Genomic DNA, 144179 nt, shown 5'->3' on the forward strand with positions numbered 1-144179 from the left:
AATAGAATATCAATTAACTTTCATTTTGTGACCTTCATTTCTTTTTGTCAACATTTTGCAAGTCAAACATGTAGGAAATGGAAGTGGTGCTTTACTTGTCAGACTTGTAGTGGTTTAAGAAGACAATTAACTACCACCTTCTCAAGGGCAACTAAGGATGAGCAATAAATGCTGGCCAGGCATCAGTGCTAAGGATGTGAGTCCTATGAGTGAATATTAAAAAATCTGTTTTTTAAAAGACTGATCACTGGACATAACCAAGAACAGGAACAACTTGTTCAATCACCGAAGCCAACCTACTGCTTATGGTTGAGATCACCAAAACCAGGGATCAAATGAAATCATCGCTATGACTGAGAACCATACTTTAGTTTACCAAAAAATATGAATATTTCCCAATATGCTTGCAAGGTACTTTGAAAATTCATTTGATGCAAATTATTTGAAACCAGGACACTGTTCACTCTGGTGCTATATTGGAAATTATCCTGGAGCAGGGGAGATGGGGAAAAAGAGAGAGGAGGCACTTCTATGTGTGGTGATTCGTCACAAATTGAATTCTTACTGTTAGTCATGTCATTAGGAATGTGGCAATTCATTAAAGGAAGAAACCACATTAAAACATGTTATAATACTTGCATTTCACCAGTCCCTTACCACATATACACATCAACAAACGACTTTCAAATACATTTATCATGTACACAAATGTGGTAGTTATTTTGCACTTTGCAAAGATCCCATGACTAAATAAACATTCTTCATCTCCACTACAGCAGGGTGGAACGTAGGCCCAGAACTACCTACTTTTCCTCAAAACAGTGTGATCTGGGCAGCATAATGGTTCAGTGGTTAGCACTGTTGTCTCACAGGGACCTGGGTTTGATTCCACTCCAGGTGACTATGTGGAGTGTGCACGTTTTCTCCATGTCTGTGTGGGTTTCCTCTGGGTGCTCTAGTTTCCTCCCACAGTCCAAGTATGTACAAGTTAGAACGGCTATGCTAAGTTGCCCACGGTGTCCAGGGCTGTGCAGATTAGGTGGTTAGGCCATGGAAAATGCAGTTACAGGGATGGAGTGGGTTGCTCCTCAGAGGGTTGGTGTGTACTCGATGGCCTGCTTCCACAATATGGAGATTTTATGACATCCTTCAGAGAGAAATTTCCGTAAAACCCCAAATAGTTCACCCATGCCCTTTAGGGAGGGAAATCTGCCATAATTATCCAGTCTAACCTACAAGTTACTTAATTACCCATTGCCCTAACAATGAAGGCATTTAAGGACAGGCAACAAATGCAGCCTGTTTTAATGTCCACATACCACTAAAGAATAAAGATGTAATTCTGGAGCACATGGTCAGAGTAGAAGCTAATGTTGGAAAATCCTGGTATATAATAACTCGCTGGTCTGTACTCAGTAAGCTGACCTCCATAGTGAGGCAGCAAGGACACGAGAACGGGATTCAGAAGTCTTCCAAGCTAGTAGGAGGACTCAAAATAAAATGAATCAGCCATTCTTGACCACCATCTCTTTACCAAGTTATTCAAACAATGTGTCTTAAATTCAGAGGAAAGCAAGGTTCAGCTGAGCCCACAATTTCCTCCTGCTGCTGTCAAATTGGGTGGATGGCATGAATCTACATACTTCACATTCAGGGCAATACAGCTGTAATATCTTAAAATCACCCCACATCTCATTGAGTATAGACCATCAAGAACTAGTGTTTGCCAATAATGTAGAGTGCACCAAGACTTAAGTTTGTGCCGGTGGAATAAAAGAGACACATGCTCAGGAAAGTAGATCCATCAAAAAGCTCATTCATTACAACAGACAAAGAGAACATAAGGCTTAAACAGAAAAAAAAATGATACTGCAAACAGGTCACTTACAGCTTCTAGCAAATGTCAATCAACTTGCTCTTAAAGTGTCCAAACACGTGCTTTAAAAAGTTTCCTATATGCTCAAGTCCAAGATCAGCCTGATCAATCTGTTGCATCATGAATCATTAACCAACATGCTTTCCAAAGCATAATATCAACACAATTCTTAAAAGGCAGCAGACAAAATTTGATTAAAACACTCTGTATGTCCTAAGCAATAACATACAAAGTTCTTCCCCTTTGCCAGTCCAGCCTAAAAACCATAAGAAACCTTTGAAATCAACCCAAACATTACCAAACGAATATATATATATATCTCTCTAAAAAGGTTATCACTTAGGATGATTTGGCCAGGGAATGCAAATACTACACTGTTACAGGAATAGCCCAGCTATCCATCAGTGGACATTCTGCAAAGAAAAAGGAATTGTTGCGTTTTGCTGTGTATAACAGTCCAGCTGTTATCAGTATGCACGCATTCAAATAATTGCTCTTGTTGGTCAAGTGCTGAAATTGGAAGTGCCTCCAATGTGACAACCCTTCCCATCATTTGGATACAGCGCAGTCAGACCGTTTAGTGGCTGTAACTTTCACCCTTTGTGTCCCACTGCTTGATGACAAGGGGGCTCTCACTGGTGACCGCTGTGGCATCCCTGCACTCGTAATTAATCTGCAAGTCTCCAGTTTGCCCCAAAGAAGCCACTCCTGTCCTCGATGTGACTGGTGAGGGAATATGTCCCAATGATCCAGTGACCGCTGCAAGTTCACATTCTACCTGAGGACAGCTGAGCATAAGATCACATTGATCTCTTGGTCAAATGCAAGGTGCACATGGGAAAGGTATCCACTTCAGTTAGACACCGAAGACCATGCAGCCTATGGAAACGTAGCCTGAATAAGGAGCAAAAGCTTCAAGCAATGATGGGATTTGGTGGAGTAAATACGTATGTATATAGTGCATCGGAGAAGAAAACAAAAAAAAATCAAATGGTACATTTTAGGAGAATTGGCATTTAACTCTGTGGCTGCCCTGCCCTGGAATGAGAAAGCTTTAGGTCAAAGTTATTTGGCATTTTAATCAAGTAATCAAGCTCTTAAATAAAAGTAGAAAGAGCTGGAGAAACGGGAACAGTTTTCCGTAGAAGAGTCAAACATGACTCAATGTTAACTCTTTCTCCCTCCACGGATGCTGCCAGACATACTGAGTTTCTCAAGCACTTTCAGTTTTTATTATAGTTTGCATTTTGTTAAGTAGCATACGGCAATTCTACTCCCACCATTAGCAAAAAGAATTCTGGACTAGTAGCACAGATTGGCATCAAATTTGCTGGAGGCTGGGGTTGCGTTAATACATCTCTGAACATCTTTTGGAGTTCTCTTCCATTGCTGAAGGCAAAAAAAGATTTCCGGGCAGCGGAGGTTACGACTGTGCGACATTGAAAACAGTGAGTTGAATTGACAATGCACACAGTGTGAATTCCCACATTTGCAAGTGAATATCCTAGAATAATTTAAGAAACAGCTGCATGCTGTGATGATGGGACTGTCTGGAAAGGAGAAGCGAGATGCTTTGAATGACCTCCCTCGGTCTGAATCTAACCCGGGATTTGGAGAAGTCTCATTAGAGATTTGGCCTTTATTCCCTCACATAGTAAATAGCGAGTACTCAAAATGGTTTGTGCTGGTCCGGAACAGAGGTGGGGGGACACATCAGTCTCTCACACACACACACACACACACTGTTGGATCATCAGAACTCCTGTGTCTGTCTAGCAAATTTAAAATAAAGTTCTGATTCATTTCCCACGGGATGTTAAAATACTCGGTTTTTCAGAAAACAATCGAAGTTTCAGGATTAAAACAGGAAAAACAAAATCAGTTTTACTGCAAATCTTATCACCTTATTAACAGGTTTCACTGCCCAACACTGGAATTCTCACCTGCCAGGAGTTGAAATCTGGGGTAGTACCCATCCAGTGGCAACAGCGTACAGAGGATCTAACAATCTGATTCAAAGGTGGCATTGCAAAACACACGCATCAAGCTGGTACAGAAGTTTTTTGTCTGAAGAGCCACAGTTTTAAATCTGCAGTTGGCCAGTTCAGCCTCACAAACACAAAACTGCTTGTGACAGAGAGGGTTGGAAAAACTAAGGAGTCACATGTGGAGCACGTGCACCATCACAGACCTGCCGGCCCGAATGGCTCGTTACTGCACTATACTCATTCAATGCAGTCACCCTCCCCTTTCCCAGACCCTCCCATTTGAACTCATAGAACATCTCGACCACCCTCTCCACAGAACAAGAAACCAGACCTCAAAAAGAAAAACCAAAAGCAAGCATTTCAAAGGTTTATTCGAGGTCATGATATTCGCTGAAAAATATTACTTCTTAAAAACACCGCCAGCGACCCGCCCTCCCGGCTAAAATAATATTTACCATCTCTGGAGCAACAGGTTCCAATGGAAGGACTGACAGTTGGGACTACATTCATGGATCAGAGGATTCCCCCTACCCCACCCCCACCACACTCCCCCATGTCTTTCTTTCTTGAAAACGATAAGACTCAGCATGCCATCGAGGGCTGTGGGGGAAGTAGCACGACCATTTGGAAAGTGTCTGTCTCCAGGCTCTAATATAACAATTAGACAAGCCGTGAGCTTGCATGGGGTTGGGAAGGGGAACTGGCCACATGATAAAGAAAATCTAATTCTCTCCATTTTGCCACAATGGTAATCTCATGTGTGGTTGCTCCTTATCGCTGAGACCATTTCTCCTCACACAACTCAAGAGGTCACAACAGTGCTTTCGACGACAGCAGCAGTCAGGCAGCAACTTCAAAGCCAGCCCATCACTTCTGCCTCTCGGAGAGCAATCAGAAGAAGGGTGCTTTGCGCCCTGCCTGATCCAGTGTGCGTTACAGTTGGGCCTTTGGGTTTAACCATCCTGAGTCTAACAATTGGGCTGGGGATAACCTGGACTGTGTGGTTCTGTCTTCCCCATGGCAGTGCAGTTACAAGGGAGGCTATCCTCCATTAATGCTCCATGATGCAGAACAAACCAAATCTTTGGGACCACGTTTCCAGCCAACACTGTGATACACAGAAAAACCAGAAAATGGTGTTACTTCACTCCTCTTCAAGATCTGCACTGCCATGTCAGCTTCTGAGCCGGGTGCAGACAAAAGCAGAGCAAAAGAAACCCTCTCAGATCACAAAAAATCCCAGAACAAAAATATGAAGAGGAAATGATTGAGCTCCATTAGAAACTTACTACCAGCCCTACAGTCTCGAGATCAGCTCGCCTGCAGAGATGTCGCCTCACACCTGGAGTCAACTTTGTGTCATGGGGGCTTGCATTTCTCAAGACAGGCAGAGGTTTTGTTTCTTTCAAACCAGGATTACAATCCAAACAGAAGCAAGTGAAGATTATTCCTACAAGCTGAAGTCCGGTCACCTCCAGCTTCAAGTACCTGCCCCCATCTCACCATATTCCTTATTCAAATCGATAACGTTAGGTGGAATTTTTCCACACAGACAGGCAAAAGATTAAACATAAGAAATTGTCCCCTGCACTCTGCACAAACCACACACACACACACACACACACACACACACACACACAAAGCAATAACTTGCGCTGCAAACCAAGGGGTCGTGAAGACTAAGCTGAACTGAGCAAAACAGCAGATTTAAAGAACGCTTCGGCGGAGATTTCGGAGAGGCACAACAGCCCGGTGTTCTTCCTCCTCAGGAATATCCGAAGAGAGCTTGTGTTCTTTTAGGAGGAACGCACATGAGGAATCGTCCACACAGAGTTCTCGAGCAGGACACAACCCGTAAAAGGATGAATCAGAGGAGATCCGCGCGCGTGCGTGTGTGAGTGTGTGTGTGTGAAAGAGAGATATATATAAATGAGTCCAAACCATGCAAAGTGGCTTTTTTGTAAAGAGCAGACCCTTATTTTTGGTAATCAAGGGCGTTCAAGTGTGGTTTTGTTGCCTGCCCATCACCTACAAAAAAAAATCAGAAGTACATCTGTGAGAAATTCTTAACAACCAAAAAAAAGGATAAGCCAATAGTTTTGATACAATTTGTCACCCACAGTGAACTCTACAGCCACACAGACCCTTCGGTCCAACCAGTCCATGCTGACCATAATCCCAAACTAAAACTAGTCCCACCTGCCTGCTCCTGGCCCATATCCCACCAGACAGTTTTAATTCACGTATTTATCCAAATGTCTTTTAAATGTTGTGATTGTACCCACATCGGTGTAAAAATGTTTCCCCTTGTGTCCTTTATGAATCTTGCTCCTCTCACCTTAAAAATATGCCACCTAGTTAAGAACTCCCCCCACCCTAGGGAAAAGACCCTTGTCATTCACCCTAACTATACCCCTTTCGATTTTATAAAGGCTGCCTCTCAAGCTCCTACGATCCAATAGAAAAAGTCCCAGCCTATTTCTATATCTCAAACCCTCCGTTCTCAGCAACATCCTGGTAAATCTTTTCTGAACACTCTCCAGTTTAATAATATCCTTCCTGTAACAGGGCGACCAGGTCTGGACACACTATTCCAGAAGAGATCTCACCAATGTTCTGTACATCAACATGACATCCAAACTCCTATACGTAAAGGTCTGACTGAAGGAGGCAAGCATGCTAAATGTCTTCTTAACCACCCTGTCTACCTGTGATGCAAATTTCAAATAATTGTCTACTTGAACCCCTAGGTCTTTCTGTTCTACCACGCTACCCAGAGCTGTATCATTAATTGTATCAGATTCCTCCCCCTCCCCTGTTTGTTTTACAAAAATGTAATACTTCACATTTATCTAAACTCCATCTGCCACTCTTCAGCCATTGACCTAATTAACCAAGATCTCTTTCTAATCTTAGATAACCTTCTTCACTGTCTACTATACCACCAGTTTGGTGGCAGCTGCAAACTTAGTAACCATGTCTCCCATATTCTCATTCAAATCACTAACATAAACAACAAACGAAAGTGGACCCCGCACCAATCCCGGTGGGACACTGTTGGTCACAGGCCTCCAGTCTGAAAAACAACCCTCCACCATCACACTCTGTCTCCTGCCGTTAAGCCAATTTTGTACCCAATTGGCAAGCTCACCCTGAAACCCGATGTAATTGAACATTACTAATCACCCAACATGAGGAAACTTGTCAAAACTTTTACTAAAATCTAAGTAAACAATGTCTACCACTCTGCCCTCAATCATCAAAAAAAATGAATTAAGTTTGTGAGACACTACTTTCCTCGTAAAAACTATGCTGATTATCCTTAATCCATCTTTGCCTCCTACTCTTCTAAATTCCAGCATAGCTGGTCCAACCTTTCGCAGAAGACAACCCACCCATTAGTCCAATATTTGCCCAGTTTAACTTTCTGCAATTTTTGGAGAAGATTTGTGGTTCAGGTTGTAGGTTTGCTCACTGAGCTGGAAGATTTGTTCTCAGACGTTTGGTCACCACGCTGGGTAACATCATCAGTGAGCCTCCAGTGATGCACTGGTGTTCTGTCCCATTTTCTATGGGTGTATCTTGGTCTGTTACAGTGGGTGATATCGTTTCTAGTTCTTTTTCTCAGAGGTTAGTAAATGGGGTCCAAATCGAGGGGTTTATTGATGGAGTTCCGGTCTGAATGCCAGGCCTCTAGGAATTCCCATGCGTGTCTCTGTTTAGCCTGTCCTAGGATGGATGTATTGTCCCAGGTGAAGTGGTGTTCTTCTTTGTATGCAAGGATACTAGTGATAGTCTTTGGGTGGCTATTTGGGGTTAGTGTATCCTGGTGGCTAGTTTTCCGCCTGTCTGTCCAATGTAGTATTTTTTGCAGGGTATTTTGTAAATGGCATTCAATTTGCTGGTTGTTGGTATAGGGTCTTTTAGGTTCATCAGTAGCTGTTCCAGTGTGTGGACTACCATGATGCCAAGGGGTTATCTCTGAGATGTCTTTGATGTATGGTAGTGTGGCTAGGGTTTCTGGGCATATTGTGTCTACTGGTTTGTTGTTTAAGAATCGGCACACTGTGTTAAATCAAGTATCCGTTGTTCTTGGATATTCTGTATAAATGTTTTCCTTCTGCCACTCATAGTTCCTGGGTGCTACAGTGCGTTTAAATAATGTCCTGATGCAGCTCCTTTTGTGGGTGTAGGGCCGATTGCTTCTGTAGTTAAGCATCTGGTGTCACAGTATAACAAACAGGTAATGGAGAGCTGTAGACCAGTCTCTACAGGAAAGCAACACACACACAGACCAGATACTTAACTACAGAAACATTCATCCCAACACCCACAAACAGAGCTGCAGGAGGACATTATTTAAACAGGCTACAACACACTACAGCACCCAGGAACTACATCAAACAGACAGGCAGGAACCTAGCCACTAGGATACACGAGCACCAACTAGCCACCAAAAGGCATGGCCCACTATCACTAGTATTCTTACATACAGATGAAGGAGGACATCACTCTGACCTAGACAACACATCCATCCGAGGGACAGGCTAAACAGAGACATGTACAAGAATTTCCAGAGGCTGGCATTCAAACCGGAACTCCATCAATAAACACAATGATTTGGACCCCGTTTACCAATCTCTGAGAAAACGAACCGGAAATTATACCACATAACAGGCCAAGACAAACGGGACAGAACACTAGTATTTCACTGGAGGCTCACTGATGATGTTACCTAGCATGGTGACGAAACATCTGAAAACAAACCTTCCAGCTCAGTGAGCCAACTTACAACTTGATTTTACTTTCTGGTTGAAAGACTTACTTCCTGAAGGAGGTTCTCACTGTGAAGAAAACTGGCTCTTTGCTACATTCTGTCTTGAATCCGAAGTAGAATTGGCAACCATACCACTTTTGGATTTCATCCGCTCTTGTACTGACCCTGGCTGTTGAGAAGGAAAAAAGGAAACTTCACAAACAGCAATGAAAAGAACTTCTAATTCATTCATTCATGGGATGTGGACGTTGCGGGCAATTCAACATTTGCTGCGCCTTGAGATATGAGCAAGGTACTGGTATAGTCAGCCAGGCAAGTGGAGAGCGAGCCATTCAATTTGAGGGGTAACTAGGAACGGCCAATAAATGCTGGGTCACATCCCATGACCGATGCCATCATCACAATCTAATGCAAAACAGTCCCATTACTACAGTTACTGCACTTGACTGGGAGGAATGTTGCCGAACATCCTTGGAGCTCAGGTTCATGGTTACTTGAAGGTGGAGTCACAGGTAGATAGGGTAGTGAAGGCGACGTGTGGTACACTTGCCTTCATTGGTCAGTGCATGGAGTATAGGAGTTGGGAGGTCATGTTGCAGCTATACAGGACATTGGTCAGGCCACTGTTGGAATACTGTGTTCATTTCTAGACGAAGGATGTCGTGAAACTTGAAAGGGTTCAGAAAAGCTTTCCAAGGATGTTGCCAGGGTTACAGGGTTTGAGCTATAGGGAGAGGCTGAACAGGCTGGGGCTGTTTTCCCTGGAGCATCGAAGGCTGAGGGGTGACTTTATAGAGGTTTATAAAATTATGAGGGGCATGGATAGGGTAAATAGACAAAGTCTTTTCCTTGGGGTCGGGGAATCCAGAACTAAAGGGTATAAGGTGGGAGGGAAAAGATTTAAAAGGGACCTAAGTGGCAACATTTTCACACAGATGGTGGAACGTGTGTGAAATGAGCTGCCAGAGGATGTGGTGGAGGCTGGTACAATTACAGCACTGAAATGGCATCTGTATGGGTATATTGAATAGGAAAGGTTTGGAGGGATATGGGCCAAATACTGGCAAATTAATGTAGAACATCTGGTTGGCATGGACAAGTTGGACTGAAGGGTCTGTTTCCGTGCTGTAAATCTACATGACTCTACAACTGGGAGTATTACTCCTCCTGAGCTGCACAGTCCTGAGGCAAGAGTGAAATTATGGAGAAGGGCACTCACAACCAGAAAAATCTTTTCTCTCAGACAGCTGTAGAATTCTCTCTTCCCTTCCCAGACTAGGTAATTGAAAAAAGGCTGAGTTAGACTGAACTTTGATCGGAGGAATTTGAAGGTTATCTGATTGGGGCTGATTTGAGGCTGGAATCTAATCCATCACAATTTTATCAAATGGCAGAGCAGGACTGAGAGGCATCCTCCTGTTCCCAGGTCCTATATTTGTCTCCTTTAAGCTTGCCGTGGTTAGGTTAAAAACGGGGCGGCACGGTGGCTCAGTGGTTAGCACTGCTGCCTCACAGCGCCAGGGACCCGGGTTTGATTCCAGCCTCGGGCGACTGTCTGTGTGGAGTTTGCAAGTTCTCCCTGTGTCTGCGCGGGTTTCCTCTGGGTGCTCCGGTCCCAGAGTCCAAAGATGTGCAGCTTAGGTGAATTGGCCATGCTAAATTGCCCTGTAGTGTTCAGGGATGTGTAGGTTGGGTGTATTAATCAGGGGTAAATGTAGGGTAACAGGGGAATGGGTCTGGGTGGGATACTCTTCGATATGGACTTGCTGGGCCGAAGAGCCTGTTTCCAGACGGTAGTGATCCTATGAAAGAATTTTATGAAAAAGAAAACACACTGCAATAAACAGGTGACACACAAAAGAATAACAGGGGGCATCGACTAGCGATTTCTCTCTCTTTTAGTGAAAATAATTCCATAGAAAGGGCCTTTTCTTTGAGCAGCTGCAGAATCATTCTCAGCGACACCCCCTCCAAACCACCACAACCACCCTCTTATTCATTCCTGGCAGAAACAGACACATCTAGAATACACAATGCTTCATTTTCCAGCATCTTCCCAGTGGATTCATTCAATTGATGGCATGGAACTCACCAGCTGGTGCAACTGACAGTCATCACACACAGATACTCAGGTGGCAGGAGGACGATGTGAAGGTCAGGATGACAGGAACAGAGACGGGAACAACAGACAGATAGGGGTTACAGAGACAAAACTAGTCAGGAGTGAAAGGGAGCGAGGGTACAGAGAGAGAAATGGGGGTGTGGGAGGAAGAGAGAGAGAGAGAGAGAGAAAAATAAGGGGTTAGAGACAGAACTAGTCAGCAGTGACAGGGAGTGAGAATATAGAGACGTATAACCAGAGAGACAGGGTGAAAGACACAGAGAATCAGACAGAATTAGTCAGGAGTGACAGGGAGTAAGTATACAGAGGAGGATAACCAGAGTGACAGGGAGACAGATGGGGTTTACTAAGACAGAACTATTCATAGTGAAAGGGAGTGAAGGTAAAGAGTGGGAAACTGAAGTGACAGGGAAAGAGACAGGCAGGCAGGGGATCTGGAGACAGAGAAACACACTGAATTAGTCAGTGGTGACACACACACACACACACACACACACACAGCTCCAACCCAAACTGCATCACATCCACGGTCAGTCAATAGTAAATCTGGCCTAAAACCTTAAAAGCAGCTAGACCCCATTAGCGTAACACAATTAATGCACGATAAACTATTACAATTTCATTGACACATTCCTCTGCACTCCACTTTCCAGTGGCACCATCTCCTCCCTATCCAGGTAACCCCCACCCCACCGACTCAGTGACAGGGAAAACACAGGATGGTGTTTAGTGTTCCCTTGACCCATCAGAACAGAGACTGGCTCAGACCAGCTGATCTGCACCCAAACAGGACAATCAGTGGTTCGTGATGAAGAGTTTATGCTCGAAACTTCAACTCTCCTGTTCCTCGGATGTTGCCTGACCAGCTGTGCTTTTCCAGCACCACACTTTTTAACTCTGATCTCCAGGATCTGCAGCCCTCACTCTCCTCAGACCAGCTGATGGATGGCCCGGAGCAGAGAGTCTGCCAGTTCATACCCAGTGAATGGATGATATTTCAACCACTCATTGGTGAGCATGGTGTTTGGAATTTCATGGTCGGATTGAGCTACTAGGATTAATCCCATGGCTCCAGTGCCTCTAGACGCCTCTAGGATGTGTCAAAGAGCGACAAGGCCAGTGAGATACCTGGCAAAGTGTCGCAAGGTAGAAAGCGGAGGAGTCAGTTTACAAACAGCAAGCTCCTGCTCACACCAATAAGTGGCCAGTCCACCTTTTCTGGTGATAACCATCACAGGGAGAACAGCCAATGGTGGCAGTGGGACGGTCTAAGCCTAGCCTAGAGGGAAGTGGGATTTAAAACTAAACAGAGATTCCCCAACAGGGAGGGTGCAGCAGCTGGTGAACTGGCAAGCGGTCAGCGATTCAACTCGTGTGCAAGGCCTTGGCTGGGGGTCACAGTCTTAGAATAAGGAACAGACCAGATGGGACGGTACAGGGCGCTGGAGATTTGGGAGTTGTCTACCTAGGCAGCAGTAGCAGCTCAGTACGTTCAAAGACCAAGAGCAATCTATTCCTAAAAACATCACAGCCTACAGGAATACTGCAGAAAGTTGGCAGTGAGACCACAGTGGATGGGCTGAACAACCTCCTGGATTAGTGGTGCTGGAAAAGCACAGCAGTTCAGGCAGCTTCCGAGGAGCAGTAAAATCGACGTTTCAGGCAAAAGCCCTTCATCAGGAATACAGGCAGAGTGCCTGAAGGGTGGAGAGAAAATTGAGAGGAGGGAATTATCTCTCCACCCTTCAGGCACTCTGCCTGTATTCCTGATGAAGGGCTTTTGCCCGAACCATTGATTTTCCTGCTCCTCGGATGCTGCCTGAACTGCTGTGCTTTTCCAGCACCACTCTACTCCAGAATCTGGTTTCCAGCATCTGCAGTCATTTACCTGAACAACCTCCTGCAACTACTCCTCCTCCCCATGGTCCAATTTGCAGATGGGCTGCAGGTTTCTAATAACATCAGGAAGGGTTTTTTTTTAGAATCAGCAACATTTTGAAATAGTGATAAAAGGGCAAAATTTAAGACATTGCCTTCTATTCTTGGTTGCTGCACAGTTTACATTATCTCAATGGGGAAAGGACCAAGGGATCGGAATACATATTGTCATGCACAACCCCGTCCCCATCTCCGAAAGCCCTCCCTATTGCTGTCACCCCCTCCCTATCTCTGTCATCTCCTTCCACCCTCTACACCCCCCGGGGGGGGGGGGGGGGGGGGGGGGGGGGGGGGGCGGGATTGGAGAAGGGGCGAGCGAGAGGGCTATATGAGAGAGAGAGAGAGAGAGAAAGAAAGAAAGAAAGAAAGAGAGAGAGAAAGAAAGTGAGAGAGAGAGAGAGAAAGAAAGAAAGAAAGAAAGAAAGAAAGAAAGAAAGAAAGAAAGAAAGAAAGAAAGAGAGAGAGAGAGAGAGAGAGAGAGAGAGAGAGAGAGAGAGAGAGAGAGAGAGAGAGAGAGAGAGAGAGAGAAAGAAAGAAAGAAAGAAAGAAAGAAAGAAAGAAAGAAAGAAAGAAAGAAAGGAGAGAGAGAGACTTATTTCTGTTCTCCAGCCCTATATTTAAATTAACATTAAAAGCCTCCAAACTCCCGGGTGACACAAGCAGCAGTTAAGTCCAGGGAGTGTCAATTCAAATGAAGGGCATTTAACTGTGAACTCTGGGCAATACGATTAATGCAGCCACTCCCAGCTATTTACTTATCAACTTACACTGCACCAGAAGGCAACCCTGACAGGAGTGGGATAGGAATACTTCAGTGTAATGGCACCATCCTGTGACACAGTACACAGGACCCCGAGTCACACGATCGAATCGGGGCAAAGAGACAGCTCTCTGTAAAACAAAATATAAAGGGGGCCATTGTCATCCTGACCACATGGCCTCCCCTCCCCCTTGGGAATGTCAGGAATCTCCCGACAGCTCGTAAACAAGTCTCGTATTAAGAATAATCTGGGGGAGACTTGTACACAATTGGATTTCCTACACTGTGGCAGCACTGCAATGATTGAAACTGGCTGCCTTTTAACCTTCGGTGGGGGGTGGCTTCCTGAGACAGGGAAGGGCGCTACAGAAATGCAGACCTTTGCCTTTAAAGATACACGGAGTCTTTTTTTCTCAAATCAGAGTTTCCCCATGATGGACTGACACTGGACTTGGAGTCTCAACTCCCTCCAGTACCATGTCTCAGATCTCCAGCGTCCACAGAACACTCTCCCTCTCACTCAATAGTGAATATAACCAGAAGGGGAAAAGGGGTAGAGAAAGGGGTGGAGCAAGTTCGCCAGGGGGAGATTAGGGCAGCAGAGAAGTGTGTGGGAGAGGAGACTGGGGAGCCTGTGGAATTCTTAGCCACTGACAGCGAAAGTTTTCCAGGAGTTGTTTATAGTTCCATGGGGTGGTACAGTGGCTCAGTGGTTAGCACTGCTGCCTCACAGCGCCAGGGTCCCAGGTTCGATTCCAGCCTCGGAGTTTGCACATTCTCCCCTCATGTCTACATGGGTTTCCTCCGGGTGCTCCGGTTTCCTCCCACAGTCCAAAAGTGTGCATGTCAGGTGAATTTGCCGTGCTAAATTGTCCCATAGTGTTAGGTGCGTTAGTCAGAGGGAAATGGGTCTGGGTGGGTTACTCTTCAGGAGGGTCGGTGTGGACTTGTTGGGCCGAAGGGCCTGTTTCCACACTGTAGGGAATCTAATAATAAAAAAAGGGATCAAAGAGGAGAAAGCACCGAGTTGGAGGATCAATCGTGATAGTATGGAAAGCAAATCAGGCTCAAAGGGCTGAATGGCCTGCTTCCACACTGCAGGGATTCTGTATGATTCTTTCTACGATTTGAATGGCTGAGTAATCTCAGGAAAGATGGAAGTGGAGATCGGGACTGATCTTCATTCTTGACTCCATCTGACCACCTACAGCCCCCTCGTTCAGTGGATGTGGGATTCTCTGCCAATCCCTCATTACCCAGCGGGCAGGTAATTGTCAACCACAGAGTCTGGAGTCACGTGTAGGCCAGTCCAGGTAAGGATGGCAGATTCCTTCCCTCAAGGACATGAGCAAACCAGATAGATTATTCCTGACCCTTAATTCCAGAATTGAATTCAAACTGCACCACCTGCCATGATGGGATTCAAACCCGGGTCCCCAGATCATCGCCTGGCGGCCAAGTAAATAATCTAACAGTAAAACCTCTACGCCAGCGTCCACTTCCCCGAGCAAAGCCTATCAATCTTTATTTTGACTTTTCGAACAGACCCCTACATTTCCTGCAGCTTTGAGAGAAAGCACGTGTTTCCTGACGTCACTACGAATAGTCCTGGGTGGAATGATAAAGATTCGCACCCCCGCCCCCTCCAAATTGTTCTGCCTCTTTTCAAAAGGACAGTCTCCATCAATCCCATTGAAGCCTTTAATTGTCTTAAGCCCCTCAATTATAGACCACCCCACAGACTTCAGCACTTGAGGGATATATCTACGGGACTAGTTGGCAAAGGTTTCAAACACACAAGGCTTGACATTCCCAATACAACTGAGGAGAACGGATCACAAGTGAACAGGGACTGAATTAGTGAGCAGATACAGAGGTGAAGGAGCGCCGCACTGTCAGAGGTTCGGCGCCGAGGGAGCGGGCACTGATGGAGGGTCGGCACCGAGGGACCGGGCACTGATGGAGAGTCAGCGCCGAGGGACCGGGCACTGACGGCGCCAGGGAGCGGGCATTGTTGGAGGGTCAGCACCGAGGGAGCGCGCACTGTCGGAGGGTCGGCGCCAAGGGAGCAGGTGCTGTCTGTGATGGAACCGTCTATGTGAAGCTCCCATTCGGCCTCCTCTCAGTGGATTTCCAAGACCACGCTGCTGTTACCGAATACCAACTCTCTCCCTGACATCCTGATCAAAAAACTTAAACATGACAGAAATACAGGTAACCCAGGTCACCCTCACAGCACGGATTGTCAGTGTGCGGGGCGCTGATTGGCCGCAATATTTCCTGCTTCACAGCACCTCGAGAGAAATTCCCTGGCTGTGCGTAACAAGTCGGTCAATGTGAGTTTGCCCTTCCATGGTCAACTTGATCTTCGAGCGTCTACGGCACAGGATCTTCAACTGTGAATCCATATCAGATCCTCAGGCAGTATCCCCACATGCTCCCCTTTCCCTCACTCTGTCCCAGCTCCCAAGCCTGGACTCGGAGATACGAGAAAGAAATACCCAAAAACACTCACCATCGAGAAGCCTTGGCTCGCCATGTCTCCCGACCCGACGTGCGTTAAGTGCACGAAATTCATGGGTTCCCCGATCATACTCCTGTCGATACGTTTCCGCTTTTTCTGGAGAATCAAAACCATGGGTTAATGCGGCAAGACCACGCCACAGTCCCGTCTCTCTGGGTCCTACCTCTCCACGCAACCAACAGCTAAATGCAGAATACAGGAGCCATTTCCACTTCCGATCTCTGTCACCTCCTCCAGCCCCCTACACCCCCCTCCCTATCTCTGTCACCTCCTCCAGCCCCCTACACCCCCCTCCCTATCTCTGTCACCTCCTCCAGCCCCCTACACCCCCCTCCCTATCTCTGTCACCTCCTCCAGCCCCCTACACCCCCCTCCCTATCTCTGTCACCTCCTCCAGCCCCCTACACCCCCCTCCCTATCTCTGTCACCTCCTCCAGCCCCCTACACCCCCCTCCCTATCTCTGTCACCTCCTCCAGCCCCCTACACCCCCCTCCCTGTCCCTGTCACCTCCTCCAGCCCCCTACACCCCCCTCCCTGTCCCTGTCAACTACTCCTTTGCTCCTCACATCCCGATAAATCGGAACAAACAATACATACTGAGTGAGTTTAACAAAGTCGACAGTCTGGCCTGGAATTTTTTTTTAAAAATCAACCAAAGTACAGGGTACTGTCATATTAAAGGAAAGGTACTGGAAATCTGAAACAAGCAGGAATTTCTGGACAAACTCAGTGGGTCTGACAGTATCTGTGGAGACAGAGTAAAGATCAAAGAACCTGCAAAGTTTCCCCCTTGATACCAAACCTTTCCAACAACCTTTTCACTTACAGAAAACAAGTTATGATCGAAAGGAGGAAGAATAGCCAACCAGATTACACACAGTAAGCTCCCACATTTGGAAAGCACCCAGATCACCTCCTTTCAAAATGGTATTGGTTGAGAAACGGGTTCGGGACCCACTCCAGGAAGTATGTTCCGTCACAGAAAGTCTGGTGGCGAAAGATATAACCAGATCCAATCTTTGCACGTTTGTAAAAGTACTTATTTACAGAGATCCAGGCACCAAACACGCACCTCCTCACACAACCGCCATTTTGTCGTCTTATCGGAAAGGAGTGCAGATGAGTTTCCAGTTAATCTCTGTTACCTACGTTTGATGAGACACATGAACACTCCATGAAGAATCCTCCGGATACTCCTGGTGCCAGTACTGATTGGGACCTACACTGTTCATGGAGAGTAATTTCTGTGGATAACACCTGGATGTGAGAGATTCCACAGTTACTCTTACAGCAGGGGGCATAAGTGGGCAGGGGGTAATGGGATTTCTTCCTGGAGAGGGGTGGTGCTGAACATTTGTCACAGACCTACGGCACGGAAACTGACCTTTCGGTCCAACCGGTCCATGTCGATCATAATCCCAAACTAAACTAGTTCCACCTGCCTGCCCCTGGCCCATATCCCTCCAAACCTTTCCTCAATGTCTTTTAAACATTTTAACCGTACCCGCATCCACCACTTCCTCAGGAAGTTCATTCCACACACGAACCACCCTGTTTAAACAAATTTGCCCATCATGTCTTTTTTTTAACATGTCTTCCGTCTCACCTTAAAACGTGCCCCTAGTCTTGAAATCCCCCAACCTAGGGAAAAGACAACAAACTCTATCTACAAGGCAGTCCAACCATTTAAATACAGCAGCTACAAGAGCATGTCGGAAGCTGGGAATCTCACCTCCAGACTCCCCAAAGCCTGCCCAAGGTACACGTCAGGAGTGTGATGGAATACTCCCCACTTACCCTGGACGGGAGCATCTCCAACAACACCAGAGAAGCTTGACACCAACCAGGACAAAGCAGCCCACTTGTCTGGCACCACATCCACGAGCATCCATTCCCTCCATCACAGACGCTCAGTCGCAGCAGCATGTACCATCGATAAGATCTACTGCAGCAACTCACCAAGGCTCCTTAAACAGCACCTTCCAAACCCATAACCACTACCACCTGGAAGGATAAGGGCAGCAGATACATGGGAACACCTACAGACTCCCCTCCGAGCCACTCGCCATTCTGACTTGGAAATACAATCGGCTGTTCCTTCACTGTCGCTGGATAAAACTCCCGGAACTCTCTCCCTCTTGGCATTGGCCTATAACCACACATTGGGAGTGGGGGAGGTGGGGAAGAGGGGAGCTAGGACCACAGCAGTTCAGGAAGGCAGCTCACCAGCTTCTGAACGGTGTTGGGAGATGGGCAATTATGACCCAGCCTGCAACATCCACAAATGAATAAAAACTGGACCATCAGGTCACCTCCCTGCATTCGTCCCTGATGGGATCTTGCTGTGTGCAAACTGGCTGTCATTTTTCCTCTGGCTTCGGAAGTACACCGGTTTACCGTTCAATTGTGGCTGGTCTGCCTTATATCACATTAACCAGCTTCATGACAGAGCAAAGAAAATAGAGCATAGAACATGAGCGCAGTACAGGCCCTTCGACCCTCGATGTTGTGCCGACCTTTCATCCTATTCTAAGATCAAACTCACCTACATACCCTTCATTGTACTAACTTCCATGCGCCTATCCAAGAGTTGCTTAAATCTCCCTAATGTACCTGACTCTAGTACCACTGCTGGCAGTGTATTCCACACACCCACCACTCTCTGTGTAAAGAACCTTTCTCCAATCACCTTGAAACAACACCCCCTCGTGATTGAACGAGAACTTATTGCTCTCGAGGGTTTTAAGCCCCTAGCAACAATTCATTCTCACCAATCCCTTTCAAAACATCCAACATCTAACAGGGATTGGCAGTAAAGGGGAAGAGACAGTGCATTGTGTGCAGAGGATATTAAAAATCTTGAATGTCAAAGCATTCACTCCCAGTATGAATTTTTAAATCAAATCTTAAAGTTATAGAGGTTTATAAAATTATGAGGGACATGGATAGGGTAAATAGACAAAGTCTTTTCCCCGGGGTGGAGGAGTCCAGAACTAGAGGGGCATAGGTTTAGGGTGAGAGGGGAAAGATATAAAAGAGACCTAAGGGGCAACGTTTTCATGCAGAAGATGGTACGTGTACAGAATGAGCTGCCAGAGGAGGTGGTGGAGGCTGGTACAATTGCAACATTTAAGAGGCATTTGGATGGGTATATGAATAGGAAGGGTTTGGAGGGATATGAGCCGGGAGCTGGCAGGTGGGACTAGATTGGGTTGGGATATCTGATCGGCATGGACGGGTTGGACCGAAGGGTCTGTTTCCATGCTGTACATCTCCATGACTGCACTCTGCCAATAATTCCAGACCAAATCAGTTTAATCGTGATGGTGGGCAAACACGTAGAAAGTTATTCCGTATAGAATTCATAGTCGCACAGCTAAGTGTCAAATGATTTGGAAGGATGGGCATGAATTTGTCCACTTGGATCCAATTTTGTTTGAAGAGAGGGTAATGCTATGGAGGTGGTATATAGGGATTTGTAGAAGGCATGTGACACCACAGGGCTAGTGAGGAAGGTTACAGCTTGTGGAATAGAAGTGACCATACCAACGTGGACAGACTGGGACTTTTTTTTTTAAACTGCAGCATAGGATTTGAGAGGTGACCTGATAGAAGTTTATAAAATAATGAGGGGGAGAGACAGGGTTAATGGTAGTTGTCTTTTCCTGAAGAGGAGGAATTTCAAGACTACAGGACACATTTTTATGACGAAAGGAGATTTTGAAAAAAGATGAGAAGCAAAATTGTTACACAGAGGTTAGTTCATATGTAGAATGAACTTCCTGAGGAAGTGGTGGATGTGGGTACAGTTACAACAGTTAAAAGACATTTGGATAAGTACACGAACAAGAAAGAGTTGAGGAGTGACGTGCAGGAAAAGCACAGCCGGTCAGGCAGCATCCGAGAAGCAGGAGAATCGATGTTTCAGGCATAAGCCCTTCATCAGGAATACAGAGCACTCACAGGAAACCCATGTAGAGAAGGGGAAACATGCAAACTCCACTCACCCAAGGTTGAGATCAAACCTGGGTCCCTGGCACCGTGCGGCAGCAGCACTAACCACTGAGCCACTGTGCCACCCAGTGGGAGTAGGGAGGTTATATAAGACACTGGTCAGAAAACTGGAGTATTGTGTAAGGTTTCGGGCACCACGGTTTAGGAAAGATGTGTGGGAGAGTCCAAAACTAGAGGGCATAGGTTTAAGGTGAGAGGGCAAAGATTGAAAAGGGACCTAAGGGGCAACCTTTTCACACAGAAGGTGGTGCGTGTATGGAATGAGCTGCCAAAGGAAGTGATGGCGGCTGGTACAATTAGATGAGATTAGATTCCCTACAGTGTGAAAACAGGCCTTTCGGCCCACCAAGTCCACACCGACCCTCTGAAGAGCAACCCACCCAGACCCATTCCCCTACATTTACCTCTGACTAATGCACCTAACACTACGGGCAATTTAGCATGGCCAATTCACCTGACCTGCACACCTTTTGGACTGTGGGAGGAAACCAGAGCACATGGAGAAAACCCACGCAGACACGGGGAGAATGTGCAAACTCCACACAGCCCGAGGCTGGAATTGTACCTGGGTCCCTGGTGCTGTGAGGCAGCAGTGCTAACCACTGAGCCACCGTGCAGCATTTAAAAGGTATCTGGGTGGGGACACGAATAGGAAGGGTTTAGAGGGAAATGGGGCTAGATTACTTTAGAATATCTGGTTAGCATGGACGGGTTGGACCGAAGGATCTGTTCCCATGCTGTACAGCTCTATGACTCAAGCTCATAACTGGAAATGCGGAGGAAGTATACGATAACGGGTCTAGGATTGAAAAACTACAACAATGAGGACTGATTGGAGGAAGTTGGAAAGCCAACAGGAAATTTGATAGATGTTTTGCATATCACGTGGATAAACTGCTCCCACCCGTAAAACAGGACACAGTTTTAACGTCTCTTGCAGGAGTAAACGCAAAGTAAGGGATGCTTCCGCGTGCGTTTTTTAAACATACGTTCAGAGGATGAGGGCATCACTGCCTGGTTTATTGCTCAGTTAAGAGTCAACCACATTACTGTGGGTCGGGAGTCATATGTTAGGGCTGAACCAAAGGGGCTGTTTTTGTGCTCTATGTGGGTGTCGCTGGCTGGGCCAGTATTTATCACACATCCTTAATTGCCCAGAGGGCAGTTAAATGTCAACCCCATCGCGGTGGGTCTGGAGTCACGTGTAGGCCAGACCAGACAAGGATGGCAGCTTCCTTTTGTGAAGGCCTAATTTCTGCTCTTACGTCTTATTTACTTACCCAAGAAGCACTGGACAGGCTGCACTGTTCTTTGAATAGTAAAGATTACATTCAGGTAGGATCTGTCATCTCAGATTGATTAGGGCAGTCATTCGTTTTCTCTTCCCACTCCCCCTCCATTCACTGGCTGGGTCAACAATTCTTGTCTACCCTGAACTGCCCCAAATTAGAGTGGTTAAGAGTCAACCTCATCACTGCAGGGGGCTGGGGGTGGGGGTGGGGGTTCTGTCACCAAGTAAGGACGGCACATTCCCTTCCCCCCCCTGTTGGTGATTCGCTCCCCCCCTCCCCTTACCCCTGATGGGTGTTTTCGTCAGTCACCGTCACAGAGATTGCTTTTCGACAGTTGCCGAACCAAGGAAGGAGACAGCCCAATGGTATTATCGTTGGGATTAGTAATCTTGAGACCCCCAGGTAATGTTCTGAGGAAGGGTCAACGGACCCAAAACGTTAACTCTCTATTTCTCTCCACAGCCGCTGCCAGACCTGCTGAGCTTTTCCAGCAACTTCTGGGGATCTGGGTTCGAAACCTGCATCGTGGCAAATGTCAGAATTTGAATTTTATTTTAAAAAACGAAGATTATTGTCAATTGTCAGGGGTTGAGGAAAAAAATCCACCTGGCTCGCTGATATTCTTTAGGGTGGGAAACTGCTACCCTTACCTGGCCCGCACATGACTTCAGACAAAAACGTAACTATCTCTGATTTAACATGAACAACAGCCTAAAAAACATTATTTGTCACTATATTGCGGTACATGCTACAATAATAAATCAAATCAAATCGAGAAACAGCTCCAAACCTGTATACATACAATTGCTTCTTAACATCTCTGTCAAATTCTTAAGACTAGTTCTAGAATCTGCCACTAGAGGAAATCATTTGTCTTTACCTGCCCTGACTTTTCCCTGCTTAAAAAACAAATTTGAGACTTAATTCACTGATCACATTGGTGCCAAGGTGGGATTCAAACTCAAATCCAGTGACATTCCCGTCATCATGAGAGAGAGATGATGCTCCACCGATGGCTAGTCTTACCAAAGGCTGAGTCAAGAGCAGAGATGTGGAGAGACCAGGCCGATAGAACAACACCCCCTGCTTACCGGCTGGGTCTTCTCAACCTCCGAGCAGCCAAAACACAACCAGAAATCGCTCATTCCCTCTGGTTTATGCCAATGCCTCCTGGACGAGTTCACTTAGGTGTAGGATGGTCCCCTTAACCCTGCCCCGACACACGTGCCTCAATCCAGCGGGGGGAGTCGACAGACTACATGGGGCAGTCAGCCTGCATTTACAAATCACGGCTGGTGGGTAAGGGATATCTGCTGGAGGTTAAGTTCAGCTCGCTTGGCTCCCTGCGGTCTTTCAAAGTCCTGTTCTGGTTGAGCGCGGACCTGTCGGAGGGAGAAGAAACAGATTATTGTCACTGCAGCTCAGGAGATGATGGGAATCGTGACGGAAGAGAATTCCTTCCTGCACAAAAATAAGAAACATTCTGAATGCCCCGACCTCTTCGCCTGCCACCAATCTCAGTCAGCTTCAGAAACTGACTTTATTGGTCAGTGCATTGAGCATAAGATTTGGAAGGTCATGTTACAGCTGTACAGGAGATTGCAGTAATCCAAAGGTGGCCTAACCATTCAGTTCTGGTCTCCCTGCTATATAAAGGAAGCTGTTAAAACTTAAAATGGTGCAGAAAAGATGTACAAGGCTGTTGCCAGGGATGGACTATCTTCCCTGGGCTGGGCGTACATTTGACTCCAGACCCACAGCAATTGCCTCTTAGCTAAGTTCCACAACACCTGAGCGAGACACTAGTTCAGAGGCATTGAGATAGGATCAATTGCTGACCCAGCCAGTGACACAGACATTCCAAGAAATGGAGTCAGTGTTAATGGTCCATTTTTGTTAGTTTGTTTCCACTGGTGCTTGTTATTTGGGTTGCGGTTCTGGGAGAGTGCCCTGGGCTATTCTAGAGGAAGCCTGAAATTGGGCTGTGGGATTCTGAGGCTGGGTTTCCTTTGATCCCGGCGTTCCGGGACTCTCCCAGCACAGGAAGAGGCCATTCAGCTACCCCTGTGAAGTAACAGCACAATCCCATTTAGAGTCATACAGCATGGAAACAGACCCTTTGGTCCAACTCGTCCATGCCGACCAGATATCCTAAATTCATCTAGTTCCATTTGCCAGCACTTAGCCTGTATCCCTCTAAACCCTTCCTATTCATATACACCCATTCAGATACCTGTTAAATGTTGTCATTGTACAGCCACCACCACTTCCTCTGGCAGCTCGTTCCATACACGCACCACCCTGTGTGTGAAAAGGTTGCCCCTTAGGTCCCTTTTAAATCTTACCTCTCTCACCTTAAACATCTGCCCTCTAGTTTTGGACTCCCCTACTGTGGATAAAGACGTTGATTATTCACTCTATCAATGTCCCTCATGATTTTATAAACCTCTATAAGGTCACCCCTCAGCCTCTGATGCTCCAGGGAAAATAGCCCCAACCTGTTCAGCCTCTCCCTGTAGCTCAAACCCTCCAACCCCAGCAACATCCTTGTAAATCTTTTCTGAACCCCTTCAAGTTTCACATCCTTCCTATAGCAGGGAGTCCAGAATTCAATGCAGTATTCCAAAAATGACCTTGTACAGCCACAACATTACGTTCTAACTCCTATACTCAATGCACTGAATAAAGGCAGGCATACCAAACAGAGTCAGAGAGATGCATGCCAAGGTCTCTTTTTCGACAACACTCCCCAGGAGCCTACCCTTAAGTACGTAAGTCCTGATTTGCCTTACCAAAATGCAACACCTCACATTTATCTAAATTAAACTCCCATCTGCCACTCCTCGGTCCATCTGATTGAGGTCCCATTGTACTCTGAGGTAACCTGTCCACCACACCTCCCAGTTTTGGTGTCATCAGCAAGCTTACTAACCATTCCTCCTACATTCGCATCGAAATCATTTATATAAATGACAAAAAGCAGCGAACCCAGCACCGATCCTTGCGGCACACTGCGTACAGTATCGCCATCTCAAAACACAGAAGGATAAACCAAAATGGAGAATATAAAGGCAAAAAAATGGGAGAAAAAAAGGTATTCAAATTCACAATCCCTCTTGGTAAGTGCTCCATGCCACGGGCCATTCGGAGGGGGCAGCCATTTGGCCCATTACTAGCCCCTCGAGTGAGTAGCCTCATAATTCCACGTCTTTATCTATTTTCTCCCACTTTTCCACCCTATTGTCTGATTTTTCTTTCCCCCCCACTTCAGCTGAGAGTGGGGCTCTCCTTATTCTCCAATCTGGTTCCTTTCCATCAGCCTCCATCCTGACCTACCCTCGCATGGAAATCAGAGCAAGAAGAAAAACGAGCGTCTTGGTTTAACGCCTGATCCAAAAATAATTTTTAAAAAAACACTTTTTAAAAATACCGATTTAAAAATAATTTAAAATTATGAAATCTCAAAATAATTAAAAATATTTTTGTTAAATCATAATGACAAAAACTTAATGAAAAATTATTTGTATTAGTATTTTCTAGAAAATTATTAATCATTTTTTAAGGTTTTCAAAATAGGAATTAAAATATTAAAAATAATTTATAGACAAAATTTTTTTAGTTTTAAAAATTATTACACATTTTCTAGAAAATACTAATACAAATAATTTTTAATTAAAGTTTTTGTCATTATGACTTTTTAAAAATATTTTTAAAAGGGTTTTCAAAATAGGAATTAAAATACTAAAAATAATTTTTAAAAGTAATTTTAAAAAAAAATTTAAATGTTTTACTTTTTAAAAATAATTATTTTTATTTTAAATTATTTATTTTTTACCTTTTAAAAATAATTATTATAAAAAGGTAAAAAATAATTTAAAATGTTAAAAATAGCAATTAAAAAATTAATAATAATTTTAAAAAGTGAAAGGGCTGAAAATACTTTCCTAAAAGTAATTTGAATTGAATTGATTGTGAAAATTTTAAAACTAACATTTTTTTTAAAAGAGTAAATAAAATTAACAATAAAGTATTTTTAAAAAATAAGGTGAGGTTACCTCAGAAAGCGCGGCTCTCGAAGCTGCCCGTCCCCGGGAATGGGTTCACAAAGACGGGGAGAGACGGGCTACTCGAGGCCGAGGCCGAACGGCAGGCTCTAGGCCGTGGAGTCGGAATACGGGGGCGACCGAGGCCTTTCCCACGGGCTGCAGGCCCCGGATGCGCGGGGTGGCGCTTCCAAGCGGCGGCCTCTTCCCTCGGAGCCATAACCGACACCTCCCCCTCCCCCACTCCCCAGCTCAAGGTGGACACCCCACCCAAGGCTCCTCACCTGGGCCGGAGGCGGTGAACAAAACAGGAAGAAGACACACACTCTCCCACCCACACACACACACACACACACAGAGTGCTTTGTCTGCTCTTTTACACTGAAAGTAAAGCTGCTTCTATACTGTCCCCCATCAAACACTCCCAGGGACAGGGACAGCACGGGGTTAGATACAGAGTAAAGCTCCCTCTACACTGTCCCCCCATCAAACACCCCCAGGGACAGGGACAGCACAGGGTTAGATACAGAGTAAAGCTCCCTCTACACTGTCCCCCATCAAACACTCCCAGGGACAGGGACAGCACGGGGTTAGATACAGAGTAAAGCTCCCTCTACACTGTCCCCCATCAAACACTCCCAGGGACAGGGACAGCACGGGGTTAGATACAGAGTAAAGCTCCCTCTACACTGTCCCCCCATCAAACACTCCCAGGGACAGCACGGGGTTAGATACAGAGTAAAGCTCTCTCTTCACTGTCCCCCCATCAAACACTCCCAGGGACAGGGACAGCATAGGGTTAGATACAGAGTAAAGCTCTCTCTACACTGTCCCCCATCAAACACCCCCAGGGACAGGGACAGCACGGGGTTAGATACAGAGTAAAGCTCTCTCTACACTGTCCCCCATCAAACACCCCCAGGGACAGGGACAGCACGGGGTTAGATACAGAGTAAAGCTCCCTCTACACTGTCCCCCCATCAAACACTCCCCAGGACAGGGACAGCACGGGGTTAGATACAGAGTAAAGCTCCCTCTACACTGTCCCCCCCATCAAACACCCCCAGGGACAGGGACAGCACGGGGTTAGATACAGAGTAAAGCTCCCTCTACACTGTCCCCGCATCAAACACTCCCAGGGACAGGGACAGCACAGGGTTAGATACAGAGTAAAGCTCCCTCTACACTGTCCCCCCCATCAAACACTCCCAGGACAGGGACAGCACAGGCTTAGATACAGAGTAAAGCTCCCTCTACACTGTCCCCCCCATCAAACACTCCCAGGACAGGGACAGCACGGGGTTAGATACAGAGTAAAGCTCCCTCTACACTGTCCCCCCATCAAACACTCCCAGGACAGGGACAGCACAGGGTTAGATACAGAGTAAAGCTACCTCTACACTGTCCCCCCATCAAACACTCCCAGGGACAGGGACAGCACGGGGTTAGATACAGAGTAAAGTTTCCTCTACACTGTCCCCCCATCCCAGGGACAGGGACAGCACAAGGTTAGATACAGAGTAAAGCTCCCTCTACACTGACACTCCCTCCCCCATCAAACAGTCTCAGGATAGGGACAGCACGGGGTTAGATACAGAGTAAAGCTCCCTCTACACTGTCCCCCCATCAAACACTCCCCAGGACAGGGACAGCACGGGGTTAGATATAGAGTAAAGCTCCCTCTACACTGTCCCCCCCATCAAACACTCCCAGGACAGGGACAGCACAGGGTTAGATACAGAGTAAAGCTACCTCTACACTGTCCTCCTATCAAACACTCCCAGGACAGGGACAGCACGGGGTTAGATACAGAGTAAAGCTCTCTCTACACTGTCCCCCCATCCCAGGGACAGGGACAGCACAGGGTTAGATACAGAGTAAAGCTCTCTCTACACTGTCCCCCCATCCCAGGGACAGGGACAGCACAGGGTTAGATACAGAGTAAAGCTCCCTCTACACTGACACTCCCTCCCCCATCAAACAGTCTCAGGACAGGGACAGCACGGGGTTAGATACAGAGTAAAGCTCCCTCAACACTGTCCCCCATCAAACACTTGCAGGAACAGAGGGTTGGTTATTGAGTAAAGCTACTTCTACACTGTCCCCCGTCATCGATCACTTCCAGGACAGGAACAACACTGGGTTAAATACAGAGTAAAGCCTCCTCTACATTGTCCCTGCCATCAAATACACACAGAACGGGGTTAGATGCAGATTGAAACTCCCTCTACACAGTTCCCCACCAAACACTCCCATGATGGGGATTAGATACAGAGAAAGCTCTCTCTACACTGTCCCCCCCCATCAAATACTGCCAGGACAGGGACAGCACGGGGCTAGATACAGAGTAAAGCTCTCTCTACACTGTCCCCCATCAAACACTCCCAGGACAGGGACAGCACGGAGTTAGATAGAGTGAATCTGCCCCTCGAATCTGTTCTGCCATTCAATGAGATGCTGGCTGATCTGCGCCCTATCTCCATTTCCCTGCCTTTGGCCGGCATCCCCTTAATCTGTTTCACAAAGGTTTCTCAGATTCAAAATTAACAACTGATCCAGCATCCACTGCAGCGGTTTAAGGCAGCACAACACCACTTTCTTAAGGGGCAATTAAGGATGGCCAATAAGTGCCAGTGCTGGCACTTTCCACAAACAAATACTGTATCTTTAGAAACCCAGATCATCAGCAGTTTATCAAGAGGTCTGCAGTGCATCCCATGGATGCTTTATTTTGTAGTAGTGTGGTCAAGCAGTCTTTCATAAGGAATGAGTCAGAGGCTCTATTTCAGTGCTGTGTGTCTGTTCAGTCCAACCAGTCCATGCCAACCAAAATCCCAAACTAAACTGAGTCCTACCTGTCTACGCTTGGGCCATATCCCAACAAATATTTCTTATTCACATACTTATCCAAATGTTGAAACTGTACCCAATCTCTCACTTCCCCTTAAAGTTGGGGAACACAAACCACTCTATATAAAAAAATTGTCCCTCATGTCCTTTTTAAATCTTTCTCTTTTCACCTTGAAAGGATGCCCCCTAGTTTTGAAATATTTTAGACTGGTGAAAAGTTACCTGCCATTCACCTTATCTGAACCCCTCATGATTTTATAAACTCCTATAAAGGTCACCCTCTAGTGAAGGAAGTCCCGAACCATCCAGCCTCCCCTTATAACTCCTTTGCTCCTGGCAAGATCCTGATAAATCTCTTCCGAACCCTCTCCAGCTCAATGGTATCCTTCCTCTAACACAACTGTACACAGTACTCCAGAAGAGGCCTCACCAACGTCCTGTAAAACCCCAACCCCTACATTCGAAAGGTCTGAGTAATGAAGAAAAGCATGTGAAATGCCTTCTCACACACCCTGTGACACAAGAATTCAAATCACACCACCGTGTACAGAATCTACACATCGGTCAAGGCATTGAACACAAGAGCGGGGAGGTTACGATACAGACCGGAGTTGGAATACTGTGCAGGGTTTTGGTCTCTGTACTTTAACAGCGATGCACAGATAGCACGAGAGAACGCGTGCAGAGGAGATTCACCAGGAGATAGCCTGGTCTGGAGAGATCCAGGGACGAAGAGAGACTCAAGAGGCAGGGATTGTTTTCCTTGGAGCAGAGGAAGCTGAGGTGGCGTCGTGGGTACACAGTTCTGAGGGACTGAGATAGAGAGAAACGTTTCTCCTTAGGTAGAGGGGTCAATAACGAGGGGAAGCACACAGTTTTAAAGGGAAAGGTGGAGGGGATTCGGAGAGGGAGTGAGAAAAAAAAACATTCACCCACAGGTTATGGGTGAGGAAGATGGTATCAGGAAGTTACTGCCTAATAGGGAGGTAGAGTGAGGTATCTGGATGGGTATATGAATAGGAAGGGTTAAGAGAATGTGGGCCAAGTGCTGGCAAATAGGACTACATTAGGTTAGGATATCTGGTAGGCGTGGATGAGTTGGACCGAAGGATGTTTCCGTGCAGTACATCTCTATGACTCTATATAGACACTCACTCTATGCACCATCTTGAGACGTACAGCACAGAAATCAATGCATTGTTCCAACTCGTCCATGCTGACCAGATATCCGATATTAATCCAGTCCCATCTGCCAGCACTTATCCCTTCCTATTCATGTACCCTTCCAAATGCCTTTTAAATGCTGTAATTGTACCAGCCTCTACCACCTCCTCTGGCTGCTTGTTCCATACACGCACCACCCTCTGCATGAAAAAATTGCTCCTTCAAATACCTTTTATATCTGTCCCCTTTCTTAAATCTATGCCCTTTCATTTTGGACTCCTGTATCCTGGGAAAAATATCTCGGCTATTCACCCTATCCATCCCCTTCACGGTTTAAAAATCTCTGTAAGGTTACCCCTCAGCCTCTGACGCTCCAGGGAAATCGCCCCAGCCCATTCAGCCTCTCCCTGTAGCTCAAACCCTCCAACCCTGGCAATATCCTTGTACATCTTTTCTGAACCCTTTCAAGTTTCACAGTGTCTTTCGTAAAGCAGGGAGACCAGAAGTGAATGCAATATCCCAAAAGTAGCCTGACCAATGTCCTGTACAGCCGCCACATGACCTCCCAACTCCTATACTCAGTGCACTGACAAATAAAGGAAAGCATACCAAACGCCTTCTTCACTATCCTATCTACTTGCGGCTCCACTTTCAGGGAACTTTAGACCTGCACTCCAAGGTCTCTTTGTTCAGCAACACTCCCCAACACCTTACCATCAAGTGTATAGGTCCTGCTCTGATTTGTAGCACCTCCCATTTATCAAAATTAACTTCCATCTGCCACTCCTCGGCCCACTGGATCAAGATCTTGTGGTACTCTGAAGTAACCTTCTTTGCTGTCCATGACACCTCCAATTTTGGTGTCATCTGTAAGTGTACTAACCACGCCTCCTAAGTTCACATCCAAATCAGTTATATAAAATGACAAAGAGCAGGGGACCCAGCACTGATCCTTTTGGCACACCACTGGTTGTTGACCAGCAGGCACACAATGGGCTGAAGGGTCTCTTTTCCACGCTGTGCTAACCCGCCAAGGTCACATTACCGAAAACTGGCAAGCCACCTTCCCCAGGAAATTCCAAAGCTGTTGACACCCCTTTGAAAACACTCAAATGATCTAAAGGCACTCTGGGGTGACTTCAAACCCAGGGACCCCCAGGCCATTACACTTCTCGCCTCGGGCGGTGACAGAGATGGGCAAGGAAGGGATGGAGACACCAGCGTAGAGGACGTCAGCGAGGGGATTTTCCAACAGGCCTCTCAGTACTCAACATGCTAAGGGCAAGGGAGAAGGGAGAGAAACTAAAGCTGTCTGACTGGTTTTGTTCAATTGCAAACGCACGTTTGGAGACAGCAACTAAAGGCTGGCTTTACTGGAGCCCACGGGAGTGGTGCCAAAGCAGTCACAAGGAGCTGACTACGCTCTGACAAGTTCGAACAATATCACACAGGCTAGATTCTCTCTCATTACTGCTGACACACTGGGAGAGGGCTGGGGAGTAAACCTTTCCGTCGCCCAGCCCTTGCTGGTTCGACTCCAAGAGATTGAAGAGATTACAATCAGTAGGTGGTTGTTTTGTTTAAATATACACACTCATGGGCTGTTCTCCTCCTGGTCGGCTGGGCCCAGCATTCATTGGCCCGTCCCTCGTTGCCCCCTTCAGAAGGTGGGGGAGACATGCCTTCTTGAACCGCAGTTTGCAAAGAATCCTCATAGTGTAGGAAGCAGGCCATTCGGCCCATTGAGTCCATACTGAAGAGCAGCCCACCCAGACCAACGACTCTATTCTGCATTTCCCATGGTCAATCCACCGTAACCTGCACATCCCTGGACACTACAGGACAATTTAACATGGCCAATCCACCGTAACCCATTTTGGACTGTGGGAGGAAACCAGTGCACCCGGAGGAAACCCACACAGATATAGGGAAGAATGTGTAAACTCCACACGGACAGTCACCCAATGGGGAATTCAGATTTGGCGCTGTGAGGCAGCAGTGCTAACCACTAAGTCACCGGTACTGTTGCAGTTCCTTTCGGTAGGGAGTTCCGGGTTTTTGACTCAGTGACACTGAAGGAATAACAACATATTTCCAAGTCAGCTTGGTGTGGGGCTCAGAGGGGAACTTGCAAGGGGTGGTATTCCCACATATCAACTGCCTTTGTCCTTCTCGACGTTAGTGGTTGTGGATGTCAGAAGTAAGACAGGGTGGTGAAGAAGGCGTTTAGGTATGCTTGCCTTCATCAGTCAAGGCACTGAGTACAGGGGTTGAGACATCATGTTACAGTTATACAAGACATGGTGAGGCCACATTTAGAGTACTACACTGCTATAGGAAGGACACTATTAAACTGGAAAGGGTGCAAACAAAAAATTACAAGGATGTTGCAGAGACTAGAAGGGAGAGGCCGGATAGACTGTGACATTTTTGCCATAGAACATCAGAGGCTGAGGGGTGACCTTATAGAGGTGTACAAAATCATGAAGGGCATGGATAAGGTAAATGGCCGAGGTTTCTTCCCAAAAAGTCCAAAACTACAGAGCAGAGGTTTAAAGGCGAGAGGGGAAGGATTGTGTGCAGTTTTGGTCGCCATACTACAGGAAGGATGTGGAGGCACTGGAACGGGTGCAGAGGAGGTTTACCAGGATGTTGGCTGGTATGGTAGGAAGATCGTATGAGGAAAGGCTGAGGCACTTGGGGCTGTTCTCATTGGAGAAAAGAAGGTTTAGGGGTGACTTGATTAGGGGTTTTGATAGGGTTGACCATGAGAACCTTTTTCCACGTATGGAGTCAGCTATTACGAGGGGGCAAAGCTTTAAATTAAAGGGTGGTAGGTATAGGATAGATGTTAGCGGTAGATTCTTTACTCAGTGAGTCGTGAGTTCATGGAATGCCCTGCCAGTAGCAGTGGTGGACTCTCCCTCTTTATGGGCATTTAAACGGGCATTGGATAGGCATATGGAGGATAGTGGGCTAGTGTAGGTTAGGTGGGCTTGGATCGGCGCAACATCGAGGGCCAAAGGGCCTGTACTGTGCTGTATTTTTCTATGTTCTATGGGACTCGAGAGATAACCTTTTCACACAGAAGGTGTTGCGAGTATGGATTGAGGTGTCAGGGGAAGTGGTGGAGGTGAGTACAATTACAACATACTTGGACAGGTACATGGAAAGGGAAGGTTTAGGGGGATATGGGCCAAACGCAGGCAAACGGAACTACTTCAGTATTGAAAACCTGGTCAGCATGGACAAGTTGGGCCGAAGGGCCTGTTTCTATGCCATGTGACTCAAGGAGGTACGACTGCTACTGAGCGTCGATGGCAGGGGGACTGAGATTTGTGGATGTGGTGCCAATCAAGCAGACTGCTCTTAATTTGGCCAGTTCTCCATGTGGACTGAATCTTCCTTGTCTTTGGCCCCCTACTCCAGAATCATCTCTCTGAACCCCTCCTCTCACTGCCTCCCACGTCGCAAACTACCACCCTCCCCTCACTCAAAAGAGTGATGGGTCACTTAAGTGGTCAGAAGGTGAGAGGTTCATGTCTCGGTTCCAGTGACTCCTCTTGTCGCCCTGTCGGAGGGTCCCCACCTAGGGGCCGATCGATCAGAGGCATAGCCTTGCAGTACGATGTCTCAAGTTGAAATCTCCTTCAGCGCAAAGGGCAAAGAAAGCTCCCATGACCACTCAATGGAAGAGCTGGGAATTCAGCCCAATTTATTCAAATCAGCATCAATAACTAGGGAGCTGCCACATTTCTAAAGTGCTACAGAATCCCTACAGTACAGATACAGGCCATTCGGCCCATCAATTCTACACCAGCCCTCTAAAGAGAATCTGGTTACATCCCCACATTTTACCAAGGTTAATCCAAATAGCCCGCACATCCCTGGACACTACGGGCAATTTCCCATAGCCAGTCCACCCTAACCTGCACATCCCTGGACACTACGGGACAATTTAGCATGGCCAATCCACCCTAACCTGCACATCCCTGGACACGACGGGACAATTTAGCATGGCCAATCCACCCTAACCTGCACATCCCTGACACAGACTCGATCTCATTTCGCAGATGTACTCCTCCATGACTCTGTAACAACTTGAAGCAACATAGCACACAATCGACAGAAAGTGGGACTACAGTAGGTCCATAACCAGTACGGACACGATAGGCTGAAGGTTCTCTCTCCGTGCTTGAAACACTAACTCCACATCTTCTGTGGAAGACCCCGGGGCATGTGACAGGTGTTACTTAAATGCATGTTGTTACATTGATTTTATAAACCTCTATAAGGTCAGCCCTCCGCCTCCGATGCGCCAGGGAAAACAGTCCCAGCCTATAGCTCAAATCCTCCAACCCTGGCAACATCCTTGTAGATCTTTTCTGAACCCTTTCAAGTTTCACAACATCTTTCCGATAGGAAAGGAGACCAGAATTGCAAGCAATATTCCAACAGTGGCCTAACCAATGTCCTGTACAGCCGCAACATGACCTCCCAACTCCTGTACTCAATACTCTGACCAATAAAGGAAAACATACCAAATGCCTTCTTCACTATCGTATCTATTTGCGACTCTACTTTCAATGAGCTATGAAACTGCACTCCAAGGTCTCTTTGTTCAGCAACACTCCCTCGGACCCTAGCATTAAGTGTATAAGTCCTGCGAAGATTTGCTTTCCCAAAATGCAGCACCTCGCATTTATCTGAATTAAACTCCATCTGCCACTTCTCAGCCCATTGGCCCATCTGATCAAGATCCTGTTGTAATCGGAGGTAACCTTCTTCGCTGTCCACTACACCTCCAATTTTGGTGTCATCTGCAAACTTCCTAACTATACCCAATTTATACACAGCAAGCAGTAAATATAACCCAGCAGAGAAAACCTCTTCCTCATCAAACCATTTATATAAATGATTTGGATGTGAATATAGGAGACACAGTTAGTAAGTTTGCAGATGACACCAAAATTGGAGTTGTAGTGGACAGGGAAGAAGATCATCTCAGAATACAACAGGATCTTGATCAGATGGGCCGATTAGCCAAGGAGTGGCAGATGGTGTTTAATTTAGATATATGTGAGGTACTAACTTTTGGAAAGGCAAATCAGGGCGGGACTTATACACTTAATGGCAAGGTCCTGGGGAGTGTTGTCGAACAAAGAGGCCTTGGAGTGCAGCATGAAAGTGGAGTCTCAGGTATACAGGATAGTGAAGAAGGCATTTGATATGCTTTCCTTTATTGGTCAGTCCATCGAGTATAGGAGTTGGAATGTCATGTTGCTGCTGCACAGGAACATTGGTTAAGCCACTTTTGGAATACTGCGTTCGATTTTGGTCTCCCTGCTGCAGGAAAGATATTGTTAACTTTGAAAAGGTTCAGAAAAGATTAGGATGTTGCTGGGGTTGGAGGGTTTGAGCTATAGCGAGAGACTGAATAGGCTGGGGCTGTTTTCCCTGGAGCATCGGAGGCTGAGGGGTGACCTTATAGAGGTTTATAAAATCATGGGGGGCGTGGATAGGGTAAATAGACAAGGTCTTTTTTTTCCCACAGATTAGGGATTCCAAAACTTGAGGGCATAGGTTTAAGGTGAGAGGGGAAAGACTTTTTAAAAATGACCTGAGGGGCAAAGTTTTCATGCAGAGTGTGATGCATGTATGGAATCGTACTGAACTCTACTTGGCAGTTATCCAAAGAAAGTAAAAGATACCAAAATTAGAGTCACACAGCATGAATACAGACCTTTGGTCCAACTCATCCGTGCCACCATAGAACATAGAACGTTACAGTGCAGTACAGTCCCTTCGGCCCTTGATGTTGCACTGAACAGTGAAGTTAATCTGATGCCCATCTAACCTACCACGTTTCATTATTATCCATATGTATGTCCATTGCCCACTTAAATGCCCTTAACGTTGGCGAGTCTACTACTGTTGCAGGAAGGCCATTCCACTCCCTTACTACTCTGAATGAAGAAGCTATCCCTAATATCCGTCCTAAATCTATCACTCTTCAATTTAAAGCTATGTTCCCTCATGTTAGCCTTCACCATCCAAGGAAAAAGGCTCTCACTGTCCATCCTATCTAACCCTCTGATTATCATATACGTCTCTCAACCTTCTTCTCTCCAATGAAAACAGCCTCAGTTCCCTCAGCCTTTCCTCGTAAGACCTTCCCTTCATACCAGGCAACATCCTGGTAAATCTCCTCTGAACCCTTTCCAAAGCTTCCACATCCTTCCTACAATGCAGTGACCAGAACTGTTCGCAATTCTCCAAGTGCAGCCTTACCAGTGTCTTGTACAGCTGAAGCGTGACCTCGTAGCTCCGAAACTCAACCCCCTTACCAATAAACGCCAAGACACCATATACCTTCTTAACAACCCTATCAGTCTGGGTGGCAACTTTCATCTCTCGGTTCATCTACACTGCCAAGAATTTTACCATCAGCCCAGTACTCTGCATTCCTGTTACTTCTTCTGAAGTGAACTACCTCACACTTTTCCACATTAGGCTCTATTTGCCACGTCTCAGCCCAGCTCTGCATCTTATCTATGTCCCTCTGTAACCCACAACATCCTTCGGCACTACCCAGAACCCTGCCTACCTTAGTGTCATCTGCAAAATCCTTCTACGCCCACATCCAGGTCATTTATAAGAATGACAAACAGCAGTGGCCCCAAAACAGACCCTTGTGGCACACCACGAGTAACTGAGCTCCAGGATGAACATTTCCCATCAACCACCACCCTCTGTCATCTTTCAGCTAGCCAATTTCTGATCCAAACCACTAAATCACCCTCCATCCCAAAACTCCATATTTTGTGCAACCGTGTGGAACCCTATCAAATGCCTTACTGACGTCCACATACGCCACATCAACCACTTTACCTTCATCCGCCTGTTTTGTCACCTTCTCAAAAGAACTCAATAAAGTTAGTGAGGCACGAAACTGTGTTAACCGTCCCTAATCAAATTATTCCTTCCCAGATGATTATAAATCCTATCTCTTATAACCTTTTCCAACACCTTACCCACAACCGAAGTAAGGCTCACTGGCCTATTATTATCAGGGTTGCCTCAACTCCCCCTCTGAAACAAGGGAATAGTTATCCTAAATTTGTATGGAATGAGCTGCCAGAGGAAGTGGTGGAGGCTGGTACAATTGCAACATTTCAGAGGCATTTGGATGGGTATATGAATAGGAAGGGTTTGGAGGGATATGGGCCGGGTGCTGGCAGGTGGGACCAGACTGGGTTGGGATATCTGGTCGGCGTGGACGAGTTGGACCGAAGGGTCTGTTTCCATGCTGTACATCTCTATGACTCTATTACTTTTCAACATTTCACCCATATTCCTCTAAACCCTTCTTATGCATGACCCCATCCAGATGCCTCTTAAATATTGTAATTGTACCAGCCTCCACCACTTCCTCTGGTGGCTCATTCGATGTGCACATCACCCTCTGCGTGAAAAAGTTACCCCTTAGGTACTTTTTAAAAATCTTTCCCTTCTCACCTTAAACCTATGCCCTCTAGTTTTGGACTCCCCTACCCTGGGGAAAAGGCCTTGTCTATTTATCCTACCCATGTCTCTCCTGATTTTACAAAAAATGATTGATATCCAGATGATGCCTTTTAAAATGTTATTGTACCCACCTCCTTATCTTTTGCAATGATGTGTGGTACGCCTTGGACCGAAGGGTCTGTTTCCATGCTGTATGACTCTAGAAGTTCACTTCCATACTAAAGCTATGAGCGAAGTGCTGGGAAATGGGGTCTCAGCACAGCGAAGAGGTCATTTCTGACTGACAAGAATTAGCTGCACAGTAGACATCTCTGACTGTGACAAACATCTCAAAATCAAACCTCCCCTCAGCCTTCTCTACACCAAGAGTCTCAAGATTCCACCAGGATGTGGCAACTCTCCATCGACATACAGCCAGCCAAGAGGAAGATGGCGTATTTTTGGAACCTGTTCCAGGTTCCAGGCACAGCAATAAAAAAAAATAAGTTTGGAAGCAAAAGATCATAGAGAAGTACAGTCCGGAAACAGACCCTTCGGTCCAACCCGTCCATGCCGACCAGACATCCTAACCTAATTTAGTCCCACCTGCCAGCACCCAGCCCATATCCCTCCAAACCCTTCCTATTCATATACCCATCCAAATGCCTCTTTAATGTTGCAATTGTACCAGCCTCCACCACTTCCTCTGGCAGGGTAAAAACAATGACTGCAGATGCTGGAAATTCCTGATGAAGGGCTTTTGCCCAAAATGTCGATTTTCCTGCTCCTTGGATGCTGCCTGAACTGCTGTGCTTTTCCAGCACCACTCTCATCTAGAATCACACTTCCTCTGGCAGCTCATTCCATACCCGTACCACCCTCTGTGTGCAGCGATTTTACTCCCGTGAAACCAAGAGCTTGCTGTTCAAAATCAACCTTCAAAAACCTGGGTACCCCTGACATTGACCAGGAAGCAGGTGAAGGGCAGGCTGAAGGCAGCTGGGGATTTGGCAGGGGAGGGGAAAGGTTGGGGGTTGTACAGAAATTGCCCCAACACCTCATTTTGTTTTTAATTCATTCACAGGCATCGCTGAGTGGGCCAGCATTTATTGCCCATCCCTAACTGCCCCAGAGGGCGGTTAAGAGTCAACCGCATTGCTGTGGGTCTGGAGTCACATGGAGGCCAGACCAGGTAAGGATGGCAGTTTCCTTCCCGAAAGAGCATCGGCGAACCAGACAGGTTTTTCCCGACAGTGGATTCACAGTCATCGCTGCCGATTCTTCACTGAATTCAAATTCCACCATTCGGGATTCGAACCCGGGTCCCTCTGGGTTAACGGTCTAGTGATAATATCACTAGGTCATCACCTCCCATCACATTGAGGATTGAAGATGGAGGTGAGATTCGCATCTCCCACTTTATCTGGTGTGGTTCCAATGACCACACAGTGGCTGAGGGCTCTCTCTCTCTCACAGATGACAACAGGATCTGGACCAGATGGGCCAATGGGCTGAGAAGTGGCAGATGGAGTTTAATTCAGATAAATGCGAGGTGCTGCATTTTGGGAAAGCAAATCTTAGCAGAACTTATACACTAAATGGTAAAATCCTAGGGAGTGTTGCTGAACAAAGAGACCTTGGAGTGCAGGTTCAAGCTTTGAAAAGCAAATCATTTGGCCCAAAATTGGTTGAAGGTTGTGATAGTTTAAAAGTGGAACGATGCCTGTCTGTAAATGGGACATGTGACCACTGACTTGTCTGATTTACTGTCGCTATGTATGGATCCGATTGAAGATGTTAGGTTTGTTTACAAATTATTCACCAAGTTTGAAAGTGGGGTCACAGGTCGATAGGATAGTGAAGGCAGCGTTTGGTATGCTTTCCTGTGTTGGTCAGAGTATTGAGTACAGGAGTTGGGAGGTCATGTTGCGGCTGTACAGGACATTGGTTAGGCCACTGTTGGATTACTGCGTGCAATTCTGGTCTCCTTCCTATCGGAAAGATGTTGGGAAACTTGAAAGGGTTCACAAAAGATTTACAAGGATGTTGCCAGGGTTGGAGGATTTGAGCTACAGGGAGAGGCTGAACAGGTTGGGGCTGTTTTCCCTGGAGCGTCGGAGACTGAGGAGTGACCTTATAGAGGTTTGCAAAATCATGAGGGGCATGGATAGGATAAATAGACAAGTCTTTTCCCTGGGATTGGGGAGTCCAGAACTAGAGGGCATAGGTTTAGAGTGAGAGGGGAAAAAAAGAGATCTACGGGGCAACTTTTTCACACAGAGGGTGGTACGTGTATGGAATGAGCTGCCAGAGGAAGTGGTGGAGGCTGGTACAATGGCAACATTTAAGAGACGTTTGGATGGGTATATGAATAGGAAGGGTTTGGAGGGATATGGGCCGGGTGCTGGCAGGTCGGACTAGATTGGGTTGGGATATCTGGTCGGCATGGACAGGTTGGACCGAAGGGTCTGTTTCTGTGCTGTACATCTCTATGATTCTCTAAAACACTGATGACCAAAAGCAGGGAACGCTTCTGTTGATTAAGAACACGCGAAACACCAACACTCACTTTCGTTTGCAAGGTGAGCATGGAGACCTGCGCCCACAACCAACTGAGAGATGGCAAACGTCTTTCTCAGAGCTGGTGACACTCTTGACGACCCATATACCTTGGGAAGACCAGAACCCGCCTCGCACATTCCTGGGCAAATGGAGTCTTTGCGGGAAAGCTGAGGCTGGAGTTCCTTTTTAATTGGAACGCCCCATACGTCAGCGAGGGAGGGGAAACCACAACAACAGCTTGTGTTCACACAGCACCTTCAAGTGTTGACCAAACACCCTGAAACTTTCTGCAGGGACGTTTCACAAAACAGTAACGTGACACTGAGCCACGTCAAGAGATATGCTAAGGCAGATTGGACCAAGCCGGGGAGGGTTAGACCTTGAAACAAAAGGAATGGCAGTAGGCCATTCAGCCCATCGGGTCTGCTTTGTGACTCCTCATCTCCACTTTCCTACCTTTTTCTCCATAATCCTTGATTCCCTCCTTGATTAAAAATCGCTCTCAGCCTTGAATATCCTGAATGACCCAGCCTTCTGTGGCAAAGAATTCCACAGACTCATCTCCCCTCAGACAGAAGAAATTCCTCCCCATCTCTGTCTTTAACGGGTGACCCCGACTTGGAGATGACGCCCCTCTGGTTCCGAGACTCTCCCACACACAAGGGGAAACAACCTCTCCACTTCTCCCCTGTCAATCTCCCCCCAAGAACCTTCTATGTTTCAATAAGGTCGCCTCTAATCCATCGAATCCAGGCCCAATCTACTCAATCCAAAAGATGTGCGGGTCAGGTGAATTGGCCATGCTAAATTGCCCATAGCGTTAGGTGCATTAGTCAGGGGTAAATGTAAGATGGGGGAATGGGTCTAGGTGGGTTGCTCTTTGGAGGGTCGGTGTGGACTCGTTGGGCCGAAGGGCCTGTTTCCATACCGTAGGGTATCTAATCTGATCTAACCTCTCCCTTATAAGTCAGACCCTCCATACCCTGGATCATAACCTTCTCTGGACTGCCCCCAATGCAGGTAAAATTCTTCCTTTTGTCTTTGAGCTGCACTTTAAAAATGAGGAATGCGAGGGACGAGGGGAAACAACGCCAACGGAGGAGCGGTTACATAATTGATCAGATTCCCTACTGTGTGGAAACAGGCCCTTCAGTCCAATACCTCCACACTGACCCTCCGAAGAGTAACCCACCCAGACCTACTTCCCTGTGACTAATACAGCTAACACTACGGGCAATTTAGCATGGCCAATCCACCCTAACCTGCACATCTTTGGACTGTGGGAGGAAACCGAAGCACCCGGAGGAAACCCACGCAGACACGGGGAGAATGTGCAAACTCCACACAGACAGTCGCCCGCGGCTGGAATTGAACCTGGATCCCTGGTGCTGTGAGGCTGTAGTGCTAACCACTGAGCCATCGTGCCGCCCCACGGGAACTAGCACAGAATTCTGGGAGGGTGCAAAGATGGGGATCATAGAGTCATACAGCACGGAAACAGAACCTTGGGTCCATGTCAACCATGATCCCAAACTAAACCAGCCCCATTTAGAGTCAGACAGCACAGAAAACAGACCCTTCGGCCCAACCAATCCATGCCGACCATACTCCAAAACTAAACTAGTCCCACCTGCCTGCTCCTGGCCCATATCCCTCCAAACCTTTCCTGTTCCTGTACTTATCCCAATGTCTTTTAAACATTGTAACATCCACCACTTCCTCAGGAAGTTCACTCCACATGCGAACGACCCTCTGTGTAAAACGTTTGCCCTTCACATCTTTCTTAAAAATCTCTCTCTTCTCCCCTTAAGTGTTGGAATTCCCCCATGCCAGGGAAAAGACACCTGCCAGAATGCCCCTCATTATTTTATCAACTCCTATAAAGGTCCATATCCTTCCAAACCTTTCACGGACTTATCCAAAATGTCTTCATTAAATGTTGTAACTGCACCCGCATCCAACATTCCCTCGGGCAGTTCATTCCACACATTCTGCATGTGAAAGAAAAACTCAAGGGGCTGGAGGTTACAGCAATAGGGAGGTGGTGGGGGTTGGGGGAGGATTGGAAAGCGCAGATAGGCATCTTAACACCGAGATTGTGGATCTCACTGACCCACAGTGTGCAGCGGAGGCACAATCGAATCTATGGTCAAAAAAGAGAGAGGGACGTTTCTGCGATGAGAGGCGGGAGTAAAGGGCTAGGGGGAGCAGGTGGAAAGAGTGGGAGTTGGGACCAGGGTGAGATCCGATCACGTTAAATGGTGATAGGCCAAACTGCCTACTCCCGCTCCTACTTTCCAACGAGACGATGGCTAAACGGGAACCGGTGCAGGTCAGCGATCGCGTCCGCAGAGTTGCAGGCCCAGCCCGGGACACAACTCTGCAACTGTCCCTAACCAAGAGGCCCTTAAGGCATCGGTCCCTCGTCCAACTGTTTGCACACAAATTTTACACACACACACACCCAAAAAGATCACCAGCTGGATACATTTTCTGACGCCAATCCCACAATTCCAAACGCCTCATTCACCTCCAAGCGCCTGCAGGTGCTGAGATTGCGAAAGGAGCTACAGGATTTTAAATTCCGTCTTTCCAAGGAGAGGTAATGTTTAACAACGCAGAGGCCCTAAGCCAGCGCTGGCGAAAGGAAAATGAAAGAAACCCCGCCACCTTGCATTCTGAAAGTCAAAGAAAGTGACCCATCCCGGTCACAGTTCCCTCAAATGGACAGGATTCCCGTCAGGAACAGAAATACGTGCCTTCAGTGGTACACAGTACGACCACACAGTACGAGTGTGGTCTTCGGTCAGAAATCCAGATTTCTTTCGTCCCTTAGCACCCAGGGTGGGGGAATCAGTTTATATCAGGGGCAGCACGGTGACTCAATGGCTAGCACAGTGGTTAGCACTGCTGCCTCAGCGCCAGAGACCCGGGTTCAATTCCCGCCTCAGGCGACTGACTGTGTGGAGTTTGCACATTCTCCCCGTGTCTGCGTGGGTTTCCTCCGGGTGCTCCGGTTTCCTCCCACAGTCCAAAGATGTGCAGGTTAGGGTGGATTGGCCGTGCTAAATTGCCCGTAGTGTTAGGTGAAGGGGTAAATGTAGGGGAATGCGTCTGGGTGGGTTGCGCTTCAGCAGGTCGGTGTGGAATTGTTGGGCCGAAGGGCCTGTTTCCACACTGTAAGGAATCTAATCTAATCTAGCATAGCTGTCTCGCTGCACCAGGGACCCGGGTTCAATTCCAGCCTTGGTTGACTGTCTGTGTGGAGTTTGCACATTCTTCCCATGTCTGCGTGAGCTTTGTCCAGGTGCTCCGGTTTCCTCCCACAGTCCAAAGGTGTGCAGGTTAGGGTGGATTGGCCATGCTAAATTGTCCCGTAGTGCCCCAGGGATGTGCAGGTTAGGGTGGATTGGCCATGCTAAATTGTCCCGTAGTGCCCAGGGATGTGCAGGTTAGGGTGGATTGGACATGCTAAATTACCCAGTGTCTAGGGAATGTATAGGTTAGGTGCATTGGTCGGGGTCAATGTACAGCAATAGGGTAGGGGAATGGGTCTGGGTGGGATAGTCTTCGGGGTGGGGTCTGTGTTGACTCGAAGGTCCTGTTTGGACACTGTTGGGATTCTATAATTCATGCAAGGCTGGAAAACGGGACTGCTTTGTTTTTGATGAGCCGAAGAGCCTCTCTCCTTGCTCAAGCAATCTCAAAGTACTTTCTGGCAAACTGTTTTTTTTAAAAAAAAGAAAACTTTGTAAAAATAGTAGGCTCTGGAAGGAAAACTATTACATTTGGAAAGACAGTAGGGAGAATGTCGGTGGTGGGGGGTGGTGGTTTGGGGAGAAAGGAGATTTCTACGATCCAAAGGAAGGTTGCATAGTCGCCAACCTTTGTTCCCCCCCCGCCACTCCATTCCATTCCATTCCATTCCATCCCTCTAATTGACCTTGAGGCTTTTGGTCTTGCTAGGCCCAATTCAGAGAGGAGGCAGATGGGGTCAATTTGTCACATGACAGGCCAGAGCAGGTAAAGATGGCAGAATGCCCTCCCCAAGAGATTTTTTTTAAAATGGGCATCAGTGGAGTCGGTGGCACTTTCACCACAACCGACGATAGCTGCTATGGTTCCCTTTGCTTCGGCTAACTTCCTGTTGCTTTTTGTTTTTACAAAATATGAACCAAAGGAAGGCTAGTGACTGAAATGCAGGTCTCCAATAAACTGGTCTACCTCCCTCTACCCTTCCCCACTCACCACCCTCCCCCCCCAAACAGAGTAGGAAATGGAGTGAGTTAGTTAGTTCAATGAACAAGTAGAACAAGTTTTGGACTACACAGCGAGGCAGTTAAACTCGAGACAAGAAGGGTTTTGCAAAGAGAGAGAGGAAGGAAGTTCTGCAATGAAGTCAGAAATTCTCACAAAGACAGGCCCTATAACCTTCAGCCAAACCTGATGGGGAGCCTTGGGGGGGGGGGTCAAGTTTGCTCATGCAATACACAAAAACAGCCACAACAAGAACGGGGGGGGGGGAGAGAAAGACTTGGGACTCCCACCACTTTCAAAACCTCCTGCCCTTTTTGTTTTAAACTCATACTGCAAGCTCTGAACACGACTGCCCACTTCTCTCAGGAGGAACTTTCCCCCCCCCAAAAAGGTCAAAAGTAAAACAACAAGAAGAGAGAGGTTGCAGCATACTCATCCAAGAAATCCTCAAATTCATTTCCCATTCTGTCAAAAAATTAAATTCCAAACCACGCCTTTGAAACTCAACAAAGTCATCTGTAACTCAGATTGGGAATAATAACTGATCTCAAACTCCCCACAAAAGGGACAACTCGAGTCTCCTTTTTTTTGTGCTTCAATGTACTGATTACATTAAAATTGCTGATTTCGTTTATTTAATGTCCCATTTCTTCAACTCCCTGTCTTATTTTTTTTTAAAAAAAGATTTCCAGCAACGTTCCCGTCTCTACCTCAGACATTAACTGCAGGAGGCAGAAAGAGACTAAAAACGTTCGTTGTTTTAAAACAGATCTCCCTCTCTTTCCCCCCCTCCCCTCTTCTGTCGTCTCCAAGATCTTGGAGGACTTTCAACATCTCCGAGCACACCATGGCTTACCTTTTGTCAGGCTCTCACTCTCTCTGTCTCTAAGTCAATCAGGAAGTCGAGTTTTCAAAAGTACGGGTTCCACTGTTTTTTTAAAAAAGAGAAAAACATCTGAACTTTTATCGACAGTCCTCGTGTATGTGTTTTTTTTTGGGGGGGAGGGGGTAAAGAAATAAAGTTAACTAGTCCGCAATTTGCTTCCTTGTTGGTTTGGCTGTTTCTATAAGGTGGGGCTGTTAACTTTCATTCGCTTACTGACTCACTCAGCTCACTTTTTTTTCTAAAGAGGAACAGACCTCTCAGTTTCTCATGGCCAGACAGGGGGAGGGTTCTGGTGTATTAAAAGCACACTCACAGGACGCCACCTCTGGGTATGACTAGTGCGGACAGCCTCATACATTTCAGAATATTTTGTTTTTAAAAAAGCACCAGGATTCAGGGAGTCTGCCTTATTCATTTTCTTTTTCAAAATTGCTTCCCCCCCCGAGTCTGGATTTCTCTCCTTTAAATCTCTCCACTGTAAAGGAACTCCTTAAAGCGACCAGGGCAATGTTCTCATCTTTTTCTAGGATCCCGACAGTGTGTGGTTGCAGGCTATTCGGCCCATCGAGTTCACATTGACCCTCCAAAGAGCATCCTGCATTTCCCATAGCCAATCCACCCTAACCTGCACATCCCTGGACATTATGGGACAATTCAGCATGGCCAATCCACCCTAACCTGCACATCCCTGGACATTATGGGACAATTCAGCATAGCCAATCCACCCTAACCTGCACATCGCTGGGCACTATGGGACAATTTAGCATGGCCAATCCACCCTAACCTGCACATCCCTGGACATTATGGGACAATTTAGCATGGCCAATCCACCCTAACGTACACATCCCTGGGCACTACGGGACAATTCAGCATGGCCAATCCACCCTAACCTACACATCCCTAGACTGTGGGAGGCAGCCATAGGAATCCCACGCAGACACGGTGCAGTGGGGGGGAAGAACGTGCAAACTCCACACAGAGGGTGACTCGAAGCCAGGTCCCTGATGCTGTGAGGTGGCAGTGCTGACCACTGAGCCACTGTTGTTGATGAAGTCTTCGTTTCCTCTTTTCATTCTTGAGGTCTGAGGTCAGCCAGAGATCAGAGAAAACACCAAGACAGGGAAGTGAAACAGGTTGAGTCACGACCAGATCCAATACATCCTCACTCGGCATCTGAGGATAGCCCGAATTTTCTCGCACCGAAACGGGCCCCTCTGCTCCATCTTAGCGTTTCCACTCCCCATTTCGCACAGTTATCTTCATTGGTCAGAGATTTGGGACATTACGTTGTGTTGGTGAGGCTACTTTTGGAGTACTGTGTACAGTTTTGGTCGCCCTGCTCTAGGAAAGGATGACGGGGGGCAACATGGTGGCTCAGTGGTTAGCACTACTGCCTCACAGCACCAGGGACCCGGGTTCGATTCCAGCCTCGGGCGACTGTCTGTGTGGAGTTTGCACATTGTCTGCGTGGGTCCCCTTCGGGTGCTCCGGTTTCCTTCCACAGTCCAAAAATGTCCAGTTTAGGATGGATTGGCCATGCTAAATTGTCCCAGTAGTGTCTAGGGATGTGCAGGCTAGGTGCATTAACAGGGGTAAATATCAGGTAGGGGAATGGGTTTGGGAGAGCTAGTTTTTGGAGGGTCAGTTTGGACTTGTTAGGCCGAAGGGCCTGTTTCCACATTGTAGAGATTCTAGTATTCTAAACTGGGAATGGTACAGAAGAAATTTGCAAGGATGTTACCAAGACTGGAGGGTTTGCGTTATAAGCAGAAGCTGTGAGGTTTTCTCACTTGAGTGTAGGTTCTATAAAATCATGAGGGATATTGATAAGGTGAATAGCCAAGGTCTTTTCCCTAGGTTAGGGGAGTCCAGAGAGCATCGGTTTAAGGTGAGATGGGAAAGATTTAAAAGGGACAACTTTTTCACGCAGTGGGTGGTGCGTATGTGGGATGGACGACCAGAGGAAGAGGTAGGTATGGGTACAGTAACATTTAAAATATATTTGGACAGGTACCCGAATAGTTATAGTCATAGAGATGTACAGCATGGAAACAGACCCTTTGCTCCAACATGTCCAATATCCTAAACTAATCTCGTCCCATTTGCCAGCATTTGGCCCATATTCCCTCTTGACCCTTCCTATTTATTTACCCATCCAGATGCCTTTTAAATGTTCTAGTTGTACCAGCCTCCACCACTTCCTCTGGCAGCTCATTCCATACACACACCATCCTCTATGTGAAAAAGTTGCCCCTGAATAGGAAAGGTTGAGAGGGATATGGGCCAAACGCCGGCAGATGGGACGAGATGAGTTCGGGAAACATGGTCGGAATTGAAGAGCTAGGCCGAAGGCTCTGTTTCCGTGCTGTACATCTCTATGACTCCAAATGGGACTAGATTTATTTAGGATATCTGGTCGGCATGGATGACTTGGACTGAAGGGTCCGTTTCTGCGTTGTAGACTCTATGGGATCTCCCTCGCATCCACCCCTTCATCTCTCCCTGCTCCTCTTCCCCATTCCCGAATCTTCCTGTTCCCTTCTCCCTCATGAATTCATCCAGCTTCCCTCCCTTCAGTGAATCCCTCCTGTTCCTGCAGAGGGAAAGAACTGGCAGGGCCCAATTGGAAAGCCACACCAAGAGGGGCTAGGGCTGTCGAAGTGGGTAGAATGGCTTCCCTCCACTCAGCTGTACCTCCCCCCGTCCATGTCAGTGTCCACAGGAGGGAAGCAGACAATTGGAGAGAGAAAAAGCAGTTGCAGGGTTGATTTTTGAAATGATGGACGAGCTGTAATTGTATGTAAGCTGTAGCTGTGTTATTTCGGGTGTAGCCATGACGGGGGACAGATTGTGTGAGGCGGTGTTTGCTGCTACACCTCTGGCGACTTCTTGGATCCAATAAACCTTCATCGCCTTCCCGGTTTACTCGTTAGTCCATAAGGAAGAGCAATGGGAGCAGGCCATTCGGCCCCTCAGGCCTGATCTGTCATTCAACAGGATCTTGGGAGAGTTAATGCTCCTCGGGTCTGCTTTCCCATCCTTTCCCCATAACACTTGATTCCCTTCCCGATCAAGAATCCATCTATGTCATCCTGAAATATCCACAAGGACTCTGCTCCCACTCTGCAAAGGAGTTTCAAATACTCTCAACCCTCAGAGAAAAAAATCCCTCCTCATCTCAGTCTTAAACTGCACCCCTTTATTCCAAGACGATGACCTCTGCTCCTAGATTCTCCCAGAAGTGGAAACAACCTCTCACTATTTACCCTGTCAAGACCCCCAACAATGTTTCAATGAGATCACCTCTCATTCTTCTAAAGTCAGTCAAGTCATACAGCATGGGATAGGCCCTTTGGCCCATCGGGTCTATACTGACAAAGCGACCACCAAAGGTGTGTTACTCCCAATTTCCCGCAAGTGTCCCACAAGTCCAAAGATGTGCAGGTTAGGTGAATTGGCCATGCTAAATTGCCCGTAGTGTTAGGTAAGGGGTATGGGTGGGTTGCGCTTCGGCGGGGCGGTGTGGACTTGTTGGGCCGAAGGGCCTGTTTCCACACTGTAAGTAATCTAATCTAATCTAATCTAATCCTTGTCCTTTGGTTCCCATCGCATCAAGCCTCGGCCTTTGGGACTGCCATGGTAAGGGGTCGTGCCCTCTCCTCTCGTCTCTAACCCAAAAGATTGTAGGTGCGAGGCCCGCTCCCTCATCTAGATTGACACTCCCAATGCCAGTGCTGAGGGGGTGGGCACTGTCGGAGGGTCAGCGCTGAGGGAGTGGGCACTGTCGGAGGGCCAGCGCTGAAGGAGTGGGCACTGTCAGAGGGTGAGTGCTGAGGGAGTGGGCACTGTTGGAGGGTCAGCGCTAAGGGAGTGGGCACTGTCGGAGGGCCAGCACTGAAGGAGTGGGCACTGTCAGTGGGTCAGCGCTGAGGGAGTGGGCACTGTCGGAGGGCCAGCGCTGAAGGAGTGGGTACTGTCAGTGGGTCAGCGCTGAGGGAGTGGGCACTGTCAGTGGGTCAGCGCTGAAGGAGTGGGCACTGTCAGAGGGTGAGTGCTGAGGGAGTGGGCACTGTTGGAGGGTCAGCGCTAAGGGAGTGGGCACTGTCGGAGGGCCAGCACTGAAGGAGTGGGCACTGTCAGTGGGTCAGCGCTGAGGGAGTGGGCACTGTCAGAAGCCCAGCGCTAAGGGAGTGGGCACTGTCAGAGGGTCAGTGCTGAGGGAGTGGGCACTGTCAGAGGGCCAGCGCTGAAGGAGTGGGCACTGTCAGAGGGTGAGTGCTGAGGGAGTGGGCACTGTTGGAGGGTCAGCGCTGAGGGAGTGGGCACTGTTGGAGGGCCAGCGCTGAAGGAGTGGGCACTGTCAGAGGGTGAGTGCTGAGGGAGTGGGCACTGTCAGAGGGTCAGTGCTGAGGGAGTGGGCACTGTCAGAGGGTCAGCGCTGAAGGAGTGGGCACTGTCAGAGGGTGAGTGCTGAGGGAGTGGGCACTGTTGGAGGGTCAGCGCTAAGGGAGTGGGCACTGTCGGAGGGCCAGCACTGAAGGAGTGGGCACTGTCAGTGGGTCAGCGCTGAGGGAGTGGGCACTGTCAGAAGCCCAGCGCTAAGGGAGTGGGCACTGTCAGAGGGTCAGTGCTGAGGGAGTGGGCACTGTCAGAGGGCCAGCGCTGAAGGAGTGGGCACTGTCAGAGGGTGAGTGCTGAGGGAGTGGGCACTGTTGGAGGGTCAGCGCTGAGGGAGTGGGCACTGTTGGAGGGCCAGCGCTGAAGGAGTGGGCACTGTCAGAGGGTGAGTGCTGAGGGAGTGGGCACTGTCAGAGGGTCAGTGCTGAGGGAGTGGGCACTGTCAGAGGGTCAGCGCTGAAGGAGTGGGCACTGTCAGAGGGTGAGTGCTGAGGGAGTGGGCACTGTTGGAGGGTCAGCGCTAAGGGAGTGGGCACTGTCGGAGGGCCAGCACTGAAGGAGTGGGCACTGTCAGTGGGTCAGCGCTGAGGGAGTGGGCACTGTCAGAAGCCCAGCGCTAAGGGAGTGGGCACTGTCAGAGGGTCAGTGCTGAGGGAGTGGGCACTGTCAGAGGGCCAGCGCTGAAGGAGTGGGCACTGTCAGAGGGTGAGTGCTGAGGGAGTGGGCACTGTTGGAGGGTCAGCGCTGAGGGAGTGGGCACTGTTGGAGGGCCAGCGCTGAAGGAGTGGGCACTGTCAGAGGGTGAGTGCTGAGGGAGTGGGCACTGTCAGAGGGTCAGTGCTGAGGGAGTGGGCACTGTCAGAGGGTCAGTGCTGAGGGAGTGGGCACTGTCAGAGGGCCAGCGCTGAGGGAGTGGGCACTGTGTCAGTGCTGAGGGAGTGGGCACTGTGTCAGTGCTGAGGGAGCGGGCATTGTTGGAAGGTCAACAGTGAGGGAGTGAGCACTATCAGAGGCCCAGCGCTGAGGGATCAGGCGCTGTAGGAAGGTCAACGCTGAGGGTGCGGGCACTGTCAGAGGGCCAGCGCTGAGGGAGTGAGTACTGTCGGACGGTCAGTGCTGTGGGAGCAGGTACTGTCAGAGGCCCAGTGCTGAGGGAGTGGGCGCTGTTGGAAGGTCAGCACGGAGGGAGAGGGCACTGTTGGAGGGTCAACAGTGAGGGAGTGAGCACTGTTGGAGGCTCAGCGCTGAGGGAGAGGGCACTGTCAGAGGGTCAGTGCTGAGGGAGCGGGCACTGTCAGAGGGTCAGCACTGAGGGAGGGGGCACTGTTGGAGGGTCAGCACTGAGGGAGCGGGCACTGTTGGAGGGTCAGCACTGAAGGACTGGGCACTGTTGGAGAGCCAGCGCTGAGGGAGTGGGCACTGTGTGGAGGGAAGCCATTCTACCCACTTTGACAGCCCTAGCCCTTCTTTGTGTGGCTATCCAATTGGGCCTTGCCAGTTCTTTCCCTCCTGTTGGGTGAGTTGAACAGGAGGGATTCACTGAAGGGAGGAAAGCTGGATGAACTTACGAGGGAGAAAGGAATAGGAGGATTGCGGAATGGGGGAGAGCGGCAGGGAGAGATGAAGGGGAGGGTCAGTGCTAAGGGGGCAGGAACTGTTGGAGGGTCATAGCTGAGGGAGTGCCGCACTATCAGAGGGTCAATGCTGAAGGAATCCTGCACTGTCTGACGGTTAGTGCTGGGGGAGCATCGTGCTATCAGAGGGCCAATGCTGATGGAACACTGCACTGTCAGAGGGTCAGCACTGAGGGAGTTGCATACTGTCAGAGATGCCATCTTTCAGTTGAGATGTTAAACTGAAGTCTCATTAGCCCCTCTCAGTTGGATGTAAAAGAAAATATTATTTTCAGAGAGAGAGAATAGGATTGTTCTTCTTGATGGTTTTAAAGAGCAGCATTCATTGGAAAAATATCTTATTGCTGTTTGTGGAAGCTTGCTGTGTTTAAATTGGCTGCTATATTTTAACAGAGACTTGTTGAAGGTGGCTGTAAAGTGTTTAAGGAATACATGATCCATGACAGGTGATATAAAAATGCAAGTCCTTCATGTTTCCTACAATGGTCCAGTTAGTTTACCACCTGAGTCTCAGCTATCTCCCTTCATTATTTTTAAAAACTTGGTCTATCTGACTGGGGGCAACGCGAGTTGGTTCAGCAAAGGACTTTAGCTAGCTGAGGCTGGGGAAGGCAGTGATCCTCACATTATCCATTGACTACTGGAACAGCACTTCAGGAAAATGCAGAATTGGAAGGTCATGCTGTCTCACTCTGCCTGCAAACTGAAGAGGAACTGGGGCTGTGGTTCGCCCCTGAGGACACTGCTGCCTGAGTCAGGAGACTGAGGTTCCCATTCCCCATTTGTCATCACAAGTTCAGTCATGGTCACATGATGCAGGTACGTGCGTTCTGTCATTAGCACATGACACTGATACCATCAGCATTGTCAGCATGATGTGTGATCACATAATCAGTGTTGCTATGGTTAGTGTGATGACATCATCGATGTTGCCATCATTACAGGCAATGGCACTACTAGTATTGCTATATGATGACATCATCAGCGTTGCTGTCAAGAACATATGATGATATAATTGGAGTTGGCATAATTACATTTGATGACATCATTGGTGTTGCCATCATTAGTGTTACCATCGTTACATGCAATGACACCATTCGTGTTGCCATCGCTATGTGTGATTACATAATTAATCTGTTATTATCACAGAATGCTGACATCACAGTGTGACATCATTGGAGCTGGCAGTCGTTTTGGAAACCTTGAGGGTGAGTCATTTTTGAATTTCATATTTAAGTGCAACACAAGTTACAATTATACCTTAGGCTGAGGGGGTGTTAATATTGGGATTGTGCGAACATCAAAACGAGGAGAAGGAGTAGGCCATTCAAGCCCTCGAGCCTGTTTCACCATCAAATACATTCACAGCTGATCAGATTGTGGCCCTTGCTTGGCCAACCTTACTTCAAGGATTCCCTGTCTCCATGGAAACCAATTCTCTGGGGGGGGGGGGGGCGGGGGGCATCCAAGGAAGGAGCTCCTGCTCATTTCAGATCACCATCGTAAAATGATCTGGGATCTTCTCCAAGCATGTCGGACCTCAACATGGTTTTATGAGAGGGAAAGCATGTCTCACAGCCTGTCTGAGTTTCTTTGAGAAATTAACCAAGAAGATTGATAAGGGCAGAGTGGTAGACATTGTCTACATGGACTTTGGTAAAGCCTTTGACAAGGTTCTGCATGGTAGACTAACTAGTAACATGAGAATACATAGGATTCAGGGTGAGCTTGCCAATTGGGTACAAAATTGGCTTAACGGCAGGAGACAGAGAGTGATGGTGGAGGGTTGTTTTTCGGACAGGAGGCCTGTGACCACCGATATTCCACAGGGATCAGTGCTGTCCACTTTTATTTCTCATTTATATAAATGATTTAGATGAGGATATATAAGGCGTGGTTAGTAAGTTTGCGGATGACACCAAGATTGGTGGTATAGTGGACAGTGATGAAGCTTATCTAAGATAACAAAGAGGTCTAGTTCAATGGGCTGAGGAGTAGCAGATGGAGTTCAACTTGGATAAATGCGAGATATTGCATTTCACTAAAACAAACAAGGGCAGGACTTGTACAATTAATGTTGGGGCCTTGGATAGTGTTGTAGAAACAGAGAGACCAAGGGGTTCAGGTACATAATTCTTTGAAATTTACATCTCATATAGATGGGATAGTTAAGAAGACATTTAGCACGCTTGCCTTCATTGCTTAGACCTTTGAGTACAGATGTTGGGGACATCATTTTGAGGTTATACAGGACATTGGTGAGCCCTTGTCTGGAGAACTGTGTCCAGCTCTCATCGCCCTGTTACAGGAAGGAGATTATTAAACTGGAGAGGGTTCGGAAGAGATTTACCAGGATGATGCCGGGAATGGAGGGTTTGAGTTATAAGAAAAGGCTGGATAGTCTGGCACTTTTATAGTAGGAGGGGTGACTTTATAAAATTATGAGGGGCATAGATAAGGTGAATGGCAGGTGTCTTTTCCCTGGGGTGGGGGATTTCAAGACTGGGGGCACACTTTTAAGGTGAGAGGAGAAAGATTTAAAAAGGACATGAGAGGCAATTTATTTACACAGAGGATATGAACTTCCTGAGGAAGTGGGTACATTTACAACGTTTAAAAGACATTTGAATAAGTACTTGACTAGGAAAGGTTTGGAGAGATATGGGACAGGAGCAGGGAGGTTGGACTAGTTTAGTTTGGGATTGTGATCATCATGGACTGGTTGGGCCGAAGGTTCTGTTTCCATGCTGTACGACTCTATGATTCTATGTGCCACCTGCTGGGTAATGTACCAGGTACAAGACCCCAGGTTTCCCATCACAGCCAATGGTAAGATGCTGTTTGTGAACAACCTCGCCCGAGCAGTATTGGATGGAAGAGAGACTCAAAACTGACAATACCCCACCGAACGGGGTCATTGGGTTTCAACACCGGGAGGCTGTTGGGAGTCTGGAAAACAGAAGATGTACCGATTCACATTTGGGCCACCCTTAAGCCAAGGAAGTACTTTGTGAAGCGGAACATTGTCATCAAGTTGGGCAGCTGATTTGTACACAGCAAGATCCAACAAAATTCATACTCGGGCATCCTGCTTTGCTTTTTAACTGGAGGTGAATTGTCTTTTTCCCTAGGGTAGGGGAGTCCAAAACCAGAGGGCACAGATTTAAGGTGAGAGGGGAAAGATTTAAAAGGGACCTGGGGCAACGTTTTCACGCAGAGGGTAGTGCATGTATGGAATGAGCTGCCAGAGGAAGTGGAGGAGGCTGGTACAATTGCACCATTTAAAAGGCATCTATATGGGTACATAAATAGGAAGGGTTTAGAGGGATATGTACCAAGTGCTGGCAAGATGGGACGAGATTTGTTTAGGATATCTGGTTGGCATGGACGAGTTGGACCGAAGGGTCTGTTTCTGTGCTGTACAATGTCATGACTCTGTGGCTGTCACTGGAAGGGCCAGCATTTATTACCCATCCCTAATTGCCCAGAGGGCAGTTATGGATCAACCACATGTTTGGAGTCTGGAGTCACATGTAGGCCAGACCTGGTAAGGATAGCAATTTCCTTCCTTGAAGGACATTAGTGAACAAGATGGGGTATTTTTTTCCAACAATGGATTCATGGTCATCATTAGACTCTCGATTCAAAATTTTTATTGAATTCAATCTGCCAAAGTGGGGTTCAAACCCGGGTCCCTAGCATGTTACCTGGGGCTCTGGATTAGCTGTCCACTGGTAAGACCACAAGGGGCTTAGGACCTGGCAATACACTGCCTGGAGATGTGATGGAGGCATCAAGAGGGGCATTGGACGGTTGTCTGGGTGGAGACAGCGTGGCAAGCGTGTGGGAAATTGGCAGGAGACGGGCATGGAGGTCACCATGCTCGCTTGAAGGGCCGGGGCAGGCAATGATGGGCCGAACGGCCTCCTTCCACCCCGTAGGAATTGGGTGACGCTGCTTTGGTGTCTCATCCGGAGTTCGGATATGATTGAAAATCGTTTTCGGGATGCAGTGCTGGCTCAAACACCGGTTTGTTACAAAGACAGAAGAACATTTCATTGTCAGAGCAGATGCATTCTGAGTCTGCTCTGCACTCCAACATTGTGCTCCTTGTACCTGAATCCGTCTCCCTCCACCCAAAACATCCTAGTCTGCCCTGTGCAGCCTCTGCCCTAACACTGTTGCCTCGCTGGGCTGCGTATTCCATTGTCTCTGGGCGTGAGCCTTGGGAGCATCGGAGAGGTCCAATGGAAAGGGAGGAGGCAGCTGGAGACAAAGGCAGGCAGCTGGGGCGCTGCTCTTGATGGAATAACTCAGGCGTGAACTGTTCCAGCCAGCATCTGCTGCATTGCAGTAGAGAGAGGTCTCCTGCCTGAAGGGGGTGGGGACAGCATCTCGAAGCTGACTCTCTCTCTCATATACAGACACACACACACACTGCTCCTCACAGACACATACAAAGACCTCCCTTCAGCCGTCCAAGGCAGTGTCTCCTGGAGAGCGACACCTTTTTTTTTCCCGGATAAGGTCAGTATCTGTCTCATTTTCCTCCCAGATTGTTATTTACTTTCCTCCCAGCGACACCTCAAATATTTAATATTTACCTGCGCTGTCATCGCTTAGTATATCTGGAGACTGGCGTTCATCTTAAAAGTGGATGGTTAAAACAGCATTTCAAAACATTTTCTTTAAAAATTGTGCTGATTTATTAGCTGCGGGAAAAATTAGCAAGAAAATATTTATTTTGTGAAAAGTGGAATATTTTTGAGTATTGTCTTCAAATTTCCCTGATCTATTTTTGTTTATATCTATTCCTGGGTCAAATGGAATTCAGAGACAGATTTGGGATTTGTCTGTGTGTGTGAATGTGTGGCCTAAATTGGGCATCTCTTCAGGAAGATGCCAGAGGCTAGTGAAGAGGTCATCTTTCCCAGACTCTGTCAGCAGACTTGCTGCAGAATTGTTGCAAGTGCTTCTCGAGGGTGGGGCACACCTTTCATTGTAATATCTCGCAGACGATGTAAAATCTCTCTCCGAGACACTGCTGAAGAGCACAGGGGAGAGAAGGGATTGCAGGGGGGCTGGGTGGGGCGTTAGCCAAATTATTTTCAGCATTGTGGACGATTTAATCTGAGAGCTGAAACAGCAGCTGCTGAAAGCATTCGCAGCCCAGAATCAGCTGGGAAGGTGGTGATCATTTCTGCTGGTCATTCAGCTCTTCTAGCAAACCCCACCAACGACACAGTCTGCCTAGCTCAGTTATCCCTTCAGAGATGAATCTGGAACGTGTGTCGAGATCTAAATTGAGCATCCCTTACTGAGAGTGCGTAGCACAGAGGATGAATTAAATGCGGTTTGCTAATTAATCGACATGGAATATAGCCGTAGAGCACAGACACAGACCCTTCAGTCCAACTTGTCCATGCTGATCAGATATCCTAACCTAATCCAGTCCCATTTGCCGGCATTTGGCCCGTATCCCTCTAAACCCTTCCTGCTCATATACCCATCCAGCTGCCTTTTAAATGTACTAGCCTCCACCCCCGACTTCATCTGGCAGCTCATTCCATACACGCACCACCCTCTGTGTGCACCCCCACTTCCTCTGGCAGCTCATTCCATACACGCACCACCCTCTGTGTGCACCCCCACTTCCTCTGGCAGCTCATTCCATACACGCACCACCCTCTGCATGAACAGGTTGCAGCTCAGGTCCCTGTTCAATCTTTCCCCTCTCACCCTAATCGTGTATCCTCTAACTTCTGGACTCACCCTGGTGAAACGAACCTTGACTCTTCACCCTACCCATGCCCCTTGTGATTGTGTCAACCTCTTAAGGCCCCCCCCTCCCCGGCCTCCTGTTCCAAGGAAGATCGCCCCGGCCTGTTCAGCCTCTTCCTGCAGCTCAAACCCTCCAATCTTCTTGTAAATCTTTGCTGTACCCTTTCAGGTTTCACAATGTCCTTCCTCTAGCAGGGTGTCCCAATACTCATTAAACGTAATTGACTATTCAAATATCCTGCATGTGAGTGGGCAGACTTCATTAGCGGACAAATTAGATTGATTGATTGTCTACAGTGATTAGATTAGATTGTCTACAGTGTGGAAACAGGCCCTTTGGCCCAACCGGTCCATACTGACCCTCCGAAGAGCAACCCACCCAGACCCGTTCCCCCTTACTAATGCGGCTAACACTACGGCCAATTTAGCACGGCCAATTCACCCTAACCTGCACATCTTTGTGACTGTGGGAGGAAACCGAAGCACCCGGAGGAAACCCACACAGACACGGGGAGAATGTGCAAACTCCACACAGACAGTCACCCCGAGGCAGGAGTTGAACCCAGGTCCCTGGCGCTGTGAGGCAGCAGTGCTAACCACTGAGCCACCGTGCCACCCCTAATGTGAAACCGAATCATCTGACGCAGTTAGAATCAGCAACACAAAGCCTCTCTTTGTCGCGGCCGTTTGGGACCGCCTGTTTAGAATCTTTTGTTGCGTTTCAGGTCGTATTTCAGCCCCACGCTCCTTTGGTCATCCAGCACAGACGGGTGTGGGAGGGGTGTGGGCAGATTGGAGGAGGGCTAGCCAGGCTGGCTATAAACAGTAGGCTGTGGACTGCAGCTTGCCTGTCCTCCTCCTCTGCGGTTACATCCCTGGGAGAAGGAGCACGTGGTGTTCATCAACCCCCTTTAGATAGATGGGGATACAGTGCCTTATTTCCCCCCATCAAATCCATTTTGGTGTAGTCCTTTTCCGCTCTCCCCAAGGGGCGGCACGGTGGCTCAGTGGTTAGCATTGTTGCCTCACAGCGCCAGGGACCCGGGTTCAATTCCTGTCTGTGTGGAGTTTGCACATCCTCCCCATGTCTGTGTGGATTCCCTCTGGTTTCCTCCCAGAATGCTGAACAGGCTGGGGCTGTTTTCCCTGGAGCGTCGGAGGCTGAGGGGTGACCTTTATAGAGGTTTACAAAATTATGAGGGGCATGGATAGGATAAATAGGCAAAGTCTTTTCCCTGCGGTCGGGGAATCCACAACTAGAGGGCATAGGTTTAGGGTGAGAGGGGAAAGATATAAAAGAGACCTAAGGGGCAACTTTTTCACAGGGAGGGTGGTATGTGTATGGAATGAGCTGCCAGAGGATGTGGTGGAGGCTGGTACAATTGCAACATTTAAGAGGCATCTGGATGGGTATATGAATAGGAAGGGTTTGGAGGGATATGGGCTGGGTGCTGGCAGGTGGGACTAGATTGGGTTGGGATATCTGGTCAGCATGGACGGGTTGGATTGAAGGGTCTGTTTCCATGCTGTACATCTCTGTGACTCTATGTGCAGGTCAGGTGAATTGGTCATGCTAAATTGCCCATAGTATTCAGGGATATGTAGGTTAGGTGTATTAGGTCTGGGGTAAATGTAGAGCAGAGGGGAATGGGTCTGGGTGGGTTACTGTTTAGAGGGTTAGTGTGGACCTGTTGGGCTGAAGGGCCTGTTTCGCCACTGTAGGGATTCTATATGTATATCTAACTCCTCTTCCACTGCAATCGTGATGGGACGTTCTTGCAGTTACATGTGATAACACTTCTAGGTAGAAGAAAAAATATGCAGTAGCTCCCCACCTCCCACCCACCCCGTATCCACAGGGGATACATTCTAAGGCCTAACATGGATGCCCAAAACACGGATTGTGGCAAACCCCACTCTTTTAAATGGAAAAATTACCTCGTCGGCAGCCCCCTGGTTCATGGTTCTAGAATGTTCCATGTAACGTGACAAACCGTGGATAACTGAAACCTCGGAAACCAATTCCGCAGTTACAATGGTCACCCTGTAAATACAATCTCTGTCTCCAGTGGTGCAGTGACAATGCCCCTACCTCTGACCTAAGAGGCCTCAGTTCAAGTCCCCTCTGTTCTAGAGGCATGTCATAACCTCTGAACAGTGTTGTGAGTGTGGTGCTGGAAAAGCACAGCAGGTCAGGCAGCATCCGAGGAGCAGGAGAATAAGCCCTTCATCAGGAACCTCTGAAAAACCTGGTTAGGAAAAATAATGATAAAGCTAGGCTTTAGGCCTCTTGTGGTGCAGTGGTAGTGAGCCAACCTCTGGCCCAAGAGACCCAGATTCAACCCCCATTTGGTCCAGAAAATAACAATTGGAAAATATCTATGAAACTAGTCTCGGTGATGGTGACCATGACAACAATCATCGATTGTGGTTACAGACCCCAATGGGTTCACTAACTGGGAAAAGGAATCTGCTGTCCTTACCCAAGTCTGGACCTACACATAACTCCAGACCCCAGACAGCGATGGGGTTCTCTCTTAACCACCCTCCAGCGTTGGCCCACCACTCGGTTAATGGTCAACAAACATGACTTTGCCAGCAATGCCTGCAGCCCACCAAAGGATTGGGAGAAAGAGAAGATGGTGGAAGGCTCCCTGTTGACCAGAGCTAGGTCCCAGTCTCCTTCCACTGGTTTAGCAACCCACCATTCTTGGCCAATCAAAAGTCTTCTCACTTGGATTATATTGAGGGGAGATGTCAGCTCACACCAGGATCAGGGGTATTGGGGGGGGGGGGGGGGGGGGGGGGGGCAGGGGAGAGCAATTCTTAATCTCCGCCTCAAAGGCTTATGTGATATCTAAAAGATGGCACTTCCTACAGTGCGGCATTCCTTCAGCATTACTATCCAACAGTGCAGAGTCCCTCAGTGTTGACCTTCTGATAGTGTCCGCTCCCTCAGCACTGACCATCCAACAGTGCCTGCTCCCCCAGTGCTAACCCTCTGACAGTGCCTGTTCCCTTAGCGGTGACTCTCTGACAGTGTGGCGCTACCTCAGCACTGACCCTCCAATGGTGCCCGCTCCCTCAGTGCTAACCCTCTGACAGTGCCTGTTCCCTTAGTGCTGATCTCTGACAGTGTGGCGCTACCTCAGTGCTGACCCTTTGACAGTGCAGCACTGACCCTCTGACATTGTCTGCTCCCTCAGTGCTAACCTTCTGATAGTGCCTGCTCCTTCAGCACTGACCGTCTGACAGTGCCCACTCCCTCAGCACTGACCCTCCCACAGTACGATGCTCCCTCAGCACTGACCCTCTGACAGCACCCAGTCAGTCAGCACTGACAATCCGACATTGCCTACTCCCTCAGCACTGACCCTCCGACAGTACCCACCTTTGGTAGCTCATTCCATACACACAGCACCCTCTGGTCCTTTTAAAATCTTTCCTCGCTCACCTTAAACCTATACCTAAGGAGTTCTGAGGAAGGATCACTGGACTCGAATCACGAACTGTGATTTGTCTCCACGAATGCTGCCAAACCTGCTGAACTTTTCCAGCAATTTCTGTTTTTGTTAATGATTTCCAGCATCTGCAGTTTGGTTTTTATTAAACCTAGTCCCTCTAGCTTTGGACTACTCCAACCTGGGGAAAAAATCCCAGGGTATTCATCCTATCCATGCCCCTCGTGATTGTAAGGTCACCCCCCCAACTCCTGACACTCCTGGGAAAGTAGTCTCAGTCTCTCCCTCCAACCCCAGCAACATCGTTGCAAATCTTTCTGCAGCCTCTCAAGTTTAAGAACATCTTTCCTATAGCAGAGAGACCAGAATTGAATGCAGTATTCCAGAAGTGGCCTTATCAATGTCCTGTACAGCCGCAACGTGTGACATCTCAACTCCCATACTCAATGCACTGACCAATGAAGGCGAGCAATAGCTATACAGACCCTTCAGTGCAATACATCCACACTGACCAAGTTTTTCAATTGCCTGCGATTGGCCCATATCCCTCCAAACCTTTCCTATTGAAGTTCCTATCCGAAATGCCTTCTTAAATCGTGGAGATAGATTTGTAATTTTCCAAACCATTGACAAAATCCTTCAATCTAAGCAGCTTTGGAAAGTGAAGACTGCTTCCAGATAGGTACTAATGTGGATAAGAATACAAATATACTTCAGAAATAACCCCAACCCAAGCTGGGTCTCCTCTGGGTGCTCCGCAGGTCAGGGTGAATTGGCCATGCCAAATTGCCCACAGTGTTAGGTGCATTAGTCAGAGGGAAATGGGTCTGGGTGGGTTACTCTCCGGAGGGTCGGTTTGGACTTGTTGGGCCGAAGGGCCTGTTTCCACACTGTAGGGAATCCAATCTAATCATCTTATCGTGAGGCATGATGTTTGTTCCGCGCTTTTATTCACTGGATCCTATGACAGAAAGAGATGCTGCAGTTAGCCAGATGGGCAAATTTATAAAGATTGTCTTTTTAAGTGTCAATAGTTGATTTGGTCTGAATCAATAGTTTATATGTTTATATAGTCATAGAATGAAATGCACCCAGCATTATGGAGATTAGATTCCCTACAGTATAGAAACAGGCCATTCGGCCCAACAAGTCCACACCGACCCTCCGAAGAGTAACCCCACCCAGACCCACTTCCCTACTCTATATTTACCTCTGACTAATGCACCTAGCACTATGGGGTAATTTAGCGTGGCCAATTCACCCAACCTGCACATTTTTGGATTGTGGGAGGAAACCAGAGCACTTGGAGGAAACCCACGCAGACACGGGGAGAATGTGCAAACTCCACACAGACAGGTGCCCAAGGCAGGAACTGAACCCAGGTCCCTGGCGCTGTGAGGCAGTAGTGCTAACCACTGAGCCACCATGCCACCCCGATTCTTAAGGGGCTTGACAGGGTCAATGCTGAGAGGATGTTTCCCCTCACGGGAGGGTCTAGGACCAGAGGACACACTCTCAGAACAAAGGGGCACCAATCTGAGACTGAGATGAGGAGGAATTTCTTCTCTCAGGAGGTTGAGAGTCTTTGGAAGTCCTTGCCACAGAGAGCTGTGGGGGCGGAGTCCTTGTGTATATTGAAGATGTGGAGGTGCTGGTGTTGTACTAGGGTGGACAAGGTCAGACGTCACATGACACCAGGTTATAGTCCAACAGGTTTATTAGAAATCACAAGCTCTTGAGCGTAGCTCCTTTGTCAGCTTGTGATTTCAAATAAATGGGTGGACTATAAACTGTGTGCTTTCTGATCCTGCGTATTTAAGGCTGAGATAGATTTGTCATCAGTTGGAAATCAAGGGTTACAGGGATAAGGGGCAGGAAAGATCACGATCCTATTGAATGTGGAACAGGCTCGAGGGGCCGAATGGCCTACTCCAGTTCCATTTCTCATGGTCCTATTTTCACCTTGTAAAACTCAGACCCATGAGAGACAGATGTATAGGAAGGATGTGGAGGCACTAGAACGGGTGCAGAGGAAGTTTACCAGGATGTTGCCTGGTATGGTAGGAAGATCCTATGAGGAAAGGCTGAGGCACTTGGGGTTGTTTTCATCGGAGAAAAGAAGGTTTAGGGGTGACTTGATAGAGGTGTACAAGATGATTAGGGGGTTAGATAGGGTTGACAGTGAGAACCTTTTTCCATGTATGGAGTCAGCTATTACAAGGGGGCATAGCTTTAAATTAAGGGGGGGGTAGATATAGGACTGATGTTAGGGGTAGGTTCTTCACTCAGCGAGTCGTGAATTCATGGAATGCCCTGCCAGTAGCAGTAGTGGACTCTCCCTCTTTATGGGTATTTAAGCGGGCATTGGATAGGTATATGCAGGATAGTGGCTTAGTGTAGGTTAGGTGGGCTTGGATCGGCGCAACATCGAGGGCCGAAGGGCCTGTACTGCGCTGTAATGTTCTATGTTCTATGTTCTATGTCGCTTCCCCCAATGTAATGAGGGCACCATCTGGTATTGCCCAGGCAGAGATGCCAAATCCAAGTCCTGACCAGTGACTGAGTCACAAATATATTACTGGGACTGACAACTGCTCGCTGCAAATACAGAAGGCTGACCATCCACATTTTTATTCTCCCTCGTCAGAATTTCTCTTCCCAGCACAGATCTGTAACCTTTTATAAGGCACTCTGCCTCATTTCACTTTCTGAGCAGGAGGGAAGTCGGTCAGGATTTCAAAGCCTTTGCTGAGATCAGGAGGCATGGTGACTCAGTGAGTTAGCACTGCTGCCTCACAGCACCAGGGACCTGGGTTCGATCCCTGCCTCGGGTGTGTAGTGTGCACATTCTCCCCGTGTCTGTGTGGGTTTCCTCCCACAGTCCAAGGATGTGCAGGTCAGGTGAATTAGCCATGCTAAATTGCCCATAGTGTTAGGTGTCATTGGTCAGGGGTAAATGTAGGGTAGGTTACTCTTCAGAGGGTCAGTGGTGGGCTTGTTGGGCCAAATGGCCTGCTTCCATACTATAGGGAATCTAAGTAAATCTACTATTCACCTGCACCATACCTTTCCCTCCATCACCATCTCGAATATATTCAATGGCTGAAATTCTGTGGCAGAGATTTCCAAAAGTTCCCCCACACTTTCTGAGTGAAGACATTTCTCCTTATCTCAGCCCCATGGTGTGGGACTGTGACCCCAATTCAAAATTCCCCCCACTGTCTGGGGGAAGTCATCAAAAAGGACCCGAGAGACAATGTTTTCACCCAGAGGATGGAGTGTGTGCCAGAGGAGGTGGTGGGCGTGGGTACAGTTACAACATTTAAAAGACTAAGGAAGGTTTCAAGGGGTACGGGCAGGCAAGGTGGGATTAGTTTAGTTTGGGAAATCTGGCCAGCTTGGAGCAAAGGGCCTGTTTCCATGCTGTATGACTCTACCCTTTCTGTGTCTGTCCCATCCCGTCTGGTAAGAATTCTGAAAACGTTGGAGAAATGCAACAGGCCTGAGGTGGAGAAAGCAGTCCCATGTTTTGACTCCGATAATGACCCTTCCGCAGAACCTGTAAGGAATCCATTTTGAGATCCCATCTCGTTCCACTGATCTCCAGACAGCAGAGATCCAGTTGATCTGGTCTTTCCTAATAAGGCAATCTCTCAGTCTCAGGAATTAGTTGGGCCAACCTTTGTTGCACTAAATCAGACAATGCTCCAGGCGTGTTCTCATCCTGTTTATATCTAAATGCAGTGAGACCGAGAAAAGAGCTCTGCATTCAAATATACTTCCACTCGGCGATGGGTGGGGGAGGCAAGGAGACAATGGAGAACGATTATTGGGATGTACTTCTACTGCAGTGTGACTTCCCCACCATCATAAAGTATGATGTGGGGAAGCAGACCAAAATGGGGAGTAGGCCAATTGGCATATCCACCACCATTAAGTCAGAGAATGGGGGGGGAGGGCTGTGGGGGACACAATCCTACGAGGAGTGGGGGACTTGCTCCCACAGGGAGTTGGGGGGATAATGGGGGACTCGCTCCCACGGGGAGTTGGAGGGAGAATGGGTGAACGGGGGAGTTGCTTCCACAATTAGCAGAGATATATTGCATGGGGGAGCAGGAGATAGAGAGAAGGATTGGGTGAAGGGGAGGTAATAGAGATGCCGTTGGGAGGAAGCTGGTGCACACAGAGGGTCCGAATGGCCTGTTTTGCGTGCTACGATCCCAGACAACCAGGGTTCACAACGCTGAGGCCGGATCTCCGTGCTGACCCCTGGCAAGCAAAGGGGGACCCCAGCTGGTGGTTTTGCCTGGACACTGGCCAGTTCATACAATCAGCATTGTTCCTGCTTTACATCAGAAATAAATAATTCCTTATCAAAGGAATTGCGCTGCACTGCCATTCTTCCTGCAGAATTCCCAAGGTAGGAGCCGTGCAGAGGAAAATGATTTCAAAACAGAGAAAAGAACATAACTACTGAAAAATATGGGAGTATCTGCAGAGAATAAAAGACAACAAATAATTCAATGGGAGTGAGTGAGTCATCGTAATTTATTTTCTCAGTCCTGGTGTTGCCAGGCCGACCTTTATCGGGGTCCTCGGGTCCTGGTAATAGAATCATAGTCAACAGGAGTAGGCCATTCTTCCCTTCGAACCCACTCTGCCCCTCAATACTATCATGACTAATCATCTAAATCAGTCCCCTGTTCCTGCTTTCTGCCCGATACCCTTTGAGATTATTCCAGAAAAACTAAGCTGTTGGATAAATGGGGGCTTCGGGGCAACATGACTGGTCTATGAATCCAAAAGCAAGCCTAGGCCAAGGTTCCAAATCCCATTTTCATCCCACTGAGTCCATAATGACCATTCAGAGAGCACCCCACTTGGACCCACCCCACTATCCCTGTCATCCTGGATTTCCCCTGGCTAATCCACCCTAACCTGCACATCCCTGGACACTGTGGGACAATTTCCCATGGCTAATCCACCCTAACCTGCACATCCCTGAGCACTATGGGACAATTTCCCATGGCCAATCCACCCTAACCTGCACATCCCTGGACATTATGGGGCAATTTCCCATGGCCAATCCACCCTAACCTAAACAGCCCTGGACACTATGGGACAATTTAGCATGGCCAACCCACCCTAACCTGCACATCCTTGGGCACTATGGGACAATTTAGCATGGCCAATCCACCCTAACCTGCACATCCCTGGGCACTATGGGACAATTTAGCATGGCCAATCCACCCTAACCTGCACATCCCTGGGCACTATGGGACAATTTAGCATGGCCAATCCACCCAACCTGCATATCCCTGGACACTTGGGTCAATTTAGCATGGCCAACCCACCCTAACCTGCACATCCCTGGACACTATGGGACAATTTAAAATGGCCACTCCACCCTAACCTGCACATCCCTGGGCACTATGGTAATTTAGCATGGCCAATCCACCCTAACCTGCACATCCCTGGGCACTATGGTAATTTAGCATAGCCAATCCACCCTAACCTGCACATCCCTGGGCACTATGGTAATTTAGCATGGCCAATCCACCCTTACCTGCACATCCCTGGGCACTATGGTAATTTAGCATAGCCAATCCACCCTAACCTGCACATCCCTGGGCACTATGGTAATTTAGCATGGCCAATCCACCCTAACCTGCACATCCCTGGGCACTATGGTAATTTAGCATGGCCAATCCACCCTAACCTGCACATCCCTGGGCACTATGGTAATTTAGCATGGCCAATCCACCCTAACCTGTACATAGAGTCACAGAATCATAGAGATGTACAGCACGGAAAACAGACCCTTCATTCCAACTCGTCCATGCCAACCAGATATCCTAAATTAATCTAGGCCCATTTGCCAGTACTTAGCCCATATCCCTCAAAACCCTTCCTATTTCATATATCCATCAGATGCCTTTTAAATATTGTAATTTAAAAGCCTCCACCACTTCCTCTGGCAACTCATTCCATACACGTACCACCCTCTGCAAGAAAATGTCGCTCCTAACGTCCCTTTAAATCTTTCCCCTCTCACCCTAAACCTATGCCCTGTAGTTCTGAACTCCCCCACACCAGGGAAAAGACCTTGTGTATTCACTCTCTCCGTGCCCCTCATAATTTTATAAACCTTAAAAAGGTCACCCCTCAGCCTCCAACGCTCCAGGGAAAACAGTTCCAGCCTTTTCAGCCTCTCCCTATAGCTCAAACCCTCTGACCCTGGCAACATCTTTTCTGAACCCTTTCAACTTTCGCAACATCCTTCCTAAAGCAAAATTGCACAGAATATTCCAACAGTGGCCTAACCAATGTCCTGTACAGGCACAACATATCCCCCTAACTCCTGTACTCAATGCTCTGACCAATAAAGGAAAGCATACCAAACGCCTTCTTCACTATCCTATCTACCTGCGACTCCAGGAGCTATGAACCTGCACTCCAAGGTGTCTTTGTTCAGCCTCTGGACCTAACCATTAAGTGTATAAGTCCTGCTAAGATTCGCCTTTCCAAAATGCAGCACCTCGCATTTATCTAAATTAAACTCCATCTGACACTTCTCGGCCCATTGGCCCATCTGATCAAGATCCCGTTGTACTCTGAGGTAACGTACTCTGCAGATGAATATAGGCTGCAGGGTCTGGGGGGGGCGGGGAACCCACTCACCTCCCCCCCACCCACCCCGAACACCTATATGCTCCCCTCTTATAGAACATAGAACATTACAGCCCGGTACAGGCCCTTCGGCCCTCGATGTTGTGCTGCCCTGTCATAAGAATCTGAAGCCCATCCCACCTACACTATTCAATGTACGTCCCCATTTGCCTGTCCAATGACGACTTAAATGCACTTAAACTTGGTGAATCTACTACCGTTGCAGGCAAAGCATTCCATACCCTTACTACTCTCTGAGTAAAGAAACTACTTCTGACATCTGTCTTATACTTATCCCCCCTCTCTTTAAAGTTGTGTCCCCTCGTGTTTGCAGTCCCCATACTTGGAAAAAGGCTCTCCCTGTCCACCCTATCGAACCCTCTGATTATCTTGTATGTCTCTATTAAGTCACCTCTCAACCTTCTTCTCTCTAACGAGAACAGCCTCAAGGCCCTCAGTCTTTCCTCATAAGACCTTCCTTCCATACCAGGCAACATCCTAGTAAATCTCCTCTGCGCCCTTTCCAAACCTTCCACATCCTTCTTATAATGCGGTGACCAGAACTGTACACAATACTCCAAGTGTGTCCGTACCAGAGCTTTGTACAGCTGCAGCATAACCTCCTGGTTCCGGAACTCAATCCCTCTATTAATAAAGGCCAAGACACTGTATGCCTTCTTAACAACCCTGTCAATCTGGGTGGCAACTTTCAGGGATCTGTGTACATGGACACTATGATCTCTCTGCTCATCTGCACTCCCAAGAATCTTACCATTAGCCTATTTCTTTGAATTCCGATTACTCCGTCCAAAGTGTATCACCTCACACTTGTCCACATTAAACTCCATTTGCCACCTCTCAGCCCAGCTCTGCATCCTATCTATGTCTCTCTGCAATCTACTACATCCTTCGTCACTATCCACATCCCCACCGACCTTAGTGTCGTCCGCAAATATACTAAGCCACCCTTCTAAGCTCTCATCCAGGTCATTTATAAAAATGACGAACAGCAGTGGACCCAACACTGACCCTTGTGGTACGCCGCTAGTAACTGGACACCAAGATGAACATGTTCCATCAACTACAACCCTCTGTTTTCTTTCAGCAAGCCAATTACTGATCCAAACTGCCATATCTCCCACAATCCCATTCCTCCGCATTTTGTATAATAGCCTACTGTGGGGAACCTTATCGAATGCCTTGCTGAAATCCATATACACCACATCAACCGGTTTACTCTCATCTACCTGTTTAGTCACTTTGTCAAAAAAGTCAATAAGATCCGTTAGGCACAACCTACCCTTCACAAAACCGTGCTGACTGCCCCTGATCAGATTATTCTTTTCTAGATGGTTATAAATCCTATCTCTTATAACCTTTTCCAACACTTTCCCAACAACTGAAGTGAGACTCGCTGGTCTGTAATTACCATGCTTGTCTCTACTCCCCTTTTTGAACAAGGGAATCACATTTGCTATCCTCCAGTCCTCAGGCACTATTCCTGTAGACAATGATGATTTGAAGATCAATGCCAAAGGCTCGGCAATCTCTTCCCTTGCTTCCCAGAGGATCCTAGGATAGATCCCATCTGGCCCAGGGGACTTGTCTATTTTCACACTCCTTCAATGGTGGTCTTATCTTTTGCATCCAGTATAGAGGGCAGATAGGGCCTTGTGATTAGCACTTCCCCCTCATGACACTCCACCCCATGCCCCCACCCCCCCCCCACCCAGAGCTGCAATGCATGCACCGGTCTCAATTTTCCCAGAATGAGCCGCATCAGCCAAGTTGTTGCCATGGTGGATCGGGTGCTTTATATATAAATGCAAATCTCTTCTTTACAGTATACTGCTCCCTGAGTGCTTGTTTGCACCCCCCACAACCATTCTGGTGTCCTGATCTCAGGAAAGATGGACTGGGCATCAGAGGCAGTCCAGAGGAGGTTCGCTCAGCTGATCCTGGGGATGGTGAGGTTGAGTAGGTTTGGGGCCTGTACTGATTGGGATGTAGAAGAATGAGAGGCAGCCTTAGAGAAACGGACAAGAATTTTCGGGGGAGACGTGGAGAGGTTGCTTCCCCTTGTGTGGGAGAGTCTGGGAGCAGAGGGGCATCGTCTCAGTGTAAGGGGTGGCCCGCTGAAGAGAGTGATGAGGAGGGAATGGCTTCTCTCTGATGGGGAGTCTATGTGTGGAAACCTCTACCACAGGGAGTCTGAGTCACTGGGTATGTTCAAGGCTGAGAATTTTCATCAGGAAGGGGACCGAAGGTTATGGGGGGAAGGTGGGAGTTGAGGGTGATCAGATTGGCTGTGATCTCAATGAAGGGCGGAGGAGTCCCGATGGGCTGAATGACCTCGCTCTGCTCCTATCTCCTAGGGTCTCAGAGCGAAGCCGGTTCTGTAAGGTTGACGTTTGGTGTGAGTGCATCACTGACTATGAGTGAATTCCACCCCCCTCCCCTCCCCCGCCTCCTCAATTCCTGCTCCCCTAGCTTCCTGTTTTTCAGTGCAAAGATGCTGGACGTCCTGAACAGCCAGTTTCACTCCTTTCTCTTCTGGAGGACCCCCATCCCCGTGGTGGACATCTCCGAGATCGAGGTGCTGGGGCTCAACGTGCCCGAGTCTGGCGCCGGGGGCCAGAGTACGCCTCACAGCTCACGGGACATGGAGGAGGAGGAGGAGGACGGAGCACTGGCCCAGTACAACACCTTCAACTTTTGGCGGGAACCCATCGCTAGTTTCAGCGGCCTCGACCTGGAACTGCTCTGAGTCAGCGCTCCGACCAATGCCGCCGTGAAAGAATTGCTAATGTATTGTTTCCCAGAATCCATAAAGCTTTACCGTGAACGTGTGAAGGAATCACTTGCTTTACTGCCAACGCGTCCCTGTCACCTTCAATCGCCCCTTCAAAACACACCGCGCGTAATGTCCTCCACTGCTCAGTTGTTCAGCTTCTTGTCGGGACGAAGCAGAGCAGGAGGAGGCCATTTGGCCCTCTGTCCGTTCGCTGGCTCTTTTCCGGGACTGTCCCATCATTTCCATTGCACTTGCCCAATGCCAGGGGGCGGCCCAGCTGCTCAATAGTTAGCACTGCCGCCTCACAGCGCCAGAGTCCTGGGTTCGATTCCACCCTCAGGCGACTGTCTCTGTGGAGTTTCCACATTCTCCATACCCCTTCCTTCAACCATATGTGTGTTGGTTTCCCCCAGGTGGTCCGGTTTCCTCCCAAAGTCCAAAGATGTGCAGGTTAGTGTGGATTGGCCATGCTAAATTGTCCCATAGTGCCCAGGGATGTGCAGGTTAGGGTGGATTGGCCTTGGGAAATTGTCCCATAGTGCCCAGGGATGTGCAGGTTAGGGTGGATTGGCCATGCTAAATTGTCCCATAGTGCCCAGGGATGTGCAGGTTAGGGTGGATTGGCCATGCTAAATTGTCCCATAGTGCCCAGGGATGTGCAGGTTAGGGTGGATTGGCCATGCTAAATTGCCTGAAGTGTGCAGATTAGTTAGATTGGTCCTGGGAAAGGCACGATTATGGGATAGGGGATGTGGGTCTGGCTGGGATCCTCTTTGGAGGGTCGGTGTGGAATCGATGGGCCGAATGGCTGAGTTTCCCCACTGTGGGGATTCTATGATTCTAAGCACTGCATCGTGAACCCATTGCTAAAATAGGGACCCATTTCCCCTCCCTCCGTCACCAGATTGGCGATGTTGTCTGTCGATAGTCTGTTAAAGGCAGAGGAACAGGACAAAATCATTCGTCCCATTATGATGGATCCACTTCCAAACTCCCATCAATATGGTCCGCTCTCCCAACTGCCCCTTAATCTCCCCCTTAAACTGCCCCTTAATAAAGATCTATCCATCTTCCATGCATCTCAGTTCTGATACTTTCAACTGACCCACGCTCCTCCCTCCGCCTTTATGTGGATGGGTTTGGTGAAAAGGGATAGTTTTGCCCTGAATGGCTTGGTTTGAATTTTCATGGTTTTGGACTGCTCCCCCCCCGCCCCCCCCCGCCCCCCCCCCTCCGCTCTCCTACACCCCGCGAGGGCATAGTTGCTTTCCAACGATCTTATCGAATCCTTTAACACACAGGGTTCAAATCCCACCACGTCAGTCTGTCAAATTTGAGTTCGATAAAGATCTAGAGTTAAAAAGAAAATCAACTAATCTAACTGGTCAGGCTCACTAATATCCTTCAGGGAAGGAAATCCGCCATTCTTACCTGGTCCGTCCCAGGTGGCTCCAGATCCGCAGCAATGGACTTGACTTTTTAACTGCCCTTAGGGTTTGGCACATCCATGAGGGGCTTATGCCCAAAACATCGACTCTCCTGCTCCTCAGATGCTGCCGGACTGGCTGCACCTTTCCAGCGCCACTCTGGACTCGGATTCTCCAGCATCTGCAGTCCTCACTTTCCCCTAAGTCCAGCGCACAATTTTTTTTTAAAAATCTCATCGAGATCACCCCCTCAGTACAACATTTAAAATGCATCTGGATCAGGACATGAATAGGAAGGGTTTAGAGGGATACGGGCCAAATGCTGACAAATGGGGCCAGATTAATTGAGGATATCTGGTCGGCGCGGAGGAGTTGGTGTTTCCTTGCTGTACGACTCTGTGCGCTGAAACTGAAAATAAAGCTCTCCCGAACACTGTCCCCATCGGTTTGGCAAACCTGGCCAGAGTGGGGCCGAAGGGCCCGTTGCCGTGCTGAGTCACTCTAAATGGAGAAGTTGGGGGAACATCTGTGACAAGATGGCCTTTAGATGGAAAAGGGCGCTCTGTCAGCCTTGGCATCATCACCCTGTTGTGTTGGTTGGTAAATGTTTTTTTGCTTCAAAAACACTGGGATCGGGAAATTGAGGGGGCGGCGGGGGTGGGGCTGGGTGCCCTGTGTCGCAACAGAACTTAGATGACTAACTTTCCCCCTCCCAGTTGAGACGCAAAGCAGATGCACAATTGCAATGCTCCCCACCCCACAATCTCTGTTCTTAATTTATCACACTCAGCCGCATGGTATGCTCACCAGAAAACTGACAAAAGGGGGCCCACATCTCCTTGAAGAGACAGGGACCAACTTGGCACCTCGTTGAGGAACAAGCTTGGGAACAGAATAAAGTCACGTTTAGCATGTCAGAAATAATCGTTTGCGGGTCTTGTTCGTGTGAATTATTCGCTTGACATTTTTGGTGCCTTAAATGTATTTATTGAATGCGTTTTCTTAATGAATTTGACTTATAAGGCAACTGAGGGACACTGGGTTCTGTTATCCCAGAGAAGACCTCGTGACTAGTACCCAGGGGTTGATGGGACAGAGCGATGGTTCAAGACTGAACATGGGGTGGCCACCCAAAAGCCAAAGTGAAGGAATAAACGAAGGCAGAGGTAGCAGCAGATCAGTCAATGCTAACATTGGTTTGCAAAAGCTCAAATGTTACCGGATGCAGAGAGTGGGAACAGAGTTTGGGAAACATCAGTGTAGCCCTACTTTCAGAGCACTGGCTTATTTGTCGGGTTCTGGCTACTCAAAGGTTTGGTACAGGGAACAGAAACTGGCCACTCAGCCCATCTGTTCATGCTGCTATCTTCTGCTCCACCTCAGCCTCCTCCCACCGTCACCTCGGCATCTCCCTATCCTATCCCTGGCTACTTTGTATGTTTATCTAGCTTCCACCCTTCAATTTATTACTACTCTTCACCTTCATTGTATTGCTACTGTTCACCTTGAACTCTCCCCATGGGAGTGAGTCCCCCATTCTCCCCCCACTCCCCATGGGAGTGAGTCCCCCATTCTTCCCCCCACTCCCCGTGGGAGTGAGTCCCCCATTCTCCCCCCACTCCCCGTGGGAGCGAGTCCCCCATTCTCCCCCCACTCCCCGTGGGAGTGAGTCCCCCATTCTCACCCCCCCCCACTCCCCGTGGGAGCGAGTCTGCCATTCTCCCCCCCACTCAGCACGGCAGCGAGTCCCCCATTCTCCCCCTCCTCCCTGTGGCAGCAAACCCCACATTTTCCCCACTCTCTGGGTGAAGATGTTTCTTCTGAATTCCTGCCTAGATTTATTACCAACCGTCTTATATTAATGGGCATCCCTCCCCACCGAGTTTTGACCTTTCCCACAAGTGGAAACGCTCTCACTCTGTCCTACCACCACCTTACCATCCTGTTAAGTACCATTATCTGATCGTTGTATACCTCGGGTACATGGACCTTCGTGAGACTCAGGTCTGCTGACCACGATTTCAAAGATCTGAAGCCTTCTGGGACACTACAGGAACACCAGTTCTGAAGAAGGATCTTTGGACCTGAAACATTAACTCTGCTTTCTCTCTCCACACATGCTGCCAGATCTGCTGAGTTTCTCCAGCAAATTTCTGTTGTTGTTTTTCCACCCCATCTGCTGTTGGACTATGGGGTGGAATTGCTGGACTATTTCCCCCTTCATCCGTCTCCCTCTTTTGCCAGGACATGGTTCCACAGGGAGCAGACTCTCACCTGTACAATGTCAAGGACCCAGTCCACAGAGGGGAGACACACCCTGCTCTCTGAAAGAGTCGATTTGATTTTATTTTTAGAGTCATAGAGGTGCACAGCACGGAAACAGACCCTTTGGTCCAACTCGTTCACGCCGACCTGATATCTTCGATAAATCATAGAACATTACAGCGCAGTACAGGCCCTTCGGCCCTCGATGTTGTGCCGCCCTGTCATAAGAATCTGAAGCCCATCCCACCTACACTATTCCATGTACGTCCATTTGCCTGTCCAATGACGACTTAAATGCACTTAAACTTGGCGAATTTACTACCATTGCAGGCAAAGCATTACTACTCTCTGAGTCAAGAATCTAGTTCCATTTGCCAGCATTTGGTCCATATTCCTCTTAAGCCATCCTATTCGTATATTGTCGCATGTATTGGGATATTGTTTTGCGTACTATCCAGACATATCCTACATATGTACGTTGAGGTTCTGTTCGCCGAGCTGGGAATTTGTGTTGCAGATGTTTCGTCCCCTGTCTAGGTGACATCCTCAGTGCTTGGGAGCCTCCTGTGAAGTGCTTCTGTGATCTTTCCTCCGGCATTTATAGTGGTTTGTACCTGCCACTTCCGGTTGTCAGTTCCAGCTGTCCGCTGCAGTGGTCGGTATATTGGGTCCAGGTCGATGTGTTTGTTGATAGAGTCTGTGGATGAGTGCTATGCCTCTAGGAATTCCCTGGCTGTTCTCTGTTTGGCTTGTCCGATAATAGCAATTTCATAAACAGATGCCTAAGGGAAAGACAACGGAATGAGGACATGCCACAACCCAAAGGACTAGCCACACTATCATACATCAAAAACATTTCTGAACTGACAGCCAGACTACTGCGACCACTAGGACTCATAACAGCACACAAACCAACAGCCACTCTCAGACAACAACTCACCAGGACGAAGGACCCGATACCCAGCATGATCAAAACCAATGTAGTGTACAAAATCCCATGGAAGGACTGCACAAAACACTACATAGGACAAACAGGAAGACAGCTAACAATCCGTATCCATGAACACCAACTAGCCACGAAACGACACGACCAGCTATCCTTAGTAGCCGCACACTCAGATGACAAGCAACATGAGTTCGACTGGGACAACACTACTATTATAGGACAAGCCATCCTGGGCGGCACGGTGGCACAGTGGTTAGCACTGCTGCCTCACAGCGCCGGAGACCCGGGTTCATATCCCGCCTCAGGCGACTGACTGTGTGGAGTTTGCACATTCTCCCCGTGTCTGCGTGGGTTTCCTCTGGGTGCTCCGGTTTCCTCCCACAGTCCAAAGATGTGCAGGTCAGGTGAATTGGCTATGCTAAATTGCCCATAGTGTCAGGTAAGGGGTCGATGTAGATGTAGGGGTATGGGTGGGTACGCTTCGGCGGGGCGGTGTGGACTTGTTGGGCCGAAGGGCCTGTTTCCACACTGTAAGTAATCTAAAAAAGCCAAACAGAGAACTCATCCACAGATTCAATCAATAAGCACATTGACCTGGACCCAATATACCGGCCACTGCAGCGGACAGCTGGAACTGACAACCGGAAGCGGCAGGTACAAATCACTACAAATGCTGGAGGAAACAGCACAGAAGCGCTTCACAGGAGGCCCCCAAGCACTGAGGATGTCACCTAGACAGGGGACGAAACGTCTGCAACACAAATTCCTAGCTCGGCGAACAGAACCGCAACAACGCGCACCCGAGCTACAAATCTTCTCCCAAACTTTGAATTACATATGTACATCAGGGTAATAGAACAGAATGCAGAACAAAATGTTACAGAGAAAGATCAACTCTTATGTACAAGAGGTCCATTCTTAACAGAAGGTAAGAAGCTTTCTTGAATCTGTGAGTATGTGATTTCAAACTTTTGCATCTTCTGGGTTGAAGAGAGTATTACCAAGATGAGAGGGGTCTTTGATTATGTTGGATGCTTTCCCGAGGCAGTGGGATGTATAGACGGAGTCAGTGAATAGGACTTTGGTTTGCATGGTGGACTGGGCTGTGTTCACAACTCTCTGTAATTTTTTTTGCCGTCCTGAGCACAGCAGCTGCCATACTGTGATGCATCTACAGACAACGCTTTCTATGGTACATCTACAAAGATTGGAAAGAGACAATAGGAACTTGAAGTTCTTGAGCATCTCAGGATTTAATCGTCCTCCCAACTGCTTCCGCCATTAGCTGAAACTGTGATCAAACTGTTATTCCTCAACCCCCCTGTTCCTTTATTCCTCCCCAACCCTACAGCCTGAATTGTCCTCTCTCAGCGACCTTTAATACACATTGGGCTTTCTGATATCCTTGCCTGCCCCTCTTTTTTTGTCTGCCTGGGGCTGTTTTCCCTGGAGCATCGGAGGCTGAGGGGTGACCTTATAGACGTCAATAAAACCATGAGGGACTTGGATAGGGTGAATAGCCAATAGTCTTTTTTTAATCCCCCTAAGTTAGGGGAGTCCAAAGCTAGAGGCCATAGGTTTAAGATGAGAGGGGAAAGATTTAAAAGGGACCTAAGGGGCAACTTTTTCACACAGAGGGTGGTGCGTGTATGGAATGAGCTGCCAGAGGAAGTGTTGGAGGCTGGTCCAAAAGACAGCATTTAAAAGGCATCTGGATGGGTAGATGATTAGGAAGGGTTTAGAGGGATATGGGCCAAATGCTAGCAAATGGGACTAAGTTTGTTGGGCTGCTCTTCAGAAGGTCAGTGTGGACTCGATGGGCTGAACGGCCTCCTTCCACACTGTAGGGATTCTATGATGAGATCTGTTTGGATCTGGTGAGATCTGGTCACTATGATGAGATCTGGTCACCATGTATTGGATGAAGTCTCCGTTTCCATGCTGTCTGACTCTATGACTCTGTTTGTAAGACCCCCTTTCCAGTCTGCTTTGCAGGGACTTTAGGGATTATTTACAGACCAACAGTTGGTGCTTTCGGTGAGGTATTAAAGGCTGTTATGGCACGCTGGCAGTCTTCCTGCCTCTGAACCAGGAGTCCCACCTGCTTTGGATTGGAAACCATCTCCCAGAACTGTGAACTTCTGCATTTGTCTCAATCCCTGTTCCTTCATCCCCACAGTGCACGCAAAACACATGCGCAGGATTCTATATGTATCGATTTAAAAAGGTGTTTTAAATCATGATTTGGAGGTAAAAGTCCTGGAGTAGTAAGCCAGAGGCCTGGGCTAATGCTTTGAAGTCAAATCCCTTGCAATTTGAATTTGGTTAATAAATCCACCATATATAAAGCTAGTCTGAGTGCTTGTACCTGTAAGATAACCCATGGTTATTGTAAAAACCCATCAGCGTTCACTCATGGGGTGGGGAATCGGTCATCCTTACTTCCAAGTGACTCTGGGCCCAGAGCGGTGGGGTTGACTCTTATTTGCCCCTCAAAACGACCCCTGACTCAGGTCAAAGGTCAATGAAGGATGGATGACATGGGAAAGGTTTTGAGGCACCTGGGCCAAATGCTGGCAAACGGGACCGGTTCAGCTTAGGAAACCTGGCTGGCATGGATGAGTTGGGCCGAAGGGCCTGTTTGTATGACTCGGTGACAAACGCCAGCCTTGCCAGTGACGTCCGTGCCCCATGAAAGGCTTACTGAGGGGGACTTAGAGGGAAAGTAGGAGAAAGTGAGGACTGCAGATGCTGGAGGTCAGAATCGAAGAGTGCGGTGCTGGAAAAGCACAGATGGTCAGGCAGCATCTCATGGAGCAGGAGAGTCGATGTTGTGAGCATCAGCACTTCATCAGGAAAAGTAATCGGACGTGCCACTGGAACAATAAAATTGGTAAATGGCGGCTGGAGGGAATACATTTTGGCAGCAGATTGCTTATTCACTCACAAGGAAGGGCAGGCGGGGGAGACAATGGCTTCCTTTTGGGGCTAGGACATCATCATGCCGGGGGCGGGGCGGGGGGGAGGCATAAATTTGTAATGTCCAAACTATGTCCAAATGGGTGGGGGCTCTCACATTGGCTTTAACACCATCTCCCTGCCCTCGCTTGGCAGAGTGGTAGTCAGCCTGAGCTGACTGTACTCCCAAGGGGCGTGAGATGGCATCAACCACCCCCCCAACAAGTTGTAAAGGGTTGGGTGAGGACTCATGAGACCAATTATTTGGAGTTATGGAACAGTAAGAGGGCTGTGATGACGCCACGTTATTGCTGAAAAGCATTTAACGCCCACCATTTTCTCTGCAGCGGGAGACAGATTTCGGGTCATTCAGGCCCTGTCCACGGCTTGAAGGAAATTTGTGAAGACTCAAAGTTGTCGTGTTTGCCTTTAATTGACACTCCATGGCCGCCATTACTGCCTGGGACCACATGACCCCAAGATGGCGGCTTGTGACCCCAGCTGACAACCTGCACAGTGTGGCCTTCAGACCCACACCCAATGTCACTCACCACCCTCATCAACCATGAGGCGATGCTTATGAATTCTTCCCTTTGTCGTAAACTTCTAAAATGTGACATCCAGGGATATCAGGAAATATCGGGAATTTCACGGGATAACGTACATACCGTTGTGTGTTACTTGCTGTTGCTTTATTTGAACTGACCAATGAAATGGGAAACATTCAATAAAAGGAAGATGTGTTGCCAATGTTTTTTGTGCTGATTCCACCCACAACAAGCTCTGTTTTCATGACAGAAGTCAGGGGCTTTGGTGTTTTGAAAGAGGAACTGCAAGGTTGGTAGAGTCAAAGAATCCACACAATGTGGAAGCAGGCCATTTGGCCCATCGAGTCCACATTGACCTTCCGAAGAGCATCCCAACCAGACCCACCCTATCCCTGTAACCCGACATTTCCCATGGGTAATCCACCCTAACCTGCACATTCCTGGGCACTACGGGACAATTTAGCATGGCCAATCCACCCTAACCTGCACATCCCTGGGCACTATGGGACAATTTAGCATGGCCAATCCATCCTAACCTGCACATCCCTGGGCACTATGGGACAATTTAGCATGGCCAATCCACCCTAACCTGCACATCCCTGAACACTATGGGACAATTTAGCATGGCCAATCCACCCTAACCTGCACATCCCCAGGCTCTATGGGACAATTTAGCATGGCCAATCCCCCCTAACCTGCACATCCCTGGGCACGATGGGACAATTTAGCATGGCCAATCCACCCTAACCTGCACATCCCTGGGCACTATGGGACAATTTAGCATGGCCAACCCACCCTAACCTGCACATCCCTGGGCTCTATGGGACAATTTAGCATGGCCAATCCACCCTAACCTGCACATCCCTGAACACTATGGGACAATTTAGCATGGCCAATCCACCCTAACCTGCACATCCCTGGGCACTATGGGACAATTTAGCATTGCCAATCCACCCTAACCTGCACATCCCTGAACACTATGGGACAATTTAGCATGGCCAATCCACCCTAACCTGCACATCCCTGGGCACTATGGGACAATTTAGCATGGCCAATCCACCCTAACCTGCACATCCCTGGGCTCTATGGGACAATTTAGCATTGCCAATCCACCCTAACCTGCACATCCCTGAACACTATGGGACAATTTAGCATGGCCAATCCACCCTAACCTGCACATCCCTGGGCTCTATGGGACAATTTAGCATGGCCAATCCACCCTAACCTGCACATCCCTGGGCACTATGGGACAATTTAGCACGGCCAATCCACCCTAACGTGCACATCCCTGGGCACTACAAGACAATTTGGCATGGCTGATCCACCTTAACCTGCAAATCCCTAGACACTCTGGGGCAATTTAGTGTAGCCAATTTACCTAACTGGCACATCTCTGGACCTTGGGAGGAAACCACAGCACCCAGAGGAAACACACACAGACACGGGGGCAGGGGGAGAATATGCAAACTCCGTGCAGTCACCCCATGCAGGTTGGAATTGAACCCAGGTCCCTGGTGCCGGTAGGCAGCAGTGCTGCTAACCACCGTGCCACCATGTCAATCCGTATCACAGTTGTGTACCAGCTACGTGATGCACAGCAGCAATTCACCAAGGCCCTCAACACTTGGCGAGAGGATCATGAATGAGAGGGGGTGTAGTTAAAGAAATTAGTCAAAGAAGCAAACATGAGGTGAAAGCTGTCCACGCAGTGAGTGGTTTGAAACTGGAAAGTGGTCATTAACAGACCCGGGCAGTGGGTCACAGCAGGGGCCTATCCCACTTATGGAGAAAACAGGGAATCATTTCTGCGATATATTCATACTGCGCAATCCAGGGGGAATACACCAATGAGGTCTAACCTCTCTGGTATAAACAGAAAGGTACTATCAATGCATGCATGTCATTTTGATAAGGCTTAGCCAATTCTCCTCGACATTGTCCAACTTGCTCCTCGTTGCTCAACATTAAAATGGGACTAGTTCAGTTCAGAATACCTGGTCAGCGTGGGTGAGTTAGGCGGAAGGATCTGTTTCCGTGCTATAAAACTCTATGACTATGGTTAAGAGCTGATATCATAGAAGCCCTAGTGTGGAAACAGGCCATTTGGCCCAACAAGTCCACACTGACCCTCTGAAGAGTAATCCACCCAGACATATTCCCCTACCCTATTACTCTACATTTACCCCTGAGTAATGCACCTAACCTGCACATCCTTGGACCCAATGGGCAATTTAGCATGGCCAATCCACCCTAATCTGCACACCCCCAGGCACTACGGGATAATTTAGCATGGCCAATCCACCCTAACCTGCACATCCCTGGACACCATGGGACAATTTAGCATGGCCAATCCACCCTAAGCTGCACATCTCTGGACACCGCGGGACAATTTAGCATGGCCAATCCACCCTAACCTGCACATCCCTGGACGCTACGGGACAATTTAGCATGACCAATCCACCCTAACCTGCACATCCCTGGACACTACGGGACAATTTAGCATGGCCAATCCACCCTAACCTGCACATCCCTGGGCACAATGGGACAATTTAGCATGGCCAATCCACCCTAATCTGCACATCCCTGGACACTACGGGACAATTTAGCATGGCCAATCCACCCTAACCTGCACATCCCTGGACACTGCGGGACAATTTAGCATGGCCAATCCACCCTAACCTGCACATCTCTGGACACTGCGGGACAATTTAGCATGGCCGATTCACCCTAATCTGCACATCTTTGGATTGTGAGAGGAGCACCCAGAGGAAGCCCATGCAGACATGAGGAGAATGTGCAAACTGCACACGGACAGTCAGTCACCCTAGGGTGGAATCAAACCTGGGTCCTTGCCACTGTGAGGCAGCAGTGCTAACCACTGAGCCACCATGCCACGCAAATTGAGACCAAACTAGCTCCAGCTATATTACAGATGTCCTTTCTTTGTGAAACATGTGTGACTTATACTGAGTTTGGATTTTGGTCTATTTTTGTGAAGAGGTTTAAAAATTAGCTAAGTCAGTCTTTCCAGTGCCATGAATTTAAATCAGTGAATGTTGCCAGGAGTATTAATGGAAACTTGTGGATAGTTTACAATCAGAAACAGAAAATGTTAAGTCCGGGATGAGCAAAGTTTTTTAAAAAAAATTAGCTGAAAGGCTTTTGCAGATTTGAAGAAGGTCTGATTGGAGTCAGAAGCATGCGAGATTGTACAGCGTAGTTGAGGAAATAAATTAACTCAGTGAAAGAGAGTAGTTTGCAAAACGTCCAGACTAGAGTGTTTGATTAGAACTCTGCAGATTGTTAAAGGGCTAAGGAAGCTGGAACTCTCAGTTGTATTAGTAGTTACCGGAAAAGCTCTGACAAGAAGTCGTTAAGTCAAACCCATGGATTGAATAGGGAAGGAATTCCTTTGGATTTTGAGGTGTTCAGCAGTATTTTGATTTATTGTGTATTTTGAAGTCTTTCAAACTGTGTTACATGGAGATAGGAAATCAGTTTGGCTCAGTTAGCTGGATTGTTGGTTTGCAGAGTAATATAATACCAATAGTAGGGGTTCAATTCCCATCACTGGTTTGAGGTTACCATGAAGGACTCAACTTCTTCCCTCACCTGAGGGAGGCCTGGTGGTCCTCAGGTTAAATCACCATCAGTGACCTCTCTTTAATGAGAGAGCAGCCCCTATGGTCTGGTAAGATGATGGCGATACAATTCAATATATTTAGATTGCTCAGCGTGTCTTATTTTGTTTTTCTTTCTTTTGTGTCTTACTGTTAAAAAAACACTACAAATTTAAGGGAAAAATAAAAGCAAAGACATGATAGAACATAGAACAGTACAGCACAGAACAGGCCCTTCAGCCCACGATGTTGTGCCGACCATTGATCCTCATGTATCGTTAGCCATTTCTGCCCTGGGAAATAGTCTCTGGCTATCGATTCTATCTATGCCTCTCATTATCTTGTTCTATCAAGCCTGATTTAATTTTGGGAGCACAACACTCTAGATCAGTCTTCAGGGATGCCACATCGACCTAAGTCCAGAATGGCATATCACTTAACCTCAACTTGTCACATGCATTAAGGGAAAGAGGCCACTCAGTCCTTCAAGTCTGCTTCACCATCTCATAGAATCTACAGTGCAGAAATTAGTCACTCGGCCATCGAGTCTGCACCAACCCTTCGAACAGCATCCCACCCAGACCCAGGCCTCCCTAACCTATCCCTGTAAAGCTCCATTTTGCATGGCAGTTGCTTTATTTGAACTGACCAATCAAATGGAAAACATTCAATAAAAGGAAGATGTGTTGCCAATGTTTTTTGTGGTGACTCCACCCCCAACAAGCTCTGTTTTCATGACAGAAGTCCTGGGCTTTGGTGTTTGAAAGAGGAACCGCAAAGTTGGTAGAGTCAAAGAGTCCACACAGTATGCAAGCAGGCCATTTGGCCCATCGGTAACACACCGACCCTCCAAAGAGCATTCCACCCAGACCCACCTTATCCCCGTAACCCCACATTTCCTGTGGGTAATCCACCCTAACCTACACATTCCTGGACGCTATGGGGCAATTTAATACGGCCAAATCTAGACACCTTTGGACTGTGGAAGGAAACCGGAGCAAACCCACGCAGACACGGGGAGAATGTGCAAACTTCATGCAGACAGTTGCCTGTGGGTGAAATCAACAGTTCAGGCAGCATCCAAGTAGCTTCGAAATCGACGTTTCGGGCAAAAGCCCGGGCTTTTGCCCGAAACGTCGATTTCGAAGCTACTTGGATGCTGCCTGAACTGCTGTGCTCTTCCAGCAACACTAATCCAGAATCTGGTTTCCAGCATCTGCAGTCATTGTTTTTACCTTGTGGGTGAAATCAAACCCAGGTCTCTAGCGCTGTGAGGCAGCAGCGCTAACCACTGAGCCACCGTGCCACCATTTGATAAGACTTTATTGTGGTCTTCACTCCATGTCTAATCCTTGCCCTTTGACTCCCTCATGGGTCAAGAATCTGTCCAACTCAGGCTTAATTTAATCATCTAGCCTCCACCACTCGCTAGGGCTGGTGGAGGGTGGGGGAAGAGGGGGGATTACACAAACGCTTCAGACAAAAAAAAACTTGAGTATAGCTGACAGAAAAACAGATTAACGCATTAAATGGGAAACCCCCTCAGTTTTAAACTGTGCCCCTTAGTTCTAACCTTTCACACACCTGGGGACACACTGTCAGCGGTCACCCTGTCAAGTCCCCTTTGGAGCTCACGTAGAGTCACACAGCACAGAAACAGACTCTTCGGCCCAATTCGTCGATGCCAACCAGGTTTCCCAAACTAATCTAGTCCCATTTACTTGTGTTTGGCCCAAGTCCCTCACGTTATTTGTCCAAATATCTTTTAAATGTTATAACTGTACCTGCATCCACCATTTTCTCTGGCAGGTCATTCCACAAATGAACCACACTCTGTGTGAAAAAGGGTCCCTTTTCAATCTTTCTCCCCTCACCTTAAAAAGGTACCCTCCAGTTCTGAGCTCCCTGACCCTCAGAGAAAAGACCTTTTTCAATTGACTTCATTTATGCCCCTCATGATTTTATAAATCTCTTTAAAGTCGACCTTCAACCTCAGGCACTCCAGGGAAAAAAATCCCAACCTCTCCATATAACTCAATCCTCCAGTGCTGGTAACATCCTGGTAAATATTTTCCGCATCCTCTCCAATTTAATAATATCCTTGCTATAGCAGGGCGACCAGAGATGTACATGGTACTCCAGAAATGTCTTAATAATCCTTTGTAAGATAAAGAGACCAAAATTGTGTACAGTACTTTAGATCTTCACATATCAATCCCTTGCAAGACAGGAGAAACTGCATTCCTATTTTTATATTCTAGTCCCCTTGTAATAAATTCCCCTTGGACGTGACTTTTCTTAACGGAAGTGCTGCCTGGGTCTCTGCTGCCTACACCCTATGCACTGCAGCAGTTCAAGCAGACAGCTCACCACTGCCTTCTCCAGGGGAAATTTGGGATGGACAGTAAATGCTAGGCCCAAACAAACACTGATACCCACTTATAGAATCACAGAGATGTACAGCACAGACCCTTTGGTCCAACTCGTCCATGCTGACCAGATATCCTGACCTAATCTGGTCCCATTTGCCAGCAGTTGGCCCATATCCCTCCAAACCCTTCCTATCCATATACCCATCCAGATGCCTCTTAAATGTTGTCATTGTACCAGCCTCCTCCACTTCCTCTGGCAGCTCATTCCATACACGTACCATCCTCTGCGTGAAAATGTTGCCTCCTAGGTCCCTTTTATTTCTTTCCCCTCTCACCCTAAACCTATGCCCTCGGGTTCTGGACAACCCCACCCCCACTCCAGAGAAAAGACCTTGTCTATTTACCCTATCCATATCCCTCATGATTTTGTAAACCTCTATAAGGTCACCCCTCAGCCTCCGACGCTCCAGGGAAAGCAGCCCCGGCCCTGTTCAGCCTCTCCCTGTAGCTCAAACCCTCCAACCCTGGCAACATCCTTGTAAATCTTTTCTGAACCCTTTCAGGTTTCACAACATCCTTCCGCCAGGAAGGAGACCAGAATTGCACGCAATATTCCAAAAGTGGCCTCACCAACATCCTGTACAGCCACAACGTGAACTCCCATCTCTTCTTTAGGGTGGGGGAATCTAGAACCAGAGGGCATTGGTTTAGGGTGAGAGGGGAAAGACATAAAAGAGACCTAACGGGCAATGTTTTCACCCAGAGGGTGGTATGTGTATGGAATGAGCTGCCAGAGGAAGCGGTAGAGGCTAGTACAATGACAACATTTAAAAGGCATCTGGATGAGCACATGAATAGGCAGGGTTTGGAGGGATATGGGGCGTGTGCTGGCAGGTGGGACTAGATTGGATTGGTCAGCATGGATGAGTTGGTCTGAAGGGTCTGTTTCCATGCAGTACATCTCTATGACTCTATGCCTTGGGAAAGCAGCCAACATAATTAAAGATCCCTCCAACCCCAATTATACTCTCTTCCATTGGGCAGAAGTTACAAAAGTTTGAAAAACACATACCATTTAATAACAGCTTCTTCCCGCTGTTATCAGACTTACGAACCTACCCCTCATATATTAGAGTTGATTTTTCTCTGCACCTTCTCTGTATCTGTAACACTTATGGACGGAGCTAAACCCCCTCAAAATATATTAAGAAGACAGTGTAGACCCTAACCTTTTCTAATTTTAAAGTTAAGTGTAAGATGCTGATTTCCAGATGCAATTCGATTGGTCAAACTACCCGATTTTAAGCAAAACACACTTTTACTTTTATACTGCAGTTAACATACAGAGAGACTAAAAAGAATTGGCTTAACTGTAACTATCGAAATGCTAAACAAAATAATAGATACATTAACTATGACTAATTAACTGTTCCAATACAGAAACATCCCATTAACACACCCTGGCACCACTCCCCACCTTTTCCTCTGCTACATTGATGACTGCATTGGCGCCACCTCGTGCTCCCGCGAGGAGGTTGAGCAATTCATCAACTTCACCAACACATTCCACCCTGACCTTAAATTTACCTGGACCATCTCTGACACCTCCCTCCCCTTCCTGGACCTCTCCATCTCCATTAATGACGACTGACTTGACACTGACATTTTTTTACAAGCCCACTGACTCCCACAGCTACCTGGATTACACCTGTTCCAACCCTACCTCCTGCAAAAATGCCATCCCGTATTCCCAATTTCTCCACCTCCGCCGTATCTGCTCCCAGGAGGACCAGTTCCACCACAGAACACACCAGATGGCCTCCTTCGTTAGAGACCGCAATTTCCCTTCCCACATGGTTAAAGATGCCCTCCAACGCATCTTGTCCACATCCCGCACCTCCGACCTCAAACCCCACCCCTCCAACCGTAACAAGGACAGAACCCCCCTGGTGCTCACCTTCCACCCGACCAACCTTCGCATAAACTAAATCATCCGTTGACATTTCCACCATCTCTAAACGGACCCCACCACCAGGGATATATTTCCCTCCCCACCCCTTTCCGCAAAGACCGTTTCCTCCATGACTACCTGGTCAGGTCCACACACCCCAACAACCCACCCTCCCATCCTGACACCTTCCCCTGCCACCGCAGGAATTGCAAAACCTGCGCCCACACCTCGCCCCTCACCTCCATCCAAGGCCCTAAAGGAGCCTCCCACATCCATAAAGTTTTACCTGCACATCCACCAATATCATTTATTGTATCCGTTGCTCCCTATGCAGTCTCTTCTACATTGGGGAGACTGGACACCCACACCAATCAACCCCACCGCCCTGTGGCCCAACATTTCAACTCCCCCTCCCATTCAGCCGAGGACATGGAGGTCCTGGGCCTCCTTCACCGGCGTTCGCTCACTTCCCGACGCCTGGAGGAAGAACACCTCATCTTCCGCCTCGGAACACTTCAACCCCAGGACATTAATGTGGACTTCACCAGTTTCCTCATTTCCCCTTCCCCCACCTCATCCCAGTTCCAAACTTCCAGCTCAGCACTGTCCCCATGACCTGTCCTACCGGCCTATCTTCTTTTCCACTTATCCACTCCACCCTCCTCTCTGACTTATCACCTTCATCCCGCTCCCATCCACCCATTGCACTCTTTGCTACCTTCCCCCACCCTCCTCCCTGACTTCTCACCTTCATCCCCACCCCCATTCACCTATTGTACTCTATGCTACTTTCTCCCCACCCCCACCCTCCTCTCATTTATCTCTCCACCCTTCAGGCATTCTGCCTGTACTCCTGATGAAGGACTTTTGCCCGAAACGTCGATTTTCCTGCTCCTCGGATGCTGCCTGAACTGCTGTGCTTTTCCAGCACCACTCTACTCCAGAATCTGGTTTCCAGCATCCGCAGTCATTGTTTTTACCAAAGGCAAATTCAGTAAAACAGATTGTCTCACATGCAATTCTAGCAGCAGGAAGAGAACCCCAGTTTTTAGCTGTAACAGAGAAAGGAATAAGCATCAAGGCCCCAGCAACTCCAGGAAACTAAACCTAAAAATCCTGGTTCTGTTGGGCTTGACTCCACCCGTCCAGGCTGCTTCTATTGTTCCAGCTTTTGATTTTAAAAAAACCCAAGGACTCACATGCTGTTTACTTTATTGGATTTAGAGCAGACTGCTCACCACCTCTGTCTCAACCTTTTTTTATTAAAAAAAAGAACAAAATATGCCTCTTGAAGCCACATTATTGTCAAACCTCCCTGCTTTAAAAAAAGAACGAACAATAATGCAAAGGTAGCCTTATGTTTAAAAACCTTTAGTTTTATGTTATTAGCGAACTACAATACATGTACATACATTGACTCTAAGCATGCAAACATTCACTACTACAGTCCATTTCAGTCTGTTTTTCCCCTTCATCAAATGCCTCCATCTTCCTTCATCAAAGTTGCAATAATGCGTTGGTAGCTTGGGCAGCACAGTGGCTCAGTGGTTAGCATTGCTGCCTCACAGCGCCAGGGACCTGTGTTCAATTCTGCCCTCAGGTGACCGTCCGCATGGAGTTTGCACGTTCTCCCTGGTGTCTGCATGGGCCGTCCCTGGGTGCTCTGGTTTCTTCCCACATTCCAAAGATGTGCAGTGAGGCGGACTGGCCAAGCTAAATTCCCCTGTAGCGTCCAGGGATGTACTGGCTAGGTGGATTGGCCATGGGAAATGCAGGGTTACAGGGATGTAGTGTGGGAGGAGGGTGGTGAGTCTGGGCAGGATGCGCTTTTGAGGGTCAATGAGCTGAATGGCCTGGTTCCACATTGTAGATATTCTATTCTATGAAATTACATTCTCTCTCTTCCTGCTCTGTGTATAATTATTAAGTGGATTGGCTGCAATAATAAGCTCCATCTGAAAAGTCTGGAACTTTTATCCTTAAAATTTTCCAAAGACTTTAAGGGGTTATAATCGGTATATACAATTGTCTCAAGACACATCACTGGCAATATAAATGTTGTAACGCAACACCAAGCCCCAGTCTCCTTCTCAATCATGGAATATTTCTGTTGATGTTTATTCAATTTTCTGGAAAGATGCCCAACAGGCTTTCCTCTCTTCTTGTTGTCTTCTTCCAAGAGTACAGCACCAACCCTCTCATCGATAGCCACCCTGAATGGCTTTGCTTCATTAGTTATGGCTGACACTGGGGCAGTGATTAACGCAGCTTTCAGGCCGTCAATGTCTTCTGACAGTCCGCCACCCACTGAAATTTTTCTGCACTTCTCCAAAATGTCAACCAGTAGAGCAACCACACTGCTAAAATGCAGTATGAACTTCCGATAAAAATCACTCAGTCCCAGGAATCGTAATGCTTCCCTCTTCATCGATGGTATGAAAAACTCCCCAGTAACCTTTGTTGTCACGTCCCGTGGGCCCATCTGTCCATGTCCAATGACATGGCCCAGGAACGTGACTTGGGCTTTTGAAACCTCACTCTCAGCCAGGTATATCACCAAGCCCTCCTCCCCAAGTCAATCAAACAATTTAAATGGATGCTGCAAATGTTCCTCCATGGGTGACTCAAAATCACTAGATCATTAATGTATACCACACAATCGGGTAATCTTTGAAATGTGGCTGGCATATTTTTCATACCAAGTTGCATGTCTTTAAATTGGCATGGTCCATTCGATGTCACAAAAGATGAAATTTCTTTTGTTCTTCGGATAAAGGTATCCTCTAAGTAAGTCCTACTTAGAAGAATGTCCCATCTTCTCAATACAGTCTTCGAAATGTGGAATAGGACATGATTCAGACATTGTAATTGCATTGACTTTGCAATAGTTCACACATGACCATCGGTTACCATCTGGTTTTAGCTTCATTACGATGGCCGAGCTCCAGTCACTGCAACTCACTTTGATTATATTATCATTGAGCATGCATTCAATGAGTGCCAGCATTAGAGGGTTAAGTCTATAAGGATGTTGCTTAAGTGGAACAGCATTTCCTATATCTACACCATGCACAATCAGATTAGTACTTCCCAGCTTATTCCCATATATCATCCCATGTGATTGTAATAACTCTTTCAGGTCACTTTGATATTCCTCAGGAAGATAACACAATTTATCCTAATTTGTGAGAACTTCCTCAACTCATTGAGAACTTTCTGAACTCATTGTCCAATTTAATTTTAAGAATTTCAATTCAGAATCATCTGAAGTCAGTTCTTCACTTTGTGCTGTAACCAGTAATACTTTTGCTTTCCATCATTATCAAAATACTTTTTCAGCACATTCACATATGCGACACTTATTTCTCTCTGGCACTCAACAAATAAATCAGCTCGTTCAATTTGCTTTTGATTTGATAAGGCCCACTAAACCTTGTTTTAAAAGGCTCATCAATTACTGGGAGTAACACTAACACAGTACGTCCATTAGCAAAACTGTGAATTCTTTGATTTATTATCTGCTTCCTGTTGGATCACATACTGAGCTAGTTTCAAATGCTGTCTAGCCAACTCATCCACTCTATTTAATGTCTGCTGAAAATTTGACACATAATCCAAATATGTGGTCTCTGAACTGACTTACCAAGTTCTCCCTAATTAATTTCAATGATCCTCTCACCTCATGCCCCAAAACTAATTCAACTAGACTGAATTTAGTTGATTTATTAGGTGCATCCCTAATTGCAAAACATATAAATGGAATGCCTTTATCCCAGTCCTCTGCATAGTCTTGACTATAAGTTCTCAACATGGTCTTTAAATTCTGAAGCCACCAAAATTGCTCCCTGCAATTCTGGATGGTATGCAGTGGATTTGAATTGTTTTATTCCTAAGCTATCCATAACTTCCTTGAATAATTTTGATGTAAAATTTGACTATTTTCTGCATCCTTTCAAGTTTAATATCTTTTCTATTGTAGGGAGACCATGAATAATTTTGATGTAAAATTTGACTTTTGATCCAATTGTATTTCTGTGGGTAGCCCGTATCTTGTAAAATATTTGAGTAACTCTTCTTCAAACCTTTTAGCTGTGATACTGAGTAATGGAATGGCCTCTGGAAACCTACTGACATATCCATTAAGGTAAGAAATACTGGTTTTCACTTTTTGTTTTAGCATCATCACATGCTATATTATGCATTCTGTTCTATTACCCTGTTGGACTTGTGGAAGGTACGATTTGGTTGGTTAGCATGCAAAACAATACATTTCACAATATCTCAGAACATGTGAAAACAATAAATCAAATCAAATCAAGAATTTTCCAAAATGCAATGCTATTTGATAGGGATCTTCGACTGTACATGCGCTCAATGGACCTTTAGGACCCAGAGTGAATAGTAATAGAGATGCACAACAAGGACACAGATTTTTCAGTCCAACTCGTTCATGCTGTCCAGATATTGTAAATTAATCTAGTATTGGTACTTGCCTCCACCATTTCTGCGTGAAAAAGTTGTCCCATTCACGCAGAAGTGGTGGAGGCAGGTACCAATACAACATGTAAAAGGCATCTGGATGGGTGCATGGATAGGAAGGTTTTAGTGAGATACAGGACAAATGCTGGCAATGGGACTAGCTTAATTTACATAGGATTAAGGTGAGAAAGGAAAGATGCCCTCTAGCTTTGGGTTCCCTCACCTTGGGTAAAAGACCTCGGCTATTCGTCCTATCCTTGCCCCCCACCATGATTTTATAAACATCTAAAAGATCACCCTTCAGCCTTGAACAGTCATAGAGATGTACAGCACAGAAACAGACTCGTCCAGGCCATTCTAACCTAATCTAGTCTCATCTGCCAGCAAACCAAAAGAGCTGGTCATTGACTTCAGGAAGCGGAATGGAGGGCACGCCCCTGTCTGCATCAATGGTCCTGAGGTGGAGATGGTTGAAAGCGCCAAGTTCCTCGGAGTGATGATCACCAAGAATCTGTCCTAGTCCATCCATGTGGATGTGACAGCCAAGAAAGCACAACAACGCCTTTACTTCCTCGAGTGGCTAAGGAAATACAGTAGCTCCTCGACCTACAAACTTAATCCGTTCTGGGACCCGGTTCGCGAACCGAAAAGTTCGCAAACTGAATCAATTTGTCCATTGTTCGGATATTCAAAGCACGCGTGGCAAAGCAGAACAATGACAACGAAACCACGGGCTTTTTGCGTTCGTACCTTTGTTCGCATCCTGAATTTCGTATGTATGTTGAAGCAAACTTTTGCGTACAATCCTGCTCGCAAACCGATTTGTTCGTGAACGGGGTCGTTCGTATGTCAAGGCGCTACTGTATGGCACATCCATTACCAATTTTTAATCGATGCACCACAGAAAGCATTCTCTCTGGATACATCACACCTTGGTACGGCAGCTGTGCTGCCCAGGACTGTAAGAAACTACAAAGAGTTGTGAACACTGCATCACACAAGCCAACCTCCTATCCATTGACTCCATCTATACTTCTCACTGCCTCGGAACATCATCAAAGACCTCTCCCACCCCAGCTATAATCCCTTCCAATGTCTTCTATTGGGCAGAAGATTAAAAGAGCTTAAACACACGTACCAACATAGTTTCAAGAACAGCTTCTTCCCTACTGTAATTTGACTTCTGAATGGGCCTTTCAAATTTAATGTTGATCTTGTGCACATTCTATGCAACTGTAATATTGTATTCCTCAGTCTTATGCACTTTCTATGGCATGATCCGTCTGTACTGCATGCAAAACAAAACTTTTCACTGTACCTAGGTACGCGCGACAATAATAAACCAAAATATCTACCTGAGAATTAAATTGATAATTCTTGCTGGAAGAGTGTGGAATATGGGAAGCCTTGCATTCAAATTGCGCTGATTGTAATGAGGTCATCCAGGTGGACTTCATAGAATATTAATTCTCTGATTGGGGCTGTTAACCTGGTCCAATCAGGGAGCACTGACCAACAGATTCAAACAGGAGTGACAGAGGCTCTGCTTAGCCTGAGGAAGTGGGATCAGTGAAGGACTTGCCATTTTGTGTTTGGAGGGGAAAGAAACACACAGTTAGTGTGTTAATGCTGCTGTTGGTTTTTCTATGAAGGAGTGTTTTTTTTTCTCTCTTTCACCTTGTTTCAGGTAGACATTTTTGATTTATGTTTGGTTTTCTTTATTGTTTGTGGGGGGAAAAAAAATCCAAGAGTGTCAGAGGCTCTGCTCACTCTTGAGAACTGGCTCTGAGGGAGCTGGATCAGGGTTAAAGACCCTCTATGTAATAAACAAAAGGTGATTCCATGATGGGATATTGGCCTCTGTGGAGTTATTTCAGGAAAAATCAAAACCTTGGGGTAACGGTGAGGACTATGGCAGCAGAAGAGCTGAGAATGAAGAAGATCATGGAGGTAGTAGTTGTGTGAATGTGGTCAGAAGCTAACTTTGGGGTCACCCAGAACACTGACACTGGGTTTAGTCTCTGTTGTTGGGGGAGGGGTGGAGCAGTTGGGTGAGTGGAATTTGGAAGCGAGCAGAAATGCTGATCTTGATCATCCTGATTTTTAACTGGAGGAACTCTTAGCTCATCCAGTCCTGAGTGTTGCATGAGCAATCTGATTTAATTTAGCATCTGTGTAGGAGTAGTTGCTGATGAGAGCTGGATGCTGTCAGCTTGTGCACTGCAAATGAATGCTCAATCAAACCTATTGTCAAACTTTCCTTCTCTGAAATTTCTTCCCTAATTTATCCACATAAACCAAAATTGTTCTGCTAAATCTTTTGGTAAAAGGCTGCATGTCTGGAGTGTAGCACCCAGATGAACTGGATCAATATGTTATCTGTAGACTATGTGGGAGGAGAAGCAGACCATTTAGCCCATCAAGCCATTCAATGGGATCAAATGGCTGAGTCAACTGGTTCCCTATCTTCCCCAGTAACTATTGATTCCCTTATTTAAAAAATTCTCACATGAATATGCCTAACTATTGAGTCTTAAGCCTTGTGCAGTAAAGAATTCTACTGATTTCTCACTTTTTTAAAAACAGATTTTTTAAAAAAAAGTGATAGACTAAGTGGTCATGAAGGTTAATGTGGGAAAATGTGAAGTTCCTTTTTGGAAGGGAAAATGAAAGGGGGTATTATTTAAATGGGGAAAAGCTGCTGAAAAGTGCAATGCAAAAGGTTTCAGGTAGCACTTGTGCATAGTTAGTACATAGATGTAGCAGGTAATTTAAAGGTGATTTGAGATTCTGAAGAAGGGACACTGGACATGAAACATTAACTTTACTTTCTCTCCACAGGAGCTACCAGACCTGCTGAGTTTCTCCAGCAAATTCTGGTTTTGTTTCAAATCTTCAGCATCTGCAGTTTGTTGTTTTATTTTAGGCTAATTGAATGTTGGCCCTAATTTCGAGGGGTTTGAAGTACAAGGAGGGAAGTTTTGCTGCAATTGTATAAATTATTTAGAAGATGATCTTAAGTACTGTGAGCAGTTTTGGTCCTCTTATTTAAGGAAAGATATTTTCATATAAGCTGTTCCGAAAAGGTTCACTAGGATGATCCCCAGTATGGATGGATTGTCTTTATGAGCAAAGGTTGAACATTTTGGGACTCTACTCAGTGGAATTTAGAAGAATGAGAGGTGACCTCATTAAAATTTGTAGGATTCTTAAGGGGCTTGACAGGATTAATATGGAGAGGCTGTTTTCCCCTTGTGGCAGAGCCTTGGTTCATAGGGCGTAATCTCAGGATAAAGGGGTGCCAATTTAAGACTGAGAAGAAATTCCTCATCTCTGGTTGTGTTTAGACTCCCTACAGTATGGAAACAGGCCCTTCGGCCCAAGAAGTCCTTGACACAGACCATATGTTTAAGGTTGAGGTAGTCACATTCTTGATCAAGAGGGGAACCAGGTTAAAATGACATGATGGATGTCATCAATATCAGCCATTACATGTTCATTGCCCTTCTCCAGTCATAGTCATAGATGTACAGCATGGAAACAGACCCTTCAGTCCAACCTGTCCATGCCAACCCAATCTAGTCCCACCTGCCAGCACCCAGCCTGCATCCCTCCCTATTCATATGCCCATCCAGATGCCTCTTAAATGTTGCAATTGTACCAGCCTCCATCACATCCTCTGGCAGCTCATTCCATACATGTACCATCCTGTGTGGAAAAAGTTGCCCCTTAGGTCTCTTTTATATCTTTTCCCCCCTCACCCTAAACCTATGCCCTCTAGTTCTGGACTCCCTGACCTCAGGGAAAAGACTTTACCTATTTACCCTATCCATGCCCCTCATAATTTTGTAGGCCTCCATAAGGTCAGCCTCCGACATTCCAGGGAAAACAGCCCCAGCCTGTTCAGCCTCTCCCTATAGCTCAAATCCACCAACCCTGGCAACATCCTTGAAAATCTTTTCTGATTCCTCAAGAAAATCCCCAAACGTCCCACTCGTGAGACTTTGCCCTCTGTTACTAGACTTCCCCACCAGGTGAAAACAACCCCTCCCTGTCAAGTTTCCCCCATTTTTAAAAAAATGTTATTGCCTCAGAAAGGGGCCAAAAATAAAACTGTCAACCTCTGATCTCCCAGATCAACAAGACAGTTTTTAAAAAACAGTTTAATTCCCAATTAATTATGGCATTGTGTTTTGATGTGGAAGTACCAGTGTTGGATGAGTAAATGTTTATTGAGGGAAAGGAAAAGAATAGACCATTTCGAATCCTCTTTACAATCTATTTGAAGGCGGGAATCAGAGTTGGCTTCATTGGGACAAAAAAGCGCGCCAAACCAAACACGTGCCCGGGACTACTTCCGCCCCCAGCCCGAAACCGCGTCGCTCATCGCCTCCCGCGGGGAAAAGAAATAGTGCGGATCCCTCAACGCGCCGGGCGACCAGAGAGAGAGAGAGAGAGAAAGAGACCCGAGAGAAGGGGAGGGGGTGAGAAACCGAGAGGTCATATCGTACCGGGGCCATCATCCCGTTTGAAGGAGCGAGGGGTGGGGGGGGGTGGGGAGGGGAAATAGTATCCTTCCGCCCGCGAGACCTTCCACTTCCGGAGAAGCGGCGGCCGCCATTTTGTTGGCCCACCTTTTTTTTTTAAAAAAAAATTGATCTTCAAAAAAAAACTCAAAAAATATTTTTTTTCCCACGACGCGATTTCCCCCCCCCCCCCCCGCCACTCCCTGACGGTAAAAGAGGGTCGATTCTCCTCAGGAAAACGACGGCTGGCGTTGGAGGGAGGAGGAGGAGGACGACGACGACGACGACCGCCGCCGGGTGCGGGGCGGGGGGGTTGTTTGTTGAGAGAAAAAGGTAAAAAAAAAAGACGGCGTCCGCTTTAAACCTAAAAACCCTCCCCCTTTCTCTTTTATAACCCAACCCCCCCCCCTCCTCCTCCTCCTCCACCTCTTTCCTCCTCCCCTCTCGGCCCGGGCCTTCATTCCCCCCCCCCCTCCCTCCCTCCTTCCCTCCTCCACCTTCTCTCTTTTCTATTTTCGCCAAAACAACAAAAGACCGAAGTTAAACCGTCCGCCTCGAGGTAAAAGATTGGGGAGCCGGAGAGGAAGGGAAGGAGAAAGGAGAGAGAGAGAGAGAGGAAGGAAGGAAGAAAGAAAGAGGGGAGGAAGAGGAGGGGGGAAGATATAAAAAAAAACGGATGAAGTTTTTAATTCCAGGTTTCTCCACCGGATGTGGAAGTCGACTTTAGAAGAAATTCATCGACTTCCCCCGGAAAAGGCGCCACTCTCTTTCTCGGGTTTCCTGTTGTCCCCCTCTTTTTATTCTGGTCCTTTTCCCCCCCTTTGTGTTATTTTTAAATGTCTCTCTCCCCCCTCCTCCCCATCTCTCCGTGTTCATGGTTATTCGCGCGCTTCTCTCTCTCTCTCTCACAATCTCCGCCATTGTCTGTCTCTCTCTCTCTCTCTGTGTGTGAGAGATGGAGGGGAGGGGGTTGTGTGTTTTTATTCATTTTACCTGTGTCCCCCCCCCCCCTCTCTCTGTCTCGGGGATTGATGGCGGCGGCGGCTCGATTCTCCTCCGGGACACGGAGCGGATCCAGGGGCTGCAGCTCGGCGGCTCTTCTCCCGATCACTCCCTGCAACCCCCTCCCCCCACATCCCTCACCCCCTCCCCCCGCATCCCTCACCCCCTCCCCCCGCATCCCTCACCCCCTCCCCCCGCATCCCTCACCCCCTCCCCCCGCATCCCTCACCCCCTCCCCCCGCATCCCTCACCCCCTCCCCCCGCATCCCTCACCCCCTCCCCCCGCATCCCTCACCCCCTCCCCCCGCATCCCTCACCCCCTCCCCCCGCATCCCTCACCCCCTCCCCCCGCATCCCTCACCCCCTCCCCCCGCATCCCTCACCCCCTCCCCCCGCATCCCTCACCCCCTCCCCCCGCATCCCTCACCCCCTCCCCCCGCATCCCTCACCCCCTCCCCCCGCATCCCTCACCCCCTCCCCCCGCATCCCTCACCCCCTCCCCCCGCATCCCTCACCGCATTCCTCACCCCCTCCCCCCGCATCCCTCACCCCCTCCCCCCGCATCCCTCACCCCCTCCCCCCGCCCCTCCCCCCGCATCCCTCACCCCCTCCCCCCGCATCCCTCACCCCCTCCCCCCGCATCCCTCACCCCCTCCCCCCGCATCCCTCACCCCCTCCCCCCGCATCCCTCACCCCCTCCCCCCGCATCCCTCACCCCCTCCCCCCGCATCCCTCACCCCCTCCCCCCGCATCCCTCACCCCCTCCCCCCGCATCCCTCACCCCCTCCCCCCGCATCCCTCACCCCCTCCCCCCGCATCCCTCACCCCCTCCCCCCGCATCCCCCACCCCCTCCCCCCGCATCCCCCACCCCCTCCCCCCGCATCCCCCACCCCCTCCCCCCGCATCCCCCACCCCCTCCCCCCGCATCCCCCACCCCCTCCCCCCGCATCCCCCACCCCCTCCCCCCGCATCCCCCACCCCCTCACCCCACATCCCTGACCCCACATCCCTCACCCCCCCCACACACATCCCTCATCCCGTCCCCACACACATCCCTCACCCCCTCCCCACATCCCTCACCCCCATCCCTGACCTCCACCCCACACACTCCCATCCCTGACACCTGCCATCACTGATCCTATTCTCGCCCCCCCCCCCATCGCTGACCCCACTCCCTCTTCCCCCCACCCACCCAATTGCTGGACCCACTCCCTTCTCTCTCTCCCTCCTCATTTCCCCCCCCCCCCCAAATCGCTGGCCCCACTCCCTCTTTCTCCCACCCTTATCGCTGGCCCCACTCCCCCCCCTGCCCTGTTTCGCTGGCCCCATTCTTCCCCCCCCCCAATCGCTGACCCCAATTCCCCCCCAATCGCTGACCCCACTCTCTTTTTCCCCCCCGTCGCTGACCCCACTCTCTTTTTCCCCCCGTCGCTGACCCCACTCTCTTTTCCCCCCCCGTCGCTGACCCCACTCTCTTTTCCCCCCCCGTCGCTGACCCCACTCTCTTTTCCCCCCCCCGTCGCTGACCCCACTCTCTTTTCACCCCCGTCGCTGACCCCACTCTCTTTTCCCCCCGTCGCTGACCCCACTCTCTTTTCCCCCCGTCGCTGACCCCACTCTCTTTTCCCCCCCGTCGCTGACCCCACTCTCTTTTCCCCCCCCCCGTCGCTGACCCCACTCTCTTTTCCCCCCCGTCGCTGACCCCACTCTCTTTTCCCCCCCCGTCGCTGACCCCACTCTCTTTTCCCCCCCCAGTCGCTGACCCCACTCCCTTCCCCCCCCAGTCGCTGACCCCACTCCCTCCTCCCCCCCCAGTCGCTGACCCCACTCCCTCCCCCCCCCCCAGTCGCTGACCCCACTCCTCCCCCCCCCCCCCAGTCGCTGACCCCACTCCCCCCCCCCCCGTCGCTGACCCCACTCCCTTCCCCCCCCCCCAGTCGCTGACCCCACTCCCCCCCCCCCCCCCCCCCCAGTCACTGACCCCACTCCCTCCTCCCCCCCCAGTCGCTGACCCCACTCCCTCCTCCCCCCCCAGTCGCTGACCCCACTCCCTCCTCCCCCCCCAGTCGCTGACCCCACTCCCTCCTCCCCCCCCAGTCGCTGACCCCACTCCCTCCCCTCTTCTCCCCCCCCCCCCGTCGCTGACCCCACTCCCTCCTCTTCCCCCCCCCCCCCAGTCGCTGACACACTCCCTCCCTCTTTCTCCCCCCCCCATCGCTGACCCCACACCCTCCCTCTTCCCCCCCCCACCCATCGCTGACCCCACACCCTCCCTCCCCCCCCCCCCCCAGTCGCTGACCCCACACCCCCCAGTCGCTGACCCCACTCCCTCCTTCCCCCCCCCCCAAGTCGCTGACCCCACTCCCTCCCTCCCCCCCCCCCCAGTCGCTGACCCCACTCCCCCCCCCCCCCCCCCCAGTCGCTGACCCCACTCCCCCCCCCCCCCCAGTCACTGACCCCACTCCCTCCTCCCCCCCCAGTCGCTGACCCCACTCCCTCCTCCCCCCCCAGTCGCTGACCCCACTCCCTCCTCCCCCCCCCAGTCGCTGACCCCACTCCCTCCCCTCTTCTCCCCCCCCCCCCCAGTCGCTGACCCCACTCCCTCCTCTCCCCCCCCCCCCCCCCCAGTCGCTGACACCACTCCCTCCCTCTTTCTCCCCCCCCCATCGCTGACCCCACACCCTCCCTCTTCCCCCCCCCACCCATCGCTGACCCCACACCCTCCCTCCCCCCCCCCCAGTCGCTGACCCCACACCCCCCCAGTCACTGACCCCACTCCCTCCTTCCCCCCCCCCCAAGTCGCTGACCCCACTCCCCCCCCCCCCCCAGTCGCTGACCCCACTTCCTCCCCACCCCCCCTCGCTGACCCCCCTGCCCCCCACCATCATCGCTGACCCCACTCCCCCCCCCCCCCCCAGTCGCTGACCCCACTCCCTCCCCACCCCCCCTCGCTGACCCCCCTGCCCCCCACCATCATCGCTGACCCCATTCCCTGCCCCCCACCATCATCGCTGACCCCATTCCCTGCCCCCACCATCATCGCTGACCCCACTCCCTGCACCCCACCATCACTGACCCCACTCCCCTCCTCTGCCCACCATCCCTGACTCTGCTACCTTCCCCAGTCTCCTCCCAACCCCTGCCTCTGCAATTACTGACCCCACCCACCTGGTTCCCCAACCACCCACACTCACTTATTCCCCTGCTTCTCAACCCCCTCCCCCAAAGCACCCATTCTCCTACTCTCTCCCCCCATCCATTTCCTCCCCTCCCCACCCATCCATTTCCTCCCCTCCCCACCCATCCATTTCCTTGCTCCCCCTCCCCATCCACTCATTTCCCTGCCCATTCCCCCCACACAGCCACCAGCTCCACACCACAGAGCCCACGCACCCTCATCCTGTCACCCCATCCCCCCATCCTGCACCTCAGATTCCAACACCCTTCAGCGCCTCACCTTAGATCTCAGCATTTTGGATCCTACCCCCCCCCCTCTCACTTTTATGTATCCTCTCAAACATTGTGCACGCACATCCCCCCAGCCCGAATTGCCCACCACTGTGTTCCCTGCTCGCCCTTCCCCTCAGCCCACCAATATTAACTGGTGGTGAATCCTTGAGTACGACTTTTATTTATCTGGTTGTGTTGCTGTTGGTATGATTGGATAGTGCTTGTATATGCTCTTATGTTTGTGAACTATTTACCTTTAACCTTACCAAAGAAGCTGCTCTTCAAAATGTATAAATCTAAACGTGAGCTTAAATTTTATTTGTGTGACGCTGTGCTGTCTTATTTGTTTGCATTGGTGTTGTCATAAGTTTATTCACTGAACACATCTTGTGCTGATTTCAGACTATCTGCACTATTGCAATTTTGAAAAAAATACCCAGCGGTGAATTTGTTCTGATGACTTAGGACTCTGAGTGTTTGTGTTTGAATCTTGAGGATTTTGCATTTTCATGTTGCAATACTAAAAGGCAACAGGTGCCTAGAAAATTGAGTTGGCCCTGCATTTTGGTACTGACCCTGTTGTCCTGTTTGTAATGTTACGTTAACTTGCTTGAATCATCAGCCATTTGGACAGAAGCCCTGTTCGTCATTAGTCAAATGTAAAGTATCCCCGGCCGCTAATGGAAGACGATAAAGGGTAGAGATCTCTTGGGTGTCCTGGGGCCAATATTTATCTCTTGACCAACATCACCATATTTAACAAAACTATCTAGGGATAGTTCATCACGTTTTTGGGAGTTTACTGTGTGCAAATTGACTGTGGTGTTTTCTGAAACCGTAACTGTCCGTCAAAAAGTATCGGCTATGGAAAGCTTTTAGAGACATGCCAATGGTGAAAAGTTAGTTGGACTTGGGAATCTGTCTTGTGATACACCAGTCAATCTGAAAAGTGTGACAAAGCTCAGATTGCAATTATTGGCCTTTGTTAGTTGATGATTTGCACTCAATTGACTGCTCTGTCTAAAGTCAAAAAGTGTGGCGCTGGAAAAGCACAGCAGGTCAGGCAGCATCTAAGGGGCGGGAGAGTCGACATTTCGGGCATAAGCCTGCTCCTCGGGTGCTTGCTGTGCTTTTCCAGCACCACACTTTTTGACTCTGATCTCCAGCATATGCAGTCCTCACTCTTCCAGCTCTGTTTACAGACCTGAAACAAAAGTTACAAAGTCTTTTGTGGATTGAAACCAAATTGAATTAGAATTGGATAACTACTTGCAGGGGAAGAGGCAGTGAGTGGGGACTAGACTAGTTCAATACTTTTTCAAAAATGAGCACAAGTGAAAAAGGTGAGTTGGTAAACTAGTAATGCCAAGCTGATGGATATAAACTCAATCATGACAAATTATATTTTATTCAAAATGATGTAGAATAACTCCACACAAACAGTCGCCCGAGGCTGGAATCGAACCTGGGAACCTAGTGCGAGGTTTGATTCCAGCCTCTGGCAACTGTGTGGAGTTTGCACATTCTCCATGTATCTACGTGGGTTTCCTCCGGGTGCTCCGATGTCCTCCCACAGTCCAAAGGTGTGCGGTTTAGGTGAATTGGCCATAATGTTAGGTGCGTTAGTCAGAGGGAAATGGGTCAGTGTGGACTGGTTGGGCCGAAAGGCCTGTTTCCACACTGTAGGGAATCTAATCTTTTTTTAAAAATCTAGCTTAATGGTAACCATTGTTGATGTTTGTAAAACCACATCTAGTTCACTGTCGTTTCGGGAAGGATACCTGCTATCCTTACCTGGTCTGGCCCAGTGGGACAACCCCACCACCCTGTGGCCAACCACTTTAACCTCCCCCTCCCACTCTGCCAAAGGAAATGCAAGTCCTGCGCCGCCTCCACTGCTGAATCCAAATTACCCGACACCTGCTCTTTGGGTGCTGCCTGACCTGCTGTGCTTTTCCAGCATGGATTGAACTCCATCATGACCAATGATATCCTATTCAAAATAATGTAAACAGCTAGCCTAATGGTAACCATACAACCATTGTTGATGTTTTGTAAAACCACATCTCCTTCAGTGTTGACTCTGATCTCCAGCATCTGCAGTTCTCACTTCCTCCCAATGTGACTGTAGTCAACTACATTTGTTGTGGATCTGAGCTGCTCTTGGGCAATGAAGGATGGACAATAAATGCTGACCTAGCCAGAACCTCCTATGTGCTGTGAATGAATAGTTTAAAATGGGCCAGATAGATTGCATGAGACAGAAAAGGCAGCAGCCAGCAAGCTTCCTTGTCTCCAGGTAACATCTGTAGTTATTTGAGAGTTGCTGAACAATGGTTTATGCGGTGATTTTAACTGCCGTGTAGGGGATGGAGGACAGGCTCCAGGTTTACCTCAACCAGAGTGGTTGAATCCTGCTTTGTTACCGTCATTCTTGACCACACACTAGCTAACGGACCTCTTCATTTGATTCTGTTGAAAGATTACAACTCTACAATAGAGAAATAATTGAATTGACTAGTATTTGAGCTCTTGCTGATGATCTCTGTATTGCTGAGAAAGTATAAGGGTCAATTGTCTCGGACTGGTCTGTTGGAGGAAAGCAGATTTCTTTGTAACTTTCTTCCAAGAATGGCGGGGGGTGGGGGGGAGTAGAGGGAGAAGGAGGGTGGAGGTGGTGGACACTGTTCTTAATATGTGAGCCAATGGGTTTGCGGATTCTGCCTTTGAAAAAAAATCTTGTCCTTGTTTATCTTAATTTCTACCTTTTCCATTTTGTTAAAGGTAAAAGATAGGATATCAATATAGCTCACTGTCCTACACTGTCTCCTGGTCAAGTAACTCTGAATTTAGGATTCTTGTCCTTCTACAGCTTCACCCTTCCGTCTTTCAGCCCACAACCCTCTTGTTCAATTCCAGCCTCTTCTAAGTCCCTCCTAGATTCCATTCCTTCATGATTGGTGGCCATGCCTTCAGGAACTGGGAGGTTTTGTGATGTAGGAGGCACTAAAGAAATATTGGTTGTTGGCCGGGTGAAAATGAGAGACATGAGGTGTGATAAAAATCAGACACTTGATATAGAGCTACTTAAATTTTTAAATCTGAAAGAAGCAAGTGGGGAAAATTATGTGGGAGGCTGGTAGAAGGAGAGAAATGGGGTTATGGAAATAATTATGAGCATGAAAGTACTTATTTCCACTGTAATCAGGAAATGAACTCGTGCTAGATATCCAAAACCCTAACTACACAAGTCGAGGACGTGAAGGCAGAATTAGAAAGGCTCAATCAAGGTAGACATGAATGGAATTCGGAATTTTGTCTTTTCCTTCCCCTAGCTTGATCAGCTCCTGTAATCAGTGTCAGCATTTTTTGTAGTTTTTATTAAATTTTCAGGTTTGATGCAGTGATGTTGGGGGAAGTCCATTTTAACTTTGGCTTTGCAGCCTTGGAGAGCAAGGACAGTAAGGGGAATTTATATATAATGTAAAGATTACATTGATTACAGAAATAACAAGTTTAAAACACAGTTGAAACTGAACTGTGGGGTGTAGGTTCAACTGGGAGTGTACTGCTGAGCTATGGATCTTAAAGCCATAGGTTAGTTCAGCAAGCAGACTGAGGCTGTATACGACTCTGGTCAGACCACATTTGGAGTATAGTGCATAGTTTTGGGCCCCATATCTGAATCAAGAGTGTAGTGCTGGAAAAGCACAGCTGGTCAGGCAGCATCCAAGGAGCAGGTGAATTGGTATTTGGTATTTCGGGCATAAACCCTTCATCAGGAATGAGGCTTGTGGGTCAAGGAGACTGAGAGATAAATGGGAGGTGGGGGGGTACTAGGAATGAGATAGATGAAGGTCAGGTGGAAGTGATAGGTCAGAGGGGACGGTTGAGTTGTTGGGTGGGAAGAAAGGAAAATGGTTAGGTCGGACCAGTCAAGGGGGTGGTATTGAGTTGGAGGCTTGGAACTGGGATAGTCCAGGTGTAGTCTGACTCCCACAGCTACCTGGACTGCACCTCCTCCTGCCAAAATGTCATGTTTTATTCCCAATTTCTCCATAGAACATCCCACTTCCCACTCCTCTGAACTTGAACCTCACCCTTCCAATTGCAACAGGGGCAGAACCTCTCTGGTCCTCACATTCCAACTCACCAACCTCCAAATACATTGCATCATCTTCTGCCACTTGCAAACAGAGCCCATCACTAGGGATGTATTTACCCCCTCACCTCTTTGGCATATCGCAGAGACCATTCTCTCTGCAACTACCTGGTCAGATCCTCCACACCCCCCACCCACCGCAGGAAGTGCAAAACCTGTGCCCTCACCTCTGTCCAATGCCCCAAAGGATCTTTGCACGTCTGACAGAAATTTAGCTGTACTTACACCCACATTATCTATCGTATCCATTGCACCCAATGTGGTCTCCTCTACATCAGGGAGACAGGATGCCAACTTGCAGATCATTTCAGAGAACATCTCCGAGACAATCCCACCAACCAATCCTACTGCCCTGAACATTTTAACTCCACCAAGGACATGCAGGTTATGGGCCTCCTCCATCACCAAACCCTTACCACTTGATGCCTGGAGGAAGAATGCCTCTGCCTTGGGACCCTGCAACCATATGGGATCAATGTGGATTTCACCAGTTTCCTTATTTCCCCTCCCCCAATGTTATCCCAGTCCCAAGCCTCCAACTTGGCACCAGCCCCTTGACTGGTCCTACCTGTCCATCTTCCTTCCTTCCTTCCCACCCACTGGCTCTGACCTATCACTTCCACCTGCACCTTCATCTACCTATCACATTCCCAGCTACCCCCTCCAGCTCTATCCCCACCCCAACTGCCATTTATCTCTCAGCCCCCTTGGCCCACTATCCTCGTTCCTGATGAAGGGCTTATGCCTGGAACGTTGATTTTCCAGCTCCTCAGATGCTGCCTGAACTGCTGTGCTTTTCTCGCACCACACTCTCACCCCTGATCTCCAGCATCTGCAGATCTGCAGTCCTTGCTTTCTCCCATATCTCAGGAAGGATGTACTGGCTCTGGAGTGTGTTCAGAGGAGTTTGATGAGAAGGGCCCCAGAAATGAAAGCTTAATCTGTGAGGGACATTTGAGGACTCAGGATTTATACTCAGTGGAGTTTAGAAGGGTGAGGGGGTATCTAATTGAAACATACAGAATGCTGAATGGCCTGGGCAGAGTAGATATTGAGAAGATGTTTCTAGTGGTAGGAGAGACGAGGACCCAAGGCCACAGCCTCAGTGTAAAGGGAAGACGTTTTAGAATAAAGAGAAACTTCTTCAGCTAGAGAGTTGTGAATCTATGGGATTCATTGCCACGGAAGGCTATGGAGGCCAGATCATTGAATGTTTTTTAAGACTGAGATAGATAGGTTCTTGAGTATCAAAGAGACCAAGGGTTACAGGGAGAAAGGGGTTGAGAAACTTATTAGCCATGATTGAATGGCAGAGCAGACTTGATGGACTGAATGGCCTAATCTCTGCTCGTATGTCATAGTCATAGAGATGTACAGCATGGAAACAGACCCTTCGGTCCAACCTGTCCATGCCAACCAGATATCCCAACCCAATCTAGTCCCACCTGCCATCAGCCCATATCCCTCCAAACCCTTCCTATTCATTTACCCATCCAAATGCCTCTTAAATGTTGCCATTGTACCAGCCTCCACCACTTCCTCTGGCAGCTCATTCCATACACGTACCACCCTCTGTGTGAAAATGTTGCCCTTTAGGCCTCTTATATATCTTTCCCCTCTCACCCTAAACCTATGCCCTCTAGTTCTGAACTCCCCGACCCCAGGGAAACGACTTTGTCTATTTATCCTATCTATGCCCCTCATAATTTTATAAACCTCTATAAGGTCACCCCTCAGCCTCCAACGCTCCAGGGAAAACAGCCCCAGCCTGTTCAGCCCCTCCCTGTAGCTCAGATCCTCCAACCCTGGCAACATCCTTGTAAATCTTTTCTGAACCCTTTCAAGTTTCACAACATCTTTCTGATAGGAAGGAGACCAGAATTATGTCTTATGGAATAATCATTTTGATTACTAGTTGTGCAAATTCCAAAATACATTAACAGCTAAATCTGATTTTTCTTGCTGTGAGCAGGTATTTGTGGATTAGGGATCTAAGGTGGACTGGAAAACTTTGCTGATTATATACAGGCCTGTCATTTATTGAATCATACAGTACAATACAGACCCTTCAGTCCAACGACTGCATGGCGACCATAATCCCAAACTAAACTAGTCACACGTGTCTGTGCTTGGCCCATATGAGATTAGACTAGATTCCCTACAGTGTGGAAATAGGCCCTTTGGCCCAACAAGTCCACACTGACCCTCCGAAGAGTAACCCACCCAGACCTACTTCCCTCTTGAATAATGCATCTAACACTATGGGCAATTCACCTGACCTGCACATCTTTGGATAGTGGGAGGAAACTGGAGGAAACCCATGCAGACGGGAGAATGTGCAATCTCCATGCAGACTGTCGCCAGAGGCTGGAATGGAAGCTGGGTCCCTGGTCCTGTGAGGCTGTAATGCTAACCACTGTGCTGCGTAGGATATGTCAGTTGCAACAAAAATGTGAGGAGTACCTGTCACTAAGATTTGAGTCAATTTGATCAGGTGCTGGTGTGACCACACCTGGAGCATGGAGAGCAGTTTTGGTCCTCTTATTTAAGGAAGGCTATCATTTGATTGGAGACTGTTCAGAGAAAGTTCACTCGAATGATCCCTGGTATGGAGCGACTGCTTTATGAGCAAAGGTGAAACAAGTTGGGACTCCTTATTGGATTTGAGAACAGAGTGACATGATCTCACTGACAAATGTATGATTTTTAAGAAGTTTGACAGGCTAAATGCTGAGAGAATGTTTCCCTCTTAGGAAACCCAAGGACCCAAGGGCATTGTCTCAGGATTAAGGGTGTTAATTTAAGACTGAGATGTGTCTTTGAGTCCATCTGAGCATCGAGTCTTTGGAACTCTGGGCAGAGTTCATATGTTTAATCTGAGGTAGACAAATTCTTGATTAATAGGGGGATCAACGGTTATGGGCAAAGAGGAGAAAATGGATGTGAAGAGGATTGGCTCAGCCATAATTCTGAATGGCAGAGCAGGTCTGAGGTGCTGAACAGTCCACTCCTGTTCTATTTCTTGTGTTTGAATACTTGTTATGGTTTCTCCTCCTTTTAAGACCATTCTTAAAATCTCTCTCTTTAACCAAGCGTTTGGTCACTTGCTAATTTCTCCTGTTTGGTGTAAAGTTTTGATTTGTGATACATCAGCTTTCAGATATTTTGAGAAATACAAGTATTGTTAATTCGTTGTTGAGTGGCTTTATCGATTAATGAGACACTTAAAAGATCTGGGGAGATTTTAATTAGAAAAAGCAAATTTGATTATTTCCCTCAACTTTCCTCAGATTTACAGCTATTGCTTTTACTTTGCCTATCACTGAAGGAAAAGGCTGAATAACTCCACTCAGTTGACTGATTTGCTGAGGCCCTGCATTAATTTTAATGTTTGGCCCTTGGAGTTACAGATTTAACATCTGATTGGCTGAAAGTCAACCCTGAAAACTGAATTTTCCAGAGCCAAAAATGTGAGCTTTGTGGTGAAATGTTCAGGGAACATTGCTGATTGAGTCATTCTGGCACTGACCCAGGAGCCTGCTCATGTCCCTTCTGACAAGAACCTGGTGCACACTCTTGTTTCTAATGGGCCAGATGTGCTAAGTGGAGATGTGGGAACCTAAGTGTTTGATGAAACACTTCTTAAGATTCCATGAAAATTGGAAGAATTACATGGAATCAGGCCATGTTGGATGACGCAAATTATAAACCTTTGACTTGCTCATTGTATTTACCCAAAAGAAAAAGTTTACTAACTTAATGATGCTCCAGATTGCATGGCCAACACCTCTGTCTCAGGCCTACAGCAATGCTCCAGCAAAGCTCAGCGCAAGGTGGAAGAACAACACCTGGGAACCCAGCAGTCCTCTGGACTCAGTATCCAATTCAATAATTTTAGGCCTGAACTCTTCCCATGTCCTAAACTCCCTACCCCACACACCAGGCCTTTTATGACATAGTCTGTCATTTTGCACTACCTATTGTTAGCTTCTAACAGTCTCCATTAACAGCTATTTACCCTCCCAGTGGATTGTTATCAAGTCGTTTGTCTGTCCAACTGTTCTATCTCTTTGGGCTCTATCCCTCTCTATCGTTTACTCCTTACATGCCCTCCCAAAAACAAACTTCTGCATATAAACTGACATTTTCCAAGCTACCATCAGTTCCGAGGCAGGGTCACTGGACCCGACATGTTAACTTTGATTTCTCTTCACAGATGCTGCCAGACCTGATGAGCTTTTCCAGCAATTTCTGTTTCTGATTTACAGCATCTGCAGTTCTTAGTTTTTACTTGCATGTATGTTGTTTTGGGAGGAATTTGCTGAATGGGGCATATCCTTGTGTTCCCACTCATGTTGCACAGGAAATTAATTGACATACATGGAGAGCAAATGAAAGTAAAGTACTACAGAGGGTGGGGAGATATGAATCAGCAGCAAAGTGCTGGAGAAACTCAGCAGGTCTGGAAGTACCTTAAATATTGCTAAAAGCAGACCAGAAGTTGAAAGCTTTTCATTTTGCACTCATTAGAACTGGACACATGAAACTGAGTTAAGAAAGAGACACCATATACATAATGTGAAGAGGGTGCTGATTGAACTGTAATTGTAAGAGGTACAGCAAGAACAGCTAACTGTCAATCTTTACTATAAGACCAGGCAAACGCATTCTAATTGGTCAGGGCATTGCCATGGGGATGCAACAGAGTCTGACTGTCCCTCTCTCACCCCTTTTTTTTGGAAAAGGTGCAACGTATGTACAAATTCTTTTTGCCTACATAGGGTCTTGAATATTTACATATGTAGCTTCTAGCATGCTCAAATCCTGTGGTTTAGCTGATTTCCTTGGCATAGCCCATGTTATTTAGTGAATGATTTCCAATAGTAGAATCACATCTAATGGTGAATGTACTTCCCTGAGACTTGCAAGCATGAGCTGATTGAGCACGAGTGGCCTGCTGCCAGCTGCAAATATTTGACAGGGCACCTTTTTTATTCCAGCCACCAGTTGTGGGAGGGAGGTGGAACTACAGCACAGCTACACGCACACAAGCTGCATTAGTCAAGTCAACAAAGACACTTGCTTGAGCATACTAATCTGAAAGCAGCAGACCTCAGAAGCTAAGTAGACTCACTTAGTACTTGTATTCCCAGACAGATTTATCTTAGGTGCAGAAGGAAGGATCTTGTGGCTCGATGGTAGCATTGCAATATCTGCCCTAGAAAGTCTGGTTTCAAGTTCCAGTTCAGCATGTGGTGTCCACTGAGATGCGCCATGGCATGTCTGTCCATGTTGATTGATTTTCCTTTTTTCGAAAGAAAGGGTCCTCGCTGTAACCTTTTTAAGATGGAAGATTGAAAACATAGATGTTATTTGCTTTTTGGCTTATCAAACATATTTGTAACCAATCTGAGGTGTGCACAAATCCAAAAATTGTTAATAAGCGGCCTTGGTGGATATCAATCACTCCATGCGTTCAATTGCTTTGTCCCTAAGCTCTTGACAGTCACTTCCTTGACATCACCACCCCTCACTCCTCCTTTTAAGGTGCCTCTCAAAGTCTACTTTATTTCCACAAATATCTCGTTATGCAGCTACGTTACAATTTGTTAACACATCTGTGAAATGCATTAATGCATAAATTTAGGGTGTAGATTTGCTCGCTGAGCTGTAGGTTTGATATCCAGACGTTTCATTACCTGACTAGGTAACATCATCAGTGAAGCAAAGCTGTTGTCTCCTGCCTTCTATTTATATGTTTGTCCTGGATGGGGTTCCAGGGGTTTGTGGTGATGTCATTTCCTGTTCGTTTTCTGAGGGGTTGATAGGTGGTATCTAGATCTATGTGTTTGTTTATGGCGTTGTGGTTGGAGTGCCAGGCCTCTAGGAATTCTCTGGCATGTCTTTGCTTAGCCTGTCCCAGGATCGATGTTGTTGTCCCAGTCGAAATGGTGGGTTTTTTCCTCCATGTGTAGGGCTATGAGGGAGAGAGGGTCGTGTCTTTTTGTGGCTAGCAGGTGTTCGTGTATCCTGGTAGCTAATTTTCTTCCTGTTTGTCCTACGTAGTGTTTCTGGCAGTCCTTGCATGGAATTTTGTAGACGATGTTGGTTTTGTCCATGGGATGTACTGGGTCTTTTTAAGTTTGTTAGTTTTTGTTTGAGAGTGTTGGTGGGTGTGTGCTACTACGATTCTGAGGGGTCTTAGTAGTCTGGCTGTCATTTCTGAAACTTTTTTTTTGTTTTTGAGAGTTAAGTGTTACAGGAATTCAAGTTTTCAGTAACTGGATGGATGTAGTATGTTTTGTGAGGAAAGTGTGGTTCCTCGTCTTCAGAGCCCTGGTACAGGTCAGTTTCATTTTGAAATATTTCTCTTCTCTCTCTCAAATTTTTGACCTTGCTTTCCTGTATTTTTGATTTGTTATTTCTGGTTCTGCCCTTTTGCATAGAAGTCATGCTGCAATATGTTTGCATTGGAAATGGTGCCTTAACCAGATGCCAAACGTGTTGCTGCAAGGCTGAAAAATGGTAACACTTCTCCCTTGTGAAGAAGCACTTTCTCTAGGATTTCAGTAAAGAGTAAAATTAGCACTCTTATAACTGCCCTATTGGTTATTTCTGTACCTGGAAATATGGGTGGTTTTACAGGCCTATGTTATGATGATGAAACGAGAGTACTATGTCTCACAAGAATGGAAAAGTATTGTTTTTTTTTCCCCCTTCAGTCTACGATAAATTTGTTTCATGATATTATTGACCAATGTTCATAACTCAATCGGACTATAAAAATGCATCTCACTGTTGAAATGGTTGGGGATATTCAGGGCTGTGGAGGTGGGTACCATATCAGCCAGCATCACCTGAATAATGGAATAGTCTTGAGGGGCTGAATGGCCTAATTTTTGATAGTCCCTCATTAGCCAGCAGATCCAGAAACACATGACTGGTCTGCGAGTTTGGGAGAAAATGACTGCAGATGGGCATGAAACATCAACTCCCCTGCACCTCGGATGCTACCTGACCTGCTGTTCTTTTTCGGTGCCACACTGGTCTGCTAGTTTGAGGCACCCTATAGCAGGTTCTAAATGACTCAAGATTAGATCGGTGCTGAAAAAGCACAGCAGGTCAGGCAGCATCCGAGGAGCAGGAAAAGAAATCGATATTTCGGGCAAAAGCCCTTCTATCAGGAATGAGGCTGGGAACCTTGGGGTGGAGGGGGATGGTGGAGAGATTTTATCTCTGCACCCCTGAGGCTTCCAACTTCATTTGTGATGAAGTGCTTTTGCCTGAAGTGTCAATTTTTCCTGCTCCTTGGACGCTGCCTGACCTGCTAGCACTACTCTAATCTTGACTCTAGTCTCCAGCATCTGCAGTACCTACTTCTGCCGACTAAACGTAATGACCCATGTGAGATTGGAAAATTCTGTGTTTGGTACAGATGAGCTTTTCTTTCTCATGTCTAATTTGAAATGCAGCCCTTGACTCGTGGTTGCCAAATACCTGAATCTTTTCTTTGCTCTGTGAAAGGCTGAGCACAATGTGGATTTGCTGACAGTAGTCCCTGTGTATTACCTCTGATCCCAAATGATGATGCATCGTTACATACTCAATCCACATGTGCCTCTTGGTTAGCACTGCTGCCTCTCAGCGCCAGAGACCCGGGTTCAATTCCCGCCTCAGGCGACTAACTGTGTGGAGTTTGCACGTCCTCCCCGTGTCTGTGTGGGTTTCCTCCGGGTGCTCCGGTTTCCTCCCACAGTCCAAAGATGTGCAGGTCAGGTGAATTGGCCATGCTAAATTGCCCATTGTATTAGGTAAGGGGTAAATGTAGGGGTATGGGTGGGTTGCGCTTCGGCGGGGCGGTGTGGACTTGTTGGGCCGAAGGGCCTGTTTTTCACACTAAGTAATCTAATCTAATCTAATATCATCTGAAGCTTCCACATGTATGCTGATTTACACCCAACCTCCATTTCACCACAAAGTTTCTCAACTTCTTTACTGCTTGTGTTAGCAGATCACTTGTTTTAACATTTGGTTTTGGAGATTTCTCTGGTTAAACAATGGAAGAACAGAAAATCTGGATTATTGAATATATTTGAAGTTATTTGTCAGAAGCCAACTTCATGATGGCCTTTGCATAGCACACTAAATTAATCCCAATCTATTGTAATCTGATTAAAAAACATAGGAACAGAAGCAGACTATTCAGCCCCACGAGTCTATTGTGCCACTCCAATGAGATCATGGCTAATCTGATAATCCTCACTCCACTCTCCTGCCCTCTCCCCATAACCCTTAATTTCTTCACTGTTTAAATACTTGTCAACCTCAGCCTTGAATATACTGTGACCTATTCTCAACAGCCTTCTGGTAAAGAGTTCCACAGGTTTCAATCCTCTGAGAAAAGAAATTCCTCCTTATCTGTATGAAATAGGTGTATTGAAAATTGAGATTGTGCCTGCGATCTCCCACAAAGGAAAATAAACTTTCCACATTCACCTTGTCAACTCCTTTTAAGAGTCTTGTATGTTTCAATAAGGTCACCTCTTATACTTCTATTTTCCAACAAGCACTTGACCAACCTGTTGAAATTCTCCTCATAAGGCAGTCCTCAGGACCTGGTCTCAATCCAATGAACCTTCTATGGGCGGTTTGTCTATTTAGATAAGAGGCCTGTTTTATATTCCATTGTGTTTACATTTGCTATTATCCACTGAACGTGGTTGCTAGGTTTTTGTGATTGGTGGGGCTAGTTACTACTACCACACACACACACACACACACACACGCACACAGTGTATGGTACCTTAAATGCTATCTGATAATCCAAATATATTACAGTTGCTGCCTTTCCCCTTCATGAAGCCATTCTGACTCTGCTTCATTTATGTTATGCACTTTTCTTTTGTCTCCTTCCCTCCTTAAATCCTCTGGGACTTCTTCAGAACCTTAAGTATTCTAAAAAGATTTTGATTCAAAATGTTGACTTCTCTAGAGTGTTCTAGTGATCTTCATGAACCACTACTGTCATGGTATATTTTAAAAATTTATTTAATGAAAGAAATCATGCTCTTTGAAAAATACAGTGGTTTATACTTTGATATTACGTAGAATAGTGGTTCATATCTGAGCCCTTTTACAATTGGCTGTCTGTTTTCTTTCTGTGAAGGGCCACCTGAAGTTTTAAGCCTTAAAGATGCTGTAGTTTGATATTGAATGTCCAGCTTGCACGTTATGGTGCAGCAAACACACAGTTGCACTTTTCTTTTTCAAATTTCCCCAGGAATGGTGATTCAGTTTCATGTTGGCTCCTTTCCATGTCACTCCTATTTGGTTGAAAAGAAAAGGAAGTCCCTGTACTGAAAGGCTCCTATGTGCAATTGCTGAAGATTATGATTTTTGTCATATTGCCCAACTGCATTCGGAATATCTGAAAAACAGGCCATAGGATTTGCAAATAGTGTTTCATGATTCCAATTTTCTCGTTGCGTCACAATTACTCTTGGCATAAGTTCCAAAACCATCCTCACAGGAAGTTCTAAGGGCTGTTCCTGGTTCTAATTACATTTGCGCTATATTTTAGTTTTGAAGGCAACTGACTTAAAACTTGTTCAATAGTCAGGCAGAGTTCTTCCACATCATCACTCTGAAGGTTCAAATTACATTTGGTGTCTAATTACATTTGGTGTCTAATCACATGCTAATTTTGTATGGCTGATCTGTTCCAACATTTTGCAATCTGAAGAACATTGCACCACTCAAGCCTGTTTTGTCATTCTGAGATGGTGATTGTGGTTGATCTTCTGTGTCAGCTTCACTTTCTTGCATCACCCCTATATCTCCCGGCTCACTCAAAATCTATCTGCCTTGAATAAGGAATACCTGTGTGTCCTTATCCTTTTGAGTTAAGAAATTCCAGTTTACAATGCTGAGTGGCTGATTAGAACATACAACAATACAGCGCAGAACAGGCCCTTCGGCCTTCGGTTGCGCCAACCTGTGAACTATTCTCAGCTTGTTCCCCTACACTATCCCAAAATCATCCATGTGCTTATGTAAGGATTGTTTAAATCTCCCTAATGTGGCTGAGTTGACTACATTAGCAGGTAGGGCATTCCACGCTCTTACCACACTCTGTGTAAAGAACCTGCCTCTGACATCTGTCTTATATCTATCAACCCTCAATTTGTAGTTATGCCCTCTCGGTACATGCTGTTGTCATCATCCTAGGAAAAAGACTTTCACTATTTAGCCTATCTAGTCTTCTGATCATCTTGTATGTCTCTATCAAATCCCCTCTTAGCCGTCTTCTTGCCAGTGACAACAGGTTCAAGTCTCTCAGCCTTTCCTCGTAAGACCTTCCCTCCAGACCAGGCAACATCCTGGTAAATCTCCTCTGCACATTTTCCAATGCTTCCACATTCTTCCCAAAATATGGCAACCAGAACTGTACGCAATGTTCCAAGTGTGGCTGCACCAGCGTTTTGTATAACTGCGGCTCTGGAACTCAATCCCTCTACCAATGAAACCTAACACACCATATGCCGCCTTAACAGCACTAAACCTGGGTGGCAACTTTCAGGGATCTGTGTACATGGACTCCAAGATCCCTCTGCACATCCACACGACCAAGAATCTTTCCATTGACCCAATACTCTGCCTTCCTGTTATTCTTCCCAAAGTGAAGAATATTCATCACCTCACATTTAGCTGCATTGAACTCCATTTACCAACTCTCAGCCCAATTCTACAGTTTATCCAAGTCCCCCTGCAACCTATAAAATTCTTCCACATTGTCCACTATTTCACCGACTTTAGTGTTGTTTGCAAATTTACTAATTCACCCACCTATGCCTGCGTCTAAGTCATTTATAAAAATGACAAACAGCAGTGATCCCAAAACAGATCCTTGTGGCACACCACTAATAACCAGACTCCAGGCTGAATATTTTCCATCAACCACCACTCACCGCCTTCTTTCAGAAAGCCAGTTTCTAATCCAAACTGCTAAATCGCCCTCAATTCCATGCCTCTGTATTTTCTCCAACAGCCTACCATGTGGAACCTTATCAAAGGCTTTACTGAAGCCCATGTATACCACGTCAACTGTCCTACCCTCATCTACATGCTTCGTCACCTTCTCAAAAAAACTCAGGTTTGTGAGACACGACCTGCCCTTGATGAAACCATGTTGACTATCTGAAATCAAATTTTTGCTTGTTAGATGATTATAAATCTTATCTCTTATAATTCTTTCCAAAACCTTTCCTACAACAGAAGTAAGGCTCACTGATCTATAATTACCAGGGTCATCTCTGCTGCCCTTGAACAATGACACATTTTAAATCCTCCAGTCCTCTGGTACCAAACCTGTAGACAATGACGACTCAAATATCAAAGCCAAAGGCTCTGCTACCTCCTTCCTAGCTTCCCAGAGAATCCTCTGATAAATCCCATCTGGCCATGGGACTTGTCTACTTTCACTCCTAGAATTGATAACACCTGTTTGTAACTAACCTCTATCCTTCCTAGTCAAATATCTTGTAACTCATTCTTCTCCTCTACAATATTCTCCTTTTTCTGAGTGAAAACAGACGAGAAATGTTTGTTTAGCACCTCTCCGATCTCCACAGGGTCCACACAGAATTTCCCACTTCTGTCTTTGATTGGCCCTATTCCTACCCTAATCATCCTTTTATTCCTCACATACCTATAGAAAGCTTTAGGGTTTTCCTTTATTCTATTTGCTCAAGACTACTCTTTGCTCTTCTTATCTCTCTCTTTAAATCCTTCCTAGCTGATCTGTAACTCTCCATCGCCCCATCTGAACCATCTTGCCTCATCAACACATAAGCCGCCTCCTTCTTCATAACAAGAGATGCAACTTCTGTTGTAAAACACGATTTCCTTACCTTATCACTTCCTCCTTGCCTGACAGGGACATACCTATCGAGGACACGTAATATCTGTTCCTTAAACCAGCTCCACATTTCCATTGTCTGTATCCCCTGCATTTTGCTACCCGATTCTATGCATCCTAATTCTTGCATAATCGCATTATAATTGCCCTTGTCCCATCAATAATTGTACCTTGTACCTGTCCCTTTCCATCACTAAACTAAATGTAACTGAATTATGGTCACGCTCTCCAATGTGCTCACCTACAACTAAATCAAACACCTGGCCTGGTTCATTACCAAGCACCAGATCCAGTGTGGCCTCCCCTCTTGTTGGCCCTTCGACATACTGCATCAGGAAACCCTCCTGTACACATTGGGCAAAAACTGATCCATCTGCCGTTCTAGAGTTCTAGCATTTCCAGTCAATGTTGGGGAAGTTAAAGTCCCCCTTAATGACCACCCTGTTCCTTTCACTCCTACCCAGAATAATTTTGCTAATCCTCTTTTCCACCTCCCTGGAACTCTGCAGAGGCCTATAAAAAAAACTCCAAGCAGTGTGACCTCTCCTCTCCTGTTTCTAACCTCCGCCCACACCACCTCAGTAGACGAGTTCTCATCAAAAGTTCTCTCAGCCACCGTTATACTATCCTTTGATTAACACGGCCATGCCTCCCCCTCTTTTACCGCCTTGCCTGTTCTCAATGAAAGATCTGAATCCTGGAACCTGCAACATCCATTCCTCACCCTGCTCTATCCGCGTCTCCGAAATGGCCACAACATTGAAGACCCAGGTACCTATCCATCCTGCAAGCTCACCTACTTGATTTCGTACACTTCTGCCATTGAAGTAGACACAATTCAAACCACTTTGCTGTCTGCCAGCTCATTCCTGTGACCCTGAAATCCTGTCCCTGTCCTTCCTACTCTCATCCTCCTGTGCACTGCAACTACATGTCTGGTTCCCATCCCCCTGCTGAGCTAGTTTAAACCCACCCAAATAGCACCAGCAAATTTCCCATCCAGGATATTAGTACCCCTCTGGTTGAAGTACTTTTTTGTCTAGAGACTTATAGTGCAAGGGTTCGGCTTCCACCAGGGCAGCTGGTGGAATTGAAAGCTAGTCTCGATGATTGTGACCAACCATCATTGTGATTAAAAATCATCTGGTTCACCAACCAGGTAGGAAATCTGTCATCCTTCAGCAGGATACGTACCATGGTTCCAGACCCACAGCCTTGTGATTGACATTTGATCATCCTCTGAAATGGCCCTAGCAAACCACATGGGGTCAGTTAGAGATTGAGATCAAATGTAACCTAACTAGTAGTTCTTACTTTCTGTGAAAGAATTTCTCATGAAAGACTTAGTAGCCAGTGAAATACTTCTGAGTTGTCTGTCGTAACCACGTTGTACGCAGCATGATTCCTCTTACTGACCGATCTCATTTAGTGTCTTTTGAACTTACAGAAACTGATAGAGTAATGCTGGTCTTTAAACTGAAATAGGGATAAAAGGTCTCCATCTTTATCTGAGAGAAGAGGCAGGACCTCTGTTTAACCATTTCATCTCGAACCATTTCTTACCAAAATTAGCATCTTGACCAATGCAATAGTGTGCTCAAATGTCAGCCTATATTATGCTTTGATGTCTCTCTAAAGTAGAACTGAAGTCAAAGACTGGGACTTTTTCACACCGGAGCATAGGAAGTTGAGAGATGACCTTGTGGAAGTTTATAAAATGAGGGTATAAATAGGGTTAATGGTCATTGTCTTTTCCCTCGGATGAGTAAGTTCAAGACAAGGGTGTGCATTTTTAAGATGAGAGGAAAGAGATTTTAAAAGACATGAGGGGTAAATTGTTTACACAGATGGGGCTCGTATGGAATGAACCTCCTGAGGAAGGGGTGGATTTAGGTACAATTACAATGTTTAAAAGACGTTTGGTGAAGTACATGAATAGTAAAGGTTTGGAGGAATATGGGCCAAGAGCAGGCAGGTGGGACTAGTTTAGTTTGAGATTATCTTTGGCATGGACTGGTTAGACCAATGGACCTGTTCCCATGCTGTATAACTATATGACTGTATAGGGTCATTGAACCAGGATTGAACACTGTCTGTCCATGTCTGTGAATGATACCTGTTCAGTGCCTCCTCCCAGGACATACTTCATGGTGTATCTCCTATGGCATTCCCATTTTAGAAATTGAAGGACCAATCACATTTCTGAGATTAGCTCTAGTCTAGGTATGGGAGGGGTTGAAATCTAGGAATGCCCATAGAACAATCTGCTGCTTAGTGAGATAATGTCCAAATAAGAAAACTGCGACACAGATTGCAGATTTTTTACGTACTACTCAATTTCCCATTGCTGTTGGGAGTTCTGTCCAACTACAGCATGGATATTGGAGGGGGAGTAATTGGGTTAGGGTGAACAGTTGTGATTTGGCTCTTTTTCTTAAGTCCTACATTTTGCTTTATTTCTATTTTTCATTGTAAATATCAATAAATGTTTAATAGACTAAGCTGGCATACTGTAACATACCCCTCCAATTATGGCATTTCAGTGCTTGAACAGGTCAGAGGGTCAGTATAGTGCCACATGTTATGCAACCCCTTTTCTATTATAAATTTACTTTAAAAATTAAATATACTTTATTCATAAAACATATCTTTGTGTATACACATACATAGTCACAAATGCAGTGGCGTGTCAAGGAAACTGAACTACAAACTTAGAATGGCTCAGTCAATTAACTCTTCAAGCTGCTCCATCATTCTATAGTGTTATGATTAGATTAATTTCCTACAGTATGGAAACAGGCCCTTCGGCCCAACGATTCCACACCAACCCTCCGAAGAGTAACCCACTCAGACCCATTTCCCTCTGACTAATGCACCTAACACTATGGGCAGTTTACCATGGCCAATTCACCTGACCTGCACATCTTTGGACTGTGGGAGGAAACCAGAGCACCCGGAGGAAACCCACGCAGACACTGGGAGAATATGCAGACTAAACACAGTCCGTCACCCAAGGTGGGAGTTGAACCCGGGTCGCTGGTGCGGTGAGGTAGCAGTACTAACCACTGTGCCACCGTGCCGTGGTAGATAAGTGTGAACGTACGAAGGTAGAATGAAAGAGCATATGCAGCCACAAGATGTCTAATATATATTAGCTAAGTTATGGTGTTATGCATTGTGCAACACTGACACAACAGCGTCTGGAATACATAGTGAAGAGTAACATATGGAAATTAGTCACCTTGGGGTAAAGTGCAAAGGTACCATGAAAAATGAATGAACTTTTTTTTTACCCCCCCCCCCTCTTTTCCTCCCTTTCCCTGCCTCTCCTATCTGCTGGTGCCAAGTATTCTCTGATGTTCCTTGTTGAAAGTATAAATTGCAGTGTGCGTTGAGATTGGGAAAGTAGCCAGTATAAGATCACTGGCCCCTTCCACTGAGCCAATTAAATCCTATTGCGGACCAAGTTGGCTCAAGTTTTCCATACAAATGAAATCAAAAGCAACTCAACCTCTTCACTCCGTGCAGCTTTCCTTCCTGCATTTCCTACAGTCTGTTAAAACCCAGACGTGGAAGTGTGTCATTAGACCATAGTGGGGGGATGGGTGTGGCCCGGTATTCCCTCGTCTCTACACAGCTGCACGTTTTAGCAAAATTCACTGAGTGGACTCAGGATATATCCTGAAGTTTATTTTCTTTTTGACCTGTTCTATTGGGATCAAATGGGTCCCTCCTGTCTGCCTCTGTTGTTCCTCACCTCCTCTCATCCCTTAGAAAACCCTAAATTCTGAAGCAGCAGAGATGAATTAATTCAATATGTTCCATTTGCTGTGGTTTGCTTTAAAAGCAAGTAGCGCTGTGTTAGTTGTTACGAGGCTAGTGCAGCTTAGTAGGTTAGTTTCTTTTAATGGTATCATAGAACATTCTGATAAAACTTGCAATATGAGCTGACTCTAGTCACTGTGAAAAGACTGGTTGTCACTGATGTGAGTTTTCCCACTTCTGTGTCCAGGATGCTGTTATCTCTGTAGAGGTTAAAGATCCAGAGATGTTGGTGGCTCTGCATTTGCTTTACCCAAGCGACCATTCTCATTTGTTAGTTGACTTTTGAGAGTGAGGAACTATTCGACCACGTGCAGTGAAGGCCTAAAAACCGAAAGAACTGCAGATGCTGCAAATCAGAAACAAAAACAAAAATTGCTGGAAAATCAAAGGTCTGGCAGCATCTGTGGAGAGAAATCAAAGTTAACCAGAGTGACCCTCAGAATGCAGTGAAGACCTGTTGCCAGTATATGCACTTCCATGGCCCACTTGGGTGGTAGGCGTGATCCCTTGGTACACTGTTAGCAGTGAGAAACCTAAAATTTAATTCTTGTTTCCATAGCCCAGAGGCAATGAGCCCAATGTCAGCATCATGTCTCCTGATCGAGCTTGTCAGGTAACTTATCAGGCCATGAATCAAACCATCATCTCTCTTGAATTATATGGTGTGTCACACACCAGGTGCTTTTCCATTGCCTTGTTAGACCATGGATAATTTTGAACTCCTAGGTTGTGTTGAAGAGGAAGCATGCTGAATCGGGCAGTAACAGTGAGTGTGTGTTCTGAGTGTCACTTGTCTTCAGTATTTCTTAGCGAACAATAAGTTTTCAATGTCTCAAGCTCTAACTGTTTAACAGTCTGATGTTTTTTTCATGTCTTGTCCTTTTTGAATTGGCCAGATGTCCCTGGTGGATTTGGGGAAGAGGTTGTTGGAGGCTGCTCGAAAAGGACAGGACGATGAGGTGCGAACACTAATGGCAAATGGTGCTCCCTTCACTACAGATTGGGTAAGTGAACTATTTTTTTTTGGTGGGGGGAGCTGGTTGGTGAATGTCAGGCAGTATATTTTTTTTAAAATGTGATGTTATTGAGCAGGAACTCTGCATTCTGAACATGACCCATCCCCAGGAAGCATTGAAGAAGAAAGAGGTGCTTTAAAACCTCAAACCACAGCTGACTGGCTATGAACCAGTAATACAGCAGGCAATATGTTTACTTTTAGAGAATACTCTGGGAGTCCCTGGATAACAGTATTTGGGCTATTGGATTCTAGTAGTTAGGAAGATGATGTGAATGCACCCAGACATTTAGAGATACTAGACACAAGCGAATCAGATGGGTTAGAAATAATGGTGAACATGGAGCAGATGGAAGTTGGGTAGAGTAAAGCTGCTTTGTATGCATATGTGAGAATGGGTGTAGGAAAGAAAAAGACTGTAGTACTGTCTGTCAGGGATCATTCGTGTGTTGATGAGAGAGAAGACTGGGAATTAGAACAGTCGCTATTTCAGAATCCAGAAGGGAGGTAAAGATAACAACAGCATTGCATTCCAGGGCAATTGTCTGGGAGGACAAGTAAAGCATCAGTGCTTAAAGCCTTAGTTATAATCACCAGGAAGGATTTAATCTGCCTGACACAAGTCTGAACTTAAACCTGAGATAGTCTGGGTTAATTATTCTTCAAGAATCTCCTCTCAAATAGTCTGCAAGGGAAGCCACAAGAAGAATGTCAATATTGGATTTGTTCTAGACTAATAATAATGCTTCCTTGTGCTGGGGTGGCAAGAGGAGGAGTTGGGATCTAGTACTAAAATAGTGGTTAACTTAAGGATGAAATAAAGCAGAACACTAGCAAAAACTATTTTAAGAAATTGAATTTTAACTAAATTCCACCAGTTTCCATGGTGGGATTTGAGCCCCTGTCCCTCGAACATTCACCTGGGTGTCTGGGTTTCAAGTTCAGTGTTTTAAAACTGCACCACTGACTTCACTTTTTTTTATATAATCCTGTTGTACTCGTTGACATTAGTAGGGAAGATGTGTTGGCTAGGCCAGAAGTTATTATCTCCAGGACCAGATGGGATCTATCCCAGATTGCTGAGGGAGGCGAGAGGGGAAATAGCTGGGGCCCTGTCAGATAGCTTGTAGCATCCTTAAACACAGGGAAGATGCCGGAGGCCTGGAGGGTCGCTGATGTTGTTCCCCCTGTACAAGAAGGGTAGTAGGGATATTCCGGGTAACTATAGACCAGTGAGCCTGACGTCAGTGATGGGAAAGTTGCTGGGGAAGGTACTGAGGGATAAAATCTATTTATATTTGGAAAAGAATGGGCTTATCAATGATAGGCAACATGGTTTTGTGTAGGGGAGATCGTGCCTTACCAACTTAATAGAGTTCTTTTGAGGAAGTGACCGAGTTGATAGATGAAGGAAGGGCTGTAGATGCCATATGCATGGACTTTAGTAAGTATTGATAAGGTTCCCCATAGTAAACTAATAGAGAAAGTAAAATTGCATGGTACGCAGGGTGTTTTAGCAGGTGGATAAAGAACTGGTTGAGCAACAGGAGACAGAGTAGTAGTTGAAGGGAGTTTTTTTGAAATGGAGAAAGGTGACCAGTGGTGTTCCACAGGAATCAGTGCTGGGGCCACTATTGTTTGTGATATATATAAATGATCTGGAAGAGGGCATTGTTGGTTTGCAGATGACACGAAGACTGGCGTAGTAACAGAAAGCATAGGGGACTGTCAAAGAATACAGGAGAATATGGTTAGACTGGAGAGTTGGGCGGAGAAGTGGCAGATGGAGTTCAGTCCGGGCAAATGTGAGGTGATAAATTTTGGGAAGTCTAATTTTAGAGCGCAGTATACAGTAAATGGAAGTCTGGAGAAAAGTTGATGAGCAGAAAGAACTGAGAGTTCAGGTCCATTGTCCCCAGAAGGTTGCTGCACCGGTGGATAGTGGTCAAGAAGGCGTACGGTATGCTTGCCTTCATCAGACGGGGTATTGAGGATAAGAACTGGCAGGTCATGTTAAAATTGTACACTATGTTGGTTCGGCCACATTTAGAATACTATGTACAGTTCTGGTCGCCACATTACCAAAGGGATGTGAATGCTTTGGAGAGGGTGCAGCAAAGGTTTACGAGGATGTTGCCTGGTATGGAAGGTGCTAGCTGTGAAGAGACGTTGAGTAGGTTAGGTTTGTTTTCATTAGAAAAAAGGAGATTGAGGGGGGATCTGATTGAGGTCTACAAAATCATGAAAGGTATAGACAAGGTAGATAGAGATAAGCTTTTTTCCAGGGTGAGAGGTCAAGGTGTGAGGTGAAAAGTTTAAGGGGGATACACGCAGCAAGTCCTTTACACAGAGGGTGTTGATTCACTTGTGTGATTTTCAGAGGCAATACTGCCAGGTAGCACCATTTTATCTCTGGGCACATCTTGCTGTAATAGAATTTGATGTATCATTCTCCTTCTCCCTAGCTGGGCACATCTCCTCTTCATCTTGCAGCCCAGTACGGTCATTATTCAACAGCAGAAGTCCTCCTCCGGGCCGGAGTTAGTCGGGACGCCCGAACCAAAGTTGACAGGACACCACTACACATGGCAGCAGCTGAGGGCCATGCAAGCATTGTGGAGCTCTTGATCAGGGTAAGCTTTCAGTAGAGATTTGCCCATTGGGAGTCACTTCCCTGCTTTATATCTTTTAAAAATGAAACAAAATATGACCAAATTCTTCGACTAAAAGCCACAAGTGTCAGAGTTGTGCAGCTGGTCAGTCAGTTTCTGGTAGACCACCACCACCACCCCCCCACCCCCCCCCCCCCCCCCCCCCCCCCCCCCCACACACACACACACACACACACACACACACACACACACACACACACACACACACACACACACACACACACACACACACAACCCTGTGCTCCTACACAGCTGCTGGATACGTGTGTTTAATGCTGAGAATCAATTTTCTTTCCTACAATCTGAACTGAATGCTTCCAAACGGGAGAGAGGATCACTAAGGCAAAGTTAAGAGAAGAGAGGTGCTAAATATATTCACAAAGAAAGTGTTGGGTCAATGCTCAGCAGCTAGCATTTTATCTGCAATACTCTATACAGAGCAGCATAGATTATCCGAACGAGATCCCAAGGCCCAGATGCTCGGGTAAACTGTTGTCCGAACATTCGCTTTATCCGAACAAAAAACTCTGTCCGTGTCGTTCGGATAATTGAGGTTGCCCTGTATATTACTGAAATAGCAAGCTGATAAGGCCATTAACTGAGAGCAGGCCAAGCTCTGGGGTTCAGTTCTCGAGGCATGGAATTGAAAAATAGAATAATTGCCTTAAACATATTTTAAGTCTTGGGTGGATTAGACTTGGTGTTCCTGTGAACAGTTTAGTGACACTGGAGAAGATGCAAGAAAAGATTTACTGGAATACAGCAATGCTGCTGCAACCAAAAAGATTTTAAGCCTTTTGGGGAAGATTAAACAATGTTGGATCCTTTTCCGGTTATGTTAGGAAGAAGAGAGATTGACTCAATTGAGGTCTTTAAAGCATGAAAGGATTTGATAGAATTAATGAAAGGCAGCTGTTTCTGTTTGTTGGGGAAACTAAAGGTATGGTTCAGAGAGCCCTCTTGTGGCACAGTGGTAGTGTCCCTACTGCTGATGACCAGGAGGCCCAGGTCCAGGTCCAAGTCCAAGTCCAAGTCCCACCTGCTTCAGAGGTGTGTCGTAACATCTCTGAACAGGTTGATTAGGGAAATTAAAGGAAATATTTGGGTCAGCTATATAATTCACTGAACAATCTAATTGGGAATTGAGGGCAAACTTGTTCACCCAAAGAGTTGGGGGAGAAATGGGACTTACTCCACAGGGAGTGGTCAAGGTGAATAATAGATCCATCGAGAAATGAAGCTGGGTAAGTACACAGTGGAGAAAGGGATAGAAAGATACGATGATGAAGTTAAACGAGGAAAGACAGCAGGAGGCTGTGTGGAGCAATAATACCAGCATTAACCTTTTTTTAGCTGAATTGATTGTTCCTGTGCTGTTTGCAGGAATGAAGCATCAGAAAAGCTGATAGTAGTCTTTTGTTAGATATGTGAAGAAGTAGTAACGACAGCTGATTTTGTATTCCAACCTGTCCCTCAGCAATGTCTGAGAATGTGCTGCACTGTCGCAAGGTTAAATTTGAAAGATGCTGTTTATGTTTGTTGGCTGCAGCTCGGGTTGGTGTGGGTATCAAACATTTTGGATCTGTGAAAGGTAAATGTTAGTGTGAGCTTACAGATTGGAGAGTAGGAGCAGGAAGGTGCAAATGGATTTGGGTAAAGTGGTGCGCAGAAAGTGATAAGCTAATGGATTGGTGCAGAAAGTTATGGAAAACACAAATAGGTTGGTTTTGTGTGGATTGCCTGTGTTGATATGTAAATGTGAGAAAGTCGTATATGGAGGCTTGTTTTGGCAGCACTTGGAATACTGTGATCAGCTTTAGGCACTGGATCTCAGGGAAACAGTCTCCTGCATTGTTAACCCATTTTTATAGATGCACTGCAGAAAGCATCCTATATGGATGCATCATGGCTTGGTATGGCAACTGCTGTGCCCAAGACGGCAAGAAATTAGAATTATGAATGTAGCCCAGTCCATCATGCAATCAGCCTTGCATTTGTTGACTTGGTCTGCATTTCCTGCTGCCTCAGGAAAACAGCCAACGTAATCAAAGACGACTCCTGCCCAGGTTATACTCTCTTCCCACCCTACTCCATGGGCAGGAGATACAAAAGTTTGAAAACACGTACTCAAGAACAGCTTCTTCCCAACTGTTATCAGATTTATGAACAGACTCTCATACTAGATTAGATTAGATTATATTACATTACAGCGTGGAAACAGGCCCTTCGGCCCAACAAGCCCACACCGACCCGCCGAAGCGCAACCCACCCATGCCCCTACATTTACCCCTTACCTAACACTATGGGCAATTTAGCATGGCCAATTCACCTGACCTGCACATCTTTGGACTGTGGGAAGAAACCGGAACACCCAGAGGAAACCCACGCAGACACTGGGAGAACGTGCAAACTCCACACAGTCAGTCGCCTGAGGCGGGAAATGAACCCGGGTCTCAGGCGCTGTGAGGCAGCAGTGCTACCCACTGTGCCACCGTGCCGCCCACTAATTAATCTTTCTCTACACTTTATTTTGTAGCTATAACACTATATTTTGCATTCTACCCTGATGTAGTTACATTAGATATGATTTATCTGGGTAGCACACAAAACAATACTTTTTACTGTACCTCGGTAGACGTGGCAATGATAAATTAAATAAAGCATTAAATTATGAATCTGGCATATATTCAGTTTAAGGTGATTTAATTGAGATATTTAAAATTTTATAGAAACTATTACCTTTGGGCAAAGCAAAAGGATATGATCTTAAAAACTAGAGCTAAGCCATTTGGAGTAAAATCAGGGAGCACATTTGCATACACAAGGTAGTGATGTAAATTTGGAACTTTTAGCCTCAGAAGGCTGTAGATGCTGAGGGAATTAAAATTCCTAATGTTTGAGATGGATGAATGGATTTTGTTAAATATTAAAAATGAGGAAATGGAATTTAGGTGCCAATGCCGATCATCTACTTGAATGGCAGAACAGATTTGAGGGGATGAATGGCCACCTCCTGTCTTTTTGCCACTAGTCGTCACTTTGTCTCAGATGTGTGCAAATGCAGGCTGGTTCAATGATGCATGTCCAAATACCTTCTTTTTCTTTCCAATGTAGAACAATGCAGATATAAATGCTAAGGACATGCTGAAGATGACTGCTTTGCACTGGGCAGTGGAACATGACCATCGCGAGGTGGTGGAGATTTTGTTAAAATATGGAGCAGATGTTCATGCTTTGAGCAAGTTTGACAAAAATGCCTTTGATATCGCCCTTGACAAGCACAATCCTGAATTGGTGGGAATATTGCAGGTATGTGGAAAGATGTTTGGAAGGTGTGGGTGAGTTTTGGTAAATTTGGAAAGCATTGCTTCAGTTTACTAGAAGAATTTCTCCAGATAAGAGAACACCGCACCCTTGTCGTGTAATTATTGGGTCAGAGCAGGAAGGAAAGCTAGCATTCTTATGGCACCTTTTATACCCTGGAGACCCTTTTAAAAAAAGCATTTCAGAATGCATGAAAAAAACAGACAAAGTGTAACTGTTGCTCTAAGAGGGTAGTGGTTTGAGCACCATAATGGCTTTGTTGGTTATGAACAAAATTAGCCACAGCCCTTGCTCCTAATTTATTATGTAGCTGAGCTGGGAGGTGGTATTGCTGAGAAATCAAGATTAGCTGCCCACAAAGATATCTCAGCCAATGTGGCTACTCTTCCTGAATAATATATCCAGGAGGAATGGGTGAGATACTTTTTCAGTAATGGCAGGTGGTACAGGAGCTGCTGATGCTCAAAGAATTGTCTCCTATAAAGAATTGGTCTCTGCAGAACAGAAAAGAGGGGAATTACAGCTATTTTGAGAGCAGGGTTTAATCATCAGTAGTATGTTCTTTATAATAGATGTAAAGAACCTTTCATACTTGTAACAGAGTTTCATTCTTAGTATTACCCATGACCGGTTGGTGAGCATGTTTTATGTGGTTGCAATACACACAATGCGGTGAGACAGAGGATCTAAAACTCTTTCTACCTAGGGAGACTGCAACTAAATTGTTTCAATTGTTTATGTGCCAGGTTCCCTTTTGAGTCATTTTCATCAGTAAGCAATGCCATTGTTCAGTGTTGACTTGAAAGTACAACCACAGGAAGGTTGGGTGAGAACATCTGCAAAATTGTTAATAATCCTGATAGTTGGAGACAGGGTTGGTAGGTATTAAGCAATGATGACTTTTACGTATACACCATTAATGTGATGGTTTCCCGCATATTTGCCCAACTGGCTGCTGCAGTGCAGCCTTGATTTATCATGTTAATTCTGAATTATCCATGAACTCTAGCACAAATGGGATCTGTCAAACTTCATTTGGAAGTAACCTTGTTTGACATGACTCTGGGAGCTTAATGATGTTCATTAGAAAGACTGCAGTTTTCAGAATACCCATTATTTTAAACAGTTAATGTCATCCGCCAGGGGCTTCTCCGTAGACACAGCTAACTGAAATGTTGCACTAGTGTCCAGTAGGTTCATTTTCTAAAGTAACTCTAAGTGAGTCCTGTGGCCTGTCGTTGCCACAGCATTACGTCTACTTGCCAAGATGCAATGCCTTAACATCTGCTGCCCAGCTGTACACTTGGTAACGTCACCATCCAGATTTCTACGCCAAACCAGTTAGCTTTGGTAAGCATGTAAATATCCGTATGGATTCAATGAAAAATTACCTTAAGAATGCACGTCAATGCTAAAGTGTCTTGAAGCTCAGCTATCTCAAAATCACTCTCTCCTATTGAGGAAAAACTCTACAGGAAGAACTCTACTCTAGAAAAAGGAAGATTGAGTGACCCAATAAAGGGTCTGTTGTTTGGATGGAGAGAAGCTTGGGTGGCTGTCTTATAAATAATTTGGGTTGCATTGCCTGCCAGTGCTCACTATGCTTGTATTTAAGCTGTCAAATGAGGCCTCCCCATGTTTCTGAAACTTAACCCAGCAAGTGTGAGCACATAGGACAGGTTGTCAAGAATAGGATGAAGGTCAGGATGCAAAAATTATTCAAGCAGATTTAGAATTCTGTATTAGATTAGGAAGATGATTGGATGTGTTGGTCTGGATGACCCCATGGACTTTGAAACCTATTCATGATTGCAGATTACTGAAGCATCATAAAGTAATCATATAATCCCTACAGTGTTGGAACAGACCATTCAGCCCATCGAGTCCACACCATCTTTCTGAGAAGCAGTCACCCACAGACCCACCACCCTACTCTGTTCCTGTAAACCTGCACTTCCCATGGCTAATTCACTTATCCTGCACATCCCTGGACACAACAGGCAATTTAGCATGGCCAAATCACCCTTATTCTCACATCTTTGGACTGTGGGAGGAAACCGGAGCACCCAGCAAAAACTCAGGCAGACGCTGGCGACCGTGCAAATTCCATGCAGTTGGTTGTCCGAGGTTGACATTGAATCCAGGTCTCTGGCACCGTGAGGCAGCTGCGCTAACCAGTGAATCATCATTCTGTTCACAAGTCCTTTGGACTGCTGAGGGGTGATCTTGTCAAGGGAAAATTTATGTTAGAAGACCAAGGCCAGGAGCTCAAGTATAAGAAATTCAGAGGAAAGCCTTTTATTTAGATTGTGCTGAGAATGTTGAAATCACAAACTTGAAGGAATAATGTAGCTGTTTCTAAGGGAAAGATAACATAGAGAATATGCTGATGCAGTGAGGTGAGGAAGGCCAGCAGGAGACTCATGTGACGCATCAATGCAGTAATGAATGAGATGGGCCAAATGGCCTGTTTATGCTGCAAATGCTATGTATCCTTCACAGTAAGGTGAAGGATATTGGTCCTGAGAATGGATAGATCCCAGGTCAGTGTACAGCATTGAAAAATGTGCTGGAAAAACACAGCAGGCCAAGCAGCATCTGAGGAGCAGGAGAATTGACGTTTCGGGCATAAGCCCTTCAGGAATGAGGCTGGTGTGCCAAGTGAGCTGAGATAAAAGGTAGTGGGGGAGGGAATTTCTGGGAGGGGCGCTGGGAATACGATAGGTGGAAGGTGGTGAGGGTGAGGATGATAGGCCGGGGAGAGGTCAGGAAGAAAATTGCAGGTCAAGAGGGTGTTGCTGAAACCGGGAGTTAGGACTGAGATAAGATGGGGGGGAGGGGAAATGAGGAAGCTGGAGAAATCTACATTCATCCCGTGTGGTTGGAGGGTTCCTAGGCGGAAGATGAGGCGTTCTTCCTCCAGGCGTCATGTGGTCAGGGTCTGGCGATGGAGGAGGCCAAGGACCTGCATGTCCTTGGCGGAGTGGGAGGGAGGTCCTTGGCCGCCTCCATCACCAGAAAGGACATGCAGGTCCTTGGCCTCCTCCATCGCCAGACCCTGACCACATGACACCTGGAGGAAGAGCGCCTCATCTTCCGCCTAGAAACCCTCCAACCACACGGGATGAATGTAGATTTCTCCAGCTTCCTCATTTCCCCTTCCCCCACTTTATCTCAGTCCCAACCCCTGGATTCAGCACTGCCCTCTTGACCTGCAATTTTCTTCCCGACCTCTCCGCCCCCACCCCCTCTCCAGCCTATCACCCTCACCCTCCCCTCCTTCCACCTATCGTGTTCCCAGTGCCCCTCCCCCAAATTCCCTCCCCACTACCTTTTATCCCAGCCCACTTGGCACACCAGCCTCATTCCTGAAGAAGGGCTTATGCCCGAAACGTCAATTCTCCTGCTCCTCGGATGCTGCCTGGCCTGCTGTGTTTTTCCAGCACCACATTTTTCAACTCTGGTCTCCAGCATCTGCAGTCCTCACTTTCTCCCAGTGTACAGCATTTCCAGGATTGGCATACAAAGCTTTCTCTGCTCTGATATTGTGACCCAAAAGATATTCATCAGAGGTACTCTATGACATGCTTTTACTCTAGAAGGGCATGGGCTACTGCCTCCGTGTTTTAGATTTCCCACATTTCCCAGCTCCCAGAATGGAACTACTGTTTTTTTTTGACATTGAAGCAATGTGCTCCATCCTTGTAAGATGTTGCTCATTACCTGACCCTGGGATTTCTAACTCCTCAAAGTGCCACTTTGAAGGTGTTAACTCTCTGAGCACACCATAGTATACTCCATCTAACAGGTTCACTCATGTCCTTTGCAGGAAGCCATGCAGAATCAAGTGAACACAAATCCAGAGAGGACAAATTCAGTCGCTGTCGCCACACCACAGTTCATCATTGCGCCTGCAGGAGTGATGAACCTCTCAGGACTGGTTTCTTCAACATCTACCAAAACAACCTCAGGTGTGTAAAGGGCAAGTTATGGCCTCTCCTTACAAAGGCTGAATTTCAGAATGGGACAATCTGAGGTGGTTAGCACTGTTGTCAGTGGGTTTGTGTGTAAACTTTTCTTTGTATTTACTGTTACCCGTAATGGCTATGCTGAGTTGGTCATTATCACTTTTTGATATAGATGACGATTGTGTTAATTGTAGGGTCAGAGGCCTGGCTAGGGGTTAACCCTACAAAGCCCCTTGCTGACCTATCCTGTCCACAAGTAGACCTTGGACCTTGCCAGGAGCTCCACTCATGCCACGTTTCCCCATCTTTGTCTCCTGTCTGGCTGTAAACAAAGTGACCTATTGAAATCAAACATTACCAGGACAAGTGCAGCACTGGTTAGATGCAGAATAACTGCTATCCCCTCACCAACACCAACACCACCACCACCACCACATACACACCCACCCTTTGTTTCTTCATGCACTTCCACCAAGTGTAGCGTGCATCATGTATAGAATAAATCTCCCTCTACACTGCCTAAAAAACTCACACCAAGAAAGTTGACTCAATGTGTCCGTGTTGTACTCGCCCACCTAACCCGTTCGGTCTGGTTGTCATGTGTTCCACGGGCTGGCCGCTCAAACCAGTGGAGGCTGTGTCGCCTATTACCACCAATTCAGTTTACCTTCCCAACCAAAACATTTGTTTGTGGTGCCCACAGACACGGTCTATGGATTGTTGTCAATGTATGAAACTAAGCAATAAACATAGAATCTGGATAGACAGTGATGGCTGAACCTTTTTCTAATTGGAATCCAAGCGTGTGTCTGGGTTCACCCTGCCATTCTTGTTGCAGTGGACCCAACCCCAAATGGGGGACCTCCTTTGCTGCACAGAATGAAATCATCTAGCTGAGCAGGGATGAGGACACAAGTCCCTCCTTTAAGATTAGATTAGATTACTTACAGTGTGGAAACAGGCCCTTCGGCCCAACAAGTCCACACCGTCCCGCCGAAGCGTAACCCACCCATACCCCTACATCTACATCTACCCCTTACCTAACACTACGGACAATTTAGCACGGCCAATTCACCTGACCTGCACATCTTTGGACTGTGGGAGGAAACCGGAGAACCCACGCAGACACTGGGAGAACGTGCAAACTCCACACAGTCAGTCGCCTGAGGCGGGATTTGAACCCGGGTCTCCGGCGCTGCGAGGCAGCAGTGCTAACCACTGTGCCACCGTGCCGCCCACTTCAGAACCATTGCAATTCAGCTGGAAGAAGTGAGCTTTTTCATTGTACTCGTGAGTACGTGACAATAAAGCTAATTCTAATTCTGAAACAGGAACTTCAGAGTGCCATAACCAAGGTAGAGGATGGGTGCATCAATGATTCCTTTTAAATAGGAGTGTTTACAATTTTGTCATTTTGGCAATTAATAGTTCTCTTCTGCGGAACATCACTTTTAAGACCTAGCATTATTAACAAGGTAAAAGAAGGACATTTTCATGTCAGTCTAACATTTCGTCCATATTTTTCCCTTGAACTGAGTGGCTTGCTTGGTCATTTTAGAGGGCAATTAAGAATGAAACACATTGTGGATTTGGTGTCACATGTAGTCACAAGTTTGGCAAGGATAGCATATTTCTGCTGATGGGCATGAATGAACCAGGTGGGGTTGTGCAAGAATTGATAACAGACTCTTGGTCATCGTTGCTGGTTGCAGTGGAATTTAAACCTCTGTCTCTGGTGCATTAGCATTGAGCTTCTGGATCACAGGTCAGTGACATCTCCTCTGCACCACTGACTCCCCTCTGTCACAGAATTGTTTTTCCATTGCAAAGTTGTCTTGATTTCTAAAAATCTTAGTGGGTCCTCTGTGATTTTTTTTTTACTTCTATCATCGTGACCCTGGTAATGTATTGTGTGTCTGTGTGTGTTCGTATCTGTACCTGTGAAAATTAAACCCTATCCGCCCAATGATCGATGCCAACTCACTGTCTTTATTTACCCATGTAAATCAGCATGGTCAAAGAAATAAAAACATTCTGAAGTTAGGCAGTGTCTGTGGAGAGTGTGTGAGAGAGAAAGCAAGTTAATGCTTCAGGTCCCATCAGAAGTGGTCAGGGATCGCAGAAGATTTGGATGGAACGGTATTACTTTCCATCCTGTGTCCTCGGTTTGGGAAAGAAAGATCGGCTTGTGTATGTGCTCATCACTGGTGTCGTTTACACAAGCTGCTTGATATGTTTACATTATTTTTTTTTAGAATTTTGAGGGTTTTTATTGGATAGTGGAGAGGACCCAGGGAGATAGTGAGGAAAGAGATCGAGCTGAGACGGGTATAGCTGAGAAGAGAAGTGCGTCAAACAGTCAGGGCAAACAGGAACAAGGTAGGACTAATAAATTGAACTGCATTTATTTCACTGCAAGGGGCCTAACAGGGAAGGCAGATGAACTCAGGGCATGGTTAGGAACGTGGAATTGGGATATCATAGCAATTACAGAAACATGGCTCAGGGATGGGCAGGACTGGCAGCTTAATGTTCCAGGATACAAATGCTACAGGAAGGATAGAAAGGGAGGCAAGAGAGGAGGGGGAGTGTCGTTTTTGATAAGGGATAGCATTACAGCTGTGCTGAGGGAGGATATTCCCGGAAATACATCCAGGGAAATTATTTGGGTGAATTGAGAAATAAGAAAGGGATGATCACCTTATTGGAATCGTATTATAGACCCCCCCTAATCGTCAGAAGGAAATTGAGAAACAAACTTGTAAGGAGATCTCAGCTATCTGTAAGAACAATAGGGTGGTTATGGTAGGGAATTTTAACCTTCCCAACATAGATTGGGACTGCCAAAGTGTTAATGGTTTAGGTGGAGAGGAATTTGTTAAATATGTACAAGACAAGTTTTTGATTCAGTATGTGGATGTACCTACTAGAGAAGATGCAAAACTTGACCTACTCTTGGGAAACAAGACCGGGCAGGTGACTGAGGTGTCAGTGGGGGAGCACTTTGGGGCCAGCGACCATAATTCTATTAGATTTAAAATAATGATGGAAAAGGATAGAGCAGATCTAAAAGTTGAAGTTCTAAATTGGAGAAAGGCCAATTTTGACAGTATTAGGCAAGAACTTTCGAAAGCTGATTAGTGGCAGATGTTCACAGGTAAAGGGAGGGCTGGAAAGTGGGAAGCCTTCAGAAATGAGATAACGAGAATCCAGAGAAAGTATATTCCTGTTCGGGTGAAAGGAAAGGCTGGTAGATATAAGGAATGCTGGATGACTAAAAAGGTTGAGAGTTTTGGTTGAGAAAAAGATATAGATTAGATTCTATTAGATTAGATTCCCTGCAGTGTGGAAACAGGCCCTTCGGCCGAACAAGTCCACACTGACCCTCCAAAAGTCACCCCCCCCCCCCCCCCCCCGACTAATGCACCTAACACCATGGGCAATTCACCTGACCTGCACATTTTTGGATTGTGGGAGGAAACCGGAACACCCGGAGGAAACCTGCGCAGACACTGAGAGAATGTGCAAACTCCAGACAGTTGCTCTGAGGTTGGAATCGAACCTGGGACCCTGGTGCTGTGAGGCAGCAGTGCTAACCACAGAGCCACTGAACCATAGATCGAGTGAATCCTTAGAGTATAAAGGAAGTAGGAGTATACTTAAGAGGGAAATCAGGAGGGCAACAAGGAGACATAGCTCCTTGAAAATGGAGTTGCAGGTAAATAGGATAGTGAAGAAGGCATTTGGTATGCTTTCCTTTATTGGTCAGAGTATTGAGTACAGGAGTTGGGAGGTCATGTTGTGGCTGTACAGGACATTGGTTAGTCTACTGATGGAATATTGCGTGCAATTCTGGTCTCCTTCCTATCGGAAAGATGTTGTGAAACTTGAAAGGGTTCAGAAAAGATTTACAAGGATGTTGCCAGGGTTGGAGGATTTGAGCTACAGGGAGAGGCTGAACAGGCTGGGGCTGTTTTTTGCTGGAGCATCGGAGGTTGAGGGGTGACCTTTTATAGAGGTTTACAAAATTGAGGGGCATGGATAGGGTAAGTAGGCAAAGTCTTTTCCCTGGGGTCGGGGAGTCCAGAACTAGAGGGCATAGGTTTAGGGTGAGAGGGGAAGATTATAAGAGACCTATGGGGCAACATTTTCAAGCAGAGGATGGTACGTGTATGGAATGAGCTGCCAGAGGAAGTGGTGGAGGCTGGTACAATTGCAACATTTAAGAGGCATTTGGATGGGTACATGAATAGGAAGGGTTTGGAGGAATATGGGCCAGGTGGTGGCAGGTGGGACTAGATTGGGTTGGGATATCTGGTCGGCATGGACGGGTTGGACCGAAGGGTCTGTTTCTGTGCTGTACATCTCTATGACTCTATGGTGTGCCTTATTTTGATTTGAGGCGCAGCTCACAATGGATTGTTGCAGGAGTGCAGTGCAAGTTATACTGTGGAGATTCAGGTGAAGTGCAGAACAATTCAGTGTTGAAAAACTAGTTAGACCATGGCGTGTGGACGAGAATGTTTAAATAATCAGGTATAAGATAATGATTTGATTGCTTCCAATGTATCAAAACAAAGTCTACCCAACAGCTCCTTCGAGCATGTGAGTTCAAGATGAATGTTTCTCTTTTTTTAAAGAGAAAACTATTGTCCCTTCCCCTTGTGATGGCAATTCTTGCTGATGTGAAGTTTCAAGTGTGCTTCATCTAACATGTCATTTGTCTCCTGGAAGACTAGGAGGATATTATTAGATATTTATCCATGTGGAAGGGTATGGGGAAAGAAGAGTGAGGGTAATGTCTAGAGATCTGGATTACTCATTTGGACTTTTTTTTAACTCTGCCCTCTGACTACTGCAGCCAGTGGCTGCTCCACTAGTTCAGACCAGCTATCAACCCTGTAGCCTTCCATATCTCTGTGGCTAAGTACAGCACTTTTTTTTTCTTGTTATCTTGAAGAGCACAGAGAGCCCAAATAGTATTCTTCTCAATAGTACAGAAAAAGTTCTGTCTCCAGAGTTGGAAATAACTGGCACTGAACTGTCATTTGCAACTTCTTAAGAATAGTCTATTTACTTCGATGTAATTTTTGAACCGTGGCAAAATATAAGATGGTCAAATGCATCAGCACCCTGTGCTGTTTTTGTAATACAGCATTGAATATTTGCCACACTTTATCAAACTACATATATAAGATTTTTTTTAAAAAAATGAGTCTCCATAATTTCCATCCTTAGTTGCTCATGTCTTTGTTTGGTACTGAGTCTAACCCCTCGTTACCTCTGCAGGTGAATCTGGTGTATCCACAGTACAGTATGGTAACTCCACAACCTCAGTACTGGCTACGCTGGCTGCTTTAGCTGAAGCTTCAGGGCCACTCTCAAATTCACCCCGAAGTACAGGTAATTTCCACAAATGTATCGTAAAGTGTGCCAATTTTAAGATTCCCTTTTTAAATATATATATATGATACATATATATTTGGAATATGTAAATATTCCATAAGTTTTTTAATTTAAAAGACTGCCCCTTAACAGTTGAGAGTGCATAGTTCGAACGTAAATGTGGCACAGGCAGAGTTAGGGTAGAACTAATACCACCAATGCAACTAAAACAAAACATTCTGAACAGTCATGCTATATGAACAGTTTGGAACTGGCCAGTTTGCTACTGGAGGTGCCTGGGCTAAATGCAGCACATGGATCTAGTTTAGTTTGGGAAACTTAGTCAGCATGGACGAGTTGGACTGAAGGATCTGTTTCTGTGCTGTATGATTCTTTGACTCTATAAATGATCATGACACATCTTGCAACGTTCACGAAGAGTGTGGATACCGCTTGTTTTAATTAGCAAAAAATTCTCTTTGCTGTGCTGCCCTATATATTCACTCAGATCCTGGAATGAAGAGTTCAACAGCTTCTGCAGCTTGTGTTAATATATTTCTGTCACAGCGGGAGAGAAAATGATTTTCTCTCCACAATATGACCAAACAAAAAAAAAGTGAAACTCATTATAAACTAAGGCTGGCTCCAAGGCAATTAATATTGTACCAGAACACTCCTCAGTATTTTCTTTTGTGGCTTTGTTTGCCCATAGGCTAAAATTCCAGCAATAACGTTTCTTGATGCTTGAGTAAATGTTATTTACTGTACCTATTGATGTTTGTTTTATATTCGCAGTGTGTGAGCTGAGGACAGGCAATGCAAATTACTGCAGAAAGATGAGGATTTCCCTGACCCTGCTGACAGGGGGTTATGATGCAAATTTTTGGTGTTGCTAGATGTGAGACTATTTTAAGATAACAATCAACCATGATCTAATTACATGGTTTAGCAGGCCCAAGGGGGCTGATTGGCCCACCACCTCCTGTTCCCATATTTTTCTGATAGGTTGATATAATTTGATGAACAAAACCAGACTGTAAATAGTAAACATGAGTGAAATGAAGCAGTCAGTGAAGTGGGCTCCCACTTTCCAACCATCAACATGATTTTGCCAGTACATGGATCCCCAACTTACAAACACTCATATGTTTGAGCACAATCCCATACTGGGGTATAATCTTAAAGATCCAACCCACAAATGTTTCTGTACTTATAAACTAATATTCTATATTGTTCAGCATTGTGTTCTGACTTGTGTACAAATTAACTTGCGAACCAAATCAAGAATGGAACCAGTTCACAACCTAGGGATTGCTTAATTCTAATTGTAATTCTGTTTAGCTGGAGCCCTCGAGATCCTCCTTGTGCATTGATGACCGAGTTTATTCAATAAAGAGTACCTCTGGGATGCCTACTGGCGATGGGGGAGAGTGAAGCTTGTAGCTTTTTCAATCGGGGAAATCTTTGTCCAACGCTGGCATGTTTTTTTTAAAGTTTGCAATATTACTGGTTGTGAAACTGAATGCCTGTGTGTTAAGTGAATGATAATTTTTGAGAAATATTTAATGAGACAGTAGCCATGATGACTGAAGTTAGGATCCCTTTGAGCCTCTTCTACCATTTGATAAGTTTACAGTTGATACTTTATATAATTTTTCTCCCCGCTACCATGTCCCTTGATTCTTTTTACATCTAAGGACCTGTCAATCTTAGCCTTGAAAGTACTTAATACTGGAATAGAGAAATCGAAAGATTCTTCTGCGTTTAATAAAAATTTCTGTGTGAAATGGCTAATTTTCTTCATTGATCTTGTGACCCTTAATTCAGGGCACTCTAATCAGGGTGAAACAGCTTCTTGGCATCCACAATGTGATGAAACATTTAACATCTCTCACTTTTCTCAAGTGCGGACAGTATACTTCATTCTGCTCCGAGACAGTCCCATAATCTCTGGTATCGGCCCAGTGAATTTTCTTGGGTCAATTTTGGGTAATTACTCATAGCTTTTCTAGCTTTTACTTTTAATTTCTGGAAAATGTCATCATTGCCAGTAGATGACCACTTCATTATTTTTCCCAGAATGTTGGCAGCAGCCAAAAAGTGCCTGAAAAGAGAGCTTATTTAAGTATTCAGATGGAAAATTTTCTTTCACTTTTCTCTTTCAGATCCTGACCAACCATTTACAGCAACTTCTATCTTTAATACTGGTTTACTGTATTTTGCAATTTTTTCTCAACTTATAGCACTCTTTACCAGCTCGTGCAGAAGATGTGCTCTGAGCCCACATTCTGGTAAATGGCGAGTGTGCAATGCTGCATCTTTGAGGATGGTACTTCTGAAATTCTGGCTCTCTATTGAGGCTCTCTTTTATTTTCTTCTGTTTTCAGCTGCAACGGAGGAAGTGGTGACTGCAGACTCGGTCGACTCGGCGATTCAGCAGGTCGTAGGCAGTGGAGGTCAGAGGGTTATCACCATAGTGACGGACGGTGGGGTGCAGCTGGGTAACCTTCCAGCGGGCATTAACACTGGCCAGCCATTCATTGTGACCATGCAGGATGGACAGCAAGGTAGGCGAGGAATCATTCATATAGCAGCCAGAATTGGGTTTCATGGGTTCCCATAAATTCTGAAATAAGCTTGTTAGCCTCTCGCCCACTCTTTCTCCGTTCATTTTCCTGGCCTATTTCTCTCCCCAGCATCTGAAGGGCCTACTGTTGGAAGACACCAGTTTCTCATACGTGCCCTTTCTGGCAGTGGTCTTTAGATCACAAAAAAAAGTTGTTAGATCCAGATTTTATTTTCTCCTTGCTCTTCCCTGTAGGAGTTAGGGGGTAACTACTGCCCCACTCAGTGCAGATTGACAGTCACCAGAACTGTTACAATGCAGAATACGGCTAATTGGCCCAGTGCCACTGACTGAATAAGAACTCATCTCGAGTCATTCTCTGCTTTCTCCCAGTAACCTTGCATATTTTTTCCTTTTCAAATTACCATTCCATTACTTTCTTGGAAGCCTCTGCCCCCACCAGATTCTCAGGCAGTGCATTTGGAACCCAAAACACTGGCTGCATGCAAAAAGAATTTTTTCATTATCACTATGTTCTTTATGAAGCCTAATGCATCTTCTCATTCTTTATCCTTTTGAGGATTAATACTTAAAATATTTCCTGGTCTGCTGAGCATTGGTGACACATGTCCTCATTCTGCTGAGCTGCTGGAAAAATAAAACTTTCCTGTTGTGTGACTGCACAGAGTCAAACACACAAATTATATTCACTGCCTCACCCAGTCCTATGTGTCATCAGGAAAGCTGGTGGCTGACTGGCTGACCTGTTTCCAAACCAAGCAACCTTTGCATGTTCACCTGGTGTCTGTGTTTACACTTGGGGAAAATCGCTCTTGTACAATTGCAATCCTGTTCTGCAGTGTCCCTTTTGGTTAGCACGCTATGCGTTGCAGCCATAATGTCCAGAGTAAGAAATAAATCTCAGTTTTCCTTGAGTTAGGACGTCTATTATAGGGTATTCCTGAATGACCCATCTGCTCAGCCTTGCTGGAAAATACAAGTCCAGTGCAGGGAGTGTTTTAACCACAGCTGACCCTTAGTAAGTTTGCAGATGACACAAAGATTGGCAGAGTTGAGGGTTGTGACAAGAATTGTCAGAGGATACAGCAGGATGTAGATAGTTAGAGGCATGTGCAGGAAGTTGGCAGATGGAGTTTAATCGGGCTAATGTGAGGTGATACATTTTGGAAGGTCAGGTACAGGTGGAAATTAAACAGTGAATGGCAATACCTTTGATATGCAGAGGGTTCCGGATGTGCAGGTCCACAGCTCACTGAAGGTGGCAGCGTAGGTAGATAAGGTAATGAAAAAGGCCGATGGCATGTTAGGCCTTCATTGGAAGGGGCATTGAGTATTAGGATCGGCAAATTATGCTGCAGCTTTATAGAACTTTAGTTAGGCCACACTTGGTCTGGTCACCACACTGCCAGAAGCATGTGGATGCTTTGAGAGGGTACAGAAAAGCCTTACCAGAATGTTGCTTGGTATGGGGGATTTTAGCCTTGAAGGAAGGTTCGAAAGACTGGGTTTATTTTCACTGGAACACAGGAGGTTGGGGGGTGACCTGATAGTAGTTTACAAGATTGTGAATGGAGGTTCAGTTACGAGGGGGCACAAGTTCAAGGTGCGGACGGGGAGTTTAAAAGAGATGTGCCAGTTGAGCTTTTCATGCAAAGAGTGGGGAGTGCCTGTAACGTGCTGCCAAAAGTGGTGGTGGAAGCAGACACAATAGCAGCATTTCACCAGGGCGAATGCATGAATAGGAAGGGAGGAGAGGGAAACAGACCCTGTAAGTGAAGACAGTTTTAGTATGGAAGGGCAACATGTGTCGGTGCAGACTTGGAGGGCCTGTCCTTTGCTATTTTGGTCAGAGTGGTGCTGGAAAAGCACAGCAGGTCAGGCAGCATCCGAGGGACAGGAAAATCAACATTTCAGGCAAAAGCCCTTCATCAGGCTTTTGCCTGAAACATTGATTTCCCTGCTCCTCAGATGCTGCCTGACCCGCTGTGCTTTTCTAGCACCATTGTGATCTAAACACTGGTTTCCAGCATCTGCAGTCCTCACTTTTGCCCCTTTGCTATTCTGTTCTTTGTTCTCTGCTGTGATGCCTTTTTAATCAAATAGTATGCATGGTAATCTGTCAGAGCTCACTTAGAAAAGATTAGTTTTATTTGTTTTAGAAACAAAGCATTGTTGTTCCTGTCTAGAACGACAGAACTGATAAGCCAAAAGGTTTCTATTAAGCTTGTACTGTTGCTTGGTTTGAGCACGCTTGTACAGGTCTGGTCTCCTTAGAATGAATACATAACAACAAGAATCTAAAGGCCTTGAACAAAATGCAAATTGAATTCATGGTAATCTGTCAGAGCTCACTTGGGAAAGATAAACAATCAGGTGAGGTGCTGGAGCTACCTTGCGTTTTCACCCCGGGGTCAATTTTCAGGAGAGATGAAAGAAAGCCGTATGGCAAGTATCATCAGTGACCTGTTTGAGAGGAGCGGATGGGGTGAAATGATGATTAATTACAGTGTGCTGCTTGCCAGCACAATATTTCTTACTGGAATCCTGTCCCTGCTTTTCAGTTTTGACCCTCCCAACCACCCATGTTGAGGAAGAGACAGTCATCACTGAAGAAATGCCAGCAAAGAAAGAGTGTCTGGAAGAAGTCCTTAATCATTCCGAATCAATAGAGAAGGTAAAGTGGCGCATAAAACGTTGTTTTATTTAGTTTCAAAATAGTGCTTTGACCTACTCGAGCTACTGAAAATTAATATTCCCACACAACTGACCAGAGTTAGTGTTGTTGAACCTGTGAAGTAACCTAAAATGGCAATTCTGCTTCCTAAAAATAGTAATGCCGTTTATTAAAGTTTATTAATTTTTTTTTAGAAACAAAGCACTGTTGTTCCTGTCTAGAAGGACAGAACTGATGAGCCAAAAGGTTTATGTTAAGCTTGTACTATTGCTTGGTTTGAGCACTCTTGTACAGGTCTGGTCTCCTTAAAATGAATACATAACAAGATACTAAAGGCCTTGAGCAAAATGCACATTGCATTGCTGCTATCCTCCCATTAATTCAATGTTTTACCAGGTGTCAAAAGATTGCACTGGCTGGGCTTCCTGTCTTTAGAAACGTGAAGGTTGACCTAATAATTTAGTTCATTTTATTCTTTGCCAGGAAAGGAGAGTTGCCCAATGATGAGAGCCTGAGTAAATCAGGTCAATATTCTCTGGTGTTTAGAGTGAGAGTTGATCTCATTGAGGCAGACAAAATTCTGAAGGCTTGACAGGTCATAGAATCATACAGATGTGCAGCACAGAAACAGATCCTTCAGTCCAACTCGTCCACGCCAACCAGAATAAATCTAATCCCATTTGCCAACATTTGGCCCATATCCCTTTAAATCCTTTCTATTCATGTCTCCATCCAGATACCTGTCAAATGTTGTCATTGGACCAGCCTCCACCAGTTCTTCTTGCAGCTCATTCCATACAAGCACTACCTTCTGCGTGAAAACATTACCTCTCGGGTCCTTTTTGAATCTTTACCCTCTCCTCTTAAACCTATGCTCTCTAGTTTTGGACTCCCTGACCCTGGGGAAAAGATCTTGTCTATTTACCATATCCATACCCCTCCTGATTTTATAAACCTTGAAGGTCACCCCATAGCCTCTAACACTCCAAGGAAAAAAAACCTCAACCCATACCTCAAACCCTCCAAACCTGGCAACATCCTTGTCAATCTTTTCTGAACCCTTTCAACTTTCACAATATCCTTCCTATTAGCAGGGAGACTAAAATTACACGTGGTATTCCAAAAGTGGCCTAACCAACGTCCTGTACAGATGCAACATGACCTCCCAACTCCTATTTATGCATTGACCAATAAAGGCAGAATGCCAAATGCTGCCTTCACTGTGCTGTCTACCTGGCACGACTCCTTCAATGAAGTCCGGTAACTCAATCTCACATGTGGGTGTTGCAATGCTCCACATGATGCTATAATACAGCAGGACATTTACACTGTGCACCTACAGAGGTCATAGATATAGAGTCATACAGCACAGAAAGAGACCCTTCAGTCCAACTCCTTCATTCATGCTGACTAAATTTTCCAAACTAACAAATTCTATTTGCCTGCGTTTGGCCTATATCCTTCTCAACCTTTTCCAATTCATTTACTTCTCCAAATGTCTTTTGAATGTTGAAATTGTACCTGCACTGATTGCTTCTGGCAGTTCATTCCATGTATGAACCACCCTCTGTGAAAATGTTGTCCCCCAGGTTCTTTTTAAAACTTTCTTCTCTTACTCCCTCACCTTAAAAGTATGCCCTGTAGTAGAGCAACTTAACACCCACCCTTGTTTCAAGGAGTTTCATAGCAGCTTTGTGCCATTGCCTGTGTTTCAAACAAGCTTCTTCTCAATCCACCTTCACCTTATTTTATCATCATCTCCTATTTCTTCTTCTCGTGAATTTATCCAGTTTCCTCTTAAATACGTCTCTGCTGTTGGCTTCAACCAACCACTCCCTGTGGGAGTGTGTTCCACAGTCTCCCCACTTTCTGGCTCAAGTCCTTTCTTCTGAATAGTTAAATGAATGCATCAGTGAATGTCTAATATCAATGGCTATCTCGGTCTGGTCTCACCCATAATTGGAGATATCTTCTCTACATTTACCATACCAAACTCTTTTATGTAAGAACAGAAGAAATAGGAGCGGGAATATTTGGCCTACCAAGCCTGCTCCACCATTCAGTACAACACCGCTAATCTTGCATTTTACCTCCGCACTACCACCTGGCCTGCATATTCCTCGATTCCCTGAGACAAGAGAAATCTAGCCCAGCCTTAAACACATTCTACTGTGAAGCATCCGTAACATTTTGGGTGAGAGAATTTCAAATGTTCCACAGCCCTTTCGGAGAAGAATTCCTTATCTCAGTCCTGAATGATCAGTTCCTCATCCTGAGACTGTGCCCAATGTCCTGGATTCTCCAACCATATTTGCTTGATGCCTACAGCCACCTTGAGCTGGATATGTAATTGCTGCATACACTCCTTAGTGTCTGCAGATCCGCGCTGTCACAAAAGTGACCCTAAATTTTTATTTTTCCCTCGTGAACCTGTCCATTCTCACCATGCAGTCATAGAGTTGTACAGCATGGAAACAGACCTTTCTGTCCAACCCGTCCATGTCGACCAGATATCCCAACCCAATCTGGTCCCACCTGCCAGCACCCGGCCCATCTCCATCCAAACCCTTCCTATTCATATACCCATTCAACTGCCTCTTAAATGTTGCAATTGTAGCAGCCTCCACCATTTCCTCTGGCAACTCATTTCATACACTTATCACCCTCTGTGTGAAAAAGTTGCCCCGTAAGTTTCTTTTATATCTTTCCCCTCCCACCCAAAACCTATGCCCTCTAGTTCTGGACTCCCTGACCCCAGGGAAAAGACTTTGCCTATTTATCCTATCCATGCCCCTCATAATTTTGTAAACCTCTATAAGGTCACCCCTCAGCCTCTGACACTCCAGGGAAAACAGCCCCAGCCTGTTCAGCCTCTCCCTATAGCTCAAATCCTCCAACCCTGGCAACATCCTTGTAAATGGCCAAAGGGCTGAGAAGTGGCAGATGGAGTTTAATTCAGATAAATGCGAGGTGCTGCATTTTGGGAAAGCAAATCTTAGCAGGACATATACACTTACTATTAAGGTCCTAGGGAATGTTGCTGAACAAAGAGACCTTGGAGTGCAGGTTCATAGCTCCTTGAAAATGGAGTGGCAGGTAAATAGGATAGTGAAAACGGTGTTTGGTATGCTTTCCTTTGTTGGTCAGAGTATGATAAAGTTACAGGGTGGGAGTATCCTCAATTTCTGTTATCATGGGAATTCCATGTGTCTATCCCCCACGATAACAAGGATTTGGTCTATGTTGTAGGGAAAATGGGTTGTTCTGAAAAATAATGCTGGGCAGCACGGTGGCACAGTGGTTAGCACAGCTGCCTCACAGCGCCAGAGACGCGGGTTCAATTCCACACAATCCCATTCTCCCCGTGTCTGCGTGGGTTTCCTCTGGGTGCTCCAGTTTCCTCCCACAGTCCAAAAATGTGCAGGTTAGGTGAATTGGCTACGCTAAAATTGTTAGGTGCAGGGGTAAATGTAGGGGAATGGTTCTGGGTGGGTGTGCTTCCGCAGGTCGGTGTGGGCCTGTTTCCACACTGTAAGTAATCTAAATCGAAATGCTCTTTGCAGATTGCTTTCACAAATACTCTGATCAAAATGAGTAACAGTTGGACTCTCCTATGACAGAAAAAATGCAGTTGGAAAGCGCATTTGACCCACAGTTTTGAAGTTTAATTTTCATTTATGGAAAACGGAGGTACTGTTTGTCAAACAGTTATGTAATTACTCTTCTGGATATTTTTATTAAAAATTTAGCATGTTTTTACAAGATTACAAAAGAAAACTTTTAAAAAAAAACCCAAGTATAAACATTG

At 46.8% G+C, this 144179-nt stretch overlaps 3 protein-coding genes across 10 annotated transcripts in view; 2 read left to right on the forward strand and 1 right to left on the reverse strand.

The window, feature by feature from the left end:
* Window positions 1-1795: 1795 nt before the first annotated feature.
* On the reverse strand, window positions 1796-44806 carry LOC140454015 (CDC42 small effector protein 1-B-like). 2 transcript variants are annotated; one of them, XM_072548946.1, is made up of 5 exons: window positions 44531-44806; window positions 22384-22674; window positions 15977-16081; window positions 8690-8810; window positions 1796-5892 (listed from the first exon to the last, which is right to left on the reverse strand). In XM_072548946.1, the coding sequence occupies exons 2-4, from the start codon at window positions 22435-22437 to the stop codon at window positions 8706-8708; spliced, it is 264 nt and encodes an 87-aa protein (XP_072405047.1). In that variant the 5' UTR covers window positions 22438-22674; window positions 44531-44806; the 3' UTR covers window positions 1796-5892; window positions 8690-8705. The 2 variants fall into 2 exon arrangements, with proteins under 2 accessions (XP_072405047.1, XP_072405048.1); XM_072548947.1 differs by lacking the exon at window positions 44531-44806 and adding an exon at window positions 25348-25469.
* A 10102-nt stretch (window positions 44807-54908) lies between these two features.
* Window positions 54909-69352, forward strand: mllt11 (MLLT11 transcription factor 7 cofactor). Its single transcript, XM_072548948.1, has 2 exons — window positions 54909-55119; window positions 68994-69352. Exon 2 carries the CDS (start codon window positions 69016-69018, stop codon window positions 69268-69270), a length of 255 nt encoding a protein of 84 aa, XP_072405049.1. The 5' UTR covers window positions 54909-55119; window positions 68994-69015; the 3' UTR covers window positions 69271-69352.
* A 24973-nt stretch (window positions 69353-94325) lies between these two features.
* Window positions 94326-144179, forward strand: part of gabpb2b (GA binding protein transcription factor subunit beta 2b) — a 57534-nt gene continuing 7680 nt past the window's right edge. The window contains exons 1-8 of one of the 7 annotated variants that reach the window (XM_072548960.1): window positions 94326-94347; window positions 119643-119750; window positions 122227-122394; window positions 125548-125742; window positions 129587-129728; window positions 135015-135128; window positions 137498-137677; window positions 140259-140371. In XM_072548960.1, the coding sequence (XP_072405061.1) occupies window positions 119643-119750; window positions 122227-122394; window positions 125548-125742; window positions 129587-129728; window positions 135015-135128; window positions 137498-137677; window positions 140259-140371 (1020 nt within the window). In that variant the 5' untranslated portion in view covers window positions 94326-94347. The other 6 variants (XM_072548957.1, XM_072548956.1, XM_072548959.1 and 3 more) reach the window with 6 other exon arrangements.

Source organism: Chiloscyllium punctatum, chromosome 28 (assembly GCF_047496795.1).
Source record: "Chiloscyllium punctatum isolate Juve2018m chromosome 28, sChiPun1.3, whole genome shotgun sequence".
Taxonomy (NCBI): Eukaryota; Metazoa; Chordata; class Chondrichthyes; order Orectolobiformes; family Hemiscylliidae; genus Chiloscyllium; species Chiloscyllium punctatum.

Coding starts and splice junctions, on each gene's coding strand:
- LOC140454015 (XM_072548946.1), bottom strand. CDS start 22,437: ATGAGCGATTTCTGGTTGTGTTTTGGCTGCTCGGAGGTTGAGAAGACC. Junction 16,082..22,383: donor AGGTTGAGAAGACCCAGCCG/GTAAGCAGGGGG, acceptor TTGATTCTCCAG/AAAAAGCGGAAACGTATCGA. Junction 8,811..15,976: donor CGAGCCAAGGCTTCTCGATG/GTGAGTGTTTTT, acceptor CCTTCTCAACAG/CCAGGGTCAGTACAAGAGCG.
- mllt11 (XM_072548948.1), top strand. CDS start 69,016: ATGCTGGACGTCCTGAACAGCCAGTTTCACTCCTTTCTCTTCTGGAGG.